At 41.1% G+C, this 138,841-nt stretch overlaps 1 protein-coding gene across 1 annotated transcript; it reads right to left on the minus strand.

Annotated features, from left to right (window-relative positions):
- Positions 1-29,572: 29,572 nt before the first annotated feature.
- On the minus strand, positions 29,573-97,829 carry LOC140194139 (histone deacetylase 2-like). Its single transcript, XM_072251617.1, has 14 exons — positions 97,749-97,829; positions 60,538-60,650; positions 60,321-60,438; positions 59,461-59,535; positions 59,165-59,303; positions 54,838-54,979; positions 51,987-52,079; positions 51,760-51,868; positions 51,494-51,634; positions 50,325-50,433; positions 43,735-43,865; positions 40,835-40,987; positions 35,540-35,597; positions 29,573-31,150 (listed from the first exon to the last, which is right to left on the minus strand). Exons 1-14 carry the CDS (start codon positions 97,801-97,803, stop codon positions 31,123-31,125), a joined length of 1,464 nt encoding a protein of 487 aa, XP_072107718.1. The 5' UTR covers positions 97,804-97,829; the 3' UTR covers positions 29,573-31,122.
- Between the last annotated feature and the right edge of the window lie 41,012 nt (positions 97,830-138,841).

The following is a 138,841-nucleotide window of genomic DNA, read 5'->3' on the forward strand; positions in this document are numbered from 1 at the left end:
CGTCCTACTGTGTTCACCATGGAAGCAATGCAGGATTCTAGCGGGAGTTTGCTTAAATAGGTCTTGGTCCGAGCTTTATATCAAATACATGCAGAATAGAATGAGAGAGTTGACTAGAGCTAAAACTGGGTTATTTTTCAATAGGTTCGCTTTCATTTTTTGTATAATCTATTCAGAGATGTATTTGGGTAAACACGCAACATCCCCTGGGTTGTGTGCAGCACACACGTACACCCTGTCTGAATGCCCAACCCCGCCATTCCCCAACTCACTGACACACTCTCATCCTGCACTGATCACCTTTCATTTTTTATTGCTGCTGTCTTACATATTTGTACGACTGCTTGTTTTATTATCCTGCAGAAGGACCACAACCTTGCCATGGTTTGGAGGCCTGCATGCCTCCATGGCCCAGGGAGCGGTGTTGGCTGGAGTCGGGGCCTTGTGATTTGGCTCGTGGAAGGGTCACCCATGTCAAACAGGTCAAAGGGTAGAGGCCAGACAAAGAGAGGTCCACCCCTACAGGGTCAGGGGCTCAGCTCAGGGCTAACAACCCTGAGTGGTAAAACAGAATGGTCACAGAAACAGCAATGAAGAATCCTTCTACAACTGAGTGCGATGGCATTCTTGAGCCTCCACCTGGGACTTGACTGGCTGACAGCATTGAAAACTGAGAGGAAGCTACTGACATGATGAAGGAAGCCCTGAACACCACCAGAGATGGTGAACGTCCGCTGCTGCCCTAAACGCCAGCGGTGTAACAGGCATGGCTTGGTTTTTTTTTTTGTTTTATTATAATAGTGCCAGGAACGTTACACTGTCTTACAGAAACAGGCACCTCGTACTTTATGTCAGCCTGTCAATCTGCAAGCCGTGTCAATCAGGGACTTGTGTAACATTATTCTGAGACTGTATATGCTGGATCGTAACTGTATGTGCTGTGTGTGACCGTATGTAACGTGTTTTGCACCTCAGCCCCAGAGGAATGAAATTTTGTTTAGCTGTGCACATGAGTATGATGGTTGAATGGCAATAAACTTGAACTTGCAGTGCCAGCATCATTGAGTCAGTCATACAGCATGTAACCATCCCAGCTCATCCATGCCAATCAAGAGTTCTATCATAGTTAGTTCCGTTTCAAGATCCAAAATTCAAGTTTGTTTAATCTCATTTCTAGTACACGTGTGTAAAAGAGAACGATTGTTCCTCTGAACCCAATGAAGCACAAAAAACACAATACAATATATCGCCTCACTATAGGAAGGATGTGGAAGCATTGGAAAGGGTACAGAGGAGATTTACCAGGATGCTGCCTGGTTTAGAGAGTATGGATTATGATCAGAGATTAAGGGAGCTAGGGCTTTACTCTTTGGAGAGAAGGAGGATGAGAGAAGACATGATAGAGGTGTACAAGATCAGGGGTCCCCAACCTTTTTTGCACTGCGGACCGGTTTCATATTGACGATATTCTTGCGGACCGGCCGACCGGGGGGTGGGGGGGGGGTGTTGGTGGTGGTAGGGTTGCCAACGGACGAGAGTAGCAGTCGAATACGCTGGGTTTATCCCGAAAAGACTACAATGACCATGAAGCCTTGCGCGGGCACCAGTGCGCATGCCTGACTTGCGCAAGCGTATACGCTTTTTTCTATAAATCGTTTTTGGCGATTCTGTTTGGGGGGGTGGGGGGGCGTGTTAATCACGGCCAGAATATCGGTGATAAGTGGCTAATACACTCAATTTCCTTTCTAAAAGGGTTTATCTAACGAATTTAATATTAAACACACAGCGCATACTTTCCTCGCATGAATATAGTGATAAGTCAATTATCAGGGGAGCTTGAAGTAAGTATTGAACGAACTTCCAGTAGAAGTGGTAGAGGCAGGTTCGATATTATCATTTAAAGAAAAACTGGATAGGTATATGGACAGGAAAGGAATGGAGGGTTGTGGGCTGAGTGCAGGTCAGTGGGACTAGGTCAGAGGAGCATTCGGCACAGACTACAAGGGGAGAGATGGCCTGTTTCCGTGCTGTAATTGTTATATGGTTATATAAGTCAATAGCATCATAACATTTTAAGTAACGTTTGGATATTAAACACACAGCACATATTTTCCCCGTATGAACATATAAAATCATTGCAACACACCAATATCGCTGAATCAGTGGGAGCCCTGGGCCTGTTTTCCTGCAACATGACGGTGCCATCGAGGGGTGACAGGAGACAGCGATAGTCGAATGGGGTTCCTTATGTCCAGTCTATTCCGCAATTTAGTTTTCGTTGCATTCATTGCAGGGATATGTTGGAAATGGAAGCAATGTTTTCGGTGCTTTCCTGACTATCTCAGGATTTTTACCCTTGACTTTGATCCAGAATGCATCAGAGATGTTATGTCAAACATACTTTCCAGCCCGCCGTCATTTACAAGCTCGAGGAGTTGATCTCCTTCCCGCGCTGACATGGATGACGCACGGGTAATGACCTTGCACGCGTTCAAGCTCAACAGCGGGTGTGACAGGGAATGAGGAAAAGTGCAGCTGACTCATATCGCCAAATCATATTGCTTCCTCGCGGCCCGGTAGCGCATGCTTTGCGGTCCGGTGGTTGGGGACCGCTGTACAAGATAATAAGAGGAATAGATAGAGTGGATAGCCAGCGCCTCTTCCCCAGGGCACCACTGCTCAATACAAGAGCACATGGCTTTAAGGTAAGGGGTGGGAAGTTCAAGGGGGATATTAGGGGAAGGTTTTTTACTCAGAGAGTGGTTGGTGCGTGGAATGCACTGCCTGAGTCAGTGATGGAGGCAGATACACTAGACAGGTATATGGAGGAATTTAAGTTCGGGGGTTATATGGGAGGCAGGGTTTGAGGGTTGGCACAACATTGTGGGCCGAAGGGCCTGTAATGTGCTGTACTATTCTAATAAAGAACTCAATAATAAAAAAACACAATAACTATAAATATTTAAGATAGCTTTTGTCTGTACATAAAATGATGCTAGGTGCAGGAGTGTCTGCACACAAGGTGACTGGCAGGAAATGATGAAGTGGTGTGGTGGGGTGGGTCAGTGGCTGGAGGTGTTGATCGGACTCACTGCTTGGGGAACGTAACTGTTTTTGAGTCTGGTTTTCCTGGTGGGAGTGGGTCAGACAGTCCATGTGCAGGGTGGGTGGGATGTTACTGGACCTTTTCTGGCGCCCTTCCCTGTATACTCTGTCCTTGAAGGTGGGTAAGCTGGCACCAGTGGTGCACTGGGCAGTTTTGACTTTCCTCTCCACTGCAGTGCAGTCCCCATACTGCGCAGAATATTAGGATGCTTCCCACTGTGTATCTGTAGAAGGAAATGAGTATGGATGTGCTGAGCCCAGCTCCTTACAACCTCCTCAGAAATTCGAGGCATCAGTGAGCTTTCTTAGTTGTGTAGGACATGCTCTGGGACCATGAGAGGTTGTTCAAGGTGTGCACTCGCAGTATCCATTCCTGTGTCACCAATGTGAAGAGGGCTGTGAGTGATGTGAGTTTTCCCTGAAGTCGGTAACTACCTCCTTTGTCTTGTTGACATTGAGGAAGAGGTTATTTACCTGGCACCAGGCCTCGAGCTCTTCAACTTCCCCTCTGAAGGCCATCTCATCGTTGTTGGTGATGAGCCCCACCGCTGCCGTGTCATTGACGAACCTGGCAATGCGATTACTCAGGTGTGTGACCGTGCGGTCGTGTGTGAGCTGAGTGTAGAGTGGGCTCAGCACACAGATGAGGGGCTGGGAAGGTTACTTGCCAGCATTTTGCCCATAACCTTCCTAACCTTTCCTATCTGTGTACCTGTCCAATTGTTTTTTAAACATCATAGTTGTACTTGCTTTGCCTAGTCCCTCTGGCAGCTCAGATTAGTATCAATGCGACATGTGTAAAATTATTCACCAGCCTACAAGCTTCCTGCTTACCTGACAGATTAAAATGTTTCCTTGCAATAATATCACAACATTTCATGGGAATTCTACTGGATTGTACCAACTTGACATCTTGATTACATTCATTTTATGATTCAAATAGGTATAATTCCACACTGACATTATCTCAAAAACTAAGACACATGCGCCACCTACTGTCCATTTAAGAGCAGTGCATGAATGTATGTTGGATCTGGATTCTTGGGAGTTTAAACAAATGATGGGCAATCTTATTGAAATATATAAGCTAAGAGGTTCCATAAGGAGGGTATAGCCAGAGGTGGTAGTGGGGATAAGCTCTTATTAAATGCTCCCAATGGTGTGCACCTCAAATAGCCTCTGACAACCAAGTCCAGCTCCTGGTCTTCACATGTGGTTTAGCTACTAAGCCCGGCGGAACTGTTTCTACTGATGGGAGAAGGGGCAAAGGCAGGTTACTGGCACCTTAAAACCATTTGATTCTGGCAAATGGAGCTCGTCAGCCATGGTTGGCAGCTCATCCAGGAGAAGGAAAACTCTGATCTCAAACCTCCACTTAACAGCACCAAATTTCTTGGTGTTCACCTGGCGGAGAATCTCACCTGGTCCCTCAACACCAGCTCCATAGCAAAGAAAGCCCAGCAGCATCTCTACTTTCTGCGAAGGCTGAGAAAAGTACATCTCCCACCCCCCATCCTCACCACATTCTACAGAGGTTGTATTGAGAGCATCCTGAGCAGCTGCATCACTGCCTGGTTCGGGAATTGCACCATCTCGGATCACAAGGCCCTGCAGTGGATAGTGAGGTCAGCTGAGAAGATCATCGGGGGGTCTCTTCCCGCTATCACAGACATTTACACCACACGCTGCATCTGCAAAGCAAACAGCATTATGAAGGACCCCACGCACCCCTCATATAAACTCTTCTCCCTCCTGCCATCTGGAAAAAGGCATCGAAGCATTCGGGCTGTCACGACCAGACTATGTAACAGTTTCTTCCCCCAAGCCATCAGACTCCTCAATACCCAGAGCCTGGACTCACACCAACCTACTATACCCTCTACTGTGCCTACTGTCTTGTTTATTATTTATTGTAGTGCCTGCACTGTTTTTGTGAACTTTATGCAGTCCTGGATAGGTCTGTAGTCCAGTGTAGTTTTTGTATTGTTTCATGTAGCACCATGGTCCTGGAAAACGTTGTCTCGTTTTTACTATGTTCTGTACCAGCAGTTGTGGTTGAAATGACAATAAAAAGTGACTTGACTTGCAGTTATATCCACTTATGCGGAAGGCTTCAGGAGTAAACCTTGAGAAAAAAATCCAGAGCTGGATTCCCTAAGGCAGTCTAACATTAAGTTCAACACTGACGGGCAGCTCCTGAGATGCTGCTGGTGCCAAACTGCATCAGTCTCTGCCATTCTTTTGGATTCATCAGATGCGTGGCAAGAAGGAGCTTACTACGTAGGCAACAGCTTGCCCTCTACATTGCTCTGCTTGGCCAGCAAAAGCCTCAGAAAGTCCAAAGGAAAGGATGACAGGGCAAATATTGAGATGTTAGAGAGGCACTGGTCCCTCACTTCTGAGGTGACCCCCCTTACCACCAGCACAGTCGGAAAAGATAAAAGAAGATTTAAAGATTAGCTTTATTTGTCACATGTACATCAAAACATATAGTAAAATGTATCGTTCTTTGTCAACGACCGAAACATTCTGAGGACAAGCTGGGGCAGCTACGCTTGCCCCACCAACATAGCAAGCCCATGACTTCCTAATCCTTATTAACCTGTATTAATCTTTTGGAATGTGGGAGGAAATCAGAGCACGCAGAGGAAATCCACGTGGGCACTGGGATAATGTACAAACACTTTACAGACAGCGTCAGGAATTGTACCCCCTATCTTACAGATGACACAATGAATGATAGTGTTAATCGCTACGTTACTGGGCTCCCCTAAAATCCTGTAGAGTTTGCAAGTTCTCCCTGTGAGTGAACTTCACCGAATGGGTTTCCATTAGACAAAAGACACAGGAGCAGAATTAGACCATTCGGCCCATCTAGTCTGTTGCGCCATTCCATCATGGATGATTTATTATCCCTCTCAACCCCATTTTTCTGCCTTCTCCTTGTAAGCTTTGACACCCATACTACTTAAGAACTCTAAAGTGTCTCTAAAGCAGGGGTTCCCAACTTTTTAATCCATGGACCAATTCCATTAAGCAAGGACCCCAGGCTGGGATCCCCTACTCTAGAGCGTCACTAAGTAGTAGAATTTCGGTGGGGGGCTCAGTTGATGGGAATATCGGGGAAATAAAATGTGTTAGGGTAGGATTAGTGGTAAACATGTGAGGCTGATGATTGGAACAGAATTACTTGTCTTAAGGCCTACCTCCCTCATTTATCTTTCCAACATTCCACGGCACGCTTCCATTAGTTTAAACAGGGAGACGTGGATACAAATTAAGGATCAGTGATTAAAACTGAGATGAGTAGGTGGTTCTTCTCATGGAGAGTGCTGTACCTCTGTGATTCTCTACCCCACAGTGTTGTGGAGACCAGGTCATTGGAGAAGTTTAAAGAGAAGTTACGAACATTTTTGAAAAATTCTGGAATTCAGCAGGAATTGACACAGGTTAAGACTTTATTCCTTGGAACATATAAAATTGAGAGGAGATTTGATAAAGGTATATAGAATTATGAGGGGTATACATAGGGTAAATGCAAATAGGCTTTTTCCACTGAGGTTGAGTGGAACTACAACTAGAGGTCGTGGTTTAAGGGTGGAAGATGAAAAGTTCAAGGGGAACATGAGGGGAAACCTCTTCACTCAGAGCATCGTGAGAGTGTGGAATGAGCTGCCCATGCAAGTGGTGCATGTGACCGCGATTTCAACGTTTTAAGAGAAGTTTGGATCGGTACATGGGTGGTAGAGGTACTGGGGGCTGTGGTTGAGGTGCAGGTTGTTGGGAGCAGGCAGTTTAAGTGGTTCAGCATGGACTAGATGGGATGAAGGGCCTGTTTCTGTGCTGTACTTCTCTGTGACTCCAGGAATGGTTTTGAGGTATTTACTAACAGTGGAGGGTGGCAGGGTGGAGATATGTCTCTCCCAGAACAGGTATAGGTGCAAGATGCTCCTTCCCTCCGCTAGCCAGTAGGTCACCCTCGGGCAAGGTGTAACAGCTGCTTTGCTCCACCAATCAGGGTCATGTGAAGCCACGGAAGCAGGTGGTGGATGGTCGTATGAGCAGCTGGTGCACATCACAAGTCCTGGTTACGCGACCACCGATGCCAGGCAGACGATCTCTGAAGGGTATTGATAATGGCTGGGGTCACCCGTCTTGTAAAGACACTGCCCCAAAGAAGGCAATGGCAACCACTTCTGTAGAAAAATTTGCCAAGAACAATCATGGTCGCAGAAAGACCATGATCGCCTACAACATATGCCACGGCACTTAATGGTGATAATGAGAAAGAGGTGAAAGTAAAGCTGAATTCACACTACAGCCCTCTTTTCAGAACTGACCAGTAATGTTCCAATTGAATACAGGTGTCCTCCGCTTTACGAAAGTTTGCTTTACGCCACTTCGCTTTTACGAAAGACCTACATTAGTACCTGTTTTCGCTAACCCAAAGAAATGCGAAGAGGATTTTTGCTTTTACGAAAAAAAGGCACCTGCATTAAACTTGTGTTTACCCCGAGAAAAACTACCTTGACCGTGAAGCCTTGCACGGGCAGGTGTGTCCGCATGCGTGTACGTGCCAATTTTTTCCTATAAATCAGTTTTGGCTAAATCTTCCTGATTCTGATAAGTGAAACTACACTGTACATACATTATTTCTACTTTATATAGGCTGTGTATTTATCATATCATTCTTGCTTTTATTCTATGTTAATATTATTTTAGGTTTTATGTGCCATTTGGTATGATTTAGTAGGTTATTTTTCAGGTCTGGGAACGCTCAGAAATTTTTCCTACATAAATTAGTGGTAATTGCTTTGCTTTACACCATTTCGGCTTACGAAAGGTTTCATAGGAACGCCCTACTTTCGGATAGTGGGGGAAACCTGTATTATTAATCTGAAAAACCTACCCCTTCTCCCTTATAGATGTTAACTGATGTGTTGAGCATTTCCACCATTTTTTTTTGTTTTTTTGTTTGCCTTCCATGTTATACAAATCTCTGGTTCAATTAAATATTTTCAGGTATCTGTCGCTCTGTGAGGAGCAACCGTCCCTGAGCTATTTTAAGAGGATCCTATGCTAGAGATAAGTATTATTTCTGTTCCCAAATACCTTCCTCTTTTAAACAATATCAGGTTTAACATCTCCAGCATATGTTGTGAAATTTGCTGTCTTGGCAGTGGCAGTACATGCAATATATAATAATAGAGAGAAAAAACTTCAATAAGTGCGTGTGTGTGTGTGTGTGTGTGTGTGTGTGTATATATATATGCAGTGGCATGCAAAAGTTTGGGCACACACCAAATAGTTAAACAAGTAATGCAAAAATAAAAATCAAAATTTTAAAAAAGTATTGAAGTAGTGTTCATGAGTTCAATGTCCATTCAGAAAACAGATGGCGGAGGGGAAGAAGCTGTTCCTGAATCGTTCCGTGTGTCTTCAAGCTCCTGTGCTTCCTTTCTGATGACAGCAATGATACTATTACACAGTACTGTGCAAGGGTCTTAGGCATCCTAGCTATATACATGTACTGAGACTCTTGCACTGTAATGTACTACATTCCTTCAGCTGCATACAGTTAAAATAAATGAATGATGCACAATACTTCTTGTTAACCAAGAAGAGTAGACAGGGGGCGCTCTTGTACTGTGAAGAACTAGCGCCTGATTGCTGTTAATAGTATAATACTACTATCTGCAGGCAGGCATCAGTATTACATTAATAAAAGATTTCCACAGTAGCAATTCTTCACTTTGCCAATTCTTCCCCTCTCTCCTTTCTCAAATTTCGTAAACATCATTTCCATTGGCTCCAGTATTCTTTGGTCCTTTTCCCAAGTGATCATTATTTATATGTGAGACTGGGTGAGGTTCTTAAGTGTGGGATATCACAGATAAGACTTCTTAAAAATCCCTCTATTCTGCCAGACAGACAGACAGACACACACACACACACACATACACACAGTGCAAAAAGTCTAAAAATGCTAGAAATCTTAAAATAAAACCGGTGGAAGCACTCAGTTAGCCAGGCTGCATCCACGAAAAGAGAAAGAGAGAGTTGATGTTTCAGGTGCAATTCATTTGTCGGAACAGAGAAAGAGTGGAAAAATAAATGAAGCTGCAGGGAAGGTGTGGGTAGGACAAGGGGAATCTCTGTGCTAGGTTAATAGAAGATGACAGGATGAGAAGGGATCTCACTGAAACCTATTGATTATTGGAAGGTCCAGATTACAGGGGTTTCCAGCCTGGGGTCCATCGACCTCTCAGTTAATGACAAGGATCAATGATGTAAAAAAGGATGGGAACTCCCGATCTAGAAGAAGTGGGAGAGTATATTTCCTATTGTGGGGGAGTCTTGGACCAAAGATCACTGCCTCTGAATAGAAGGAGATCCCTTTAGAACAGAGATGAGGAGAAATTTCTTTAACCAGAGGGTGGCAAGTCTGTGGTATTCATTGCCACGGACAGCTGTGGGGGTCAAGCCTTTGGGTACATTTAAAGCAGAGGTTGGTCGGATCCTGATTAGTCAGGGTGTCAAGGGTTAAAGGGTGGAGGCATGAGAACAGAGGTGAGAGGGACATTAAATCAGTCATGATGGAATGGTGGAACAGTTTCAATGGACGGAATGGCCTAATTCTACTCCTATGTCTAATGGCCTTATGACAAAGGTGTATTAGAAATTGTAGGTCCAGTTGCGCTCTGGAAGGAGAAAATGAGCTAAATATTTGAAACACAGGAGAAATGTCCAATTTTAACATGGACACAAAAGGCGAGTTATTGGAAGCTTTAAAATGAATGGCCAACTTTAAACACCTGTACGTTGGCTCTGTCTGGAAGTGTGCACAGTCTAGGGTGGGCCTTCTATGCCTGCACACAGTCAATCACTGCAAGAGCCATAGAGAACCCCCCCCCCCCAATGTTTACAAACCCACATGTCTGAGTCACCTCTTTTATACAACGCTTCACTGTAAATTAGAAGGCATGACTGATGTCTGTCCCTTTCTTACAGAAAGTAGCTCAAAATGAAAAAAAAGAGACATGGGCCACTGTGACCCTAATAATCCTGGGCAGAGTAGTCGAGGCATGGGTCTGCAAGTATAGCACTGGAAGCGAGGGCCAGAGTTCAGGAATCACATCGCTGGAGACCACACACTTTACTATTCAGGAATTTCAGGTGGCATCTCAGTCCCCAGAGTTCTATTTCTGGCCTGATTCCTTCTCCTAAACAGTAGAAATCCTGTAGATGCTAGAAGGCTGGAAGAACTTAGCAGGTCAGACGGCTTCTATAAGACCATAAGACATAGGAGAACCAGGCCATTCAGCCTATCGAATCTGCTCTGCTACTCCATCCTGGCTGATCCTGGATCCCACTCAACCTCATACACCTGCCTTCTCGCCATATCCTTTGATGCCCTGACCGATCAGGAAACAACCAACTTCTGCCTTAAGTGTACCCACAGACTTAGCCTCCACCACAGTCTGTGGTAGAACGTTCTACAGATTCACTGCTCTCTGGTTAAAAAAAAAATCCTGCTTACCTCCATTTTCAAAGGTTACCCCTCAATTCTGAGGCTGTGACCTCTAGTTCTGGATACCCCCACCATTGAAAACATTCTCTCCGCATCCACCCTATCTAGCCCTTTCAACATTTGGTAGGTTTCAATGCGATCCCCACACATTCTTCTAAATTCCAGTGGGTACAGGCCCAGAGCTGCCAAATGATCCTTATACTTTAACCCTTTCATTCCTGGAATCATCCTCGTGAACCTCCTCTGGACTCACTCCAATGACCGCACATTATTTCTGAAATATGGGGCCCAAAACTGTTGACCATACTACAAGTTCAGCCTGTCTTATAAAGGCTCAGCATTATTCCTTACTTTTATATTCTATTCCCTTTGAAATAAATGCCAACATTGCATTTGCCTTCTTGACCACAGACTCAACCTGTAAATTAACCTTCTAGGAGCCTTGTACAAGGAATTCCAAGTCCCTCTGCATCTCTGATGTTTGGACCTTCTCCTCATTTGGATAATAGTCTGCGCTATTGTTCCTTTTACCAAAATGCATTATTATACATTTCCCAACACTGTATTCCATCTGCAACTTTTTTTGCCCATTCTTCCAATTTATTTAAGTCCTTCTGCAATCACATTGCTTCTTCAACACTACTTACCCCTCCACCTATCTTTGTATCATCCGCAAACTTTGCCACAAAGCCATCAACTCCATTATCCGAATCACTGACAAACGATGTGAAAACCGTCTCAATACTGATCCCTGAGGAACACCACTAGTCACTGGCAGACAACCAGAAAAGGCCACTTTTATTCCCCTTCGCTGCCTCCTGCCTGTCAGCCATTCCTCTATCCCTGCCTCTATCCGTCTTTCCTGTAACACCATAGGATTTTATTTTAAGCAGTCTCACATGTGGCACCTTCTCAAATGCCTTCTGAAAATCCAAGTAAATGACATCCACTGCCTCTTCTTTGTCCACTCTGCTTGTTACTTCCTCAAAGAAATCTAACAGATTTGTCAGGCAAGATTTCCCTTTACAGAAACCATGATGACTTTAACTTATCATTTTTGTCCAAGTACCCCAAAAACTCATGCTTCATAACGGACTGCAACACTTTTCCAGCCACTAAGGAGAGGCTGACTGGCCCTTAATATCCTTTCTTTTGCCTTCCTCCCTTCTTAAAGAGTGTAGTGATATTTTCAATCTTCCAGTCCTCCGGGACCATGCCAGAAACAAGTGATTCTTGATAGATCATGACCAATGCATCCATTATCTCTTCAGGAACCTCTCTCAGGGCTCTAGAGTGTAGTCCATCTGGTCCAGGTGACTTATCCACCTTAAGACCTTTCAGTCTGCCTAGCACTTTTTCCTTTGGCACTCACTCTTGCTCCCTGACACTCACAGACCTCTGGCACACTGCTCCAGTCTTCCACAGTGAAGACAGATGCAAAGTACCCATTAAGTTCATCTGCCATTTCTTTGTCCCTCATTACTACCTCACCAGCATCATTTTCCAGTGGTCCAATATCAACTCTCACCTCCCTTTTACTCTTTATATAACTGCAAAACTTTTGTATCCTGCTTTATGTTATTGACTAGTTTGCCCTCATATCTCATCTTTTCTCTTCTTATAGCTTTTTAGTTGCCTTTTTTGGACTTTAAAAGCTTCTCAATCATCCAACTTCCCACTCACTTTTGCTACCTTATATGCCCTTTCCTTGGCTTTTATACAGTCCTTAACTTCCTTTGTCAACAACGGTTGTCTACCCCTGCCACTTGAGAACTTTTTCCTCTGTGGGGCATAACTATCCTGCGCCTTGTGAACTACTCCAAGAAACTTCAACCATTTCTTCTCTGCCAGTATCCTCCCCCAATTCACCTACATACGATGTTTCAGGCCAAGTCCTGATGAAGGGTTTCAGCCTGAAACAGCAACTGCTTATTTCTTACCATCGATGCTGCCTGAAACACTGAGTTTTGTGCGTGCTACTCTTCCTTCTACTAAAGCTCTGGCAACTTACCATGTGCCTGTTTTAGGTTTCCTCTTCTTCATCCTCCCAGTCAGAGAGCTGAGCATCCATTTCTTCAGCAATAACTGAGGCTTTATATGGCATCGACAGGACTGTTAACAGATGTCTTGCCTTCTGCATCCTCCGTTCATTCCCAAACAAATATACAAAAAAAATTCAGGATCATTGAACGCAGTCTGAAAGAGGGATATTTCTTGGTGTTACTATTTCATGGTAAATGGCTCTTGTACACAGTTTTCATTTGGCATCCACTCATGGCAAAATTCAACTGAATTTTTGTGGCAACTTCTGACAAAACAAGCTTCTGATATACACTCAATGGTCAGCTTACTAGGTGCACCTGTACACCTTTTTAATGTCTAATCTTTCAAATATCTAATTGTGTGGTAGCAACACAATGCACGAAAGCATATAGGCCTGGTTAAGTCATTCAGGCCTAATATCAGAATGGGGAAGAAATGTGATCTAAGTGACTTTAGCCTTGGAATGATTGTTAGTGCCATACATTGTAGTTTTATTGTTTCAGAAGTGCTGATCTCCTGAAATTTTCATGGACAACAGTCTCTAGAGTTTACAGAGAATGACGCAAAAAACAAAAGAACATCCAGTGGGCGGCAGTTCTGCAGGCGAAAAAGCCTTGTCAATGAGAGAAGTCAGAGGAGAGCGGCCAGACTGGTTCAAGCTGACAGGAAGGCGACAGTAACTCAAATAACCACACGTTACAACAGTGGTGTGCAGAAGAGCATCTCTGAATGCACAACACATCAAGCCATGAAGTGAATGGGCTGCAGAAGCAGAGAATTGAATTGAATGGAATTGAGTTGACTTTATTTCTTACATCCTTCACATACATGAGTAAAAATATTAACATTACGTCTCCATCTGATGGTGCAATGTGCAATTTATAGTGATTTGTAATATCCAGTATGGACAACAGAACAGTCAATATAGCTTAGAAATACAACTGTATCAGTGTGAATTAATTAGTCTGACGGCCTGGTGGAAGAAGCCTGTTGGTCCTGGCTTTGATGTTGTGAGACCATTCCCTGGATGGTAGCAGCTGGAACAGTTTGTGGTTGGGGTGACTCAGGTCCTCAATGATCCTTCGGGCCCTTTTTACGCACCTGTCTCTGTAAATGTCCTGAATAGTGGGAAATTCACATCTACAGATGCGCTGGGCTGTCCGCACCACTCTCTGCAGTCTAGCCATTGAGGGATATACAGTTCCCATACCAGGCAGTGATGCAGCCAATCAGGATGCTTTCCACAACCAGCCCCTTTGTTTTTGCGACATTGAGGGAGAGGTTGTTTTCTTCACACCACTGTGTCAGGGTGATGACTTTTTCTCTGTAGGCGGCATCATGATTATTTGCGACAAGGCCAATCAATGTAATATCGTCAGTAAATTTAATTAGCAGATTGGAGCTGTGGGTGGCGACAACAGTCATGGGTATACAGAGAGTAAAGACCACACTGGGTTCCACTCATTTCTCTAATAATGTGGCCATCATAAAGGACCTTCATCATCATGCTTGATTTTCACTGCTACCATCAAGAAAGAAGAGTTATTACCCCTCAACCATCAGGTTCCTGAACCAATGTGGACTCAGTACAACATTGAACTGATCACTGAACACAACCAAGCTTCCAAGATCTCTACAACTCATGTTTTCAGTATTATTTATTTAGTTATTATTAATAATAAAAATTGTTTCCTTTTGTATTTGCATAGTTTATCTTATTTTATTAGATGCTTGTCAGTCTTAATGTGTAGCTTCTCATTGATTCCATTGTAATTCTTTGTTCTACTGTGAATGCCTGCAAGAAAATGAATCTCAGGGCAGCATTTGGTGACACACTGCATATGTAATTTCATAGTAGATTCACTTTGAAGTTTCATATACACATCACATGTGCTTTCCGGTTTGCCGTGTCATGCAAGTCAGGGTCAAATGTGTGCTTGCGTTATATGATCAAAACAGGAAATAAATCTCCTCCTCTAGAATTGAAAACGATTAATTTCATGGGCTGAAGTTTTTAGATGACGCACTACCTACACTCCATCGGCTCCGGGCATGGGAATGACATTGGGATTTCATGCAAGCTAATATTTCATGTCAAAAAATATTGACATAATTTATGTACCAGAGTTTAAAAAAAACTTAAATGCATCTTTTACTTCTGGCTGCATGTCTTCTTTAACAGAATCTGACTTATTCCTTCCAATGTTTTTAGTTTGAAAATCATTTATCTTTTACAGATTTCAGTTTGAAAAATAACCACGAAACAAGAATCAAGCAAAGATACACTACAGCGTATTAATCACCTGCAATCAATTAATCATGACACTTAACTGTACCAATTACTCTGAAGTATTTAACATAAATTAAGAGCTGGTGTTTTGTGTGTGCCTGATAACAAACCATTTAATTAAAATAGTTAATGTAAAAACTACAATTTTAATTAAAAATGGATCGACTCTACCTATGTCAAAGTTTAATTGCAATGTAATAAAGAGCAGCATCCTTAATTAAAATTATTGGAATGAAAATATAAACAGAACATAATTGATTTTAAAATAAAGTACGTTTTTCTGTTGAGGAAAAAAGGTTGGTGGACTTGTGAGAATCATAGAGTTATAGAATGCTTTTTCACATATTCATGTTTCAAGTACACGGTTAATTCAAAGGTAATGGGGAGAAGGCACAAGATTATGGTTGAGAGGGATAACAAATCAGCCATGGAGCTGACTTGATGGGCCAAATGGCCAAATTCTGCTCCTATGTCTTATGGTTTATTTTAGATAGAAAACAGGTCTTTGAATAATAGTGTCAGTGATTCCAATGCAGTTGTTATTTGTAACAAGAGAAAATCTGCTGATGCTGGAAATCCAAGCTACACACACACACACAAAATGTTAGAGGAACTCAGCAGGCCAGGCAGCCATCTATGGAAAAGAGTAAACATTCGATGATTTGGGCCGACACCCAAAACACCGACTGTACACTTTTCATTAGATGCTCCTGCCTGCTAAGTTCCTCCAGCAACTATTATTGGAGTTGCTTGTAACTGTAAGCAGTGGAACATTAAATGAATACCAATGATTATTAAGCTGTAGTTATCTGGGCTCTGTTCTCATTTTGCCATGATTTGTCAAACTGAAGTCTGCAAGAACAAAGTGACTTTCAAGGGAGATTAGCTTTATTTGTCACATGCACATCAAAAGTCGACATGTACAGTGAAATGCTTCCTATGTGTCAATGTCCATTCATGTGCTGAGGGTAACCTACAAGTGTCGTCCTGCTTCTGACCCGCCAACACAGCATGCCCACAACCTACTGACCTGTACGTCTTTGTAACGTGGAAGGAAACCCAAGCAGTCATGGGGAGAATGGTACAAATCCCTTACAGACAGAAATGGGAATTGAATCCCAAACACGAGAAAATCTACAGACGCTTGAAAACCAAAGCAAGAACTGTTTACTCTTTTCCGTAGGTGCTGCCTGGTATGCTGAGTTCCTCCGGCACTTTGTGTGTGCTGCTTTGGGAACTGAATCAAAAGAAAGGAGGAAGGCAGCAGAAAGGAAATTATAGACCAGTTAGCCTGACCTCAGCGGTTGGGAAGACGTTGGAGTCAATTGTCAAGGACGAGGTGATGGAGTACTTGGTAACACAGGACAAGATAGTACAAAGTCAGCATGGTTTCCTTTAGGGGAAATCCTGCCTGATGAACCTGTTGGAATTCTCTAAGGAAATTACAAATAGGATAGATAAAGGGGATGTAATGGATGTTGTATATCTGGACTTTCAGGAAGGCCTTTGACACAGTGCAACACATGAGGCTGCTTACCAAGTTAAGAGCTCATGGTATTACAGGAAAATTACTAACATGGCTAGAGCATTGGTTGATTGGTAGGAGGCAGCGAGTGGGAATAAAAGGATCCTTTTCTGGTTGTCTGCCAGTGACTATTGGTGTTCCGCAGGGGTCGGTGTTGGAACCACTTCTTTTTATGTCGTATATAAATGATTTAGATGATGGAATAGATGGCTTTGTTGCCAAGTTTGCAGATGATACGAAGATTGGTGGAGGGGCAGGTAGTGAAACAGGCAGGATGCAGATGGACCTAGACAGATGAGGAGAATGGGCAAGAAAGTGGCAAATGAAATATAATGTTGGAAAATGCACAGTCATTAACCTCTGTAGTAAAAATAAATGTGCGGACAACTTTCTTAACGGGGAGAAAATCCAGGAATCTGAGATGGGAAGGGACTTGGGAATCCTTGTGCAGAACACCCTGAAGGTTAACTTGCAGGTTGAGTTGGTGGTGAGGAAGGCAAATACCATGTTAGCATTCATCTCAAGAGGTCTAGAATACAACAAGAGTAAGGATGTGATGCTGAGAATTTATAAGGCACTGGTGAGGCCTCACCCTGAGTATTGTGAACAATTTTGGGCCCCTCATCTTAGAAAAGATGTGCTGGCATTGGAGAGGGTCCAGAGGAGATTCACAAGGCTGATTCCAGAAATGAAATGGTTATCATTCGAGGAACGTGTTTTGACTCTGGGTCTGTACTCGCTAGAATTCAGAAGGATTAGGGGAGATCCCACTGAAACTTTTCAAATGTTGAAAGGCTGAGACAGAGTAGATGTGGAAAGGATGTTTCCCATGGTGGGAGAGTCTAGGACAAGAGGGCACAGCCTCAGGATAGAGGGGTGCCCTTTCAAAAGAGATGCAGAGAAATTTCTTTAGCCAAAGGGTGGTGAATTTGTGGAATTTATTGCCACATGCAGCTGGAGGCCAGGTTGTTGGGTGTATTCAAGGCAGAGATTAGTAGGTTCTTGATTGGACACAACATCAAAGGCTATGGTGAGAAGGCCAGGAACTGGGGTTCAGGAGAAGGAGAAAAATATCAGACATGATTAGATGGTGAGCTGACTGGATGGGCCAGATGGCCTAATTCTGTTCCTATGTCTTATGGTCATATGTGTGGGCACGTGACCAAGTGGTTAAGGCATTCGACTAGCGACCTGAAGGTCATGAGTTCAAGCCGCAGCCAAGGCAGTGTGTTGTGTCCTTAAGCAAGGCACTTAACCACACAGCGCTCTGCGACGACACCGGTGCCAAGCTGTATCGGTCCTTGCCCTTCCCTTGGACAACATCGGTGTCGTAGAGGGGAGACTTGCAGCATGGGCAACTGCTGGTCTTCCATACAACCTTGCCCAGTCCTGCGCCCTGGAGAGTGAAGGTTTTCCGGGCACAGATCCATGGTCTCGCAAGACTAACGGATGCCATATGATCTTATGAATCCCGATCGCTTGTGCAATAAAGCATTACACTAATGTGCCGCTCCCTTTGTCAAAATGAAGCCTGCAAGAACAAAGTGATTATATACTGGAAAATATCTCCCATTACTATTCTGCTTTCTATTTACTCACAGGATGTAGGTGTGGAGGGAGATGGGATCAGGGTGTGTGATCCCCTCACTAAAGGACTCTGGAGAAGTGCGTGGAATTTTACATTGTTCTAATAGTCACCTGGTTATCTTCATTAAGGTTATTTTTTTATAATGAATTTCAGATTTATTTGAATTTGAATTTGAATTCCCCAGCTGCCAAGGTCGGTCAGCCTGGCTCATCTGGAGCAATTACCTGAAACTCCATCTGCTGGTCCAAAAACTCAACCCAACCACTATGCACCATGCTCTTTATAACACTGGGGTGAACGGAGTTCCTGTGCATTTCTGAGGCCCTCTTGGATTTGCAGATCTGTACGGTGGAATTCAATGTTTGAGATCAGATATGTTATTGCAGCTGAGGTTTGTAAATTGGATAGAGTCAGCCCTGTAAAAGCACACTGGGTGCAGGGAATTACCCCCCCCCCCATTTCATTTACACTAGCAAGTTACAGCCACTTGCTGGGCAACTTACGTTTGGTCACTGTATCTTTGAATGCTGCCCGTAGTCATCCATGGAATAGTTTGGATACTGCTATCAATGGAGTCAGCAAGTACGCTGCTTCTTCATGCACCAGAGGTATGCTTTTAAACACAGCACGGTCCTGTAGTGGTTAGCATAAGGCTTTGCTGCGCCAGTGATCAGAATTCAATTCCTACTGCTGTTTTTTAGGAGTTTCTACATTCTATATAGAAACATAGAAAACCTACAGCACAATACAGGCCATTCAGCCCACAAAGTTGTGCTGAACATGTCCCTACCTCAGAAATTACTAGGCTTACCCATAGCCCTCTATTTTGCAAAGCTCCATGTACCTATCAAAAAGTCTCTTAAAAGACCCTATCGTATCTGCTTCCACCACCGTTGATGGCAGCCCATTCCACGCACTCACCACTCTCTGAGTAAAAAAAACTTACGCCTGACATCTCCTCTGTACCTACTCCCCGGCAGCTTAACCTGTGTCCTCTTGTGGCAACCATTTCAGCCCTTATGCACATGATCAATGCCTCTCATTATCTTATACACCTCTATCAGGTCACCTCACTCAACCTGTTTTTATAAGGCATTCTCCCCAGTCCAGGCAACATCCTTGTAAATCTCCTCTGCACCCTTTCTATGGTTTCCACATCCTTCCTGTAGTGAGGCAACCAGAACTGAGCACAGTAGTCCAAGTGGGGTCAATAGACAATAGGTGCAGGAGTAGGCCCTTCGGCCCTTCGAGCCAGCACCGCCATTCACTGTGATCACGGTTGATCATCCACTATCAGTATCTAGTTCCTGTCCTATCCCCATAACCTTTGATTCCGCTATCTTTAAGAGCTCTATCCATCTCTTTCTTGAAAGCATCCAGAGACTTGGCCTCCTGCGGCAGAGCATTCCATATATCCACCACTCTCTGGGTGAAAAAGTTTTTCCTCAACTCCGTTCTAAATGGCCTACCCCTAATTCGTAAACTGTGGCCTCTGGTTCTGGACTCAACCATCAGCGGGAACATGCTTCCTGTCTGCAGCGTGTCCAATCCCTTAATAATTTTATATGTTTCAATAACATCCCCTCTCAGCCTTCTAAATTCTAGAGTATACAAGCCCAGTCGCTCCAATCTTTCGACATATGACAGTCCTGCCATCCCGTGAATTAACCTTGTGAACCTACGCTGCACTCCCTCAATAGCAAGAATGTCCTTCCTCAAATTTGGAGACCAAAACTGCACACAGTACTCCAGGTGTGGTCTCACCAGGGCCCTGTACAGCTGCAGAAGGACCTCTTTGCTCTTATACTCAATTCCCCTTGTTATGAAGGCCAGCATGCCATTAGCTTTCTTCACTGCCTGCTGTACTTGCATGCTTGTTTTCAGTGACTGATGTACAAGAACACCTAGATCTCGTTGTGCTTCCCCTTTACCTAACTTGACTCCATTTAGATAATAATCTGCCTTCCTGTTCTTACCACCAAAGTGGATAACCTCACATTTATCCACATTAAACTGCATCTGCCCAATCACCCAGCCTGTCCAAGTCACCCTGCATTCTCATAACATCCTCCTCACATTTCACACTGCCACCCAGCTTTGTGTCATTGGCAAATTTGCTAATGTTACTTTTAATTCCCTCATCTAAATCATTAATATATATTGTAAACAGCTGCGGTCCCAGCACTGAACCCTGCGGTACCCCACTGGTCACCGCCTGCCATTCCGAAAGGGACCCGTTAATGGCTACTCTTTGTTTTCTGTCAGCCAGCCAATTTTCAATCCATGTCAGTACTCTGCCCCCCATACCATGTGCCCTAATTTTGCCCACTAATCTCCCATGTGGGACTTTATCAAAGGCTTTCTGAAAGTTCAGGTACACCACATCCACTGGCTCTCCCTTGTCCATTTTCATAGTTACATCCTCAAAAAAATTCCAGATGATTAGTCAAGCACGATTTCCCCTTCGTAAATCCATGCTGACTCGAACCAATCATGTTACTACTATCCCAATGTGTCGTAATTTCATCTTTTATAATTGACTCCAGCATCTTACCCACCACCGACGTCAGGCTAACCGGTCTATAATCCCCCGTTTTCTCTCTTCCTCCCTTCTTGAAGGGAGGGACAACATTAGCCACCCTCCAAACCACAGGAACTGATCCTGAGTCTATAGAACATTGGAAAATGATTACCAATGCGTCCACGATTTCTAAAGCCACCTCCTTAAGTACCCTGGGATGCAGACCATCAGGTCCCGGGGACTTACCAGCCTTCCAGACCCAACAGCCTATCCAACACCATTTCCTGCCTAATATAAATTTCCTTCAATTCATCCATTACCCTAGGTCCTTTGGCCACTATTACATCTGGGAAATTGTTTGTGTCTTCCCTAGTGAAGACAGATCCAAAGTACCTGTTCAACTCATCTGCCATTTCCTTGTTCCCCATAATAAATTCACCCACTTCTGTCTTCAAGGGCCCAATTTTGGTCTTAACTATTTTTTTCCTTTTCACATACCTAAAGAAGCTTTCAATATCCTCCTTTATATTCTTGGTTAGTTTACCTTCATACCTCATTTTTTCTCTGCGTATTGCCTTTTTAGTTACCTTCTGTTGCTCTTTAAAAGTTTGCCAATCCTCCGGCTTTCCACTCGTCTTTGCTATATTGTACTTCGCCTCTTTTATTTTTATACTGTCCATTACTTCCCTTGTCAGCCACGGCCTCCCCTTACTCCCCTTAGGATCTTTCTTCCTCTTTGGAACGAACTGATCCTGCACCTTCTGCATTATTCCCAGAAACATTTGCCATTACTGTTCCACTGTCATCCCTGCTAGGGTATTGTTCCATTGAACTTTGGCCAGCTCCTCCCTCATAGCACCATAGCTCCCTTTGTTCAACTGTAATACTGACACTTCCGAGTTTCCCTTCTCCCTCTCAAATTGTAGATTAAAACTTATCATATTATGGTCACTACCTCCTAATGGCTCTTTTACCTCGAGGTCCCTGATCAAATCTGGTTCATTGCACAACACTAAATCTAGAATTGCATTCTCTCTGGTAGGCTCCAGTACAAGCTGTTCTAAGAATCCATCTCGGAGGGACTCCACAAACTCCCTTTCTTGGGGTCCAGCACCAACCTGATTCCTCCAGTCTACCTGCGTCTGACCAGGGTCCTATATAGCTGCAACGTTACCTCTCAGCTCCTGAATTCAATTCTACAATTGATGAAGGCCAATACACCATATGCCTTCTTAACCACAGAGTCAACCTGCGCAGCTGCTATGGGCGTCCTATGGACTCGGGCCCCAAGATCCCTCTGATCCTCCACACTGTCAAGAGTCTCACCATTAATACTATATTCTGCCATCGTATTTCACCTACCAAAATGAACTACTTCACACTTATCTGGGTTGAACTCCATCTGCCACTTCTCAGCCCAGTTTTGCATCCTACTGATGTCCCGCTGTAGTGTCATCAGCAAACATACTAACCCATCCCTCCACTTCCTCATCCAGCTCATTTATAAAAATGACAAAGAGTAGGGGTCCCAGAACAGATCCCTGAGGCACATCACTGGTCACCGACCTCCATGCAGAAAATGACCCGTCTACAACCACTCTTTGTCTTTTGCAGGCAAGCCAGTTCTGGATCCACAAAGCAACGTCCCCTTGGATTCCATGCCTCCTTACTTTCTCAATAAGCCTAGCATGGGGTACCTTATCAAATGCCTTGCTGAAATCCATATATACTATATCTACTGCTTTTCTTTCATCAATACGTGCCCACATGGGTCTCCTCTGGGTGCTTTGACTTCCTCTCACATTCCAAAGACGGACAGGATAGGGTTAATGAGTTGTGGCCATGCTACGTTGGCTCCAGAAGCAAGGCAGCACTCGTGGCTGCCCAGAGCACAACCACATCCTTGGACTGTGATAGCCATTGACACAAACAATGCATTTGACTGAGTGTTTCAATATACATGCAACAAAGAAAGCAAATCAAAATATTTTAACTGCTCAACTTTCACTTGCTACTTTTCAAAGGTTGCTCTAGCGCCCCAAGCAAAATTAACTTGAAATCATTGAAGTTAAAAGCAAGAGGCCCGCAAAGGGTCTTTCAATTCACTATTACTAGTCCAATCTAACAAGGCCATTATAACCCTCAATAAGCAGTAACTGAACAGCATTATTTTAATGCAAAAATGTAATCTTGAAAGAAAATGACCACAATGAATCAAATCAAACAGAAAGCCACTGGAAATGCGCAGCGGGTCAGTAATCATTCATGAATAGTTAAAAAAAAGTAAAGATTTTTAAATTTTTTATTAATGTAATCTCTTTTACGACTTCACATTTACAAACCAGTGCTAAATTTGACGGTCTATATGTAACAATTTTCTGATACAGGATATAATTGCTACAACTGAATACTATTAACGTGACACACATAAAAGTTGCTGAACACAGCAGGCCAGGCAGCAACTTTGATGTGCATTGCTTGAAATTCCAGCATCTGCAGATTTCCTCGTGTTTGCACTATTAACATGATGTCCCTATTAAAAACGAAAAGATCAGACAAATCTTCTGATTAGGAAGCCATTCCATTATGAAATATTATGTTGGGAAAATTAATGACTGGTATTGGAGTCTATACCTTTGCAAAACTTAACATAAATAATATTGTTTTACAAATTGCAAAGGTGCTAAATTAAAAAAAAGAGCCTCCAGGAAATAGGTTATTTGTGGATAATAAACAAGAGATAAACTGTAGATGCTATTTATCCAAGCAAAGCACACAAAATATTTGGAGAACTCAGCAGGCCAGGCAGCATCTATGTTAACGAGTCGGCATTTCAGGCTGAGACCATGACCTGTCCTGGTGAAGAGTGTTGGCCTGGAACGCCGACTGTTTATTCTTTTCCATAGATGCTGCCTGGTCTGTTTAGTCCCTGCAACATTTGTGTGTGTTGCGCTACTTGTGAATAATGATTGATTACAAAATTGAACAAATTAATGTAAGATCTCATCTGGAATTAGATAGTCCCGGCAATAATTGCATACTACACAGGGCTTTGGATCACCCGCGATAGGGAGGGGGAAAACAAGCGAGGATTCACAGTTCCAATTTTTGTTCTGTAGAGTTCCTCTTGTCCTTACCTACCACCCGGAGCCTCCACATCCAACACATCATCCTCCGCAACTTCCGCCATCTCCAAAGGAATCCTACTTTGCTTCCATCTCTCCCTTATCCCCGCAGGGATTGCTCCCTTTGCGATTCCCTTGTCCATTCGTTCCTCCCCACTTATCCCTACAAACGGCATAAGTGCCCATTCACCTCCATTTACGGCCAAAAACAGTCCTTCCAGGCGAGGTAACACTTCACCTGCGAATCTGTTGGGTCATCTATTCTGTCCAGTGCTCCTGGATACGACCTCTTCTACATTGGTGAGACCCATCGTAAATTGGGGGACTGCTTCATCAAACACCTCCACTCCATCTGCCAAAAGCAGAATTTACCGCTGCTCAAACATTTTAATTCCAATTCCTATTTAAGATGAGGCCATCCTCAGGGTGAAGAAGCAACACCTTATATTCCTTCTGGGTTGCATCCAACCTGGTGGTATGAATATCGATTTCTCCTTCCGGTAAAGAATATTTCCCCCAACCCCTTTTATTCCCTACTCTGGCCTTTTACCCCTTCTCGCGTATCACCTTCCATAGTCCTCCTTCCCCTCTCCCCCACCTTTTTATTCTGGTGTCTTCCCTTTTCGGACCTGAAGAAGGGTCTCAGCCTACAACATCGATTTCCATTGATGCTGCCTGCTCTGCCAAGCTCCTCCAGTATTTTTTTGTGTGTTGCTTTGGACTTACAGCGTCTGCAGAATTTCTCATGTTTCCAATTTTTGGCCTGTCACCCATGCTAGATAATGTTTGGGTCCTGGGTAAGAAAAGGATCTGACTTCCCAAAGAAAGTAACAAAAAACTGCAGATGCTGAAAGTGTGAAAGAAAAAAAATGGAAAGTCTCCTCTACATGGTTCTGATCCAACTCCCCTATTGTTATCACCTACACTCCCTCCTTCCAGCAACCCCACTGACGGAATATTTTCTCAACTAAAACCTCAATTGCATCCCATGATTGAAACCCCAGCTGTCACGGATTGTACTTTAGAACTTTTCACTAAATGTTCAATTCTCCATTTTGCAAGTCTCATTTAAAATCTGTCCAAGAATCTACATATTTGAAACAAAGTAATTTGCCTACACCAAAAACAGTTGAACACATTACTAAATCAAATTGCAAATTTGTAATTTGAAGCTTACAGTTTGAACCAGGAAACACATCTTTATTGCCGATTATTATATGAACAATCACACTGATCTCTTCCATTGTACATTTAAGTCCAACTGTCTTACTTGTGTCCTTACACTTCTTTAGTTTTAGTCAAAGCATCCTTGCAAAGACTACCTTCCCCTTCTGTGGCATACAATCCATTCTGTCAAGTTGTCTTTCTCAGAATCTCATTAAGGTGTGAAACAGTTGGGAAAGTCCCTTAAAATAATACACCGAAGTGAAAAAGCACTCTAGAAATTAAGATTTTGCTTTTAATCACACTGAGATATGTGATAATTATCTTCCACAACGGATGATGCTCTTTACCCTTTTTTGAATATATCAAAACAGATGTAGCCCTGAAGAAGTCTGTCTAAAACGTTGACTATCTATTCATTTCCATAGATGCTAACTGACCAGCTGAGTTCCTCCAGCATTTTGTGTGCGTTGCTATAAATTTGATCTGTTTCATTTTATTATACTTTTTTTTTGAAGTAGTAAGGAAATGGAGAACTGATAATGTTTACAGTAAAATGGCAAATGGCCAAATAGAAATGTCCATGAGTTGCAATGTTATACGTTGGCTGCAGTTATCCTGTCAGGTTTTGATACCTGTTCAAAGTAAATTTATTATTAAGGTACTTACATGTCACCACATACAACCCTGAGATTCATTTTCTTATGGGCAATTCACAGCAAGTCCAAGAACCGTAACAGTTCACGTTTAATATGTGAATACAGCCAAACAAATAAAATCAATAGAAGACAGCGTCCAACAGGGCGGATATACAACCAATATGCAAAGGGTATCAAACTGTGTCAATACAAAAGTGAAAAAAAATCACAAATAAATAAGTAATAAATATCGAGAACAAGACTCCTTGAAAGTGAGATTGTTTTAAATATCCTGATGATGGGTATCGGCTCGAAACTTTGACTGTGTACGCTTTTCCATAGATGCTGCCTGGCCTGCTGAGTTCCTCCAGCATTTTGTGTGCGTTGCTCTGTTTTGTTTCCAATCCACAGAAACCATTGAACTGGTATTAGCAGCCATACAGCAGTGGTCAAGACCTCAAATCTCCTTCATTGTGTCTATTTTATTGTGCTGCCTTTGAGACCAGTCTATAAATTGTCTTATTTGTCTAATTATTGAGTGAGCAACAATTTATTTTTATTTTATGATTTCACTTGAGTCTTCAGCACAGAAGTCTGAGCTTCACTGGAGTGTTGTACAGATCATACTGTGCCAGTGGCAGTGTTGTTTTTTCAGTTGACCTGCTAAACAGAGCTCCCTCACAAATGAATGTGATTCCTCACTCTACAGATATTTACTCCTCAACCATCTCATTAACACAAACTATCAGGTGGATATTTCACAGCCTATAGAACCTTGCTCTGCCTAAATCATACTTCTACATTTACCATAATATGACTGTCTGTTTGGAGGCACCTGAAAAAGTTGTATATGTATTTAAATTTCTTTTTCTTCAATTCTAAGCAAATTTACAATAATTATTGCCCTCATCTCTTATTCATTTACCCTCTCATGTTTAGTATTGAAGAATTTTAATTGTTCCTCTTTGCGTCAGCAGCTATGCATTTTCCTTGTGCCTCTTGGGCATTCTGATCAGCCCTTTAATGTGCTTCTGCACGTTCCTACGTTTGTCCTATTGAATCTCTTCCCAGTTTGAATTTGTATCCCTTCTTTACTCCAATTTATTTCAGTGTTAATTTGTTAATCTATTTAAGTCAAACTTGTTTGCCAATTTTTTTCTGACATGCTATGAATTAATCTTTCGAATAGCCATTCTAAATGTGCTTGACGTTGAGTGCGGTTGAACAGCCACCTGCAACCTAATTGCTTTAGCCGTTCCAACGTGTGAGACTATTCAATTGCTAATTGCAATTCAATCCACAGAATTTTAGTGCTATGTGACACGGCCTGGCGATCTATTGATTTGTACAAACCCCAGCTTCTCAGGTAAGGCAGCCCTTGCCACCTTTAGCAACATACACAAAATGCAGGGGGAGACTCAGCACACCAGGCAGCGTCTATGGAAATGAAAATGCTGTCATTGCTAATTTTGCACTCCATACAAAAACAAGAACAATATCCTTGAGGCAATCTCTGCCCATTTTGACTGTAAAGATTAAAGCTTACCCTATTTTGCTTTAAGACTCTCAGTACACTCTAAGGTTATAAAATGAGAGAAAAATCAATTTTCCATAATTTTCTTTGAAGATAGTTAGATATGTCAAGTCACCTCACTTCATATAACATATAATAAAAATTTTAACATTCATCTTCTGTGTTGACTCACTTCAATCACAATTTCGAACCGCAGTTTGAGTGCTCTCCTTCTCTCGATGGTGAGTGTTTGCTGCCGATTCTTGAGTCGGGATACTCAAAATAAAAATGGTACTACAGACTGTAACGTCAAAACAGTGACTGTTTGTCTCTTCTCTTGCTGAGGAAGGAGTGATATCTCTCTGTCCTTTAGTGAGAGAGCCTGAGGGATGTTGAAATGTTAGGATGAGAAGTAGTTTTGATGGACTGTAGACCATGGTCTCTCTTTGGGGCTTTGCTGTTGCTTGCATGGTGAGTGGCGGGAGGTGCTGACGCTTTCTGCTAGAGTAAGTGGAGAGATGGTTGATGCTACTTGCTGCTTCTTGTGTGTGAGAGGGGGGCAACGGCTTTGGGCTTCATACATTTTTTTCTGTCATTCATTCTTTGGGGTTATTCTTCTGTTTCAAGAATGACTGCGGTAAGCAAGAATTTCAGGTTGTATATTGCTTACATACTCTGAAATTAAATGGCACATTGAACCATTTTGACTAACTTCAAATCCACATATTCAGAGCCAATTCCAAATAAATTCTAAAATTGCATTCAGACACAATAATGGTCATAGTATTTTGAAGGTTCATTTATTATCAAAGTATGTATGCAGTATACAACTCTGAGATTCTCCAGATAGCTACAAAACAAACCATTGAAATCAAAGAAAAACATCACCTCCCTGTGCATAAAAAAAACTAGCAAATCGTGCCAACCAGCAAAATGATCATCAAACCATCCCCTCCCACGCAGAAAAACATCATGCAAACTGCAAGAACATTAAACTCCAACCCCTCCACACAAAAAAACCTTACAAATCGCACCAAATTAAATTGCTCAAATGGCAACAAGAAAGAACAGATGAAAATACGGAATATAAAAGATATCAAACTGAAAAGAGCACTTATAACCCACAGTAAAATTCTACCATTATTCGTCAGGCATGGCATTATTTTTTTTGAACTATCTTCCCTGAATCTTGGTATAAATTTTTAGAAATAAAAAAAAATCTGCATAGGATTTTGGGAAATATTAAACTTGGCCACATCAATTAGTTACTGAACATTGGTTTATAAATTTCTGTTGCCTTGTTCGATTTTGCACACTGCAGATATTCCTTTAACACAAATCCAAATGGCCTTTTCACTGAAGTACAAGTCATTTGAAAGACGTGGATCAGAAATCAATCACTTTAATTGGAACCAGCAAGAGAAAAAGTGAATTTTATTTCTTATGTCTGTGTACAGTGAGGTATTTTCACAGTATAATGTAGATATAATGAGAATATACTGAAGGCATTCCGTCTAGTCACTACAATATTAATGACCCAACACTGCTTGTGCTCCTTGTTCTCTGGTAATCACATTCCATATCCTCAAGGGGCTATAGATCTTTGCAGTGTTGGCACATACAACACAACTGGAATGCTAAATGAATTTTGTTTTTTTTTCCTCAACCATTTTTAATAACTGCAGAAATGATATTCAGAATTCTGAAGCGCACAGAATTATTGTTTAGATCGAATTTTTAGATTGTAGGAATCTTAATGCTAAATTCCCATTTGGATAATCTACACTTGAACCTGAGACCCTGGTTGTGTTTCATATGCACTTGATGAGACTACTTGAAAAAAAAGACATTATTAGCAGAGCACTCCATTATGGCAGATATTGGAGATATGTACAATGACAACACAAATGTTAAATTCTACTTCAATTTTTAACTTTAGGCATCATTTTCAAATATATTTCAATATTAATTAAAATAGGAGCTTCAGGTGTTTGCTAAGCAAGCTGATATCTTGAGAAACAGAACATTCCAGACAAAAACATTTAGGGTCGAAAATGTACTATTAAAAAATATACTAATGTTCTTACAAATGTTCTTTACCTCTTCTCTGAGGACAAATTGACCATATTTTTTTCTGGGAAAAGAGAACACGAAAGGGCTTGAAACTCCAAACTGGGAAAAAAAAAAGTAGCGCTATCCATTCCTATCAATTGGATTCGAACCTAGTAAACTTTTAATATTTTAGTAATGTCGTAATGAAATGTAATGTAAAAGATTTTCAATAAATCCCAACTGTGCATGAAAAGTGGAAATCTGTAACTATTTCTATAGTACTAATTCTGAAGCTAATGTTTTTTTTACCAGCACTGCCACTCATTAGCCATGAACTTGCCTATTGACTTTCTAAAGTGTTTTTGCAAAGCATGCTGCTGTCAACAAGTCATCTGAAAGCACTGTGGTTTCAACAGGACTTCTGTGCAATTCCTTAAGCATACTGAAGAATGATTAATGAGAAGTCAGAAATGGAACTTAATATCAGTTAGAATATTTAATTGAATAACACAATTGGAAAACAAAGAGGTGAATGGAATAGATAGACATGAAAAGTAAAAACAAAGTAAATAGAAGATATTTACCTTTTTTTAAAAAAAACTCTTAACAGAACAAATATGACTCCAAGCTTGTAAAAAGTCATTTGCAATGCCAAAGGTATTTTACAGCAATTAAGACATCATGTGGTTCAGCAGGTGGACAATTACCAACTCTTTCTGAGGTAAGTCAGTAAATTCATAGTAATCAAGGCATTTGATTGGCAAGGCAATTTCTGGAGGATACTTCTAGACTTTAACTTAGCATGTGCATCACATAAACAGCAAGGATCATATTATAGCCCTTCGAAGAGCAAAACACTGAGGCTCTGCTAAATTAGATCATATATAATTCACAATAAAATAAAACAGTACATTATTGAACTGTACTGAAGTGCAAATCTGCCTACCATTACCCAACCAAAATCAAAATGGCAGGATACTGAAAAGTCTTGGAACCCACTTAAGTTTGATATTGCGGAATTCTGAGAGGGGGTCGGGGAAGCCAGAAGGAGGTGAAGAACTCAGTAACAGGAGATTTTAGATTGTGAGGAAAGGACAATCAAACGTTATTAAATGCTCGGAACCTTAGATTACCTTTTCCCCTACACCTAGCCCCTACCCCTGCCCCCACACCATAGCAGCAAAATAAATGACTGGAAAATAAATTACCTGGAAAACTAATATTTTTCTTGTCAAATGATTTTCCTACAGAGAAAGCTGACGAATTCTCTGCATCAGCACCAGTCACATACAAAACAGAATTCCATTAGTCCTTTCATTCTATTTAGTTCTAATCCTTAAAATACCTGATCAAGTAGGTGGCTTTTTAACTTGAAATTGGTGTCTACAAACAGAATGTTCTTGTATTGTTATGCTAAGTAAAAGCTTGAATAGTTTTGTCTTGAAGATGCCATCAAGGTGCAAAACAGAAATCATGGTGGTGCTTTACATTTGTCATCGAGTAAATACCTTTCCATATCACACATACACATATACACACACACGCACGCACACACACACACTCACTTCTGCACTATTCAGTTATGTAACAACATTTAATTACAAATTTGTGTAAAAGATAGTAAAAAGTTTTAACAAAGTAACAGATAGCTCAGTTATAAGAAAAATTGTTTGGTTAAAAAAACATTAATTACAAATGCTATTATTTGCAATATCGGTAAGGTGGTTTTTAAAGTTAAATGTTTCTTTCAGTTTCATAATTAGGACTATTGGTACTTGTTTTTCGGAATGTCAAGAAAAAAGCTGACCTGGTTTTGAAATAAATATGTGGTCCACTTGAAAAAGTATAAAAAGATTTTAGCCTTCAAAAGCAGAGCTGTTACTTTGGGATATGACCTCCGTTTGCTGCATTAGCGGGCTCCAAAATTCATCCATTTTGACGAAAGTTCACTGATCCGACATGGAAATACTGCTTCTCTCTCGCAGATGCTACCTAAACTGAAGGACGTTTACAGCTTTTTCCACATTCTATTTAATGGTTTGCTCAGACCTGATCCTGAAAGAGAAGTCATATTATTAGCCAGTTCTGATAACTTGTATATCGGAATGCAAGCACTGAATGATAAGAAAAAAATGAACATGAATTCTAAAACTTTCTAAAACTTCTATTCTATTTTGTTACAGACAAAATCATAGTAATATACTCAGTGACCAATTTATTGGATACACCTACTCATTAATGCAAATATCTAATCAGCCAATCCTGTGACAGCAATTCAATGAATAAAAGCATGTGAACATGGTTAAGAGGTTCAGATGTTCAGGCTGATTTATACTTGTGTGTACTAGCTTGCGCCGTAGCCTACGCAAGTGGGCTATGCTGTTGTGAGCATTTATACCTGTGCGTTGGTGTGTCTGCGTCGCTCTGCAATTCACCGCCAAAACGCTAGTTGGTGATGGGGTTTCTATGCCACTGCGTTGAGTTTCTTCGTGTTGAAACTCAACGCAAAGAAACTCAAGCTTCAAACAATGGCGACTGAAACGGAAGGAGGGTGAATTTTCTGTGCTTGTCCAGCCACTGAGAGACTTGGACAAGGACAAGCATTTCAAATATTTTCAGATGTTGGCAGGTAGATTTGACGATTTGGTTCATCGTCTCCAACCATTCATAACCCATCAGTGTACGCACAGTATACTCAGAGACTGGCAATCGCTATTTGAGTTTTAGCTTCAGGTGGAAGTCAACAGGCTGTAGCAGCTAGCTACAAACTGGTGTCAAGCACAGGGTCCTCCATAATTTTGGAGGACTGTAAAGCTTTATGGAAAGCATTGCAGCCAGAGTTCCTTCCCTGCCCTTCAGTCGCCCAATGGCAAGCTATTGCAGCATAGGAGGAAATGCAACGCTACCAAGCAGACCAATCACAGTGATGTGGTCTGCGTCGCTGCGACGCGTAGTTACATTATGGGAGAGGTGCGTGTTAGGCTACGGCATAGGGTTCGCGTAGAGTACAGTGTAGTATAAATCAGCCTTTATTCAGACCAAACATCAGAATGGGGAAGAAATGTAAGTGGGATCGAAGTGACTTTGACTGTGGAATGATTATTGGTGCCAAACGGGGTGGTTTGAGTTTCTCAGAAATTGCTGATCTCCTGGGATTTTCACACACAACAGTCTCTAGAGTTTATAGAGCTGAAAAATAAAAAGCATCCAGTGAGTGGCAGGTCTCTGGGCAAAAACGCCTTGTTGATAAGAGAGATCAGAGAATGGCTAGACTGATTCAAGCTGACAGGAAAGTGACAGCAACTCAAATAACCGTGTGTTACAACAGTGGTGTGCAAAAAGCATTTTTGAACACACATGTCCAATCCTGAATGGGCAACAGAAGCAGACGGCCATGAACATACATTTAGTGGCCACTTTATTAAGTGCAGGACCTATGTGCTTTGTGTCCTTCTTCAGAAATTTTGCAAGTAAACAGAACCCACAGAGCTGTACAACTCTGAATAATAAAGCATCAACTCATTCCTCAAGAACCTTATTTGTTCCTCTTTGCCTGTATCTGCTGTGCATCTCCTTTTTCCTAAGCAGGGTGTCAATATCTCTCAAAAATCAAGGTTTTAGTCATAAGAAATGCAAGAGAACACTCAAGAAGGAAATCAGCAGGGGTAAAACAAGGCACGAGGTTGCTGTAGCAGACAAGGTGAAGAAGAATCCTAAGGGCTTCTCAGATATATTAAAAGCAGAAAGATAGCAAGGGACAAAATTAGTCCACTGGAAAATCAATGTGTGAAGCCGAAAGATACGGGATAGATCTCAAATTGATTTTTTGAAACTGTATTTACTTAGAAGGTCACAGAGTCTACAGAAGTGAGGCAAAGCAGCAGCGAGGTCATGGACCCTATACAGATTAGAGAGATGTTTACTGTCTAGAGGCAAATTAGGGTGGATAAATCCCCAGACCTGACAAGATGTTCCCTCAGACCCTGAGAGAGGCTAGAGCAGAAATTGCAGGGGCCCTAGCAGAGATATTAAAAACATCCTTAGCTACGGGTGAAGTGCTGGAGAATAGCTTATGTTGTTTGAGAAAGGCTCTAAGAGTAAGCCAAGAAATTATAGGCTGGTGAGCCTGACATCAGTAGTGGGAAAGTTCTTGAAAGGTATTCTAAGGGACTGGATATTCAAATATTTGGACATACAGGGTCCAATTAGGGATAGTCAAAATTGGCATTGTGCATGGTAGGTCGTGCCTAACCAATCATACAGTTGAGGAAGTTACCAGGAAAGTTGATAAAGGCAAGGCAGTAGATGTTGTCCACATGGACTTTAGCAAGGCATCTGACAATATCCCACATGGGACGCTGGTCAAGAAGATTCGGTCGTTTGGCATTCAAGATTAGGTAGAAACTTGGATTAGATGTTGGCTTTGAGGAAGAAGTCAGAGAGCGGTAGTAGAGGGTTGCCTGTCTGACTGGAGGCTTGTGACTAGTGGTGTGCCACAGGGATCAATCCTGTGTACTTTGTTGTTTGTCATCTCTATCAATGATCTGGATGATACTGGCTTTAACTGGATCAGCAAATTTGCGGATGACACCAGGGTTGGGGGGGGGGATGTAGCGGATAGCGAGGAAAACTATCAAAACTTGCAGTGGGAGCTGAACCAGCAGAAAAAAAATAGGCTGAAAAATACAGATGGAATTTGATGCGGACAAGCTCGAGGTGTTGCACTTAGGTAGGACCAACCAGGGTATGTAGGTCTTAGACAGTAAATGATAGAGCACTTGAAGAGCGTGGTAGAACAAAGAGAACTGGAAATACATATCCATAATTCATGGAAAGTGGTGTCGCAGGTCGGTAGGGTCGTAAAGAAAGCTTTTGGCTTAATGACCTTCATAAAACAATGTGCTGGGGAAAGGACCTGAGAATTTATGTTATAATTGCATAAGACAAGGGTGAGGCCTAATTTGGAGTACTGTGTGTAGTTCTGATAGAAGAAAGATGTCAATAAGATTAAAAGGGTACAGAGAAAATTTACAAGGATGTTGCCAGGATTTGAGAGTCATAGGGAAAGGTTTATTAGGTTAGGAGTTTATTCCCCAGAATGTAGGAGATTTTACAGAGGTATACCTCGTTATGAGGGGTATAGATCGGGGTAAATTCAAACAGACTTTTTGCACTCAGGTTGGGTGAGACTACAACTAGAGGTCATGGATTAAGGATGAAAGGTAAAATGCTTAAGGGGAATATGAGGAGGAACTTCTTCACTCAAGAGTGGTGGGAATGTGGAATAAGCTGCCACCATAAGTGGTGGATGTGGGTTTGATTTCAACACTTCAGAATCTGGATAAGTACATGGATGCGAGGGTTAATGAGAGCTGTGGTCCGGATGAAGGTCAATGGGACTAGGCAGATTAATAGTTTGGCATATACTAGATGGGGCAAAGGGCCTGTTTCTGTTATAGTTTTCTATGACTAACTGGCAAAGAAGCAGCAGACTAATGCTCAGCCAGACACTGTTCTTTCACAATGTAAAAAAAATACAACATCTAGTGGAGGACAATGAAGAGGTCAGAAGCTGGAAGCCCTGGAACAGCTACCTCCTGCAGTTTCAGCACTCATATTAGTTTGTGGCTTCAACTTCAAAAACAATGAAGACATTTAAAATTAACTTCCAATTATTCAAAAGTAGTCAGATGAAGTACCAAGCATACAGCACCTGGGTCTCAATTAAATTCAACAAAACAGCTTAGTCCCTTTGCTTTTCACTTGAGTCATGTTATTTCCAATGAGTGTTGTTAATGTAACGTTCCGATATATTGGCTCGTGAATGTCTAGGGGAAATCCCGCCCAGCACCTGCTTCAACAGTCCCCTCAGGGTCAATCGTCGCCCGAATCAATCACAAACATCAATCATCAGCCAACACACCCAGTAAATTTTTACACATACACTTTATAGATATTACTAATTCTAGGGCATTAATATACATTTGATACAGAGAGGAAAGTAATGGGAAAAAAAAGGCGCCAACACTTATCAAAGTCCAAGTTCTTCGCGCGCTACCGTTGGAGCTCAAATTCGACGTCAGACGACCCCCCGAATTCTGTCGACCCACGGCTCGGGACGACCTGAAGTGATCGACCGGAGCCTCTCCGCACGTCCGCCGTCCTCCTCGTCTCTCCTCCTGACTCCCCGCCAAAACTCAGTCCACAGTCATATCATACAGCATGGCATCCGAAAACAAAACGATACATAACCACCCATTGGCTAATAGCACCCTCTTATCACCCTCTAAACCACAATAAGCTGCTAGCGCAAACTCTGCAGCGTTAAAACACAACAAAGCCGCATTCCACAGATTACCATAACAAAATCGCCATTTTAAATGTAACAAAAGAAAGACCCCGTACATTAATTTCAAATAATATGCACACAGCAATCTAACTTACCCCTTTGCATCAGTTATGTCTGTATTGCTATCTTTAGATATGTCTTCCTCTTTGGTATCTGAAAACAGTTCAAACATTATTAGATCCTGCAGAAACTTATAGAGATGAAATTTAAGTATGCCCCTGATGGTATGTGGTTCTTGCAACTACTTGCAGTCTCCAAAGTGCTATCAAATAATTGTTTTCATAAAAAAAGACATTTTATTGCAAAGGAATTACAGTTCTCAATCTGTATGAAAACTAAATGCTGCCATTTTCCTTCACAGCATAAATCGATTGAGAAAACTTTCTTCAGCTAATAGGTAATTAATAAATTGTAATTCAAATGATTTACACTTCAAAGGGAAGAGATGATTTACCTCATAAGCATAAAGCATAAAGATTATCACAAAAGCAAAAGAAATCTACTCCTAATATCTTTGGATATCCTAGAGTGTAACATAGAATCACAACATTGTTACAGTTTATGACAGGAATTTGGCCCATCATTTCTTTGATGGCCCTCTATCTGTACCACATTCTAGTTCCAAGTAGCAGCACTTCCTCTGTTGCCTTGCAATTTTCTCTCCAGCACGCATGTATCCAGTTCCCTCAAAGATCAGACAAGATGGGCCGAATTCCTCTCATATAACCTGATCATCATCTCATATTCCAATTTATGTTACATAAAACAAGTGCCCCTTACACCAGTTTTACTTCTCTTCCTCTTTATCTTAAACCTGTACTTCTAATTCTCAAACACTTTACCTGAGGGAACACTCACTTATTATATACTCTCATTATTCTATCAAATCTTCCTTCAGCCTTCCTTTCTCCAAAGGAAATCACCCCAGCCTGTCTAATTTATCTTTGTAACTGTGGATCTCCATCTCAAGAAACATTCCTATAGATCTTTACTGAATCTTCTCCATTGTGTTTAGACCATTAAGACATAGGAGCAGAATCAGGTCATTTGGCCCTTCAAGTCTGCTCTATCATTTCATCATGGCTGATTTATTCTTCTTCATAACCCCATTCCCCTGCCTTCTCCCCATAAACTTTGTTGCCTTACTAATTAAAAACCTATCAACCTCCGCTTTAAACCTATCCAATGACCTGGTCCCCACAGCCACCTGTAGCAATGAATTCCACATATTCACCACTGCCTGGCTAAAGAAATTCCTCATTATCTCTGTTCTAAAGGGAGTCTTTCTACTCTGAGGTTGTGCCCACTGGTCCTTGACACCCCCCCCCCCCACTATCAGAAACATCCTCTCCGTGTCCACTTATCTAGGCCTTTCGATGGAGATCTTCACATCCTTTCTATAATGTGGTGAGCAGAAAAACATAATTCTCCAGTTGAAGCTCAACCAGTGTTTTATAAAGATTCAGGAGAATTTCGCTGCACTCTCATTCTTTGTCTCTATTGATAATATTTGAAGAACAGCATGCCTAATGAATTCTTGGGACTGGATAAGATCAGTCATTTAATAATGTGTGCAATTTCTAGACAATCACTATTCATTTAGGTACTTGTCTACTTGAGAATTTTCAGAAATATATCTTCAGCTTCCCTGGGCGTTAGTGAGCTGATAGTCTCCTTTAGTAGTGTTATCTGAGGAACAAACGTTATCAAGACATTTTCGAGAAACATCCAAGGATATACCTTGTATCAAAAGAAAAGGCCAGTAGGCAGAGGAGGTGGGGTACCTCTGTTGGTAAAAAATGAAATAAAATCCTTAGAAAGAGGTGACACGGTATCAGAAGATGTAGAATCCTGTTGGGTAGAGTTAAGAAGCTGCAAGGATAAACAGACTCTGATGGCAGTTGTACACAGGCCTCCAAATAGTAGTCATGATGTGGGTATCAATTGCAACGGGAGATAGAAAAGGCATGTAAAAAGGGCAATGTTATGATAGTCATGGGGGTTTTTAAATATGCAGGTAGATTGAGAAAATCACGTTGGTGCTGGATCTCAAGAAAAGGAATTTGTAGAATACTTACAAGATGGCTTTTTAGAGCAGCTTGTGGTTGAGCCCTCTAGGGGAAAGGCAATTCCGGAAAGGGTGTTGTGAAATGAACCAGATTTGATTAGGGAGCCTAAGGTAAAGGAACCCTTGGGAGACAGTGATAATAATATTATAGAATTCACCCTGCAGCTTGAGAGGGAGAAGATAAAGTCAAATGTATCAGTATTACAGTGGAGTAAAGGGAACGACAGAGGCATGAGAGAGGAGCTGACCAAAGTTGATTGGAAGGGGACACTAGAAGGGATGATGGCAGAACAACATGGCTGTAGTTTCTGGGTTCAATTCGGATAAATACATCTCCAAAATGAGTAAGTATTCTAAAGCAAGGATGAGGCAACCATGGCTGACAAGGGAAGTCAAAGACAGCATGAAAGCAAAAGAAAGGGCAAATTATAGAGGATTGAGAAGCTTTTAAAAACCAACAGAAGGCAACTAAAAAAGCCATCAGGAGAAAAAAGATGAAATATGAAGGGAAGCTAGCCAATAATATAAAAGAGGATACAAAAACTACTTTCAAATATATAAGAGCAAATTAAGCTGACAGTGGATACTGGAACTACTGGAAAATGACACTGGAGAGGTAGTAATGGGGGAACAATAAAATGGCAGAGGAAGTTAATGTATTTTGTGTCAGTCTTCACTATAGAAAGCACTAGCAGTATGCCAGAAATTCAAGAGTGTCAGTGGGCAAAAGTCAGAAGGGCAAAGGGACTTGGGAATCCTGTGCAGGACATCTTAAAGGTTAACTTGCAGGTTGAGTCATTGGTGAGGAAGGCAAATGCAATATTCGCATTCATTTCAAGACGACTAGAATATAAGAGCAAGGATGTAATGCTGAGGCTTTATAAGGCACTGGTCAGACTGCACTTGGAGTATTCTGAGCAGTTTGGGCCCCTTATCTAAGAAAAGATGTGCTGGCATTGGAGAGGGTCCAGAGAATGTTTAACACAACAAAAATGATTCCGTTTACAAAAATGATTCTGGGAATGAAAGGGTTAACGTATGAGAAGCATTTTAATGGCTCTGGGCCTGTACTTGCTGAAGTTTAGAAGATTGAGGATGGGATGGGGGAAGCTCATTGAAAGCTACTGAATATTGAAAGTTCTGGATAGAGCAGACACAAGGGGGATGTTTCCTGTAGCGGGTGAGTCTAGGACCAGAGGGCACAGCCTCAGACTAGAGGGTCGTCCATTTAGAATAGAGATGAGGAGGAATTTCTTCAGCCAGAGGGTAATGAATCTGTGGAATTTATTGCCACTGAAGGCTGTGGAGGAAAACACATTGAGTATATTCAAAGTGGAGGCTGATAGGTTCTTGATTAGTCAGAGCATCAAAGGTTACATGGAAAAGGAAGGAGAATGGGGTAATAAGTCAGCCATGATAGAATGGTGGAACAGACTCAATGGGTAGAATTTCTTAATTCTGCTTTTATGTCTTATAATCTTATGATTAAAACCTGTGCTTCGAAGTATTAGTAAAAGACGCAAGAGATTGGAGATGCTAGAATCTCTCCTGCCAAATAATAGCCATGTCTCCTCTATGCCCTCACTCCTGATTCAAGATTCCAACCTGAAATACCAACGACTACCTTCCTTCACAGATACAGATACTCCTCAACCTGCTGAGTTCCTCCAGCTGATTGTCACTTTTTAACATCCACATGAGGAAACAGGGAAGATTTAGGTTTATCACTAATGTTGTGAACTTGATAGGCTGAGTGGCCTACCATAGTCCTATGGAAATTAACAAGTATGGAAAGTAACCACAGCGGTAATGCATCCATTTTGCTTGATATTACAGATCGAACCAGCCTCTGCCTTTTCACTCGCCCACACTTATTTTATAAATAGATATTAAAAACTAAAATCAATTCTGACAACAAATCATGATAATTAGAGCACAAATGGCAATTCAGCAATAATGCTTACACAATCTAAGTAACTGGATCAATATTTTCCAATTTCAGTTACCTACACCTTCTTTGTATCTTTTACCTTCTTTCTTTTCTAGTAATTGTCTGTCGCCCATTTGAACAGACCTAATAGTCCAGATTAAGTCTGTTGGGGGGGGGGGGGGAGGGGAGAGGGCAGCAATACAATGAGCAACTGGCACAGATGGCCTTCCAACGCTCAACACCATCTTAACTTAAGATCCACAAATGTAGGAGCAGAATTAGGCCATTCTGCCCGATAATTCTCCTCTGCTATTCCAATTTGGGTCATTAATCATCCCTCTCAACCCTATTCTCCTGCCTTTTCCCCGTCACCTTTGATAACCTTACTAATCAAGAACCCATCAACCTCTGCTTTAAACATATCCAATGACTTGGCCTCCACAGGCACCTGTGGCAATAAATTTCACAGAATCATCACCCTCTAGGTAAAGAAATTCCTCATCACTGTTATAAAGTGATGTTCTGAGTCCTAGACTTCTCCACTATAGGAAATATCCCCTCTGCATCCACTCTAAGCCTTTCAATATTCTGTATGTTTTAATTAGATTCCCCTCATTCTTCCAAACTCCAGCAAGTACAGGCCCAGAGCTCCTCATACATTAACTCCTTCATTCGCAAGATCATTTTCGTGAACCTCGTTTGGATCCTCTCCAATGCCAGCACATCCTTTCTTAGCTAAGGAGCCCAAAATTGCTCAAAATACTCCAAGTACAGTCTTGACCAGTGCCTTATAAAACCTCAGTATTACATCTTTACTCTTATGTTCTAGGTCTCTTGAAATTAATGTTAACATTGCATTATGCCACAGGTCAGGTATCAAAGCAACTGACCCCACACTTTACTGCTGGGCTCATCAATGATTCCAGAAGTAACTCCAAAAAGCAGAGAAGACTGCATGCATTTCATATCCAGCCTTCTATTTACTTAAATAGTTTATCACCCTTAATTTAAACATTCCCTGGCTTTCTCCTTGTAATTAAATTTTCAGCATTTTTATTTTACTTCATATTAATATTTTAACTAATTTGTAGTAGGTTCATAGATTTTTAAAACCTGATTACACAATTATTAGTTATATAATTAATAAAAATCATTTAAACAGCCTTTAATAGATAAATTAACAGAGTGAAATATGGCTGTGTCAGCAGATAGAGGCCAGAACTGTCCTGTGGTGGGACCCCAAACTTCACTGCCTGAGGCTTGGTCTTACCGTATACTTCTGTCTTGCGGTCTTTGAGCTCATGGAAAGTCTGAACATGTAGGCATTGAGGGAAAAACCTACATATATTTGAATTCTACACATTTGGGTTGCTTTTATGTTTGAGTACTCACCTAGTTTTCCCTCTTCTGGTTCTTTCTTTTCCTCAATTCTCGCTCGTTTAGTACATTTCTTGTTGTGTGTAATATTTCTCCGGCCTCCTTCTCCTTCATCTTCAGAGTCAGAAAATTCATCATCACGTGCTATTCGCTTATCAGATGCTCGGACTGCAATTGAACAAAAAGGATCAACTGCCCCAGTTCTATATCAATATATTTTTAGTATCCTTTCAAATAAACATTTAAATATATACATGCAAAAGAAAAACCTTTTATCGCACTCCTTTTACAAATCCAAAGCACTTTTTCTACACTTCAAATTATTCAGTAAACAATCATTTTTAATAAAGTTCACTTCAACTTGTTCCAATCATACAATTTGCATGTAAAATCTTCCGATGTTCTCTCATAGTCTGTCATTGTAGGAAACTACATCTTACTGCCAGTTAAGTAGTACTTTAATAATTAAAACAATTAAACATTTAAAATAAAAGGCACTTGTATATATAAGTAACCCAAATTCTTCAGCGCAACCAATGCAAGTGTTACTGTATGTTTATAGATAGATATACTTTATTGATCCCGAGGGAAATTGGGTTTCGTTACAGCCGCACCAACCAAGAATAGAGCATAAATATAGCAATACAAAAACCACAAACAATCAAACAACAAAATGCAAACTATGCCAGATGGAAAATAAGTCCAGGACCAGCCTATTGGCTCAGGGTGTCTGACCCTCCACGGGAGGAGCTGCAAAGTTCGACGGCCACAGGCAGCAACAACCTCCCGTGACGCCCAGTGTTGTACCTCGGTGGAATATGGCCGAAGTCCAAAAAGTTCAATATCCGGGCTACAAACATGTTCCTCGATCGTAATATGACCCGGATTGCACCATCTGTTGTTAACCAGAACAGTAAGCACCCAACTCCGTTACGCTTACCGCTCTCAGTGCACTTCCGGTCAGCCCGAACGGTCTGGAAGCCGTCCATGGAGAAGTTTTGATCGGGTATGTCCTCGTGCAGCCCCGTTCCAGTGAAACACATAACACTGCACTCCCGAAATGTTCTCTGACTCCTGGCTAGCGCCGTGAACTCATCCATTTTATTACCCACCGAACTCCTCTTCTCCATAAGTCTCTGTTGTCTCGACCCAGTCCTCTTTCCTCGCCTTTGTGATTAGCATAATTTACCCTCGGTCAAATAATTTATGAATTTGTACATCTCACCCCAAATAAGATATTCCTCTCCATAGATGCTGCTCAACTTTATGAGTTCCTCTAGTATATCCTCTCGATGCTGAGTTCCTCTAGCATCTGCAGAATTTCTTGTGTTTATACTAGGGTGTGTCGCTGGTTTCAAAATTGTTAAATCTAAGAACTAAGCCGCTTGTCTATCTTTCATAGATTTATGTCACATTTTATACTCTAAGTCTTCGTTCTTGTAATACTTATTCTTTAACAAAAAACGAATGGAAAAAAAAATAGGACCTTAAATAACTTTTCCGTTCTGTACTCCAGTTGGTTAACATTTCAGGCCAAACCTTTCAATCAAAACCTTTCCGGTGTGTAATACTCAGTACACAGCCACATGAAGCATTTTATTTTGGGGAAAATACTGTTTTCTTTTCAGCATCTAAAAGCTGAAAAGCAGTAATCAAATTCCTAATACATTAAACCAAAGTATACCTTTCACTCCTGGATACCTCATGTACATTGTAAGCACTGTTGCAGTATTCACAAGTTTTACATAGAAACATAGAAAATAGGTGCAGGAGTAGGCCATTCGGCCCTTCGAGCCTGCACCGCCATTTATTATGATCATGGTTGATCATCCAACTCAGAACCCCGCCCCAGCCTTCCCTCCATACCCCCTGATCCCCGTAGCCACAAGGGCCATATCTAACTCCCTCTTAAATATAGCCAATGAACTGGCCTCAACTGTTTCCTGTGGCAGAGAATTCCACAGATTCACCACTCTCTGTGTGAAGAAGTTTTTCCTAATCTCGGTCCTAAAAGGCTTCCCCTTTATCCTCAAACCGTGACCCCTTGTTCTGGACTTCCCCAACATCGGGAACAATCTTCCTGCATCTAGCCTGTCCAATCCCTTTAGGATTTTATACGTTTCAATCAGATCCCCCCTCAATCTTCTAAATTCCAACGAGTACAAGCCCAGTTCATCCAGTCTTTCTTCATATGAAAGTCCTGCCATCCCAGGAATCAATCTGGTGAACCTTCTTTGTACTCCCTCTATGGCAAGGATGTCTTTCCTTCTAGAAGCCTGTACACTTCTAGAAGCCAAACAACAGCATACAATAGTTGTATACATGTACCACATACAATAGTTGTATACATGTACCACAACTTGTATGAACAGGAACTGGAAAACAGAATATTCCTGGGTGATGGAGATCTCTTGGGAAAACACTTTTCCTTCTGCACATTCAACCTGAAGGTGGTTGCACTTTCAACAATTCAGGTTCCTCGCTACAGCAGACCGCCTTTTCATGTCCATCGCTTTGAAGGATAACTCCACTTCAAAGGAATTTAAAAAGAAATCTTTTTCTTGCATGCCCATCTTGGATTTTTTTTATCTGGTTATGATTCTCTGGACACTTATGATATGATCATCAGGGCCTGTCTTCTACCCATCTGAGATATTTATCAGAAGTGATACCTGTGTAGGGCCCTTTGCATTGTCAATGATCCCTCCCATCTGTCCTATAATCTCTTCGACCCCCTACCATCAGGCAGGATGTACTGTGGCCTAGGACAAGAACTGTTAGGATGGGAATCAGCTTCTTCCACCGCCCCCACGCCCCCACACCACCCTGGGCATGAGACTACTGAACTCTCTGCCACCAATCAGGTCTCATCACAAATGAACACAATTGTAAAACGTAGGCAGACTACTACTAACTTGAAATTCGTTTGTCAGGATCTCCCTCCTCTTCTTCACCACTATTTTCCTGAATAGCATCTTCGGGGATTGCCTGCATTTGGACACCAGGAGCATGTGGTAGCATGCGTAGATTTTCAAATAAACGCAGTCTGTGAAAAGACAAATTACACAAATACTAAATTACTTCAAGAATAACTGAACAATTTTAAAGGCAACAGAAATAACTACCATTTAATATTGTGGCAGCCATAGAAAAGAAACAAGATAGTTATGGAAAAGGGATAAGGTTGACCCTCAAATTAATGTATTAAATTGGGGGTAAATCTTTTAAAAAAGATTTAGTAAGAGTTTGTGGTCAACATGTTCCAGTAAGGTTGAAAGGTAAAAATGGCAAGATTAGGTAATCTTGAATGATAAAGGATATGGATCAGAAATTAAAGGAAAGACGACAGGTATAAGCAACTGAAATTGAGCAAGGGTCTTGAGAAATAGAGAGTGAAAGAGAACTCAGGGAATAAATTAAGAGGGTGAAAAAGGCTCATGAGATATCCTTTGCAAATAAAATTACTCTCTAAATATTATCAGCAGCATGAGTGCAATTAGAGAAAGAGTAAAGCCAGAGGACTTGGGGCAAGGTCTTAAGTGAATACCTTTCATCTCTCTTCATTAAGGAGAGGGACCTTAAACACAGTGAGTTCAGGGAGGTCCTGTCTGCAGTATTAAGATGGGGGAGATGATAGATATCACGTAAAACATAAAAGTTGATAAATTCCCAGGATGTATGAAATCTATCATAGGATACCATTGGAGAAAGCTTGGGCCCCAGCAGAGATTTCCACTTTATGTTAATCATTGATGATATATCACAATACCATAGAACAATACAGCACAGTATGGACCCTTTGGCTCATGATGTTGCGCCACCCTTTTAATTTACTCTATGATCACTAAATTCTTTCCCTCTAACCCAATCCATAACCCTCTTACCACATGCCTACCCGAGAGTCTCTTAAATGTCCCTAATATACTTGCCACTCTCAGTACAGGTGGAAGAGCAGAGAATGAATTATTTTTTGCCTATATTGAATTCAGAGTGTAATTAGATCAACTAAAACATCACAGTATAATCTAAACTGATAATCAATAAGTAATTGGTGAGCAAGAACAGTGAAGGACACCTTCAACTAATCTTCTGAAATAGACTGATGGGATTTGATCAGTTTTCTGTTTACAGGATATATCTGGCTTAATTTCAAGTAAATGTCAATATTATTGACCTACTGTTGTACCTTGGATGGACTGAGCAAAATATTAAGTTCTATAGACTATCCTCAATCATTTCTTCATATGTAGTGAATGGAACTGGGTAAAATCAAAGCTCTTACAGCCTGAGCCAAATCATCCATATGACACATCTGGTAGATGATCACAACTACTTCAAGTGCCTCATCGATGCACAGAGTGAAAACTCAAGAAATGCTGAAAATCCAGAGTAACACATCCAACACTGGAGGAACTTGACAGGTCAGGCAGCAACTTTGGAACGAAATAAACAGTAGACCTTTTGGGCTAAGTCCCTTCATCACAACTGAAAAGGAAGGGAGAAGTCAGAATAGGTAGATGGGGCAGGTTGCCAAGATTGAAGCTGGTAGATAGATCTGGGATGAGTACATTTTATTTGACACACAAGATGTCTTGTAACATGATGATGGATGTCCTCATTATAAAAATTGCACTTTTCCACCTTGAGTTATGCTGGGCACTTGTATGACAGTTACTGGCAGACCTGCTTTTGAAAGGAAGAATGATGAGGATAACATCACTTAATTTTAACCTTAGAAATAATTTGCTCGCCATCTGTTATGGATCAGTTCTGGCAACAATGTCCCTCAGTATGTGAGCAACTTAGTTATCAGTCATGAACAAAGAAGTCTATTCCAACCACCCATCCAGTGCATTCTGCCCTGAACTATTCTCAGTGTTTCTTACAAGTAGCGTTCAACATGGGAAAGTACGGATTCACAAATGGAACCAGCGTACTGGAGCCAGTACTCTGGTTCCCCCCACCCCCACACAGGGTTAGTAAATTGGGAGCCTGCACGATGGGAGCACACTGAAACCTGCAGGCTGCCCTCAGCACACCCTCAGACTGCATTGATCATTTACGTAAATAACATATATCGCTATGCTATAACGTACATACAACAAGCAAAGGCAACCTTTAATCTTTAATCAGCAGTGGCTTTTTTAGCCATATTTCACCTGATGCTCAAGTAACGTTACCTTGAGTCAACAATAAAAAAATGCAATTATTTGCAAGGGAAAGGACACACCAAGGGATTATGAAGTCACAACAATTCTGAGCTCACAGCAGCAGTTTGTTGGTTGAATGGATTTTGAGATGCTCTCCCAATTTATACACAGGCTCTAACTGCTCAGGACATGGATTTGCAAGACCAAACTGACTTGAATGCACTTTGCTAAATCCATCCAGGTCGTCCACCTAGTTTCATTATGTTTTGACACAACTGAGAGGCCTGCAAGAGCATTTCAAAATGCAGTCAAGACCCAAGTAAACTGTTGTGGCTCCAGAGTCACATATTAGCCAGATCAATTTTGGCTGGCAGATCTCTGGGAAGTTTTATGATCACAATTACTGACTACAACTCTTAAAAAAAAATGTTTATTCAAATAATCATATCTTAGTTCCCAGATGCCATAGTGGGATGTGAAGTTATTCTTCCAGACATTTATTCTGTCTTCTTGAATTACCAATCCAGTAACTAATACATTATTTTACCAACGCCTAGGTGGAGGAGCATTTAGTCATAGAGTGATAGAAAAGTACAGCACAGCAACAGGCCCTTCAGCCCATCTAGTCTGTGGCGAACCATTTAAACTGCCTAATCCCATCGACCTTCATCGGGACCATTTCCCTCTATACCTCAACCATCCATATACCTTCCAAACTTCTCTTAAACGTTGAAATTGGACCTGCAAGCACCACTTGTACTGGCAGTTCATCCTGCACTCTCATGACACTCTCAGTGAAGAAGTTTCCCTCATGCTCCCCTTAAACCTCTCATCTTTCACCCTCAACCTATGACCTCTGGTTGTAGTCCCACCCAACTTCAGTGGAAAAAGCCTGCTTGCATTTACCCTGTCTATATCCCTCATAATTTTGTTTCTTACCTTCAGAGCTTTATCAATTATGGCTACCTCTTCAGCTGACATGTCCCTAAACTCTGGAAATCCTTCTATAATTCTTTCAATTTCTCTGACCTTCATTCTTAAAAATCTACGTTGATCAAAACTCCAATTAAAATATTAAAGATACAACATGACGTCTTTGATGCCCCTTTCGGTCTGCTTTACAATTAATTAACTATTTATAAAGTGCAGACACTACTCATTTGAAGGGAAGACGCAGAAAACTTAGACACAGCTGCCTTCCACAAACAGAATATTTTTTAAAAAATTGAGCGGGGATTAAATAGGGACAGCACAGTGGTGTAGCTAGCTGAGTGGCTGACATTCAGAGCCAGAAAGACAGCTTCAATCCTGACCTCAGTCAATGTTTATGTGGAGTTTGCATGTTCTCTCTACCATGACATGTAGGTCCTGAAAACAGAATACTGGGAGTTAGGAAGGAAGCTGAGAAGCAGGATCTGAAGGGTAGTAATCTCGGGATTGCCACCTGTGTCACGCAACAGCGAGGACAGGAATAAAATGAGGTGGTGGATAAATGTGTGGCTGAAGAATTGGAGCAGGGGAAAGGGATTCAGATTTCTGGATCATTGGGACCACTTCTGAGGCAGGTGTGACATGTACAAAAGGGACAGGTTCACTTGAATCCGAGGGGGACCAATATCCTTGCAGGTAGGTTTGCTAGAGCAGTTGGGAGTGGCTTAAACTAATAAGGTAGGGGGATGGGAACCAGTATGATAGAACTGAGGATGAGCCAGCAGGTTTAAAGTATATGACGTAATGCAATAATGTAATGTAAGGAAGGACAAGCCAATGACAGAGCAAAGATAAGTGCATGCAGAATAAAGAGTTAAGATGTACCACAGAGGCAAAATTCATAAGGGCAAAGAATGCAAGACTGAAGGTGCTATATTTAGATGCACGTAGCATTATGAATAAGGTGGACGAACTCGTAGCACAATTAGGAGAACGTGCAAAGGAGCTGGCAGATGGAATAGTGTCACGAATGTGTTGAGGTTGGAGAGGGTTCAAAGGACAAAGGGCCTCCCCTCCCACCTAGGGCACCAAAGTTAACCCCACTTCCCTACTTTTCAATAGTACTATGTGGATTTCTTTTTATACTAATCTGAGAGAAAAGTGAGCTTATCTTAACATCTCATCTCATTAGACAATTCGCACAGTTCAGACAGTCCAGCAGTCTTACGGTAATGCATCGAAGTGTCAGCCATTTGGGCAAGTCAATTCTGTTAACTCAACTTTTCAGTACTGACACATTACAAGACCTTTAACAATATTCCCAAGGAAAAATACTTGAAATGGTGCTCATTTAATATTTAAAGGTTTAAAGATAGAAGTCATATACTGAAAGACAAGTAGGGAGATGAAAGCTGTTAAAATGCTGATGTGTTCAGTGTGAACATGTTTCTCCAGAGAATGGAATCAATAAACAGTTCATTAATGAACAAACACAATGTCTGCTGTAATCACAAAAGTTCAGCACCAGGGACTGAGTCAGAAGCTCAGTGAAGTTCTGCTCATACTTGTAAACAGAGATAGCAGAAACACCAGCATTTATCCCATCAGGTTTTGGATTAGAATGTGCATACTCAGTCACGCAAAGTCAAGTAAGAATGACCAGTAGCTTGCTAATTGCAGAGTAGAAAAAAATGAAGTGTTCATTAATTTGTATTGTGCAAAGGCAAGTCTCTGAAGCAACATTAGACATAATGATTAACACCCAAGTGTGCCTCAGCAACTATCTTTTCAATTCGCTTGGCAAATATTCAAATTTCTAGCTTGGACCAAGAAGAATTAACAGACTGATTATGCAAAATTTTATTTTTGACTATTCAAGCACGTAAGTTACTCATGGTACCTGGGTATTCAAGGGGATTTCTACAGCAAAACATAAATGGAGAAAAATTACTTTTAGATACACAAGGCTTAACTTCCTCCCACTTTACCAAAGTAATTCAGGAAATTTGCTTGCATTATTTAAAAAAAAAGATATTTAAAATTGGTGTTATACTAATGCAATTTTTGCACTACTTATTCAACAATTTAATATACATTCATACTATAATTCAGATTTTTCCCCTCTATTATTATGTATTGCATTGTACTGCTGCCACAAAGTTAACAAATTTCATAACATTTGCCGGTGGTATTGTAAGGGGTTTCTTTTTTTATGTCACTGTGTAGTCTAATTAGAATGACTTCTCTGTTATGTTATAATTGAAAGGGCTTCTTTGTTATGTTAACCGCTGAGAAAGTCCTTCCCGCTAGCAGTTTGTTTTGGATTATCTATCGATAACAGGACAAATGAACCAACTGCGATAGTTGTTATGCTTTGGTGTGTCTGTAAGATATTGTATGCGCGGGGTTTTGGGGGAGAAGGCGGGAGAGAGAGGCAGAGGATGGACCAGGTGTTGTGAGTCTGCTAACGGGGTCGGACCCCGAGCGGGGCGTTCGGCGAGGAGAGGAGACGGAGACGGACTCGTGTGGAGCATCTGGTCGACCACCGTTGTTGGTCCCAGGCGGCCGGTCGAGGTGGTCCGAGGGGTCGCAGGGTGAAGAAGAAGGGTCCTGAGCTCCAACTGTTTGTGCACGAAGAGACTGAACTTTGATAAGTGTGGCACCTTTTATTTTCCTTTTATATTTTATTCTCTATTAATTATATAGTTCCAGTAATATCTATAAACTGTAAATCATTTAATCGTATCTGGTGTATTGTCTGTTATTTGGGCGGGGTGGGGTACATCACACAGCATCCACACAAACTGATTACCCAGTTTGACGGGGCCGAGGGCTGTCTCCCTAGACGACAGCGAGCCGAGCGATCCTGAGGCTGGCTGGGAGGGCTACAGTATGAAACCTGATTCTGATTTAAAGTTGTTTATTGAGACATAAATTGATAAAACAGTAAATGAAGTGAAAGAAGTAATGATAGATTCAGAAATCTAAATACCTCCTAAATCTGAAATACCATTGTCCCAGGCAATGCAAAAATACACTGTCGATTTGCAAATTAATTGGATATATCTAAGTTAAGACCTACCAATATCTGCTTCTCATTTTATGGTGTCTATTATCAGAAGCTTTTTACATTAACTAGTACTAGATCAAGAGATTGCTGTATCATGACAGTGCATTACCTTGCACACTTAGAAATTTTAATTTCACAGCATGCATAGCTGTGGCTTGAAGGGCTCCTTGCCCAAAAAATTAGCTGATCTAAAAGCTTGGAGGGTTTAGGTGCCAAGGAGGTGGATAGTATAATCTGAAGAACGGAGATGTGACGAGCTTCAGAAATAGCTTTCACCTAAAGTCAATACGGCCAACACTGGAATTCAGGATTCATCCCTTGTGCTTCTGACCTACTGTAAGATTACAATACTTACTTAATTTTTTCCATATATTCCAGTGTGTTCTGGTTCATCATATTGGAAGGACTGATGTGTAGCTTGAAGTCTGGCCCAAAGTACTCAAAATAGTCATTATATGGTAATTCTAATTTAGAAAAATAAGAATACAAGTTTTAGATTATGAGAGCAACTAAAATACATGACAACATTACTAATGTAATATTAATGTGATTATTTATAACAAGGGTAAAGAAGGAATTCTTTTGTACTGCAGGAATATAACTGAGGATCAAATAAGCTGTGCTAAATTTGATTTGAAAAACAGGAGAAATATTGTGAATAGTAGAAATCTGAATTGACAATAGAAAATGCTAGATACGCTGAGCAAGTCATAGAGCATTGTGAAGCAAGGCATGGAGATGACATTTTAAGTTGCTTACATTACATTAACTCAAAAGTGACTAAGAGCGACAAAAACATTTAGTCTCTAAGGGATATAAAAGCAGAAGAAAATGTGAAAAATATTCACAAAGATGACTTACTTACTTATTGAGATACAGCGTGGAATATGCCTTTCTGGTTCTTCGAGCCACGTCATCAAGCAATCCCCAAGTTAATCCGAGTCTAATCATGGGACAATTTTAAATGACCAATTAACCTACCAACGGGTACACCTTTGGACTGTGGGAGGAAACTGGAGCACCCGGAAGAAACCGACATGGTCATGGGGAGAACAGGCAGCAGTGGGAATTGAACCCGGTTGTCTGTACTATAAAGCATTGTGCGAGCCTCTACACTACTGTGCCGCCCCAGATGTCAGAATTGAGAGGTTATTAATAAAGAATAGATGGTCTTAGGTTCTTATCTCTACAAACAAAATTAGAACATTAATCTAATAAAACTTTTAAATTATGAAGGGCATCAACAGTATTTGCACTTCTGAGAAAGTCTAAGATTAAGTGCCAATAAATTGAGAATATATTTAAATTTTATCCTGCAGACAAAAATGTATTATTTTCTGATTAAACTAGCTTTATTTCCAGAATGGATACTTCAAGCTATGCAAGTTTTGTACCAATTTTCCTTATGTGTTCAATATCATCAGGGATCCTACTGAAATCATTAAGTAAACAAGTAAGCTTTTTGCTTCAAGTTCACAAGCTCAGAGTTAGGACTAATAAAATTCTTTTGTGTGCAATAATTACCATTTGGGATTTCTGTATCCAGTGCTACAGCAGTCTCATATGTCCAACACCGAGCCACATTGCGGATTGTATATCCTCCTCCTCCAAGCATCAGGAGGGGCAAGTTGAAAGTCTTCATGAATTCCACACACTTAGCATGACCTATTGCAACGAAGAGTAATAATCTAAAATGGTGTCCTCTAAAAACCATTAAGAGCATGCTGTGTTTTTCAATAATGAAGGCATGCATGAGAATTCATTACAACATATGGTAAATGTGCACATACCCTTTAGTGTGAGATTGAAACATCCAAGTCTATCTCCTGACAATGAATCAGCTCCACACTGTAGTACAACAGCACTGGGCTGGTACATTTCCATAACCTTAGTCAAAATCTGCATTAAAAAGTAGAACAAGTCAGCTCTTTATACTAAATAGTACAATTTATAATGCATGATCAATCACAGAAAAGTTAAATACCTACAAAGATAGAAGAATATTCAAGAAACTTACTGGCTTAAATATCTGTTCATAAGATTCATCATCAATTCCATCTCGTAATGGGAAGTTAACAGCATAATATTTACCTTTGCCTGCCCCTATGTCCTATTGGTAAAAGACAGACAAAATCTGAAATCAGTCATAATTTGGGACAGAATCATTACTGATGCAATTCCATCACTTTTCATGCACAAAACATCTGTATATCAAAACATTATCTTCAGATTATATTCATCTATTTATATTGTCATAATGTTTCCTTGACTATTTTGACTCTGGATCATGGCAACTCCAAACATATCTTACATCTCTTTATAACTTTTCTGTTAATTGTTAGGTTTGACTCAATAAATTTCTTAATAAATTTTTGACACAAGTCACGAAAGAGGCAATCAAGTCAAGAGATGTTCATTGCTGCAAAAACATTGCTATACTATCTTTTTTCTTTACATTCTTTAAGGATTGCAGTTTGAATAATAAAAAGTTTAGGTAGCAGAGTAGATTGTTTCAGGTTTTGAATGCAAACTCAAAACACTTCCAAACCACCTGGATGTATGCATCCTTACACAATCTAACGGATTTTTTTTTAAACTACAGATGCCACTGCAGTACTGTCTCACCATATGGCAGATAGTGGCACCACAACATAATCTGCTGAGCCATCGTGCGAGTCTGCGGATTGTAACAGAATTGTTGTGATCACTACGATACCTGGCTAAAACCCAGGTCAAGACTTCAAAGTCACACAGAGCTAAGGGAAAGGCTTTCACATACAAAAATCATAGCTTAGTGGGTAATGTGTTTTTTAAATTAACTATTCTGCATTTCTTTTGATTTCTTTGAGTTTCAGTTTACCATGCCAGATCATGCTGGAATTAGCATTGCTGGACATTGCTGGACAGCCTCCCTGTCCACACTATCCTCTAACAAAATGGATGGAAGGCTGAATTCAACCCTGCATCCTTATGTCCTCCTGAAAAAACAAAGCTCACTGCTAGCAATCTCCTGATTTTAAGAGTCTCTGATAAAAACAAATTAAACAGTTTAAAATACTTCATAAAGGGCTAAATACAAAGTCCTCTACAATACACAGTCTACTGAAACAATTAAATCTGAGATACTGTACCTTTTACTTCACTAATAGTGGCTTTCTTTTCACCATTGTTAGCCATACTCTCAACCTCATCTGTCCATCTCCTTGTATTTCTCAAACAGTTTGAGGGTAGTACTTTCATTTTTCCCTCTTCTTCCACTCTAACAGTATCCATATTCATTAGACCAGCCTCCATAATTTACACCATCTTGAAAATGCTGACACTACTAGAAACAACTCCCTTTCATCATTCTATAGCCCATTCTCTCTGCAACTATCTGGGTCACTGTTCTATTTCTACTGAAGCCTACTCTCCATGTAACACAGGAGGCGCAACAACTGCTCCTTTACCTCCTCCCTTCCCACCACTGAAAGATTCAAATATATCTTTGAGTGATTCGGCAATTCACTTGCACTTCTTCCAACTTAATTTGATACCCAGATGCAATCTCCTCTCCAACATAGAAACCCACATGACCGCTATGCAAGACACCTAGGTTCAAGCTGTAGAGTAACCCTGAGCTTTGAAGTGCCTGTCACTTTAATTCTCTATCCCAATCTGACCTTCCTGATGTCCTACACCGTTCTAATGAATCTCAATGCAAATTTGAGGAACATCATATCATCTTTGATTATTTATTATTTATTGAGACACAGTGTGGAATAGGCTCTTCCAACCATTCAAGCAGTGCCACCCAGCAAACCTTGATTTAACTCTAGCCACCCTTCGCCAAACTGAGGCTGAGGCCAAGGACCTGCTCTGGGCTTCATGACTGTGGGCCTGCTCTGAGCTACATGTCTCAGGACACACTTTCATTCTAAATGCTATTTGCTTACTTTTATTGTTTGCACAATTTGTTTTTTTTTTCCCTCTCTGCACACTGGGTGTTGGTTGGTCTTTTTTACTAATGGATTTGTTTAGGTTTTGTTTCGTGACTGCCTGTAAGGAGACGAATCTCAAGGTTGTATAGTGTATACATACTTTGATAATAAATGTACATTGAACTTTGAATTAATCACTGAACAATTTACAATGACCAATTAACCTACGAACCAAAACGTCTTTGGACTGTGGAAGAAAACCGCAGCACCTGGGGAATACCCATGCGTTACATGGGGAGAACCTGCAGACTTCTTAGAGACGACATCAAAATTGAACTCCAACCTCCAACGTCCGGAGCAATAATACTGTTTCACTAACCACTATGCTACTGTGGCTTTCATAAGGACACGTTAAAAACATCAGGATTTCACAATGAATTCAAGAATTTCAGATAACTACCCTTTCCAGTTTGTGTTTAGGTTTGTTCTGATGAAATGTCATTAACAGTAACACTAACTGCATTCTTCTCTCCAGTCAATCCAGTATTTATTTTTAGATTTCCATAACTCCAGTGTTTTCCAGTCTACAGCCCCAACACTGCTTATTTCCTTTTCCTCCGCCTTCAGTCTTTTCCTTCCATGTACATCTCCTCCAGATAAATCTATAATCATTCATTATCCTCTCACAGTTGGTACCAACTACTTCTGAGTTACTCAAACTGTCATGTTCTGTGCCCTATCACAGGCATTTCTCTTTGCTGTCTTCAACTCTTCCTTCTCTACAACTTAAAACAGGTAGTTTCTAACTTTACATCAGTTCAGATTTAAGGCCCAAAGTATCACCTTTGACTACTTCTCCACACTTACTGCCCAACCTGTTGTCAACCTGTAGGAGTTCCTGATTTTACTTCAGATTTTCAGTATCTGTTGTTTTTGTTTTGTACTTACCCGAAGATCCCCTGTGCCAGGGAAATATTCACCATACTTATGGAATGATACAGTCATTACACGATCTGTTGTATAAAAGGCCTCTTCCACCCCATCTCCATGGTGGATATCTATGTCAATATACAAAACTCTTTGATGGTATCTGCAGAAAGAGAAAATACATCCTGTTATGAAAAAAAGGTGCTCACATGGAACATCGTGATCCAATTAATTTGTAGCCATTTCAAAGAGATTCTTCAGTATCCATCTTTACAGTATCCATGCACAGAAGTGTCCCAAGGTTCTCAATGGATCAAACAAAAATGATCCAAACATAAGTTAGAATAAATAACCATAACCACAAGAGATTCTGCAGATGCTCGAAATCCAGAACAACACACACACAAAATGTTGAAAGAACTCAGCACATCAGGCAGCATCTGTGGAGTTGACATTTTGGGCCGAGAGTCTTGGATCATGGCCCCAAACATTGACCGTTTATTCCCCTTTGTAGATGCTGCCTGACCTGTTGAGGACAAATAACCAAATGCTTGGTCAAAGATTAGCATTTAAATTATTTTAAAACTGCATTAAATGAAGAAAGCAAAGCAGAAATATTATTAAATTTTTTGAGGAAAGTTGAAGATTGTGCCTTGATAATCGAATACTAGGTTCTAAAGGTGGAACTATTAAATTTTAGATTAACTAACAGGCCAAAATTGTGTTTCTGTTTAATGAAGAGCTAATACAGGCCAGCAATTATAATGAATTGACCCTCATGAGAGTTCAGACTTAGGAAGCCAGAACTGTACAGTAGAGTTAGGGAAACTGACTTGGACTGTTTTAGGTTAATCAAGTCCGCAAGTAACAAAGACATGAATGAGGATGAGCTGAGGCAGAAGTAATATCAGGCAATATTGCAAAGGTGGAAATAAAGATCAGATTCTGCAGAAGCTGGAAATCCAGAAAAACACAGGCAAAATGCTAGAGGAACTCAGCAGGTCAGGCAGCATCTATGGGAAGGAATAAACTGTTAATGTTCTGCGTCTAGACCCTTAATTGGGACCGGAAAGGAAGGGAGAAGTTGTCAAAAATAGGGTGGAAATATGTGTCATTTGACACATTGTTAATCTATCAGGATTCTTATACTGGAAAACAGCACAATAGTGTAAAACCTTTCTTGTAATTCTTCTCAAGACTTTTTTTTTATTAATAGCATTGAATAAGTTATTGTTATAGATATATGTAGACCAAACTGCCAAGTCAAGAATAAAAACATTAATGATTTGCTGTTGGAATAGGATAGAATTTCTATTTTTGCTTCAAATGTGGCTTCAGCGTTAAATTGTTAGAATATCTTGTGGGTGAAATTTAAGCTTCAGTAAGAGACAAAATACACAGAAGCAGTTCAGCAACTTGCTATACCCCTAATTGTTTTCCCGTCCATTGAAATCAATGGAAAGCATGAAGGGATTGGGGCTGAGAAGGAAATGGATCAGCCATGATGAAATGGTGGAGCAGATGCTTTGGGCCAACTGGCCTAATTCTTATGGTTTTATACAAGAGTTTTAAACATCTACTAGTCCATTCTACATATAATTCAATCCCCATCTCACCTGGTGCCCTTTCTTTCTTCTTTAATGGAAATTTATATCTAATTGGTCAATAGGTAGGAAACTAGCATTTCCTTCTGATTTTATTGTCTTTATTGATAATATTTGTTAATCTTTCATATGGTTGATTTCATTGAACAGCTGAATTGGGCTTTTACAAAATTGCAAAGGGAGGGGGCGTGGACTGCAGCAAGGTATTGATATGCTAAGGTGAATCCTGAGGTGAGGAGGTTGTGCTATTAACAGAGACTGAGCTAATTACCCTACATTCACTGGAGTTTCGAAGTGGAGCATGGTATTTTTGAAAATACTATAAAATAAAGATTGATGGAATAGATAAGAGGTTGCTTCTTCTGGCTGGAGAATCTAGAATTAAAGGGCATGATAATTAGAAAAGAGGGAGAAAAGGAGATAAAATTTCTAATGTGTGGGTTGGATATTATCTATTCTCTACAAGCGCAGATGCATTACTAACTTTAATTATGAATAACAAGACATTGGTTGGGGAAATAATTGATACAAGTGAACATTTTGGGACAAATGATCATAATATGATGCTATTTACAGACTCATTGTTGAACACTTAGGAAAATTAGACAAAACGAGACAGAAATAGAGGAAACTTTTATAATGACGAAAAGCAAGCTGCCCAAAGTGAAACAAAAAAGATCGACTCCAAGGAAACCAATATTGGAATAGCTTTAAAAAGACTGAAAAGATATAGGACAAATATACACCATCAAATTCAGCCTGATAAATAATGATGCTACAAAAAATATTAAGAGAACATATAGAATCAATCTTTTCTTAATCACTCATTTCTACATTGACAAAGATGTTAAGATAAAGAGGGGAAGCATGATGAGAAGATGTTCACTATATTGCAACAAATTTTATTTTACTCATTAGAAGATGTGGGTTCTGAGGGACAATAGAATTTGGCAGATATAATTAGCAAGTAGCTTGATTTGGCATTCACAGAATAAATAAACACTTAATCCATAGACTAGTGATAAGAGGTATTAGAAGGAAAAATACTGATGGTGGCAAGCTGAAGGCAAAGTAAGTACTCAGATTATAAGGAGTTTGTGGAAATTATTTAGGGTGGATGGAGGATGAGGGATTCAAAGTGGAAAGAAAATGGGAAATTCAGGTGTTCTCAAGACTGTACTGAAAATGACCAATAAAACAAACAGTTTATAAAGGGAACAATTAGATAAGTACTGTGTAATCACAGAACAGTTAATTCAAAGTATGGTAAGCAAGGAGGTGCTGTACTATGCAAATGTCTTTGGCAGATTTTGATAACTGGTGTGTCTAAGATTTTTGCACAGTACCGTATCTACTAAATGTTTACCAATATTTACACCAACTTAATAGTCACAGGTATTGTTTCAAGAGCAAAGAGAGGATGGATATGGATATCTTTCCATCATGTGCTTTAAATCAAAGCAAAATTAACTCAAGCAGGAAATAATGTAATAAAACAGCTTACACTACTGTGCAAAAATTCTTAGGCATCCTAGCTACACACATTTGCTTTTGCACAGTACTGTACATACGTACTTTCAATTAGCTGTTCTGTACAGTATTGTAGACAAAAACAGGAAGCTGAAATTGAAGAAAGCATTAAATATCTAGATGAGAAGACAGCAACGTGATTTTAAACAGGTTATTTGAAAAAGCAACACACACAAAATGCTGGAGAAACTCAGCAGGCCAGGCAGCATCTATGGAAAAGAGTAAACAGTCAACGTTTTGGGCCGAGACATCGATTATTTTTTCCTTTTCATAGATGCTGCCTGGCCTACTGAGTACCTCCAGCATTTTGTGTGTGTTGCCTTGGATGTCCAGCAATGGCAGATTTTCTCTTCTTTAAGAAAACAGAAGCACAGTACTGATAAAAAGGAGCAAACTAGATTAAAAACTAGAAAGAAGGGCCCTATCAGATTTTTCAAAGTGTTTACAAGTCAGTCACAATGGTACGCAGGAGAGTGTTCTGGCACAGATTCTGTGCAAATCAATGATGCATATATTGGGCAGGAGAGAGTAGCACCCAGACTTGCAGATGCTACTGAAAAGGTAGCAAACTAAATAATTAAATAAAAAGACAAAAGGAAACTGTAAAGAAATAACAATGGATTACAGATATGGGTAAAAGACAAACCCACGCTTGTGGATAAGAAAAGCAGCTCTGATCAGAGATAAGATTTCAGCATAGATTGGGTGCGACAGATGATCGATTTTATGCTATATTTCTATATTTTTAAAAATTTACATAGTGTGGAATAGGTCTTCTGGCCCTTTGAGCCACACCACCCAGCAACCACCCCGATTTAATCCTAGCCTAATCGCAGGACCATTTACAATGATCAACTAACCTACCAACTAGCATGTCTTTGTATTGTGGGAGGAAATCAGAGCACCCAGAGGAAACCCAAGTGGTCATGGGGAGAAACTCCTTACAGGCGGCCGCAGGAATCTAACCTGGGTTGCTGATACTGTAGATCATTGTGCTAACCACTACGCTATTGTGTCATCATCAATACTACCAGCTTTAAAAAGTACAGTATATTGTACAGGGACTTCCTTGGAAATTTAGTATTTAGTCAATTTAGCAATTTTAGAGCATTGAAAATTCCACTGAATTATTCATGCAGTAAATTGCACGTCTGTAGAATAAGCCAAATTAGGTCAGTGACTGACTTCAGAAAGACAGTAACTAATTTACTTACTTCAGCAATTCAAGGATGGCGAGAACAATATCATTGACATAACAGAAACCTGATGCCTCAGATTTCTTGGCATGATGAAGGCCTCCAGCCCAGTTGATTGCAATGTCAGTCTGTTGCCTGTTGAGTTTTACTGCTGCAGCTATGTAGAAAACAAAAAGCAATATTTTCTTTGACATGGTAGAAATTTGACTTGCAATAGAATTTGTAATGAATTTTGAAATAGTTCGCTAAATTGCGATGACAATTTAATAGCTTTTGCTGCTAAAGTACATCCCAGAAACTTTGTAAAATCTCACCGACTGAACCTCCCGTTGATAACTGACAAAATTCGAACATTCCGTCAAATACGGGACAATCTTCTCCAACGTTAACTGCAGGAACAAAAGCAATTTTGGAAAATATTGACAGCAATCACAGAAAACATTTAAATTAATAATTAATTACTTTGATTACTCTTTTTAAATAGACAGAGTGTTTCAGCTGGCTTATTCAGAATGGAAGTATCTGTACAAATATAGCAAAAGCAGCCCTAAGTCAGAAGTGAAATACATCTTAGCAGTAAAATCACGTATGGCACCCTGAATTTATCAGGATTCCTACTACTACCATTTCAGCGTAACTATAATTCAACTGATATTGCTTTCAAATCAGAAAGTTGAAGGTTTAAATGGTTTTGAGCATGTAACATAGTCAGATATGTCTTTTCAATACTGAGCACCAACTGCTGGGTGGCATTTTAAATTGAAGCCTCTTCCAATATTGAATTAATTTACTCCAAAGATTTTTTCAATGCAATTCTGAGAGACGTTAGGAGTTCCTTAACTCTGTTCAACTTCACTGTATGACTCCACAAGATTGTATATCTATTTCCCGTACCATGCTTCCTTATGGACGAGGAAAGAAAATCAATTATTTCTTTCTTACTAACTAGAAACAGAATAATTTCAAATATGCAGCTGAAAAAGAGAGAAACAACCACTTTGAACTTTTCTACTACATTTTAGATGACATGTGGAACTTTGGAATAAAAGCAATTAGTAGCTTGGTTTGGGATTATATCAGTGGACTTTTAAAATATCCTCCACGACTTTTAAAATATCCTCCACAGTTCATCATAAAATTGTATTGTACAAAACAGTTTAAATTATATTCTTACATCTTTGCATCTGTTTGCTGTACTCTGACATGTTATCTGGTCGTATTGATCGCAGAAATTTGACGTAGTCATCACTGTGGTACTTCGTCATCTCCTCGGTTACAGCTTTATGTGGTCGCTAGTGGAAAAATAAAAATAATAACCAGGTTGTATTATTGTCAACTCTTCTTTAATCTTCAACCACTCAGGTTAATAAAAAATACAAGCACCAACTTACATAAATTTCCATCTTTCGGTATAAGCCATAATTCAGCAGTAGATTATGGGTCATACGGATTCGATGTGGTTTCATGGGATGTCCCTGGCCATAATAGTAGTTTCCAATATCACCTAGTAAAAATGAAAATGTTACAAGAATAAAAACTGCAGTTTTTCAAGCATCATTAAATCTCAGTGATTTAACTGTAGTTCCAATATAGTTCATCAGCTGAGTGCTGACGATCAAGTAAAGCAAGTATCAGTGCCAAAGAATCCTATTAAGATATTTATTGTGGATTCAGTTTTTCAACAGCAAGCCACAGGCAATACGTTTCTCAAAACGTGAATACTAGATATGACGAAAAAGGAATTTTAAAGTATTTTTTAAAGCCAAAAACATAAGAGGGTGATTGATAAATTTGTGGCCTAAGGTAGAAGGAGTCAATTTTAGAAAACCTAGCACATTTACTTTTCAACATAGTCCTCTCCTACATGTACACACTTAGTCCAGCGGTCGTGGAGCATACGGATCCCTTCTTTGTAGAAGTTGTCCACTGCAGGGGTGATTGATAAGTCCATAGCCTAAGGTAGAAGGAGATGAGTTATACAGCTCTCGTTAGATGCACGTGCAGTTCAACTCTTTGAGTGACAATGCAGTAAGTTTGAAGTTGTCATCTCCTTCTACCTTAGGCCGCAAACTTATCAATCACCCCTGCTGTGGACCATTTTCTGGAGGTCCAAGACGCTGACTTCTACAAAGAAGTGATCCGTATGCTCCACGACCGCTAGACTAAGTGTGTAAATGTAGGAAAAATAAATGTAAACAACAGGAATTCTGCAGATGCTGGAAATTCAAGCAACATACATTACCACCATTCAGGGCCCCAAACAGCCCTTCCAGGTGAGGCAACACTTCACCTGTGAGTCGGCTGGGGTGATATACTGCGTCCGGTGCTCCCGATGTGGCCTTTTATATATTGGCGAGACCCGACGCAGACTGGGAGATCGCTTTGCTGAACACCTACGCTCTGTCCACCAGAGAAAGCAGGATCTCCCAGTGGCCACACATTTTAATTCCACATCCCATTCCCATTCTGACATGTCTATCCACGGCCTCCTCTACTGTAAAGATGAAGCCACACTCAGGATGGAGGAACAACACCTTATATTCTGTCTGGGTAGCCTCCAACCTGATGGCATGAACATCGACTTCTCTAACTTCCGCTAATGCCCCACCTCCCCCTTGTACCCCATCTGTTACTTATTTTTATACACACATTCTTTCTCTCACTCTCTTTTTTCTCCCTCTGTCCCTCTGAATATACCCCTTGCCCATCCTCTGGGGCCCCCCCCCTCCCTGTCTTTCTTCCCGGACCTCCTGTCCCATGATCCTCTTGTATCCCTTTTGCCTATCACCTGTCCAGCTCTTGGCTCCATCCCTCCCCCTCCTGTCTTCTCCTATCATTTTGGACCTCCCCCTCCAACTTTCAAATCCCTTACTCACTTTTCCTTCAGTTAGTCCTGACGAAGGGTCTCGGCCTGAAACATCGACTGCACCTCTTCCTAGAGATGCTGCCTGGCCTGCTGTGTTCACCAGCAACTTTTATGTGCATTGCTTTAAAAATAAATGTGCTAGGTTTTCTAATATTGACTTCTTCTACCTTAGGCCATGAACTTATCAATTACCCCTCGTATTTTATCTTGGACAATACCACCTATCACCTCGCAGTTGCTTACATTATTCCCACTACCCCACTCACCTCCCTATCTTCCTCCCTTTCACCTGGATTCACCTACCACCCACCAGCTCTCGCTCCACTTCCCCACCCTTTATACTTGCTATCTCCCTCTTCTCTTCTGTCTTTAGGAAGGCTCTCAAGCTACAACAATGACTGTTTTTTTTTCACTCAATAGATTCTGCCTGACACAATGAATTCATCCCGTTTGGGAAAATAAAACTACTGTTATACTAATATGAGACCAAAAATGTATCCAGTCCAGCTCCAAAACTAAGACAGAAAAGATAACTATTGAATGGCCAAACAGTTGATTTTTCATTTAAAAACAGAACTATTTTCATTGGGTGTCATCAAGACAGCTTGATTGCAGTGTACTGAAGACATTGTAATGAGAGACGCGGAGATGGCAAAGGAAGTGAATGCGTATTTTGCATCAGTCTTCACAGTGGAAGACGTCTGCAGTATACCAGACATTCAAGGGTGTCAGGGAAGTGAAGTATGTGCAGTGAAAATTACGACTGAGAAGGTGCTCAGGAAGCTTAATGGTTTGAGGGTGGATAAATCTCCTGAAGCTGATGGAATGCACCCTTGGGTTCTGAAGGAAGTAGCTGGAGAGATTGCGGAGACATTAACAAAGATCTTTCAAGAATGGACAGATTCTGGCATTGTACCGGATGACTCATCCTCATCCCCCATTCTCACCACATTCTACAGAGGTTGTATCGAGAGCATCCTGAGCAGCTGCATCACTGCCTGGTTCAGAAATTGCACCATCTCAGATCGCAAGACCCTGCAGCGGATAGTGAGGTCAGCTGAGAAAATCATCGGGGTCTCTCTTCCTGCCATTACAGACACTTACAAAACACGCTGCATCCGTAAAGCAAACAGCATTACGAAGGACCCCACACACCCCTCATACAAACTCTTCTCCCTCCTGCCACCAGGCAAAAGGCACTGAAGTATTCAGGCTCTCATGACCAGACTATGTAACAGTTTCTTCCCCCAAGTCATCAGACTCCTTAATACCCAGAACCTGGACTGACACCAACTACTGCCCTCTACTGTGCCTACTGTCTTGTTTATTATTTATTATTTATTGTAGTGCCTGCACTGTTTTGTGCACTTTATGCAGTCCTGGGTAGGTCTGTAGTCTAGTGTAGTTTTGTGTTGTTTTACGTAGTTCAGTGTAGTTTTTGTATTGTTCATGTAGCACTATGGTCCTGAAAAACATTATCTTGTGTTTACTGTGTACTGTACCAGCAGTTATGGTCAAAATGACAAAATAAAAGTGACTTGACTTGACTGGAAAATTGCAAACATTACTCCGCTATTTAAGAAAGGTGGGAGGCAGCAGAAAGGGAACTATAGACCTGTTAGCCTGATATCAGTGGTTGGCAAGTTGTTGGAATCGATTGTTAGGGATAAGATTACTGAATACCTGGAGGCACATGACCAGATAGACCAAAGCCAGCATGGTTTCCTGAAAGGAAAATTCTGCCTGACTAACCTACTGCAATTCTTTGAGGAAATTACAAGCAGGGTAGACAAAGGAAATGCAGTAGATGTAGAGCCCATGGAATTACAGGGGAGTTACTAGCATGGGTGGAGCACTGGCTGATTGGCAGAAAACAGAGAGTGGGAATAAAGGGATCCTATTCTGGCTGGCTGCAGGTTACCAGCGGAGTTCCACAGGGGTCGGTGTTGGGACCGCTGCTTTTTACGATATATGTCAATGATTTGGACTATGGGATTAATGGGATTGTGGCTAAATTTGCCAATGATACAAAGATAGGTGGAGGAGCGGGTGGTGTTGAGGAAACAGGCAGCCTTAGATAGTTTAGTGGAATGGGCAAAGAGGTGGCAAATGAAATACAATGTGGGAAAGTGTATGGTCATGCACTTTGGTGGAGGAAGTAAACGGGCAGGCTATTATTTAGATGGGGAGAGAATTCAAAATGCAGGGATGCAAGGGGCCTTGGGAGTCCTTGTGCAGGATACCCTAAAGGTTAACCTCCAAGTTGAGTCAGTGGTGAAGGCGGCGAATGCAATGTTGGCATTCATTTCTAGAGGTATAGAATACAAGAGTCAGGATGTGATGTTGAGGTTCTATAAGGCACTCGTGAGACCACACTTGGAGTATCGTGTGCAGTTTTGGGCCCCTTATTTTCAAAAGGATGTACTGACATTGGACAGGGTTCAGAGAAGATTCATGAGAACGATTCCAGAAATGAAAGGGTTACTGTATGAGGACCGTCTGGCTGCTCTTGGGCTGTATTTCCTGGAGTTCAGGAGAATGGGTGGGGGGGGGGGGAATCTCATAGAAACATTCCAAATGTTAAAAGGCCTGAACAGATTAGATATGGCAAAATTATTTCCCATGGTAGGGGAGTTTAGGACAAGAGGGCACGACTTCAGGAATGGAGGAAGTCCATTTAGAACAGAGATGCGGAGAAATTACTTCAGTCACAGGGTGGTAAATCTGTGGAATTTGTTGCCATGAGCAGCTGTGGAGGCCAAGTCATTGGCTGCATTTAATGCAGAAATAGGTAGGTTCTTGATTAGCCCGGGCATCAAAGGGTATGGGGAGAAGGCAGGGAAGTGGGGATGACTGGAAGAATTGGATGAGCACATGATTGAATGCCGAGCAGACTTGATGGGCCAAATGGCCTACTTCTTCTCCTATATCTTATGGTCTTACTCAAGTTCTACAAAGAGAAAATTTAGAACCACTTCTTACCCTTTATTTTGGAGCTCAATAAAAAATGTAAAATGCTTTCTTAAAAATTCTCAGTGTTTCAAAATATAACATATGCACCATGGGGAACAAAGCTGAAATAATACATTATATAAATATATATGAAATTTGACAAGTTTCAAAGGGATAAAATAAAAGTTGACAGAAGAATTAATTTGAAGTATTTCTCGAAAGCGCAGAGGATAAAGAGATTATTTGTCACACGTACATTGGAACATAGAGTGAAATGCTCCGTTTGCATCAAATCAAATCAGTGAGGATTGTGCTGAGCAGCCCGCCAGTGTTGCCGTGCTTCTGGCACCAACACAGCCTGCCCACAATTCTCTAACCTTAACCGTACGACTTTGGAAAGTGGGAGAACTCTACATTCTACAGATAGCAGTGGACAGAATCTTAACATGCTGCATCACTGAATGGTTTGGAAACTACATTGTGGTGGATAGGAAGGCTCTACAATCGGTAGTCAAAACTGTCCAATGCATTACCAGCCTAATTGCCATCAAGGGCATACAGTATTTATACAGAAAAGGGCCAGCGACACTCTGAAGGACCCCACCCACCCTGCTCAAGAATTGTTTGTTCCACTCACATCAGGGAGGAGGCTACATCCACGACCAGACTCAAAAACAATTACTTTACTGAAGCATTAAGGCTCCATCCACTGACCCTCCTCTCCATACCCCCCCCCCCACCACCACTACTTTATCATTCCCTGTCTGTAACATTACTTACAGACACTCCTGTGCCTAGTGTCACTCTATGGACATACAATCTCTGTACACAAGCTATCTTACATATTTACATTTATTGTGTTTTTTTATTATTATTTTTCATCTTATTGTATTTATTTTGTGTTGCATTGGATCTGGAATAACAATTATTTCATTTTCCTTTACGCATGTGTACTAGAAATAACATTTAAAAACCTTTTATTTTGAATCTTGGAATGCTTTTAGCACATGCTGTCTTACATACTTTTGAACGTATGTTCTAACAGTATTAGAATCAGTCTTAGAGACACAAGATGATGGAATTCAGAGACACATAAAATGTTGGAGGAACTCAGCAGGTCATGCAGCATCTATGAAAGGAACTGGAGAGTTGATGTTTCAGGTCGAGACCCTTCAGCTGGACAAGATCAAGGGCCTGATTCAAATCATTGACTGTACATTTCCCTCATCTACACTCATCCACACAAATTATTGTACACTTGTGTACTGGAAGTGACAGTAAACAATCAAATGACATGAAACCAGAAGACCAGGAGGAATCCCAAGCAGTCACAGGGAGAACATATAAACTTTTTACAGACACAGTACCCAATGATAGTTCAGTAAATCTCTGAAAGATTGCCTAGGATTACTTATTTAAATATCAACCAATTGCCCTTTTACAATTCTAAAGCACATCAACATTTTAAAGGTTCACTCTTTGATTTATTCAAATAAAAAAATAACTATTGAATAAATCAGTCAAACAACATATGTGCCTAAATAGTCTCAAGGTTGACGAGTCTTCCAAAGCCTTTACTACTCGTTGTATTTATGAGTAACCTTGTTAATCTCAACTATCATATTATTAGGTGAGGCTTTATGAGGCATTGATCAGAATGCATGTGGAGTATCATGTGCGGCTTTGGGCCCCTTTTCAGAGAAAAGATGTACTGGCATTGGAGAGGTTTCATTGGAAATTCACGAGAATGAGCCGGGGAACAAAAGGGTGAATGTTTGAGGAGAGTTTGATGGCTCCGGACCTATACTTGCTGGTGTTTAGAAGAGCGAGTGAGTGAGCAAGCGTGCGTGTGTGTGTGTGTCTGTGTGTCAGAGGATCTCATTAAAAGGCCTAGATAGAATGAATGTTGACAGGATGTTTACCATAGTGGGGGAGACTTGTATCAGAGGGCAGAGCCTCAGAATAGAAAGTCATCTCTTTAGAACAATGAGGAGGAGAAAACTTCTTTCGCCAGAGTGTGGTGAAACTGTGGAATTCATTGTCACAGACGGTTGTGGAGGCCAAGTCGTTGGGTATATTTAAAGTAAAGGTTGATAGATTCTACATTGGTAAGAGTGTCAAAGATTATGGGGAGGAGAATAGGGTTGAGAGGGGTAATAAAGCAGCCATGATAGAATGGTTGGACCAGACATGATGAGCCAAATGGCCTAAATCTGCTCCTATGCCTTATGGTCTTATTGCAAAGTACCGCTGCTGTAAAGCAACAAATTTCACGACATCTCCCAGTGATATTAAACCCGATTCTGATCTTACAACATACCCACAAAGTGCATTTTTACAAGGGGAACGATCAAAAAAACAATAGATGTCTTGTTAAGCGAACCTAGTATTTCATGTGTCAACTACTAAAAGTGGACACACGCAAAATGCTGGAACTTAGTACGCCAGGCAGCATCTTTGGAAATGAATATATAGTCAACGTTTCAGGCCAAAACCCTGGGAAAGACACCAGAATAAAAAGGCAGGAGAAGGGAAGGAGGCTAGCTAGAAGGTGATAGGTAAAGTCAGGTGGTTAGGAAGGATAAGGGCTAGAGAGGAAGGAATTTGATAGGAAAGGAAAGTGGACCATAGGAAAAAGGGAAGGAGGAGGGCTACCACAGGGAGGTGATAGGAGGGTAGAAAAGAGAAAGGGAAAATATATGGGAAAATTTGTTTTACTTGAAGGAGAAAGCAATATTCATGCCATATTGTGGGAGGCTACCTAGATGGACTATAAGGTGTTTGGCTTCCACCCTGAGGGTGACTTCATCGTGGCACAAGAGGAGGCCATAAACAGACATGTCGGAATGGGAATGGGAATTGGAATTAAAATATTTGACCACTGGGAAGTCCCACTTTTCGCAGATGGACGGAAGTGCTCAACGAAGCAGTCCCCAAATTTATGACAGGTCTCAGCAATGTACAGGAGGGGCTCCCTTTCAAGGATTTTTCATCTCCTCTTCTTAATATTTATTGCATATTTGTTATTATTTCTTTTCTTCTGTATTTGCACGTTTTGTTGTCTTTTGCACAGAGCTTGTTTGCCCATTGGGTGCGGTCTTTTGTTGATTCTATTATGGTTTTGGATTTACTGAGTACAGTACTGTACCAAAGTTGTAAACACATATATACAGCTAGGGTGTCAGACCTTTGCACAGTGCTGTATTTTTCAACATTCAGCAAACAGCAAGTTTGTAAGGATCTTGGGAATGGCAAGAGAGGAGCGCCACGGGAGGAGTGTGGGACAGGTCCCAGGGCTGGGAGATGACGCAGGAGTAGACACACTCAGCTCTCAGACACCAACCAAGGAAATTGGATTCCAAACAAATGGTTTATTGATCATTACAAAACGTCTCCTTGCTACTTCCTGCTCCCTCCCCTTTTTTCCAACATGATTCCCCTCCCTCTGCCCCCTTTCCACTCTCAGTCCACAATAGAGACTCATATCAGAATCAGGTTTATTATTGCTTTTTTGCAGCAGCAGCAATCCAGTGCAACACATCGAATTACTACTGTACTGTGCAAAAGGCTTAGGCACCCTAGCCATATATGTGCGCCTAAGGCTTTTGCACAGTAGTGTATGCCTGCAAGAAAACAAATTATATATGGTGACATATATTTACTTAAAGAATAAATTTACTTTGAACCCCTTCAGCCTGGAAGAGAAAGGAGTGCTTTCTAGCTAGGGCCCTCAATTATCACACCTCACTGTATACTAGATGCCTCTCATGCTCTACACTGAACACATCCCTTCCCACCCTTAAATTATTCATTGTCCTCACTGGCTTGCATCTTCCCCAAACAACTTCATTCTCTCTTGAGATCACAAATGCCTCCACGCCATCCACCTGTCTTCTGCGATTTTCTCTAAGAAGACAGCACCAACCCCACAATTTAAATTGGAGACAGCTTAAGTTCAATATTTTCAGAAGCATCAGAACATTACAAGCAAGAATGTAATGTTGAGGCTTTACAAAGCACTGGTGAAGCCTTGCTTCACTGGACCATTTAGAGTGGAGATGAAGAGGCAGAGAGTGGGGAAATCTGTGAATTTGTTGCCACAGGCAGCTGTGGAGGCCAAGTCATTCAGTATACTTAAGGAAGAGGTTGATAGATTCTTGATTAGTCAAGCATGAAAGGATACAGGGAGGAAATTGGGGCTGAGAGGGATAATGGATCAGCCATGATGACATGATGGGCCAAATGGCCTAATTCTGCTACTATATCTTATGATCTACTTATTTGCCTTTACCTAGTTCTCACAGCTAGGTAAATGTATAGAAGCAAGAAAGTCAAAAACAATTGATGTATTCCAATCTCAAAAAGGTTATTTTTATTGCCTAGAACTGCCAAATGCAATGGAATTGCTTTCACATGTAAATTTACTTGAGCTAAATAAATTAGATAGTGCATGCACAGGAGAAAAAAAAATCAATAAATAATCACTGCATTGAAAAGAGTGAGGCATAATAGTGATTACATTGAAATGTAGCCCTTTTTAAAACATGTATGTTCACACAATTCCATTCTGTTAGTATATGTGCATAATAAATCCAAGAAGCATGCACAGTACATAATATTGATGTACTACACACATCTAATTACATTGATTTACTTGCTGCTGTATCTCAAATACAAAAGAATGGCTCTCCATGATGCACTGCATCCAATCTAAATAAATTTTGGCAAACAATGTCGGATTTTTTTTTAATAGGGAGTTAATTTACACTGGAACAGTTGCTTGACCTAAAGGGATACAAAAAGGTAAGAGTGAGTTTTCTTCTTTCCTATAGCAAGGCGGCATTGGAAAGTGCCCTGTACCAAAAGAATTGTCTCCTGCTGTTTTTAAACACTCGTATTGATGAGTATCAATGTAAAATCTCAGAAAAATTAATGTTATTTTAATGTTTATTTAACAAATTCAGAGATATTGCATCAAATCACAGATCACATAGAAATTTCAATGCTTCTTCAGGCATTTTGTCAAAAGCTGAAACATACTGACATTACTATAAACATTTCCATTAATATTTTATCAAATAGTTTAATACAATTTCCATTTAAATATACTATGTCATAAAATTTTATTACACAATTAGTACGATACAAATTACTACAAATCCTCCAAGAGGACCACAGTCTTGTTGTTGGGTCTGGAGACTTACATGCCCCAACGACCTCAGAGAGCTATGTTGGCTGGAGTCAGGGCTTTATGCTTTGGCTCTAGGTAGGGTCACTCATGCCAAACAGGTCAAAGGATAGAGGTCAGACTAAGTGGTCCACTGATCCTCCAGGTTTGGAGGTTCAGCTCAGGGTTAATAGACAGTATTTCTGTGTCTCCATCTGGGATGTTCATAACTGACTATAGTGAAAACTGAGGGAAACCCTGAACACCTCAGAGATGGAGGACCTTCACTGCTGCCCTAAATGCCAGCAGCGTAACAGGCAATAAGTAAGTAAGTTACTACAACTAGTACTTCTTAGATTGGCAATGTCAGTAATTAATGATTTACGGTCGGCCCTCCTTATCCGCGAGTTCCGCATGCGCAAATTCAACCAACTGCGAATCGGGAAAACCTGGAAGTTCTCTCTCCAGCACTCGTTCGAGCATTGTTCGCCTCGTGTCTCGTTCGTTCGTGACTTTGTTTCTGTGAAAAAATAGCTCCTAAAGAGCAATTACGTGGTAAAGCAATTCCTCAAAGGCTAAGAGGGAGCATAAGGTGCTATCTCTCGCCAAGAAATTAGAAATATTCGATCTTTTAAAAAGTGGCATGTTGCATTAGAAGTGAGCCGTAAGGTCGGTAAGAATGAATCAAGTATTCGTACAATAAAGCAGAAGGAAGCTGAAATTTGTGTAAGTGTTAGTGCTAGGGATGGCTGGCTGGCTATGTAAAGTGCTATGGCCTCAAGAACTTAAAGATCACGGGAGAATCGGCACCAGCGTTCCCAGAAGAGCTACGATGGTTGCGTCTGTACTGAACATGTACAGACTTGTTTTCTTGTCATTATTCCCTAAACATTACAGTATAACAACTATTTACATAGCATTTACATTGTATTAGGTATTATAAGTCAGCGGAACAGAAACACTGAGGGTGGCAGGTCCTGTGCTGCCCTGGGTCCTAAAGTCCACCTGCACTGAGACAGGTTAAATAAGGGACTTGAGCATCCGCGTTTTTTAGTATCTGCAGGGGGGTCTCGGAACCAGTCCCTCGTGGATAAGGAGGGCCGACTGTATATTTAAAAATATGGTATTATAATTAAACCAGTTGTGATTAATTGTGCAAGGATTATAAATATGCATGTAATATATACAGTCGACCTTCACTAATCCGGCACCACTGGGACCTGAGGAGTGCCGGATTAGTGAAAATGCCGAATTACAGAAGGATCACATTAAGCATAATCAGTGCCAGATTATCGAAGGAACCGGATTACAGGTAGTCGGATTAGTGAAGGTCGACCTGTATATTTATGAAGCACAGAAACAGTAATCTCAACATGTGCTGCATATTTACTCTTCCCTCTCCCATGGTAAATTCAGGATAAAAAAACTCTATGAACTCTGTGGATGTGTGGAGAACAAAAGGATTAACAACCAGTAGAACTAACAGCTTATTACTTATAACTGAATTCCACTTTAAAATGTACTGAATAATATTCAGGAAATCTCAATTTCTTAAATCATCACATTTTGGAATTGGAAAAGAGGAGTACTTTAATGTATTTATAATATTCAACAATTGTTCTACAGTAAACTCTTGCTTATCCAGAATCCAAATTTAATTATTATGCAATCAGCAAAAAGGACATGTGCTAGATTTTAAATGAATACAGGTTAGTCATAAAGATCGTTATTTAAGAAGACAGGGAGATGACATATTTCCGCAAATTATTTAAAGACATGCTTGCAATAATGCGTGTGATGTAGTTATTTGTTAGCACTTCTCATGCAAGCAGTGATCTCCATTTCCCAAGAACACCAGATAACTGAGATTATACATTGTTTCTCTAAAATTAATGTCTTCAAGAAATAAAAAAAAATCAGGATTTAATTCCTGTTTCTTCTGAGGCATATTTATTGCATAAAAATGGTGACCCCACCCCTCCCATAATTTGAAACAAATAAGCACCAATTTGTTCTTGTGAGTCCAAATCACATATCCGTTCTCATCTTTTATTTTGGTATATTAACTGTTTTGGTGCCACTTCTTCCCCTCTCTGAACAAAAGGATTTAACTCTTTGTGGAGCGGTTAAGATGGCGCTAAATGGAGCCTCCTTTGCTTGCATCTTCGGAAACAGCTCTATTTCCATCTTTAATATCTTTATTTTCCCCTTTCAGGGTTCTTCTGAAGACCCTGACCTGGAGTTACACGCTGACTTTGGTTCTTTGCGGGAATGGGACCCGTTCTCGGGGTTTCAGGACTGGCTGTTGTTCAGCATGCCAAGGGTTTGGCCTGAGAGTCCAGCTCAGATTTGTAAGCCTAAGATCTCGGGGCTCTGGAGATGGGCAGATCGAGAGTCGGTGTCACAGCAGGACACCTGTGTGTCGTCCGGGGAGTCGGAAAATCTACTGCTGTGTGCCCAAAGACCCAGCATCTTTGAGACCTTTGGGAACAGAGCTCAGAAAAAGCGACAAAACGGACTTTTAACATTGTAAACTAGCAAGTTGTTTGATACGCCTCTTCGCTCGCTGGGAAAAAAACGGAGACACCTCCTTCTCCCTTATTAGGAAGAGAAGAGAGCCTGTGGTATGTTGAATGCCGGGTGAAACATCTTTGGGGTAACTGCAAGTCTGCGTCTTTGCTATTGCTTTGCTCACGCTTAAGTGCTTGGTGGCGGTGCCTATGCTTTTTTTTGCCAATGGGCTTGCTACCGCTTACCCGCGGGAGGGAGGGGAGCTGGGGGGGATCTTTGGGGTTCTTACGTCTGTCGTTCATTCTTTGGGGCACTCCGTTTTCCTGAATGTATGCGAAGAAAAAACACTTCAGGATGTATATTATATACATTTGTTTGACATTAAATTGGACCTGCGAACCCTTTCAATTCCAATTTCCAAACTCCCCCCACTTCCACATAGTCACCCAACTCTTCCATTTGTCAACATCTCAGCCTGTACATTAGAGGATAGGTTAATGTCCAGAAGTCACTACGCGCTCACAACATTTTACCAGTTTCTTCTGCAGACTTGTCTCACTGATACTGGTTTCCATAGAAGGCCTTTGACCTTTTGCGTTCCACTTCCCACCTACCTACAAGTACCAGGATAGGAAAACACATGCTCACTTTCCATTCCACTGGCCTTCATATTCAATGGTTCATCCCAAACAATTTCCAACACCTCCAAAGCCATGTCACAACTAAACATACCTTCTCTTATCCTTCCTTTCTGGGTGGTGTAGTTCACTCTTCCACATCCATCAATAAGTAGCCCTATTCCCAAGATATCCTTCAGTGGTTACACACCTACCCTTTCAAATTCCCTTCCAAGGCTTCACAGATAAAGCACTGACATATATACACTTTATTGTACAGCATTTTCTTCCCATATATTGGTCTTGTGTACAGGAGGGAAACTAAACGCAAACTAACTGACCACTTTCTTCAGTCCCAATCTGGCCTAACTTTCTTTGGTTTCCTACAAACGTTGAACTCAAGAGACAGCATCACATTCCCCTTCGTATCATTTTACAGCTTCCCAGACCCAACAGGAATTCAACAGCTTTCAGCTAAAGGCCTTTGGAGTATTTTTTTTATTCTGAGATTTCCAGCTTAGTTTTCCCATTCTTCAGTAACTTCAGATAACTATCCTGCACCTGTGCTGGTAGATACTTGTTATTTTGTGATTTCACTCGTTTGCCATTTAACCTCTTCATATTTTTGATCCCACTATCTGTATATGCAAATAGGTCATTAATTTGAAAAATTACTTTCATTTCTATTTCCACAAGTGCTGACTGACTTCATTTTGTTTTTAACTTTGCAGTTAACAGATCTTTTAAAATAACCTTAAGATAAGATATAGGAGCAGAATTAGGCCATTTGGCCCATCAAGTCTGCTCCGGCATTTCATCATGGCTGATCCAATTTTGTTCTCAACCCCAAATCTCCTGCCTTTCCCCGTACTCTTTCATGCTTTGACCAATCAAGAATCTATCAACCTCTGCCTTAAATGTACATGAAGACCTGGCCTCCACCGTTGCCCATGGCAATGAACTCCAGAGATTCACCACTCTCTGGCTAAAGAAATTCCTCATTTCCATTTTAAAGGGACAACCCTCTATTTTGAGGCTGTGTCCTCTGGTCTTAAGACTCTCCCACCATAGGAAACATCCGCTCCACATCCAGTGTATCAAGGCCTTTCACCATTCAATAGGTTTCAATGAGGTCACCCTTCATTCTTCTGCATTCTAGTGCATACAAGCACAGAGCTATCGAATGCTCTTCATATAACAAGCCATTCAATCCTGGAGTCATTTTCCTGAACCTCTTTTGAACCTTCTCCAGTTTCAGCACATCCATTCTAAGATAAGCTTAGCCTAATTGGAGTATAGTGTGCAATTCTGGTCACCTACTTACAGGAAATACTGTATATGAATAAGATTGAAAGAGTACAGAGAGAATTTACAAGGCTGTCGCCAGGACTGCAATAAATTATAAAAGAGAGGCAAGATTGGAAATCAGACCACTATACTGGAGAGGTAGAAACAGGGGACAATGAAATGGCGGATGAAATGAAGAGTATCTTGCATCAGTCTTCACAGAGGAAGTTCCTGGTGTCAAGCATCATGAAGTTTGTGAAATTACCATGACTAGAGAGGAGGTTATTGGGAAAACTGAAAGGTCTGAAGGTAGGTAAGTCACATGGACCAGATGTGACTGAAAGAGGTGGCTGAAGAGAGCATGGAGGCATCAGTAAGGATCTTTCAAGAATCACTAGATTCTGGAAAGGTTCTGGAAGACTGGAAAATTGCAAATGTCACTTCATTCTTTAAGAAAGGAGAAAGGAACAAGAAAGGGAACCATAGGCCAGTTAGTCAGACCTCCAGATGCTGATTATAAGAATGAGGTCTCAGGGTACTTCAAAGCAGATGATAAAACAGGCTGTAGTCAACATGATTTCCTCAAGGGAAAATCTTGCCTGACAAATCTGTTGGAATTCTTTGAAGAAATAACAAGCAGGATAGAAAAACGAGAATCGGTTAGTGTTGTGTTCTTGGATTTACAACCCTATGACAAGATGCCACACATGAGGCTGCTTAACAAGCTATTAGCGGATGGTATTACAGGAAAGATTCTAGCAAGGATAAATCAGTGGCTGATTGGCAGGAGCTAAAAGAGGGAATAAAGGGAGCCTTTTCTGGTTGGCTGCCGATGACTAGTGGTGTTCCATATGGGTCTGTGTTAGGATGGATTCTTTTTGCGTTGTATGTCAATGATTTGGATGGTGGAATTGATGGCTTTGTTGCAAAGTTTGCAGATGAATTGCAGATGGGTGAAGGGGCAGGTAGTTTTGAGGAAGTAGAGAGGCTACAGAAGGGCTTTGACAGATTAGGAGAATGGGCAAAGAAATGGCAGACGGAATACAGTGTCAGGAAGTGTATGGTCATACATTTAAGTAGAAGAAATGAAAGGTTAATTATTTTCTAAAAGGAGAGAAAATACAAAAAAAACTGGCACGGAAAGGGACTCGGGAGTCTGTGCAGCATTCCTTAATTGTTAATTTGCAGGTTGAGTCTGTGGTGAGGAAGGCAAATGTAGCATTAGCGTTCACTTCAAGGGGACTAGAATATAAAAGCAGGGATGTAATTTGAGACTTTATAAAGCACTGGTGAGGCCTCACTTAAAGAACTGTGAGAGGTTTTGGGCCCTTAACAAACTTCGCTTGGAAGAATAAAAAAACACTAACATTGAACTCAAAAATTTTAAATTCCAGATGTTATATACCTTGTAAGCTTAGAATGGGAAAATAACTACAATGCAAATAATAATAGAAATAAGTACTTTATTGATCTCAAGTGGGAAGTTCTTTCATTACAGCAGCAACATCTATAAACACACTTAGCAGTGAGCAGACGTAACTAATATAAGTACAGAATATATGCAATAATTTACCAATATGCAATAATAATGTACAAAATAATAAAACAGAGACTATTGTACTATGATGTGGTTTCTCCTGTCACACAGAGATGAACTGTTGTATATCCTTACTGCATTTGGTAGAAGAGATTTTCTGTAAGATCCATGTGACAGTGGGACTGAATGATTTTGTTCGAAAGGGTCCTCTGCTGCTTATTCAGTAGGTCATGAAGAGTGTAAGGAACGTCTAGTAGTATGGAAATGCTTTTTTATTTATCCAGAATTTTCTTGGTTTAATAAAACAAAACCACTGCTTGTACTTTCAATGAAATCATCAGCATGAAATATAATGTATGCATATTGTATAACTTGACCAGCCAGTGCACAGTAGCATCAGCACCAGATTTCGAATCGAGTGGTCCTGGGTCCTTCTACACTTTCCACCCATGCTGGGTCGAGCATCAAGCTAGCAACTCGGCCTTGTAAAAAACAGACAAATGCTAAAGAAACTGCAAGGTTGCCACCTGATGCATCACAAGGTGTGGAGAGGAACAACAATATTGTATCACTACATATCAGACTCAAAGTCTGGAAGTGGACAGTGACAGGTAAAACCACCAGTGAACTACACTTTACCTCTACCTTCAGATGATCAGAATCAGAATCAGGTTTAATATCACGGGCATATGTCGTAAAATGTGGCAGTAGTACACTGCAATATACAATAATAAAATCTGAATTACAATAAATTTATGAAAGTTAAATTGAATAAGCAGTACAAAAATTAGTCAGGCTGTATTCATGGATTCAATGTCAATTCAGAACTCTGATGGCAGAGGGGAAGAAGCTATTCCTGAATCATTGAGTGAGTGCTTTCAGATTCCTGTACCTCCTTCCTGATGGCAGTAATGTGAAGAGGACATGTCCTGGGAGATGGGAGTCCTTAATGATGGATGGTGCCTTTTCATAAAATTCTTATTGCATATTATTCTAGATTAACCGAGTATACCAGAACTGTATTTAATGCAAGGCTTTATTTCGTCTAGCTTGGAGTAAAAGGACCAACAATCACTGACAGCCAGCAAATAGATTGTCCCACATAGAGATTAAAAGAACAATTATTTCTAAGGCCAGTGTGTAGTCAGGTGCAACTTTTCAATTAACACTTAATGAGATCTAACAAAAATAGTGCTTTCTGGAACACACAAAGGAGTTAGAACTTTGCACGGACACTATGAATTTTACTATTCCTTGCAAACTTTACTGACCCTTCAATGTTCAGAGATGAAATATCCTTCTTTCCACCTTCTCATTTCTATCGGAAGTTTACATTGAAAACATTCTTCCTCCCTCACAGGGGTTCACAACTTTTTTTTATGCCGTGGACCCCTACTACTAACCGAGGTGTCTGTGGATTCCAGGTTGGGAACCCCTACTCTATCAAAAGCATTGATGGTACTTAAGCAATAACGTCTAGAGAAAGAATGGTAATCAAGGCAAAAACGGGAAAAAAAATACAAAGCTGACAAAGAGGCTTGAACAATTATAGGTATGAAATGGATAGAATACTTCAAACAAATCTTACTGGATCAGCTTGATGAGGATAACATGAATCTTCAAGCTAAAACACCAAGCATTACACATTTTTCAATTCTATGCCATCCATTCATAATGAACTAAAAGTGCTGTGTAACATACAGTAATAGAATCTATGTATTTTAAACCAAAGAAATAATAGAACTATTTTGATCAACTACATGCTAACGTGTTTTAGCCATGCTGTTGCGAGTGCGTGAATTATCCCGCTGGTCTCCCAGGAGAAAAATACAAAAAATCCTATTATGGATTATGAGTAAATTCTAAACAAATCTAGCTTCTCAACCTCCAGCTAGGATTGATCAAAAATACTTGTATATATAATTCTCTGTGACTGTCAGGGTTTCTTCCCTGTTTTCACCCATATCTCAAAATAAATGCTGGGCGGTAAAATGATTAATGTAAATTGTTCCAATTTGGGCAGTGGGGAGCTGATGGGAACTTGAGAGGAACAGGTTGCGAAGCACAAGTATTTTTGGTTAATAAGTAGGATGAACTAGCAGTACAGTTGCAAAATGGCAAGTATGATGTTGTAGGTATCACTGAATCATGGCTAAAAGAAGATTATAGCTTGGAGCTTAATATCCAAGGATATACATTTTACTGAAAGGACAGATAGAAGGAAGAGGGGGCGGCATTGCTCTGCTGGAAAAAAAATAAAATAAAATAATTAGAAAGAAGTAGCATAGAATCAGAAGATGTTGAATCATTGTGGATCATGGATAGAGCTAAGAAACTGCAAGGGTAAGAAGATCCTAATGGGAGTTGCACACAAACCCCCAAACAGCAATAAGGATGTGGTCTACAAACTATAACAGGACACAGAAAACGCATGCCAAAAGGGCAATGTTACAATAGTCATGGGGGACTTCAATATGCAGGTAGACTGGGAAAATCAGGTTGGTGCTAGATTCCAAGTTGGCCTATGAGATTGATTTTTAGAGCAGCTCATGGTTGAGCCCACTCAGACATCAGCTATTCTGGATTGTGTGTTATGCAATGGGCCAGAACTGATTCGAGAGTTCAGGGTAAAGGAACTCTTAGGGGAAAGTGATCATAATATGATCAAATTTACCTTGAAATTCGAGAAGGAGAAGCTAAAGTCAGATGTTTCAGAATTACAGGAGCATGAGCAAGGAGTTGGCCAGAATTAATTGGAAAAGAACACTAGCAGGGATGTCCATAAGATCATAAGACATAGGAGCAGAATTAGGCCATGTGGCACATCAAGTCTGCTCTACCATTCAGTCATGGCTAATCCTTTTTTTCCCCTCCTTCTCAAACCCAGTTCCCGGCCTTCTACCTGTAACTTTTGATGCCATATCCAATCAAGCACCTGACCTCACAATCATATCCAATCATTGCCTTACACAGCTGCATGTGGCAACAAACTCCACAAATTCACCACCCTCTTACTAAAGATATTTCTCCACATCTCTGTTTTGAGGCTCTGCCCTCTTGTCCTAGACTCTCCCACCATGGGAAACATCTTTTCCACATATACTCTCTCTAGGTCTTTCAATGTTTGAAAGGTTTCAATGAGATCCCTCCCTCATCCTTCTGAATTCCAGCAAGTACAGACCCAGAGACATCAAACTTTCCTTGTATGGTAACCCTTTCATTCCTGGAACCAGCCTCGTTAACCTCCTCTGGACCCTTTCCAATGCCAGCACATCTTTTCTAACATGAAGGGCCCAAATACTCAAGGTGAGGCCTTACCAGTGCCTCATAAAACCTCTTGCTCTTGTATTCTAGATCTCTTTAAACGAACACTAACATGGCATTTGTCTTCCTAACCATAGACCCAGTTCTTGGGTGTTCTGCAGAAGGACTCCCAAGTCCCTCTGCATCTCCTATTCCTGGATTTTCTCCCCAGTTAGAGAATAGTCCACACATTTACTTCTGCTACCAAAGTGCACGACAATGCATTTTCCAACATTGTATTGCATTTGACACTTTCTTGCCCATACTTCTAATCTGTCTTAATCCTCATGCTTCCTACCTGTTTCCTCAACACTACCTGCCCCCCCACCAATCTTTGTATCAAAGCCATCTATTCAATCATCTTAATCATTTCTATACAGCATAAAAAGAAGTGTTCCCGACACCGACCCATGCAGTCCACCAGTAGTCACTGGCAGACAACCAGAAAAGGATCCTTTTATTCCCAAGGTGCCACACTAGGCTGCTTAACAAGCTACAAGCCCATGGTCTTATAAGAAAGGTTCCAGCATGGATAAAGCAGTGGCTGATTGGCAGGAGGCAAAGTGTGGGAATAATGGGATCCTTTTCTGGTTAGCTGCCAGTGACTAGTAGTGTTCCACAGTGGTCTGTGTTGGGACTGATTCTTTTTACATTATATGTCAATGACTTGGATGATAGTATTGATGGCTTTGTTGCAAAGTTTGCAGACAATATGAAGACAGGTGGAGGGGCAGGTAGTTTTGAGGAAGTAGACAGGCAAAAGTTTAGGAGAATGGGCAAAAAAATAGCAGATAGAAAACGATGTCAGCAAATGTATGGTCATGTACTTTGACAGAATAAATGAAAGGGTTGATATTTTCTAAATGGAAAGAAAATACAAAAAAACTGAGGTGCAAAGGGACTTAGGAGTCCTTGTGCAGGATTCCCTGAAGATTAACTTGCAGGTTGAGTTTACGGTGAGAAAGGCAAATGCAATCACTGCATTCATTTTAAGAGGATGAGAATATATAAACAAGGATATAACGTTGAGACTTTATAAAGCACTAGTTAAACCTCATTTGTGAGGAGTCTTGTGCCCCTTATCTTAGAAGGAATGTCCTGAAACTGAAGATGGTTCAAAAGAGGCTCATGAAAATGATTCCAGGGTTAAAAGGCTTGTATAGGAAGAGCATTGATGGCTCTAGGCTTGTATTCACTGGAATTTAGAAGAATGAAGGGCGACCTAATTGAAACCGATGTTGCCTATGGTGGAGAGTCTTAAGACCAGAGGGCACAACCTCAAAGTAGAGGGATGTCCTTTTAGAATGGAAGTGAAGAGGAGTTTCTTTAGCCACAAGCAGCTGTAGATGCCAAGTCTGCTATGTATATTTAAGGCAGAGATTGATAGATTGGTCAGGACATGAAGGGATACGTGGTGAAGGCAGGAGATTTGGGGTTGAGGGGAAAATTGGATCAGCCATGATGAAATGCCGGAGCAGACTTGATGGGTCAAATGGATCAAATTCATATAAGATTATTAAGGGATTGGACACGCTGGAGGCAGGAAGCATGTTCCCGCTGATGGGTGAGTCCAGAACCAGAGACCACAGTTTAAGAATAAGGGGTAGGCCATTTAGAATGGAGTTGAGGAAAAACTTCTTCACCCAGACAGTGGTGGATATATGGAATGCTCTGCCCCAGAAGGCTGTGGAGGCCAAGTCTCTGAATGCTTTCAAGAAAGAGATGGATAGAGCTCTTAAAGATAGCGGAATCAAAGGCTATGGGGATAAGGCAGGAACTGGATATTGATTGTGGATGATCAGCCATGATCACAGTGAATGGCGGTGCTGGCTTGAAGGGCCAAATGGCCTACTCCTGCACCTATTGTCTATTCTGTTCCTATATCTTTTGGTCTTATGGCAAGTGAGGGAATGGAGCTGAGAGGACTACACTGAGAATCAGTGTTGACACAATGGGCTATACTGGCCTCCTCTTATGTTGTAAGAAAGTATAATTTGAAATATAACAATAAAAATATCATAAAATTAAATAAAACATGACAAAATTGAAGTCTAAAGATATAAAGAACAAAAGATGATTGAGAAAAATGAATCAAGCATAAGCAGAAGGAATGTCTTAAACTTTCATAGCTCCTCAATGAAAATGGTGGGAGGGGCTGTTAGAAAAAGGGGAATGGACAATGGATCTGGAACGTGGAAGATGAGGTAACGACACAGACAAAAATTTAAAAGAATTTTTTGAAGTTTGGAAGAAATAACAATACTATCAAGCTCCTGAGAAAATCCAGGGTGTAGAATTGAAATGATAATGACAAAAGACCGTTACTGATGGTGCAGTTCAAATGGTATAGACCAGGGGTTCCCAGTCTGGGGTCCACAGAACCCTTGCTTAATGGTAGTAGCCCATGGCATAAAAAAGGTTGGGAACACCTGGTATAGAGAGAAATCCTGGCTTCAAAACTGCACGTCTTGAAAATTGTTGCAGAACTTCAACAATTTTATGCAGTGACTTCTAATTAAATGTACTGAGTCACATCAGAGTGGACTTTATTGAAGAAAACAAAGTTCTGAAAAAGGTAGACACAAGCATTTAAGATGTGGGATGGCAATACAGTAAATAACAATCAGGAATCCATGCTCTATGGAAATAACCAACTTTGGTAATGAAGTCAATTTGAATTTAAAGTGGAAATCCAAAAAGGTGGTGCAGTTTTGATCATTATTCTTGGAGGAAGAGAAAAATTTCCCTCGTGTCATGAAGTAAGTGGGCTTAAATCAATTACGGCTTAGATTAGATACACAAGCACAGAGTCAGACTAGAATTTTCCGTTAACTAAGCTGAAACAAAAATTAAAAATTTCAACTGCACTGCATTTCCACGTTTCTATAACCTTTTCTTTAGTTTAACAAACTATTGCACCAGAAGCAGATGCAATCCACAAAACTGACCAGAACTTAATTGACTTAACCACCATTGAAAGATTCCAGTAATTGTACTTATTTGGAAAAAACCTTCCAAAAATGTTTTTTTTTAATTCAGCAAACTTTGTGTAAAGGAGCTAATTAGCTAGTTTTAAGAGATGATGTACTCGCATAGATTTGTGAACTAATCTTCGATTATTTAAATTTTCAATTATCTAAAATTAGATTACTCACAAGTGGTGGGTTAGATAAACATCGACTTTCTGATAAACTCAATTTTACGTGCTTGTATAATTTTACATTGGAATATTCCACATTATTTGTATGATATTATAGATATTAATTTCCTTAAATCACAGGCTTAAAAAGTTAACTGATGTTCTAGTTTTCAGCCAGATTACTAACTGCACCTGAAGTAGAAACTCTTGACCAACATCTGGAAGAAATGGGCAATCTTAAAACATGCTCAAACCTAGCAGACAAATGCCCAGATGAAGACCATAATAATTCCCTATCTTTCAATGAAACTTCTTAATATTTCTTTTATATAATGGATGCTCCATTCTTTATTGATATTATCAAACCACTTCAGGAGATATTAAGTTTCCATTATCCATAATAGCTCAATCTTTTTTCAATATCTTTAGCTCACAACTTCTTTACGCAGTGCTCCAAGTTCCATGTTATGAGGTAAGAAAAGGCAATTTTAAATCAGTTTTCACTTAAGAAGATGACACTGCTACAGACTCAACAAAGCAAGTAGTTAAGATTATGGATGGGCTACAAATTGATATGTTTGGCTCAGATGAGGTGGTTGAGGGAAATAGGGGAGGAAATTACAGAGTTCCTGGTCATAATCTTCTATCTTTTGAGAATAGAATTGCCAATTTCACATCCTTGTACAAAAAAGAATGATTGTATAATCTCAGTAAATACAGACAAGTTGATTCCTTAAGGTTGTCACGGCCAGGGGTGGTAGTGGAGACAAGCTTTCATGACCTATTAAATGTTCCCAATTGTGTGCGTCTCAAATAGCCCAACAACCAAGTCCAGCTTCCGGCCTTCATGTGTGGTTTAGCTACTAAGTCCAGCAGAACCATTTCTACTGACAGGAGAAGGGGCAAATTTGAGTTACTAGTGCCTTAATGCCAGTTGCTTCGGGTAGATGGGGCTTGTCAGCCGTGGTTGGCAGCTCACCTATTAGAAGGAAAACACTGATCTCAGACCTCTGCTGCCTTGTGGCTGTACCCAGTTATGGGGAAGGCTCCACGAGTAAACCCTGAGAGAAAAATCGAGAGCTGGAGTCTCTGAGGCAGTCCTACATCGAGTTCAATGCTGACACTGCTGGTGCCAAACTGTATTGGACTCTGCTGTTCGTGTTCATCAGATACATGGAGAAGGGAAGCTCGCTACATGGACAACAGCTTGCTCTGCATTTTGTACTGCCCTGGCTTGCATATGTAGACAGATAGGATGCAACAGCCTGGTCGACCCTGACCAATGGAGATTTCAGATAGACAAGTCAGATTAATCTTGGTATTGAGGAAATTCTAAAAACAATAAGGGACAGAATTAGCAGTAACTTGGACTGGTGTGAATTGATTTGCTAAAAGGCAAGCCTTGCACAACTAAAGAGTTTTTTGTTGATTAAGTAATTGAGAAGATCAATAATGGAAATGTGATTGATGTGAGGCATATGAAGTTCCAAAAGATTTTTGATAAAATATAATGGACTTACCATTAATCTTGCACCATGGAGCAAAAAAAGAAAATTCACTTAACAATGGCAAGTAAAACGCACAAAATGCTGGAGGAGCTCAGCAGGTCAGGCAACATTCATTTCCATAACTAAATAGCTGACGTTTCAGGCCAAGGCCCTTCATCAGGACTGAGTTTTGGAGAGAAATTGATGGATAGTAGATGGGAGGTGAACCTTAATGCTAGGCAATGTGAAGTTCTTCTTAGTAGGAAGAACAAGAGGCTACAAAATCGGAGGGAGGACTGTGTTCTAAAATGGTATGATAAAGAAATTGGACTACTGGAGTATCATTCACTGAAATAGCAAGATGTGGAGAAAGCATCTGGAATCCTGAGCTTTCTAAATTCAGAAATACAGAAAAAGTTTTAAGGAATTTACAACATAACCTTTTTTTAAAAACACTGGAGTACAATGTCTAGTCCTGGATGCCATACTTGAGAAAAGAATTTAGCAAAGAAATGAACTGATGAAGGGTCTTGACTGTCTAGTTTCCTCCACAGATGCTGCACGACCAGCTTGGTTCCTCCAGTGTTTTGTTTATTGCACTGGAGTGAGATTAGCTGAGCCGTTAGAATCTCACAATGACTGCATTCTGTACTAAACCATTCTGCAATTTTAATAGATCAGAATCAGGTTTAATATCACTGGAATGTCATGACATTTGTTGTTTTGTGGTAGCAGTACATATAAAAAAAACTATAAATTACAATAAGAACAGTGTATTAAAAATAAAATAGTGCAAAAAGAGAGCAAAATAAATTGAGAGGTAGTGTTTGTGGGTTCACGGTCCATTCAGAAACCTCCTGGCAGTGGGAAAGAAGCTGAAACTTTTGAGTGTGTGTCTTCAGGCTCCTGTACCACCCTTTTGATGACAGCAATGAAAAGGGGGCATGTTCCGGGCAATGGGGGTCCTTAATAACAGATACCGACATCTCAGGGCGTCACCTTTTGAAGCTGTCGTCAATGCTGAGAAGCTGGTGCCCATAATGGAGCCGGCTCAGTCTGCAACTTTCGACCCCGTGCAGTGGCCCCTCCAAATCAGATGACGATGAAATCCATTAATACACCTGCAGAAATTTGCAAGTGTTTTTGGTGACATATCAAATCTCCTCAAACTCCCAATGAAATATAGCCACAATCGAGCCCTCTTTGTAATTGGATCAATATGTTGGGGCCAGGGATAGATTAACAGAGATGCTGACACCCAGGAATTTGACACAGCTCACCCTTTCCACTGCTGATCCCTCACTGAGGACTGGAGGGTGTTCCTTCAACTTCTCCTTCCTGGTCTACAATCAATTCCTTGGTCTTAACGACATTCAGTTCAGGATTGTTGCTGTGACACCACTAAATCAGCTGATCCATCTCACTCTATATGCCTCATCATCACCACCTGATACTCTGCCAACAATAGTTGAGTTATTAGCAAATTTATAGATCATTTTTGAGCTGTGCCTAGCTACACAATCATGGGTGTAAACATAGAAATGTAAAAAACCTACAGCACAAAGCTGTGCCAAACATGTCCTTACCTTAGAAATTACCTAGGGTTACCCATAGCCCTCCATTTTTTCTAAGCTCCATGTACCAATCCAGGAGTCTCTTAAAAGACCCTATCGTAACCGCCTCCACCACCGTCGCCAGCAACCCATTCCACGCACTCACCACTCTCTGCGTAAAGCAGTGGGCTAACCTCACATCCTTGAGGTGCGCCAGTGTTGACTGTCAGCAAGAAGATATCATTTCTAATCTGCACTAATTGTGATCTCCTGGTGAGGAAGTCAAAGATCCAGATGCAGATAATAACAGCAAAATACAAGAATGCAGGTTGTCCTCTACTGAATCATTAATGGAGTGACATTAGATGTAAAGGAAGCCCACCAACGGGAACACATGTAATCCTCAGTAGGTGGAGTCTGTCATGTCTTCTCCTCTTCTTCTCCGTCTTGTTTTACAGCGGTTGGCACCCAGCTTAATGGTACATTACCGCCACCTTCTGCTCCGGAGTGTGCAATAGACTTACATGCCTGGACAATATGAAAGGAGTGGTTCACAGAAGTTTCAACACAATCCTGATGAAGAGCCTCAGCACAAAATGTCAACTATACTCTTTTCCATAGATGCTGCCTGGTCTGCAGAGTTCTTCCAGCATTTGGTGTGTGTTGCTTGGTTTTCCACTTTGCAGCTTGTCTCTTGTTTGTGCCTCAACATAATGTCGCTTTGCAGATGTCACTTAAAATTGGTGACAGTCAGTGAAGGTTATCTAATGTTACAACAAGATCTAGATCAACTGCAAAGTCAGCAGAGCAATGGCAGATGGAACTCAACTCAGACAAGTGCAAAGTGAATCACTTTGGGAAGTTAAACCAGGGGAAGACAGTTAAATGGCATTGCCCTGGTGAGTGCTACTGAACAGGGAGATTTCAGGGTACAAGTAGATATTTTCCTAAAAAGTGTGACAAAGATGGACAAGGTGGTAAAAAAGGCATATGGCATGCTTGCCTTCATTGGCTGAGGCACAGAGTACAAGATTTGGAACGTCATTTTATAACTGTACAAGGCAACGATGAGACTACACTGTATTGTGTGCAGTTTTGGTCACCATGTAATAGGAAGCATGTGCTTAAAATAATCAAATTAAATCCATGTTCAATCATCATTCATCCATTCATGAATACATATGAACAAAAAAGCCTTCCAACAACAGTGCAGAGAAGATTCATGAGGATGCTGCAGGGACTAGAGGACTTGAGTTATATAGACAGCATAAAATTAAAAGAGAGGGCATATACTACTACAGCAAAAATAATGGGAAGTTAGAGGATTGGGAAGTTTTTAAAATCTAACAGAAAGCAACTAAAAAGCCATAAGGAGAGAAGAATGTGAATGTAAGCTAGCCAATAATATAAAAGAGGATACCAAAGGCTTTTTTTCCAAATATAAAGAGTGAAAGAGAGGTAAAAGTGGATCAGACCACTGAAAAATGACGCTGAAGAGGTAGTAATGAGGACAAAGAAATGGCGGAAAAATTTAATAAGTATTTTGCGCCAGGCTTCACTGTGGAAGGCACTAGCAGCATGACAGAAATTCGAGAGAGTCAGGGGGCAGAAGTGAGTATAGTTGCTATTACTAAACTGCTTGGGAAGCTGTAAGGTCTGCAGGTAGATAAGTTACCTGGACCACATAGACGACAGCCGAGGATTCTGAAAGAGGTAGCTAAAAAGAACTTCTGGAGGCATTGGTAATGATCTTTCAAGAATTACTGGATTTTGAAATGGTTCTGGACGTTGGCAAATAGCAAATGTTACTCCACTCTTTAAGAGGGGAGGGAGGCAGAACAAAGGACATTATAGGCCAATTAATCTGACTTCAGTGGTTAAGAAGATGTTGGAATCTATTATTAAGGATGAGGTTTCAGAGATTTGGAGGCACATGATAAAACAGGCCGAAGTTGGCACGGTTTCTTTAAGGGGAACTCTTCCCTGACAAATTAGTTGCAATTCTTTGAGAAAGTAACAAGCAGGATAGATAAAGGAGAGTTAGTGAAAGTTGTTTACTTGGATTTTCAAAAAGCTTTTTACAGGGCGCTGCATATGAGGCTGCCTAACAAGATAAGAACAAAGAAGATACAAGCATGGATAGAAGGTTGGCTGACTGGCAAGAGGCAAAAAGTGAGAGCCTTTTCTGGTTGGCTGTAGGTGACTAGTGAAGTTCTGCAGGGATCAGTGTTGGGACTGTTTCTTTTCATGTTGTTGTATTTCAATGATCTGGATGATAAAATTGATAGCTTTGTGGCCAAGTTTGCAAATGATGCAAAGATACAGTAGGTGGAGGGGCAGATAGTGTTGAGGAACCAGGGTCTCTGCAGAAGGAGTTAGACAGATTGGGAGAATAAGCAAAGAAGTGGCAGGTGTAATATAGTATCGGGAAGTGTATGTTCATGCACTTTGGCACAAGAAATAAAGGAGTAGACTATTTTCTAAATGAGGAGAATCCTCATGCAGGATTCCCTAAAGTTGACTTGCAGGTTAGGTTGGTGGTAAGGAAGGCAAATACAATGTTAGTATTCATTTCGCGAGGACTAGAATATAAAAACAAGGATGTAATGCTAGGGCTTTATAAGGAATTGGTCAGACCACACGGAGTATTTTTGGGAGCATTTTTGTGAGCAGTTTTAAGCCCCTTATCCAAGAAAAGATGTGGTGGCATTGGAGAGGATAGGGGAGGTTTACGAGAATGATTCGAGACAAGTTTAATGTATGAAGAGTGTTTGATGACTCTGTGTCTGTACTCACTGGGAATTAGAAGAATGGTGCGGGGGGGGGGGGAAGGAATCTCATTGAAACCCGTTGAGTAAGAAAGGCCTAGATAGAGTGGACATGAAGAGGATGTTTCCTATAGTGGGTGAATCTAGGACCAGAGAGCACAGCCTCAGAATAGAGGTTATTTAGAACAGAGCTAAGGAGAAATGTCGTTAGCCAGAGAGTAGTGCATCTGAGGAATTTGCCACAGACGGCTATGGAGGCAATGTGATAAAATATATTTAAATCAGAGGTTCTTGATTAGTCAGGGCATCAAAGGTTACACAGAGAAGGCGGAGAATAAATCAGCCATGATGGAATGGACGAGCAGACTCAATGAGCCGAATAGCCTAATTTGCTCCTATGTCTTATTGTCTTGGTTCCAAAGGTAGTCATAGCCAAAGGGTGGGGTAGTGGGGACGAGCTCCCACTGCTAAACAAATGCTCTTCATGGCGTGCATCTCAAACAGCCTCTGAAAACCAAGTCCAACTCCTGGTCTTCATTTGTGGCATAGTTTTTATGTCCGACGGAGCTGTTCTCACTGACAGAAGGGGCAACGGCGGGCCACTGGCGCCTTAAAACCAGTTGCTCCGGGCAGATGGGGCTCGTTAACCATGGAGAGAAACTCCAATTTCAAACCTCCGCTGCCTTGCGGCTATACCCACTCTGGGAAAGGCTTTGAGAGTAAACCCCGAGGAAAAATCCAGACTTGGAGCCCCGAAAGCATCTGACTGCTGTACCCAGCACCAGCACGGCAACTCCTGCGATGCTGCTGGCACCAAACTCTATCAACTTTCGTCGTTCCTTTGGACCTGTCATCAGTATGGGGGGAGGGGGGAGGTCCCACTGCATGGGCAACAGACGAATCTCCATATCAACTCTGCCCTGGCTTGCGCCCTGGAGAGGCTACTCCCCAGTGACTACCAGAGGCGCAGTACCCATGGTCGACCACGACCGACGGAGGCCACACACACACACTTTTATAAAGGGAGACCGATGTAACGCCCTGGGTTCATATTTTTACTGTTATGCTGTATGTATTTCATTTTGGGCGGTTTTGTAAGAGCAGCTTGTTTTCAGTTTGTTTGGGTTATTGTTAAAGATAAGATATGAGGAGAAATGTGCGCCATCCAATTAGGATGGTCAAATTAAGCGATGGTTTCTCTGGTGAGTGACACTAAGTTTGGGCGTGGGGTTTTTGTTCAGCAGGAGATGGAAGAGAGAAGACACTGGGGAGAATCGGTTGTAGCATACAATCTGGTGGGAGACCCATTTGTTCGAGATGGATTGCGATCGACGTTTAGAGGTGGTGTGGGCATTCACCCTGACCGAGGGCCCAGCGCATGAGTGACAGAAGTTCAAGATGAGCTCCAATTTATGCACATTTGACTGTTTAATTAGAATGGGGCCTTTTCTTTTTGTTATTCTTTACTAACCCTTCATTTAAGATTCATAAATGTAATTTCTTTAATCGTATACAGTGTACTATTATTTCGTGACACTAATTTGTAACAGGGTAGCAAATTACACAACGTCCACATAAACTAGGGTACGGAGTGGGATTGAGCAGTCTCAATCTCACGAGTTTGGCGGGACTTGAGTGTCTTCCTAAACTTACGTAGCTAAGGAAACAAGGGTATTTCACTGAATAGACTGGTATTGTTTTCATTGGAGTGAAGGAGGCTGAGAGATAACATTAAGGGTATATAAAATCACAAGGGGCATAAGATAGGGTAGATGTTCTTTCCTCCCATCCACCCCCCCCCCAATATCTACAGGGCTATTGTTTATTAAGTTCTCAATATCGCTCTAATGTGACAGAAGTTTGTTGTGATTTGCAGACTGTTCAATGTTTTGGAAGACCCACGAGAGTTGTCACAGGTAGTATGGCCTTGCTCTCAATACAGTGTGACAACACACAGCAATGGCTTCTACGACCAAGGGATATAGATTTAAAGCTAAGATGGGAAAAACTTAAAGGGGACCGAGGGACAAGTTTTCCCCACTTGGACTCTAGGTACATATATGGAACAAGCTGCCAGTTGAGGTGGCAGATACAAATACGTATAGAAGATATTTGCATAAGTATTCAGATGGAAACATTTTGAGAGATATTAATCAAATGAAGGCAAATGAGACTGGCTCAGGTAAACTCCTTGGTCAGCATGAACAAGTTGAGCCTGTTTCCGGGCAAGATAAAGAGTGAACTTATTAGGTGAAAGGCAAATTGCTTGGGATAAAGCGCTGGGCAATATATCCAGCAGAGTTAGATACAGTTGTAGATAATTGGACAAATTTTGGGAAAGATCTGTATCTACAAGGTCATTGTTTATTAAGTTATTAAGATGGATCCACTGTGAAGGAACTGTGTGGTGAGTTGAAGATTGTTCATTGTTTTTGAAGACCCACAAGAGATGTCACAATGAGTTAGATATGGCCCTTGTGGCTACGGGGGTCAGGGGGTATGGAGGGAAGGCTGGGGCGGGGTTCTGAGTTGGATGATCAGCCATGAGCATAATAAATGGCGGTGCAGGCTCGAAGGGCCGAATGGCCTACTCCTGCACCTATTTTCTATGTTTCTATGTTTCTAATAAGTATGGACCTGCTGTCATATTAATATAGTATAGCCAACACATAGCAAGAGAAGCTAAGAACAGAACACTAAAGCTGAATCACAAGCATTATAGACAATTCAGAAGGGGGATGAATGGCAAAGGAAATGATCTTGTAAGTAGTTATAGTTATGCTTTAATTTAAAGGGATCTATATTAAAGTAACAATTGTGGTACAATCAAGTAACAATCAAGGCTATCTATCAGTGATTCATTCAGATTATTTTTGTCTAGAATGGATACTAGGGATGCTAAGTACATTTCAGGAGCAAAGAGCATGTAGTTGGCAGTATTAACTCAGACTACGACCACACTACGCCGGATAATTTTGAAAACACCGGTTTCAAGTGAAAACAACAGGCGTCCACACTAAGTGTTTTTCAAAATATCTCTGTCCACACCAACATGGATATTTGGGCATATCTCCTCGACTGGGCACGCGCAGGACACACAGAAAATAAGCAAAGAGGAAACGTTTGTCCAGTTACAGAGTAGAAAAACTTAAAAGGAATTGCTCTTGGCTCTCGCACAGGAGGACTTAAAACTAAAACAAAAACAAATACTGGAGTGTATGTAGGCAACCGACAGGGAGTTCACGGACAGTATGACCCGACTGACAACAAACATTGAAAAACTGACTAACTCTGTTGCATTAATAAAGCACCTTGTTAAATGTATAAAACGTCTGCATCAGCGTTATCTTGTATTTCCATACAATGTTACATTAGGCTGTTACACATCTATTGTCAGAGAAGTACTTGCATAAATAGGTAAAGCATCTTCATACAAGCAAGGACAGAAAACAGGGCAAAGTGAAAATACTTATTTATTCAGTAAGCTGTGGGTCAAAGTATTTGGTGAGTACATTAACTCTTCTGGCTTCAGTCTTGTTGTCGTCTGTTCTGAAGTTATTAGGTTCTGCGAAGCACAGAATCAAATATCGCTGTGATGATTGTACGCTCTAGTATCGTTTGGCAACAATAAAGTAGTAACAATAATAATAATAATAAGAATAACAAGAACAATGAAATGCCGCGCTGCCGCTATCTGTTCCGGCACGTCATGACAGCAGTTTTAAAAAGGTCCGGTTACCCCGTACACGCTGCAATGGATATTAGGCGTTTTCAGATTTATTCACTCTGGAGACCGTTTCTGAAAATCTCTGTTTTCGGGGGCTGAAAACGCAGTTTCAGTATGGACGGAAGGTCAAAACGAAGAGAAATGCTTCGTTTTCAAAATTATCCGGCGTAGTGTGGACGTAGCCTCAGTCACTTAATGCATGTATAGTTACCAATATTTACCTACAACAAAAGTGGAGGCCCTTTGGCCTATTGAATCATTATTGGCTTATACAACAAGCCCATTCCCCTACTAAATTTCCCTGTAGCTTTATTCTCCTTATATTCACAACAATAGTACTTAAACTAGAGTCACTTACAGTGGTCAGTTAGGAAGCTGCACATCATTCGGATGTGCAAGGAAACCAGAGACAAGGAGGAAACACCCACGAGGCCTTACATCTACAACTTTCCATGTTTATGTACTCAGTGGCCACAAAGTACAGGAGTGGAACCCATTGTAGTCTTCTGCTGCTGTACGCCATCCACTTTAAGGTTCGACATGTGTGTTCAGAGATGCTCTTCTGTACACCACTGTTGTAACGTGTGGTTATTTGAGATACTGTCGCCTTCCTGTCAGCTTGAGCCAGTCTGGCCATTCTCCTCTGATCCCTCTCATTAACAAGGCACTTTCACCCACAGAACTGCTGCTCACTGGATTTTAAAAAATTTTTTGCACCTTTCTCTGGAAATTCCACAGACTGCTGTCTGTGAAAATCGAAGATTAGCAGTTTACCATTTACATTGATGATTTGGAAGAGGGGACTGAGTGTAGCATAGCAAAATTTGCTGATGACACTGAGTGGAAAAGCAAATTGTACAGAGAATGTGGAGCATCTACAGAGGGACACAGATAGGTTAACTGAGTGGGCCAAGGTCTGGCAGATGGAATACAACGTAGGTAAATGCAAGATCATGCACTTTGGAAGGAATAATAGAAGAGCAGATTATTATTTAAATGGTGAAAGGTTGCAGCATGCTGTTATGCAGAGGGACTCGGGAGTGCTTGTGCATGAATTGCAAAACGTTGACTTGCAGGTACAACAGGTTATTAAGGTGGCAAACCAAATGTTGGCCTTCACTGCTGGAGGGATTGAATTCAAGAGCGGGGAGTTCATGCAGAAACTATACAGAGTACTGGTGAGGTCGCACCTGGAGTACTGTGTGCAGTTCTGGTCTCCATACTTGAAGAAGGATATACTGGCTTTGGAGGCAGTGCAGAGGAGGTTCACCAGGTTGATTCCAGGGATGAAGGGGTTAACCTACGAGGAGAGATTAAGTTGCCCGGGACTATACTCTCTGGAGTTCAGAAGAATGAGAGGGGATCTTATAGAAACATGCAAAATTTTGAAAAGGATAGACAAGATAGAAGTAGGGAAGTTGTTTCCATTGGTAGGTGAGGCTAGAACTAGGGGACATTGCTTCAAGATTCAGGGGAGAAGATTTAGGACAGAGTTGAAGAAAAACTTTTTCCCAGAATGGTGAACCTGCGGAGTTCACTGCCCAGGGAAGCAGTTCAGGCTTCTTCACTAAATATATTTAAGAAACAGTTAGATAAGTTTTTACACAGTAAGGGAATTAAGGGTTATGGGGAAAAGGCAGGTAGATGGAGCTGAGTTTACGGACAGATCAGCCATGATCTTATTGAATGATGGGGCAGGCTCGATGGGCCAGATGGTCTACTCCTGCTCCTATTTCTTATGTTTCTGAGATACTCAAACCATCCTTTCTGGCACCAACAATCATTCCACAGTCAAAGTCATTTGGATCACGTATGATTCTCATACTGATGTTTGACTTTCATAGATGTATGATAAGAGAGTATATTGACTGGTTGCATCACAGCCTGGTGTAGAAACACTCTGAACGGAAAATAGTGCAAGATATAGTGGATATGACCCAGACCATCATGGGTAAAGCCCTCCCCATCACTGAACACATCTACATAGAACGCTGTCACAGGAAAACAGCAGCCATCATCAACCATTCTCTCCCCCCCCCCCCCCCATCAAGCTCTTCAACCAGTGGGGAAACTACACTCAACTTCACTTACTCTATCACTAGATTGTTCCCACGATCTACTGTCATAGAAAACTACAGCATAGAAACAGGCCCTTTGGCCCATCCAGTCCATGCTGAACCATTTAAACTGCCTAGTACCCTTAATTATTTCACCTTTCACCCTTAACCCATGGCCTCTAGTTGTTGTCTAACCCAACCTCAGTGGAAAAAGTCCCTATCTATACCCTCAATTTTGTATACCTCTATCAAATTTCCCCTCAATCTTCTATGTTCTAGGCAATAAAGTTCAACCTGTTCAATCTTTCCTCATAACTCAGGTCCTCCAGTCCTAGCAACATCCTTGTACTCTTTCAATCTTATTTACATTTTTCCACTAAGTAGGAGACCAAAACTGCGCACAATGTTAGACCTCACCAACATCTTATACAACTTCAACATCCCAACTATTGTACTCAATAATTTGATCTAATGTGCTAATGTGCCATAAGCTTTCTTTACAACTTTATCTACCTGTGATGCCACTTTCAATAAATTAGGGATCTGTATTCCCAGATCCCTTTGTTCTACAGTTATCCTCATTGCCCTATCACTCACTGTGTGAGATCTATTCTTGCTGGTCCTCCCAAATTGCAACACCTCGCACCTGTCTTCAGCTGGTCCAGATCCTGCCGCAAGCTTCAATAGTCTTCCTCACTGTCCACTACACCCCCAATTTTGGTGTCATCTGCAAATTTGCTAATCCAGTTAACCACATTATCATCCAGATCATTGATATTGATGACAAACAAGAGACACAGCACCAATCTCTACTGAACACCACTAGTCACAGGCCTCCAGCCAGAGAGGCAACCATCTCCTACCACTCTCTGGCTTCTCCCACAAAGCCAATGTCTAATCCAATTCAACTACCTTATCTTGAATACCAAGTGACTGAACCCCCTTGAACACCCGCCTATGCGGGACCCTGCCAACTGCCTTGCTGAAGACCAGGTAAACAGCATCCACTATCTTGCCTTCATCAACTTCCTGCTAACTTCCTCAAAAAAACTTTAAAGTTGGTTAGACATGACCTACCATGCATTAAGCCATGCTGACTATCTCAAATCTGTCCATGTCAATCCAAATACTTGAATCTCTTTATTTATCCCTTGGAATACCTTCCACTAGCTTTCCCACTACTGATTATCAGGCTCATTGGCCTATAATTTCCTGGTTTATTCTTAGAGCCTTCCTTAACAACCAGAACAGCATTAGCTATCCTCCAGTCCTCCGGTACCTCACTTATCACTAAGGATGATTTAAGTATCTCTGCTAGGACCCTGCAATTTCTGCACTTGCCTCCCACAGGGTATGCATACCATTTTTGAATGCTTTGCACCTCAGAGGAAAACTGTCTCGTTCAGCTGTATCCACATTTGGTTTGAATGATAATTAAACTTGATTTGATTTTTTTTTTGAGCCTTGTCAAGCTCTGAGAATTTGTCCACCTTAATTTGCATCATCACAGCAAACATCTCCTCCTTTGTAATTTGTATAAGGCCTATAACCTCGGTGCTGCTTTGCCTCACTTCTCTAGGCTCTGTGTCCATCTCCAAAATAAATAGATGCAAAAAAAAATTTAAATTCTCCCCCATCTCTTTTGACTCCATGCATAGATTACCACTCTGATCTTCCAAAGGACCAATTTCATCCCTTGCAATCCTTTTGTTCTTAACATATCTGCAGAACCCCTTAGAATTCTCCTTCACATTGTCTGCTCAGGAATTCATGCCTTCTTTTAGCTTTCCCAATTTCTTTCATAAGTGTCTTATACTCGTACCTCATTTGTCCCTACCTGCCTATACCTGCTATGCACCTTTTTTTTCTTAACCACGGCCTCAATCTCTGTCGAAAACCAAGGTTACCTAAACCTATTATCTTTGCCTTTTATTCTGACAGGCACACACAAGCTTTGTACTCTCAATATTTCACTTTTGAAGACCTCACACTTACCAAGTACACCTTTGCCAGAAAACAGCTTGTCCCAATCCATACTTGTCAGATCCTTTCTGATACCATCAAAATTGGCCTTTCTCCAATTTAGAATCTCAACCCAAGGATCAGACAGATCCTCTTCCATAATTACCTTGAAACTAATGGCATTATGCTCACTAGATGCAAAGTGTTTCCCTACTCAAACTTCTGTCACCTGCTCTATCTCATTCCCTAATAGGAGATCAAGTATTACACTCTCTCTCATTGGGACTTCTATACACTGATTTAGGAAATTTTCCTGAACACATTAGACAAACTCTATCCTATCCAGTCCTTTACCAGTAATTTTTTCTTTTTGTATTTACACACTGGTTGTCCACCCTATTGGTGTGGTATTTTACTGATTCTATTATGGTTATTGGATTTATTGAGTATGCCACAAGAAAATGAATCTCAGGGTAGTATAAAGTGACATATATGTATTTTGACTTGGCTAATAAATGTACTATGACTTTGATTATTTACATTAACAAGGTGTACCTAATTAAGTGACCACTGAGTGCACATGGTGATTAATTACCAATACAATTTTAAATCTATACTATTAACTTAATGATGTAAATTTATGTATATATTTGATTGTTTCCTCTTGAAACCTAATACATCCACAGGTAGAAGATCAGGTAACATATTTTTAACAACTAAGAATACCAAAAGTAAAGGCATCCATTAGTCTTGCGAGACCATGGATCTGCGCCTGGCAAGTCTTCACTCAAGGTTGTATGGAAGACTACCAGTTGCCCATGCTGCAAGTCTCCCCTCTCCACGACATTGATGTCCAAGGGAAGGGCATTAGGACCCATACAGCTTGGCATCAGTGTCGTCGCAGAGCAATGTGTGATTAAGTGCCTTGCTCAAGGACACAACACATTACCTTGGCTGGGGCTTGAACTCACGACCTTCAGGTCGCTAGTCGAATGCCTTAACCACTTGGCCACGTGCCCACACCACCAGGTATTATAACTCTCAAAATACGTTTATACAAGTCTCTACTTTTGGTTCATTACATACAATAAATCAGTGTCTCTGCAATTTGCTTCAGTAAGAAGCAGTACCATGAAGCTCACAGATAAAACATATTTATTAAGTTCAGAAAAAACTTCTGAATACGAGTTGTGAAAAGATTTTTCAAGAATGTGAATATCATTAAAACGAAGAAAAGTCACTGAACAGAATCAATCCGTGAATAGAAAGTACAGATTTATGATCGTCACTGGCAGTGCCAAATTTGGGAGATTTCCCTAGCAACCTGGGGTTCATGGACCCCCTTGTTTAATGGCACTGGTCCATTGTATAAAAGTGGTTGGGAATCCTTGTTCTCTCCCCCTACTATCCACTCCAACACAATGGGACCCGGACCACGCTGCCTGACTCTGTGGCCGCGACCGGAGGCCACTGCTTGCCCCATTCAGTCCTCGCCTCCGGAACCCCACGCTTCACGTCCCGGCACCGGCTCAGCCCGGCGCCATCGGCTCCACTTTCTACGCGAGTGGACCGAACGGCTGCAGCCAGCCGGCCCCAAGGCACCAGCGACGGCTACGCTCCCCGGCTGCCCCCAGCCCCGAGCCCCGAGCCCCGAGCGGCCGCATCTTACCGTCGTAGTAATAGCAAACTTTCCTCCTGCCGCCAGCCCCCGCAGCGAGCGCCATGACAGCAGCGCCAGAGGTCCCGGCCACCGATAACGCCACGCAGGGGGGAGGGGAATCAGCTGGCAGAGACAGATACCAACCCCCGACCCTACGCGTGTTGGCAGTATCTCCAGACAAAAAGAAACTCTCTAGTAATTGTAGAATTACAAATCACGACAGTCTCTACATTATTGAGCAGAGACCAGTAGGCAAGTGCAAAAGATCAAGCTGTCCTCCCCTCATTACTTGCAATTGGAAGAGTCCGCACCGCTCCGCGACCCGTCAATCAGTCACGCAGGGGCGTGACTAATCTCCGTCCGCCAATCAGACACGCCGTTCTAATTCTAACATTTCCCCCTGTTCCGGCGAAAAGTCATCAACCTGAAATGTTGGCGGCTCCTTGTACCACGGATGCTGCCCGACCTCTTGATCATTTTTTTTCTTCAGCAAGTAGCGAATTGTTTTAAATGATTAATTTTCCTATGAAACAATGTATTTGTCATATGCCTTAAAAAGAATACTTTTTATTGTCGCCAAACAATTGATGCTAGAACATACAATCATCACAGCGATATTTGATAGAAACATAGAAAATAGGTGCAGGGGTAGGCCATTCGGCCCTTCGAGCCTGCACCGCCATGAGCTTCAAGCTCCTGAGCCTTCTCCTGGAGGGAAGAGGGACGAAAAGTGTGTTGACTGGGTGGATCGTCTCCTTGATTATCCTGGCAGCACTGCTCCGACAGCGTGTGGTGTAAAGTGAGTCCAAGGACGGAAGATTGGTTTGTGTGATGTGCTGCGCCGTGTTCACGATCTTCTGCAGCTCCTTCCGGTCTTGGACAGGACAACTTCCATACCAGGTTGTGATGCACCCTAGGAGAATGAACTTTATTTATCACATGCACATCAAAACTTGAAGGGAAATGCATCATTTACATCATCGACCAACACAATCTGAGGCGGTAATGTAGCATGTTCACAGCGTACTAACTGTAACTCTAACTCTTGGATCTTTCGAATGGGGGAGGAAGAAGGAGCACCTGGAGGAAGCCCAAGCGGTCATGGGGAGAATGTACAAACTCCTTACAGACAGTGGCAGGAATGAAGCCTGATTGCTCATTGCTGCCACTGTAAATCGTTATGAAGGTTGACACAAAGTATATATAAAGTACTTTCAGGATTCTTTCCTTTATTGGTTTTGTTGGATTTAAATCCAGGTTGTTGTATTTATTGTGTTTTTCCTTTGTAGTTTTAATCTTCATTATGCTTGCTTAGATGTTTGTATAGTCAACTATTTGTAGACTTTTAGTAACTCATCGTACATGACCTAGATATAAATAACTTGTAGCAGAATGTACGAACACGAGAGAGTCTATAGATAATGGAAATCCAAGCATCCTGACAAACGTCCTTGACCCGAAATATTGACTGTTTACTCTTCTCCATAGATGCTGCCTGGCCTGCTGAGTTCCTCCAGCACTTTGTTTGTGTTGCTTGGATGAAAATGTGTGTTAGTAAGTCTGTGGATACTACCAAGATTGATGGAGTCGTGGCTAGTGTAGAAGACTGGCAAAGTATACAGCACGATTTAGATCAGTTGCAGATATGGGCAGAGAAATGGCAGATGGAGTTCAGCCCAGATAAACATGAGGTGTTGCACCTTGGTAGGAGACAGTATACCGTTAAGGACAAGAGCAGAGAGATCTTGGGTTTCAAGTTCATAGCTTCTTGAAAATGGCCATACAGGCCAATAAGATGGTTAAGAAGATGTATGGAATCAGAATCAGAATCAGGTTTATCATCACCGGCATGTGACATGAAATTTGTTAACTTAGCAGCAGCAGCTCAATGCAATACATAATATAGAAGAAAAAAATAAAATAGTAATAATAATAATAAATAAATAAATCATATTCAGTATACTTTATACAGTATATGTATATTGAATAGATCAAAAATCGTGCAAAAAATAGAAATACTATATGTTAATAAAGTGAGATAGTGTCAAGAGTTCAATGTCCATTTAAAAATCGGATGGCAGAAAGGAAGAAGCTGTTCCTGAATCGCTGAGTGTGTGCCTTCAGGTTTCTGTACCTCCTACTTGATGGTAACAGTAAGAAAAGGACATGGCCTGGGTGCTGGAGGTCCTTAATAATGGGCGCTGCCTTTCTGAGACACTGCTCCCTGAAGATGTCCTGGGTACTTTGTAGGCTAGTGCCTAAGATGGAGTCGACGAAATTTACAAACTTCTGCGTCTTTTTTTGGTCCTGTGCAGTAGCCTCCCCACCTTACCAGACAGTGATGCAGCCTGTCAGAAGCTCTCCACACTACATCTATTGACGTTTTTGAGTGTATTTGTTGCCATACCAAATCTCTTCAAACTCCGAATAAAGTATAGACGCTGTCTTGCCTTCTTTATAACTGCATCGATATGTTGGGACCAGGTTAAATCCTCAGAGATCTTGACACCCAGGAATGTAAAACTGCTCACTCTCTCCATTTCTGATCCCTCTACGAGAATTCGTATGTGTTCCTTCATCTTACCCTTCCTGAAGTCCACAATCAGCTCTTCTGTCTTACTGATGTTGAGTGCCAGGTTGTTGCTGTGGCACCACTCCACTAGTTGGCATATCTCACTCCTGTACGCCCTCTCATCACCACCTGAGATTCTACCAACAAATGGTTGTATTGTCAGCAAATTTATAGATGGTATCTGAGCTATGCCTAGCCACACAGTCATGTGTATATAGAGAGTAGAGCAGTGGTCTAAGCACACACCCCTGAGGTGCACCAGTGTTGGTCGTCAGCGAGGAGGATATGTTATCACCAATTCGCACAGATTGTGGTCTTCTGGTTAGGAAGTTGAGGATCCAATTGCAGAGGGAGGTACAGAGGCCCAGGTTCTGTGACTTCTCAGTCAGGATTGTGGGAATGATGGTATTAAATGCTGAGCTATAGTCGGTGAACAGCATCCTGACATAGGTGTTTGTGTTGTCCAGGTGGTCTGAAGCCCCATGGAGAGCCATTGAGATTACATCTGCCGTTGACCTATTGTGGCGATAGGCAAATTGCAATGGGCCCAGGTCCTTGCTGAGGCAGAAGTTCAGACTGGTCATGACCAAACCTCTCAAAGCATTTCATCACTGTAGATGTGAGGCTGATAGTTGTTAAGGCAGCTCATGTTATTCTTCTTAGGCACTGGTATAATTGTTGCCTTTTTGAAGCAAGTGGGAACTTCTGCCCATAGCAGTGAGAGGTTGAAAATGTCCTTGAATACTCCCACCAGTTGGTTGGCACAGGTTTTCAGAGCCTTACCAGGTACTCCATTGGGACCTTCTGCCTTGCTAGTATTCACTCTCTTTAAAGACAGCCTAACATCGACCTCTGAGACAGAGATCACAGGGTCATCAGGTGCAGCAGGAATCTTCATGGCTGTAGTTGTATTCTCCCTTCCAAAGTGGACATAGAAGATGTTGAGTTCATCTGGTAGTGAAAGCCCTGCCAGAGTTGTCGTGCATCCAATGTTGCCTCCAATCTCATTCGAAATTGTCTCTTCACCCTTGAAATAGTCCTCTGCAAATCATACCTGGTTTTCTGGTACAGGCCTGGGTTGCCGGACTTGAATGCCGCAGATCTAGCCTTCAGCAGACAACGTACCTCGTGGTTCTTCCACGGTTTTTGTTATGGGAATGTGCAGTAAGTCTTTGTAGGCACACATTCATCCACATGGGTTTTAATGAAGTTGGTAACAACTGCAGCATACTCATCCAGGTTTGAAGATGAATCCCTGAATACAGTCCAGTCTACCAATTCAAAGCAGTCCTGTAGGTGCTCCTGTGCTTCCCTTGTCCATACCTTCTTGGTCCTCACTGCTGGTGCTGCAGTCTTCAGTCTCTGCCTATACTCAGGGAGTAGAAGTACAGCCAAGTGATCAGACTTCCCGAAGTGAGGGCATGGAATAGCATGGTAGGCATTCTTGATGGTAGTGTAGCTATGGTGTAGCTATAGTGTGTTGTTTTCCTCTGGTATTTCAAATGATCCGTTGATGGTAATTGCTTAGTGATTTTTTCAGACCGGCCTGGTTAAAATCTCCCAAGACAATGGTGAAGGCATTAGGATGCACCTTTTGATCTCCTCATAAAGGAATGCTTTATGAGTTTTTGATAAAGTCAAGATGTTAAGTTCAAAAGTCAAGATGTTATGTTACAACTTCATAAAACTCTGGTTTGGCCACATCTGCAGTATTGCATACGTTTCTGGTCTCCCCACTATAAGAAGGATGTTGAGGCTTTGAAAAGGGTGCAAAAGAGGTTTGCTAGGATGCTACCTGGTTTAGAGGGCATGTGGTATCACGAGAGGCAGGAGAAGACCATAAGACCATAAGACATAGAAACAGAATCAGGCCATTTGGCCCATTGACTCTGTTCCACCATTTCATGATGACTGATCCACTTCCCTCTCATCCCCAATCTCCTGCCTTCTCCCCATATCCCTTCATACTCCGACCAATCATGAATCTATCAACCCTTACCTTAAATATACATACAGACAGCCTTCACAGCTGCCTGTGGCAATGTATTCCACAGATGCACCACTCTTTGGCTGAAGAAATTTCTTCTCATCTCCATTCTGAAAGGATTCCCCCTCTATTCTGAGGCTGTGTCCTCTGGTCTTAGACTCTCCCACCATGGGAAACATCCTCTCCACATCCACTCTATCAAGGCCTTTCACCTTTCAATAGATTTCAAAGAGGTCACCCGTCATTCTTCTGAATTCCAGTAAATACAGGCCCAGAGCCATCAACAGCTCTTCATATGACAAGCTGTTCAAACCTGGAATCATTTTCGTGATTCTCCTTTGAACCCTCTCCAGTTTCAGCACATCCTTTCTGAGATAAGGGGCTCAAAACTGCTCAAAATACTCCAAGTGAGGTCTCACAAGTGCTTCTAAAGTCTCAACATTAAATCCTCGCTTTTATAGTCTAGTCCCCTTGATATGAATAGTAACATTGAATTTGCCTTTTTTACTACTGACTACTGGGAGACAGGGTGGTGATATGTCTCTACCAAAGGCGGTGTAATGTGCTCCTTCCCTCCACTAGCCTGCAGATCACCCTTGGGCAAGGTGTAGCACCTGCTTAGCCCCCTGCTCAGGGTCACGGGCAGCCATGGGAACAGGTAGTGGATGGTCATGTGAGCAGCTGGTGTACTGTGTCCCTGCTATTATTTATGTTCCCTTCAGCATGAATACATCAAAGCATGGACACATGCATGATAATTTATGAAATGAAAGAAACAAACACATTGGTGGCATTATCCTGTACTTCAATTATTCACGACCTCAACATGCACCACTTCCAGCCAAAAAGTTAAAAAAAATATATAGTATCACTAGTATATGCTCAGTAGCCATTTTATTAGGTACCTCCTGACTGATTGTGATTGTCTGCTGCTGTAATCCATCTACTTCAAGTTTTTTTTAGATTATGAAGACACGCCATCCTCTCTTATTGTCATTCAGTAATGCAAGCATTAAGAAATGATACAATATTCCTCCAGTGTGATACCACAGAAACACAGGACAGACCAAGACTGAAAAACTAACAAAAACCACATAATTATAACATATAGTTACAACTGTGCAACAATACCATAACTTGATGAAGAACAGGCTGTGAGCACAGTAAAAAAGTTCAAAGTCTCTCAAAAGTCCCACATCTCACGCAGACGGGAGAAGGAAGAAAACTCTCCCTGCCATGCCTGACCACAGTCCGACTCTGAGTTGACCGAAAACTTCGAGCCTCCAATCAGTCCTCCGACACTGAGTACCGAGCACCATCCCTATCCGAAAGCTTCGACCTCAGCCTCAGTCGCCAGCAGCAGGCAAAGCTGGGGATTTTGGGGCCTTCCCTCCGGAAGATTCTCGATCGTGCAGTAACAGCGGCAGCGAACCAGCATTTCAGAAATTTCTCCAGATGTTCCTCTGTGCTTTCACGTCTGTCTCCATCAAATCAGAATTGTCCATGGCCCCTATTTAACAGATACAATATCATTTCACTGGAGAGCTGTGCGCGCTGCGTCGCGCTGCCATCTTCTCCTCCCGCACTTTTGACATATTATGCATTCAGAGATGCTCTTCTGCACAGCACTGTTGTAACACATGGCTTTTCGAGCTACTGCCACCTTCCGGCCAGCTTGAACCAGTCTGGCCATTATCCTCTGACCCCTCTCATTAACGAAGTGTTTTTGTTCACAGACCTTCTGTTCACTGGGTGTTTTTTTTGTTTATAGCACCATTCTCCGTAAACTCTAGAGAATGTTGTGTGTGAAAGTCCCAGGAGGTCAGCAGTTCCTGAGATACTCAAACCACCCCATCTGACACCAATAATAAACAATCAAAGTTACTTAGATCACCATTATTTCCCATTCTGATATTTGGTCTGAACAGCAACTGAACTTCTTGACCATGTCTGCATGATTTTATGCATTGAGCTGCTGCCACATGATTGGCTGATTAGATATCTGCATTAACAAGCAGGTGTACTAATGAAGTTGGCCACCGAGTGTATATGAAGACAGCATTTGATGTCTGCCGTTAAAGATGGCTTTATGGGAGTGGATGTCAAAACGCTGAGGATTCATTGGGAAGCAGTTGGGAATGAAGAACAATAAGCTTGCCTTCAAGATAAACGCAGATAAAGAGGCTGGACATTGGTATTTCCCTCTCTCAGATACGTATTTAAAGTCATGAACCTTTGATTAAATCCTTTGATGACAATGACATGAAACATTACTGTTGTTACAGAATTACTGATGGGGAAACTGCAGTACATAAAACTTTGCTCTGCCTGTCTCACAGCTATCAGTGAAATGGTTGGATGTGAATCTATTGTCAGTTTTTGAAATTCTTGGGATGATAACACAGTTCTCCATAAGGATATATGTACAGCATTCATAAATGCACATTAATCAACCTATAGACAGAATAATGCCTGCTTTGAGTTGTCTTGCTAGACGACTGGCTAAGAAACTTGAGATAAAACTCAGGTTGATAACCTGACCATTAGGTCAAAGGCATCTGGTCATAAATCTGTTTCATCATCACTAAAGTGCTCTTGCAGACACGCAGAGGGATCAGCAGAAAATATTCTGAATGACTTGCTGTTTGGTTGGACAGTCACCTTTCAAAGTTCAACAATCTGCCGTTATCTTTAAGGAGTTTGTACATTCTCCCCATGAGTGCAAAGGTTTCAGAAGTACATTTAATGTCAGAGAAATGTGTACAATATACATCTTGAAATGCTTTTTCTTCACAACCATCGACAAAAACAGAGGAGTGCCCCCAAAGAATGAATAAGAGTTAAATGTTAGTCTCCCCCCAGCTTCCCTCCCTCCCGTGCGTAAGTGGCAGCAAGCAATGATCCCCCTTCCCCCACCGGCAAAAAAAAGCATTGACGCCCACCACCGAGCACTAACAAGAGCAAAACAACAGCAAAGACACAGACTTGCAGTAGTCCAAAGTCTACTAGTTTACCTGGTATTTGACATACCACAGGCTCTCTCTCTCCCTACTTTTCCTCACTATAGGAAGGATGTGGAAGCATTGGAAAGGGTACAGAGGAGATTTACCAGGATGCTGCCCGGTTTAGAGAGTATGCATTATGATCAGAGATTAAGGGAGCTAGGGCTTTACTCTTTGGAGAGCAGGAGGATGAGAGGGGACATGATCAAGGTGTACAAGATAATAAGAGGAATAGATAGAGTAGAGAGCCAGCACCTCTTCCCCTGGGCACCACTGCTCAATACAAGAGGAAATGGCTTTAGGGTAAGGGGTGGGAAGTTCAAGGGGGATATTAGAGGAAGGTTTTTTACTCAGAGAGTGGTTGGTGCATGGAATGCACTGCCTGAGTCAGTGGTGGAGGCAGATACACTAGTGAAGTTTAAGAGACTACTAGACAGGTATATGGAGGAATTTAAGGTGGGGGGTTATATGGGAGGTAGGGTTTAAGGGTTGACACAAAATTGTGGGCTGAAGGGCCTGTACTGTGCTGTACTGTTCTATTTTCTAATAAGGGAGAAAGAGATGTCTCCGTTTCACAGTGAGAGGGGAGACATAACAAACAACTCGCTGGTTTTCGATGTTAAAAGTCCACTGCATTGCCTTTTCTGAGCTCTGTGCCCAAAGATCTCGGGTCTCTGAGCACACAGCCTTAGATCTTCCATCTCCCACAACACACTGATCTCCTGCCCGGATACTGACCTTCGATCCACCTGTCTCCAGAGCCACGAGATCTCGGCCCTCTGAAGGCAAGCTGAGCTCTTAGGCCGAGCCCTTGGTTTGCCGAAAAACGGCCAGTCATGAAACCCCGAGAGCGGGTCCCATTACCGCAAAGAACCGTAGTCAGCATGTAACTCCAAGTCAGGGTCTTCAAAAGAACCCTGAGAGGGAAAAATAGAGATAGTAAAGTTCCCTCCATATGCTCCAGTTTCCTCCCACGGTCCAAAGACATACTGGTCGATAGGTTAATTTTTCATTGTAAATAGTTCCGTGGTTAAGCTATGGTTAAATCAGGGGTGGCTGGGCAGTGCCGTTCGTAGGGCCAGAAGAACCTATTCTGCACAGTATCTCAATAAATAAATAAATAGATTGATTGTCAAAGTACATTCACATGAAATGAAAAGCAGCACAATGGAATCTTTGAAAGAACACACACAAGACAAACACCCAATGTGAAAAAGACATCAAACTGTGCAAATACAAAAAGAAATAAAATAAACAAAATAATAATAATGAATAGATAAGCAATAAATATTGAGAACATGAGATGAAGAGTCTTTGAAAGTGAGTCCGGTGTTGGGGTGAGTAAAGTTGAGTGTTCTGGTTCACGAGCCTGATGGTTGAGGTGTAATAACTGTTCCTGAACCTGGTGGTGTGGGTCCTGAGGCTCCTGTACCTTGTTGCATTTCCTGTGAGGGAGGAGGGTTTGGGGGTTGATGATTGTGTTGCTATTAATTTTTTGCGCAGGAGGGGTGAGTATACTGTCTCTCTTTGAACTAACTTCCACTGTTTTTCATTGTTTCATGACTATCTGGAGAAGATGAATCTCAGGGTTGTACACTTTGATAATAACGGAACCTTTGAACCTTTGTTCCGGCAGGCAGCAGTGAGAAGTGAGGAAGACCTGTAGAGTGGGGTTCCTTGATGATGGATGCTACTTTCCTGTGACAGCCCTCCATGTAGATGTGCTCAAATGTGGGGAGGGCTTTTTCACAACATTAAACAAGACGTACATATCTGAAAAATAAACTAATAAGAATTGTTAAGGTTGTCTACTTCTCATCTATGGATGGACCTCCGTTTGTCAGCCAAGTTCCTCTTAGTGCAGAAGAACTTTATCACGAACTCTGTGATGAGTACAATAAAATTGTTTTTCTTTAATTACCTTCCTTATGTGTGCGATATGGATATACAGTATATATACAGGCAATTCATATAAGCAGGGTGAATTGATGCATGAACCACACTTAGAAAAATGTCACGTTGAACTCATAAATCAAGCTGACGGAAAAGATGATTTTAATTGATGGAGGTATTAAGTCTATTACGTTGTTAGTTCGATCTATGCCAGTGCCAGCTTTTGGAACCTCTGCTTATACAGGATACTGCACTGCGACTACTTCCACGTTGACTTTGAAGTACACGTCATCCGAAGCTGTATCAGAATAGGTCAAAGGACAATGCTCCAGTCCCATGATGCTCTCTGATAATAACAACAAATTGAGAATGTCTTTGATTTTATTTTCAAAAGATTAAAACGATTCTGACTAATTTGGATTCAAACAAATCTAGCATTCCAACTGGTTGCATCACCATCTGGTATGGAGAGGCCACTGCACAGGACTGGAAAAACCTGCAGGGGGCTGTATACATAGCTAGCTCCATCATAAGACCATAAGACCATAAGACTAAGGAGCAGAAGTTGGCCATTCGGATCATCAAGTCTGCTCCGTCATTTTGTCATAAGCTGATCCATTCTCCCATTTAGTCCCACTCCCCCGCCTTCTCACCATAACCTTTGATGCCCTGGCTACTCAGATACCTATCAATCTCTGCCTTAAATACACCCAATGACTTGGCCTCCACTGCTGCCCATGGCAACAAATTCCATAGATTCACCACCGTCTGGGTAAAAAAAATTTCTTCACATTTCTGTTCTGAATGGGCGCCTTTCAATCCTTAAGTCATGCCCTCTCGTACTGGACTCCCTCATCATGGGAAACAACTTTGCCACATCCACTCTGTTCTTGCCTTTCAACATTTGAAATGTTTCTATGAGATCTCCCCTCATTCTTCTGAACTCCAACGAATACAGTCCAAGAGCAGACAAACATTATTCATATGTTAACCCTCTCATTCCCGGAATCATTCTAGTGAATCTTCTCTGTACCCTCTCCAATGTCAGCACATCCTTTCTTAAATAAGGAGGCCAAAACCGCCCACAGTACTCCAAGTGAGGTCTCACCAGCGTCTTATAGAGCCTCAACATCACATCCCTGCTCCTATACTCTATTCCTCTAGAAATGAATGCCAACATTGCATTTGCCTTCTTCACCACCCACTCAACCTGGAGGTTAACCTTAACGGTATCCTGTATGAGGACTCCCAAATCCCGTTGCATCTCAGAACTTTGAATTCTCCCTCCATTTAAATAATAGTCTGCCTGTTTATTTCTTCTGCCAAAGTGCATAACCATACACTTTCCAACATTGTACTTCATTTGCCACTTCTTTCCCCATTCTTCCAATCTATCCAAGTCTCTCTGCAGACTTTCTGTTTCCTCAGCCCTACCGGCCCCTCCACCTATCTTCGTATCGTCAGCAAACTTAGCCACAAAGCCATCTATTCCATAATCCAAATCGTTGATGTACAATGTAAAAAGAAGCGGCCCCAACACGGACCCCTGTGGAATACCACTGTTAACCAGCAGCCAACCAGAATAGGATCCCTTTATTCCCACTCTCTGTTTCCCGCCAATCAGCCAACGCTCTATCCACGTATGTAATTTTGCCGTAATTCCATGGGCTCTTATCTTGTTAAGTAGCCTCATGTGTGGCACCTTGTCAAAGGCCTTCTGAAAATCCAAATATACAACATTCACTACATCGCCCTTGTCTAGCCTACTTGTAATTTCCTCAAAAAATTGTAATAGGTTTGTCAGGCAGGATTTTCCTTTAAGGAATCCATGCTGAGTTCTGCCTATCTTGTCATATGCCTCCAGGTACTCTGTAACCTCATCCTTGACAATCGACTCCAACAACTTCCCAACCACCGATGTCAAGCGAACAGGTCTATAATTTCCTTTTTGCTTCCTTGCCCCCTTCTTAACTAGCGGAGTAACATGGGCCTCTCTAGCATCCAGGACATCTTCAAGAGGAGATGCCTCAAAAAGGTGCCATCCATCATTAAGGACCCCCATCACCAGGATATGCCTTCTTCTCGTTGCTACCATCAGGGACAAAGTACAGAAGCCTGAAGACTCACACTCAATGTTTTACAAACAGCCTCTTCCCCTCCACCACCAGATTTCTGAACGGACAAGTAAACTATTTTGTGAATACTAGCTCATTATTTTAGCTTTCTTTCTACATATGTCAGTGATATTTTAAAAAAATCTAATGATATCTGCAGTTTGGTAGCATCTTTGCATTGGCAGCATGATCAAGGGGAAATGCTGATCCAGAGTATAGGAGCCATGGATCCCTTTTCTGTCTGTCTATTTTGTATTTTGTGTTAAGTGTTTATTATGGATAATTTGTCACATGGGTTGGGGTGGGGGAGAAAATAAATCTGTATAGTTACGTATGCACACTTTGTCCTTGTCAAATTCTATTGATCAGGTGGCAACTAGGGAATGATATATTTTGTTTTCTGCTTATTTACAATCTTCACTTAATTATGCTAATTTGAGTGCTAATTACTCTTATTTCACTATATCGCTAATTTATTTTGTTTTTCATTGCTATGAGATCATTCTTCTTTGCTGGTTTTCTAATAAAGGATCAAAGATCTTTTTTACGACTTGGAACTTAATGATTTGGTAGTGCGTCATTCAGTGTCAACTCCCATACTCAGTCTCGTAGCAGTTTTGCTTTGCTTTTAGGTAACTGCTACACAGAAATAGAATATTGGCTATGAGATTATTTTGTTTGAAAGATTCCATGACTATGTACAATTCAAGGATTTGGAACCTCTGTGTTTGACACTTAGCATTTTTAAACTGTTAGTTCTTCTGCCTGTGTCTTCACATGCAGGTAACTAAAATAACACACAACTCTCTGGAGAAAGAAGTGATGCAGAATTGTTGCTGTCTCTCCAATTATTTTCTTGCACCATTATGAAAATTAATGAGACTGCCATTACACAAGAACATCACATCAGTCAGTTGTTTAACACAATCAGTCATGGGAATCCTGTCAAGTGCCACCAATTACAGTTACCAGTGAATGGAAATCTCATTATCCAGAAAATTAAATGTAGATGTCATTTATATAGCCACAGGCAAAAAAGTTAGACTAACTTTAAGTATCTTTCTCACTACTGCATATACTTCTGATACCTCGTCCTTGGAAATTTTGATCTCCATATCCAAACTTTTCCATCAGAAGTCTTCATTCATATTACATTTACTTCTGTTATCATGTACTTGGAACTTGACCCTTCGTATCGAAAGCCTTTCAGAAGTACTTCCAGGTTGATGATCTCAGGATTGCTTCCTATGCCATGTACTACTGAGGTGAGAAGTAGATACAGAGTGCAGTTCAATACTTAGCTGAGAAGCTGATGCAGGAAGGAGAGCACCAGGTTTATGGATCACTGGGCTCTTTACCAGGGCAGACAGAACCTGTACAAGCAAGATGGTTTGCACCTGAGAACCAAAGTTTTCACTGGGAGGTTTGCAGGTGCTACTTGACAGGATTTAAACTAGATTGACAGGGAGATGGTAGGCAGTAGGTTTGAAAGCAGGAAAAATGGTATTGTAAGTAAGACCAAATGGAGATGACATTTATATAACCAGAGGCAGAAAAAATTAGACTGACATGACATTTTTAAATTATTTTCACCATTACACACACCCCTGTTCCTTTGTTTATTAGCCTGTCTGGCAATGGACAGGCAAATAAACACAATGAGACTGATGTGCTGAATTATGCTTATTTCAATGTTAGGAGCATTTTGGGTAAGGAAGATGAATTTAGAGCCTGGATCAGTACATGAAATTATGACGTTGTTGCTGTCACAGAGACCTGGTTGTGTTGAGGGACAGGCGTATAACATTTGTGATATTCACACAGTAGTCACTTTATTAGGTATCTCCTGTGCGTAATAAAGTAGCCACAGTGTATATCTTCATAGTTTTCTGCTGTTGTAGCCCATCCACTTCTAGGTTTGATGTGTTGTGCATTCAGAGATGTTCTTCTGCTTGCCACTGTTATAATGCATGGTTATTTGGGTTAATGTTACTTTCCTGTCAGCTTGATCTAGTCTGGCCATTCACCTCAAACCTCTCTCATTAACAAGGCATTTCTGGCACTCATTAAATGTTTTTTTTATTTCTTGAACCATTGCCTGTAAACTCTCAAGACTCTTGTGTGTGAAAATCCCAGGAGATCAGCAGATTCTGAGATACTCTTACCAGTCCATCTGGCACCAACAATCATTCCATGGTTAAGGTCACTGAGATCATATTTCTTCCCCACTGTGATGTTGTGTCTCAACAACAACTGAACCACTTGACCATGTCTGCATGCTTTTATGTATTGAGTTGCTGTTGCGTGATTGGCTGCTAAGATACTTGCATTGACAAGCAGGTGTACAGGTGTACCTAATAAAGTGGCCACTGAGTGTATAAAACAACAATTTGGTTAAGAATGTAAATGGGTGCATTAGCAAGTTTGCAGATGACACAAAGATTGTTGGAGTTAAGGACGGTGTAAGAAGACAGCAGTGTATGGATTAGTTACAGAGAAGTGGCTTGTGCAGTTTAAGGCAGATGAGTACAAAAACTCTGAGGGGTCAAATGAAAGGAGAAAGTCTCATAAAGCCTCAGCAGTACATCCTTTCTCCAAAAGGACCACAACTTTTGTTGTTGTTTGGAGGCTTGCGTGCCTCAATGACCTGGAGAGGTGTGTTGGCTGGAGTAAGGGCTTTATGCTGTGGCCTGTATGCATGCCAAACAGGTGAAAGGGTAGGGGCCAGACTAAGTGGTCCACTGGTCCTTCAGGTGCAGGGGCTCAGCTCAGGGCTAACAACCCAGACTGATAAAACAAAATTGTTACCGAAACAGCCATAAAGGATCCTTCCACGTCTAAGTGCGACGGTATTCCTGAGTCTCCACCTGGAACTTGCACTTCTGACAGTAGTGAAAATTGAAAGGAAGCTCTGACCACTGACAAGGATGGAGGATCTTCATAGCTGCCCTAAATGCCAGCGGTATAATGGGCAGTAAGTCAGTCAGTAAGCTCCATCCTTGCTGGCAGGAATCCTTCATCGTGATGTGTGGTGCCACAGTTATGTTAATGGAAAACTGCATAAGGTGGAAGGCTCAAAGCATCTATGAGAGAATGCAGATAGGTTAAATGAGTGGGCAAAGAGGTGGTTCTGATGGTGAATTCTGAATGTTATGTAGCTGCACAATAAGCAGGTTCTTCCATGGCAAATACTGCCAGAGGCAAAAAAAAGTCATTCAGCTCAGTTTTGGAATCTGCTCTTTGATTTCTAATTCTTATGATAAACAATGCATTAGAATGATCAAATTCAATGATAGATACACCCAAACTGGGTTGATTAGCATTTGTATGAAACATCACAGGGCAGCCTCAGCCTCTGCAAAATCTTTGTTAATAACCAAACTTTGACAGGATAGATTACTCCTGCTCCCTCTATTTAAATCCATGTACTCTATGTCACTCTTTTTCTATCTTTTTACACCATTTAGTTATTTTATATATATTATTGCCATTTACAGTATTTTTTAAGTATTACGCTGTACTGCTGCTGCAAAACAACATATTTCACAACATAGGTCAGTGATGATAAACTTGATTCTGACTCCTAGCCTTGAAAAAGATGTGAAAATCAGCAAAGTTTCAGTCAATTTTGTCAAACTTATTCCGTAAACAGTACTTTGCAAAAGTCTTAGGCACATATATATAGCTTGGGTGCCTAAGACTTTTGCACAGTACTGTATTTGTCAATTGGGAGTGGAGAGCAAGTTTGTAAATCTGGCAGGAGCGAAGGATGTTGGGAATGGTGAGGGTGGAGCGCCGCGGGACGGGAGTGGGACAGGAGGCAGAGAAGGAGTGCCGGAGCAGGGGGATGGCGCAGGTGCAAACACACCCTAGCCCTGAGATAACAGGCAAAGTCATTTGATTCCAAGCAATTGGTTTGTTAATCATTACAGAATGTCACTCTGGTGCTTTCCGTACCTTCCCCTCTTCCCAACCATGATTTCCCTCTCCCTGCCCCCTTCCCACTCTCAGTCCACGATAGAGACCCATATCAGAATCAGGTTTATTGTCACTCAGATATGTCATGAAATATGTTTTTTTTTGTGGCAGCAGTACAGTGCAATATTGCTTAGGCCTCCTAGCTATACATATGTTTCAAAGACTTCAGCACAGTACTAGATTTAAAGGCATCTTCCTGTGAGGCCAATATCTTTCCTATGGCTGTGAAAGTTGGATTACGTACCTTGAGCAAAGGTGAACAGCTTCTGCAGTACTGTCTCATTAAAACCACATGGGAGAGGCTACACAGCATCCATGCCAGGACTACCATACTCAAAAACAGTAACTTCAGTCAGGTTGATCAACACCTCTACCCATTAACCTATCCCACCACCACTACTCGATCATTTCCTGTCAGAGTCACCTTGTGTACAGGTACTGTCACTTTATGTGCAAACAATCAGTTTATGTATATAAATGTGGTGATATCACGTGTCATGTGTAAGAACGTGATTGGACAGAGTTCGGAGCATGCACAGAAATGACAGAATGATCTAGAAACTTGTATGTTAAAAACATGTTTGCTGTTGCTGTTGTAAATAAAAGTTCTATTTCTTATTCTTCCAGAATATGGTTTGTTCTTAGAAACCCACGGTACATATAAAGAACACAACATGGTGTCAGAAGTCGGTCTGGAAGAATAATATGTTTCGCTAATACGGGAGAAGCGAAGATGATCGGAAAAAAGAGAGCGTGAACTTTTTCGTTGTTTGCTAACAGCTTTAAAAATGGATGTTTTGCAACCCCCATCGATGCTTCAGCTGACTGGAAACATAGCTGAAAACTGGAAAAGATTAAACAGCGTTTTGAAATTTATTTATCGTTGATCGGAGCAGATAATAAAATGGAGAAAACGAAAGCTGCAATTCTACTCCAATGATAGGGGATGATGCAATTGAGGTATATAACCATTTAGCTTTTGAAAATGGAGATAATTTGAATCTAAAAGCAATAATGGACAAATTTGACGCATTTTGTATACCAAAGCGCAATGTGACATATGAACAGTACAATTTTTTCAAATGTCGGCAGAGATCTGGTCAAATGATTGATCAATTTATTACGGAGTTGAGAAACCACAGTAAAAGATGCAAGTTTGCAGAGCTTATAGACTCTCTCAGTAAAGACAGAATTGTTTGCAACATTCTGGATAATGGTCTGAGAGAAAGACTGTTAGAACAAGATTTGAATTTGGAAAAAGCTGTAGCACCCTGCAAAACTTCTGAGACCGTGATGTCACAGGCTAAAGAGCTCTTCATAGAGAACAGCTGCATAGACGCTGTAAAGCGTGAACATATTAGAAAAAATAATGCAGCAACAGCAAAACCGACAGAGATCTGAAAGAAAAAGACTTTGTGACCACTGTGGGCGGCAACATCATCTTAAAAATGTCCAGCGTATTGGAAAATGTGCAACACCTGCAGTAAGAGTAATCATTTTTCATGCTGTTGCAGAAGTAGAAAGGAAATAAAACACGTAAATGCAGTGCTTGAAAATGAATGCGAGGAGTTTTATATAGACGTGTTTCACGAAAATAAACAAAGTAAAATTGGCTGGACTACGCCATTGCAAGTGAACCAAAACGTTATTCTGTTTCAATTGGATACTGGAGCACAAGTAAATGTTCTTGCAGAATCTTAGTTTAATGCAGACCAAAGTTACATCAGACAAATATAAAAGTGACTGGGTATTCAGGTGCAGACATTCCAGTTAATGGAACATGTGTGGCAAAAGTATCAAACAAAAATATGGTGCACACACTTTCATTTGTGGTGGTGCCAAAGAATGTACAGTCAATTCTTGGTTTATCTGCCTGTGAGAGACTGAATTTGGTGAAAAGAATTTTAGTCCTAGATAGTGACACAGACTCAGAAAACAGTGACTTATTGAAAGAGTATGAGGACTTGTTCAAAAGGCTTGGTTGTCTTCCTACAGAGCACACGATTAAAATTGACAACACAATGCAACCCGTAGTATGTCCATGTAGAAAAGTACCTTTTGCATTACGTGATCAACTAAAAACAGAGCTTGACAGAGTGGAACGGATAGGAGTCATACAAAACATTGATGAGCCGACTGAATGGGTCAATTCACTTGTCATTGTTGATAAGAAAAATAGAAAACTGAGGATTTGTTTAGATCCAAGAAACTTGAATCAAGCCATTAAAAAAGAGCATTTCAAATTGCCTACTCATGAAGAATTATGTCACAGTTTGCTAATACAAAGTACTTTAGTAAATTAGATGCATCCTCTGGATTCTGGCAACTTAAGCTAGATGAACCGAGATCAAAGTCATGTACCTTTAACACTCCTTTTGCCAGACACAATTTTCTTAGGCTTCCATTTGGAATTGCATCAGCTCCTGAAGTGTATTGTGAGAGCATTCACATGCTATATGAGCACATCGAGGCTGTAGATGCTTCCATGGACGATATTATTGTTTGGGGATCATCTCAACAAGAGCATGACACCAGACTTAGACAAGTCTGGGGCTTCTTCACACAGAGAGTGGGGGAGTGTGGAATGAACTGCCAGATGAAGTGGTGAATGCGGGCTCCCTTTCAACATTTAAGAAAAACTTGGACAGGTACATGGATGGGAGGTGTATGGAGGGATATGGTCCAGGTGCAGGTCAGTGGGACTAGGCAGAAAAATGGTTCGGCACAGCCAAGAAGGGTCAAAAGGCCTGTTTCTGTGCTGTAATGTCCTATGGTTCTATGGTTCTGAGTCTTAGAGGCAACACACAAGGCAAACCTGAAGTTGAATAAAGACAAATGTCAGCTAGGAGTGACTGAACTTACCTTTGTGGGTGATATCATCAGCAAAGAGGGCATGCGTCCTGATCCATTGAAGGTTTCTGCTATTGAGAACACGCCAAGACTGCAATGTAAAAAGGATGTTCGAAGGTTTATGGGAATGGTCAACTACATGGGAAAATTCATACCCAATCTTTCGGACTGTTTGCTCCATTGAGGCAGCTAACAGAAAAGAAAAACGAATGGAGCTGGAATCATGAACAGGAGAAGGCATGGCAAAATCTCAAGAAAGTGCCTGGTTTGAAATTCTGTGATGCTGAGAAACCCATCAAAATCTCATGTGATGCATCTCAAGCAGGCTTAGGGCCAGTATTACTCCAGAAACATGATCAGGAATGACTACCACTGGCATATGCATCTCGTGCATTATCTGATCCAGAAACAAGGTATGCCCAACTTGAAAAAGAATTGCTCAGCATTATGTTGGCTTGTGAGAGATTTCAACAGTTTGTGTCAGGGAAATCTATTGATTTATTATCTATTGATTTATTGATCTATTGAAACCGATCATAAGCTTCTGACTGCATTGTTTAACAAACCTTTAAGCGACTGTCCTTTGCGAATTCAGCAAATGATGATCAAGTTGCAAAGATATGCATTGAATGTGTCATACACACCTGGAAAATTCATGTACACGGCTGACACACTTTCCAGAGCTGTGGATCCAACAACAAGAGACAGTCACAGGGACACTGTTGATGTTCAGGCATTTATTGATATGATCATAGAGACTGTGCCTGTTGCTCCCAAAAAGTTGGAACTGCTGCATCTTGAGACAGAGAAGGACAAAATTCTCAGTCAGGTAATACAAGTGGCGATGGTTGGATGGCCAGATAATAGGCATGACTGTACCTCAGAAGTACAAGAATATCGGAACCACAGATCAGAACTGTCTGTTGTGGATGGGATATTGTACAAAGGCAGCAGAATTGTAATTCCTAAAAGTCTCCAAAAAGAAATGCTTGGGAAAATTCATGAAGGCCACGTAGGTATTGAAAAGTGTAAGAAGTGATGTTTTGGACCAGGATGAATCAAGAAGTTGCAGTATTGGTGTCTTCTTGTCAAATATGCTTTAAATACCAACCTAGCAACCCTAAGGAGCCACTGCATCCATATTCTAGTCCTCAGAGACCTTATCACAAGGTAGGCATTGATCTTTTTGTGACTGTCAACAAAGATTATCTATTAATAACAGATTGCTACTCATTGTATCCTGAAGTGTGTGGTTTGAGCAGAACAACAGCAGAGAAGGTGCATGAAATCCATTTTTTCCAGACGTAGTGTACCTGATGAAGTTTTCACAGACAGTGGTCCACAGTTCAATGGTGAATGTACGAGACAGTTTGCTCATAAATGGGGCTTTGTTCATACAACATCTAGTCCATTTTTCCCTCAGTCCAATGGATTGGTTGAGAAGTCGGTAGGAATTGTCAAGAAACTGATGCACAAAGCAAAAGATAGTGGAGGTGATTTTTATAAAGCTTTGTTAGCCTATTATAGTACTCCACTTGAATGTGGATTTTCACCTGCTCAGTTCTTGATGGGACGCCGTTTGAAATCCAATCTGCCAATAGATGAGAGCCTTCTGAGAATGGAGGGAGGTGAACAAGTGTAAAGCTGGAAAGATGAACACAAAGCAAAGCAGAAAATATACTTTGACAGATGTTCTCGTCCATTACCTGAACTGCACCAAGGAGATGAAGTGAGGATACAAGACAAAATGAACACATGGACACAGAAAGCTACAGTGCTTGAAGAACTGCAACCCAGATCATACATGGTCCAAACAGAAGAAGGAGCAATATTAAGAAGAAATTGCAAAGACCTTAAGAAAGAGCCAATTTCAGAGTTTCAGGTATCGCTACCTGTGCTAGGTGCCAGTGAGGATAGGAATAGGATGCTCTGGAGGAGAAACAAGTGGCTGAGGAACTGGTGTAGGGGGCAGGGTTTCAGATTTCAGGATCATTGGGACCTCTTCTGGGGCAGGTGGGACCTGTACAAGAGAGACGGGTTACACTTGAACCACAAGGGGACCAATATCCTTTCAGGGAGGTTTGTTAGTGCTATTGGGGAGGCTTTAAACTAGATTTGCAGGGGGATGGGAACCAGAGTGCCAGAGCTGACAGTGTGGCTGGGGTGAAAATAAATGATATTGAAAGTTTAAGCAAATCCGCTGATAGAAAGGTTGTGAGTGGTGGTAAAAATCTTCTGAGGTGTATATATTTCAATGCTAGGAGTATTGCGGGGAAGGCGGATGAGTTGAGGGCGTGGATTGACACATGGAATTATGATGTTGTAGCAATTAGTGAAACTTAGCTACAGGAGGGGCAGGACTGGCAGCTTAATATTTCAGGGTTCCAATGTTTCAGATGTGATCGAGGCAGAGGAATGAAAGATGGGGGAGTAGCATTGCTTGTTAGGGAAAATATTACAGCAGTGCTCAGGCAGGACAGATTAGAGGGCTTGTCTACTGAGTCCTTATGGGTGGAGCTGAGAAACAGGAAAGGTATGGCCACATTAGTGGGATTGTATTACAGACCACCCAATAGTCAACGAGACTTGGAGGAGCAAATCTGCAGAGAGATAGCAGGCAACTGCAGGAAACATAAAGTTGTGGTGGTAGGGGATTTTAATTTTCCATACATTGATTGGGACTCCCATACTGTTAGGGGTCTAGATGGTTTAGAGTTTGTAAAATGTGTTCAGGAAAGTTTTCTAAGTCAATATATAGAGGGACCAACTAGAGGGGATGCAATATTGGATCTCCTGTTAGGTAACAAATTAGGGCAAGTGACGGAAGTCTGTGTAGGGGAGCACTTTGGTTCCAGTGATCATAACACCATTAGTTTCAATTTGATCATGGACAAGGATAGATCTGGTCCTAGGGTTGAGGTTCTGAACTGGAAGAAGGCCAAATTTGAAGAAATGAGAAAGGATCTAAAAAGCGTGGATTGGGACAGGTTGTTCTCTGGCAAAGATGTGATTGGTAGGTGGGAAGCCTTCAAAGGGGAAATTTTGAGAGTGTAGAGTTTGTATGTTCCTGTCAGGATTAAAGGCAAATTGAATAGGAATAAGGAACCTTGGTTCTCAAAGGATATTGCAACTCTGATAAAGAAGAAGAGGGAGTTGTATGAAATGTATAGGAGACAGGGGGTAAATCAGGTGCTTGAGGAGTTTAAGAAGTGCAAGAAAATACTCAAGAAAGAAATCAGGAGGGCTAAAAGAAGACATGAGGTTGCCTTGGCAGTCAAAGTGAAGGATAATCCAAAGAGCTTTTACAAGTATATTATGAGCAAAAGGATTGTAAGGGATAAAATTGGTCCTCTTGAAGATCAGAGTGGTCGGCTTTGTGCGGAGCCAGAGGAAATGGGGGAGATCTTAAATAGGTTTTTTTGCATCTGTATTTACTAAGGAAGCTGGCATGAAATCTATGGAATTGAGAGAATCAAGTAGTGAGACCATGGAAACTGTACAGATTGAAAAGGAGGAGGTGCTTGCTGTCTTGAGGAAAATTAAAGTAGATAAATCCCCGGGACCTGACAGAGTGCTCCCTCGGACCTTGAAGGAGACTAGTGTTGAAATTGCGGGGGCCCTGGCAGAAATATTTAAAATGTTGCTGTCTACGGGTGAAGTGCCGGAGGATTGGAGAGTGGCTCATGTTGTTCCATTGTTTAAAAAAGATCGAAAAGTAGTCCAGGAAATTATAGGCCGGTGAGTTTAACGTCAGTAGTAGGTAAGTTATTGGAGGGAGTACTAAGAGACAGAATCTACAAGCATTTGGATAGACAGGGGCTTATTAGGGAGAGTCAACATGGCTTTATGCGTGGTAAGTCATGTTTGACCAATCTGTTGGAATTTTTCGAGGAGGTTACCAGGGAAGTGGATGAAGGGAAGGCAGTGGATATTGTCTACATGGACTTCAGTAAGGCCTTTGACAAGGTCCCGCATGGGAGGTTAGTTAGGAAAATTCAGTCGCTAGGTATACATGGAGAGGTGGTAAATTGGATTAGACATTGGCTTGATGGAAGAAGCCAGAGAGTGGTGGTAGAGAATTGCTTCTCTGAGTGGAGGCCTGTGACTAGTGGTGTGCCACAGGGATCAGTGCTGTGTCCATTGTTATTTGTCATCTATATCAATGATCTGGATGATAATGTGGTAAATTGGATCAGCAAGTTTGCTGATGATACAAAGATCGGAGGTGTAGTAGACAGTGAGGAAGGTCTTCAGAGCCTGCAGAGGGACTTGGACCAACTGGAAAAATGGGCTGAAAAATGGCAGATGGAGTTTAATACTGACAAGTGTGAGGTATTGCACATTGGAAGGACAAACCAAGGTAGAACATACAGGGTTAATGGTAAGGCACTGAGGAGTGCAGTGGAACAGAGGGATCTGGGAATACAGATACAAAATTCCCTAAAAGTGTCGTCACAGGTAGATAGGGTTGTAAAGAGAGCTTTTGGTACATTGGCCTTTATTAATCGAAGTATTGAGTATAAGAGCTGGAATGTTATGATGAGGTTGTATAAGGCATTGGTGAGGCCGAATCTGGAGTATTGTGTTCAGTTTTGGTCACCAAACTACAGGAAGGATATAAATAAGGTTGAAAGAGTGCAGAGAAGGTTTACAAGGATGTTGCTGGGACTTGAGAAACTCAGTTACAGAGAAAGGTTGAATAGGTTAGGACTTTATTCCCTGGAGCGTAGAAGAATGAGGGGAGATTTGATAGAGGTATATAAAATTATGATGGGTATAGATAGAGTGAATGCAAGCAGGCTTTTTCCACTGAGGCAAGGGGAGAAAAAAAACAGAGGACATGGGTTAAGGGTGAGGGGGGAAAAGTTTAAAGGGAACATTAGGGTGGGCTTCTTCACACAGAGAGTGGTGGGAGTATGGAATGAGCTGCCAGACGAGGTGGTAAATGCAGGTTCTTTTTTAACATTTAAGGATAAATTGGACAGATACATGGATGGGAAGTGTATGGAGGGATATGGTCCGTGTGCAGGTCAGTGGGACTAGGCAGAAAATGGTTCGGCACAGCGAAGAAGGGCCAAAGGGCCTGTTTCTGTGCTGTAGTTTCTATGGTATCTGATGCAGACCAGACAAAACATGAAAATAACAATGAAACACAAGACTGTGTGAACCACTTAGAGGGCCTACTCGTGTTTGTAAGCCCCAGAGAGACCGATAGAGACATGTTAAATTATGCATTTGTTTTGATTAATGTTGCTAATTGTTTTTCTTTTTAGGAAAAGGAAGATGTGGTGATATCACGTGTCACGTGTAAGAACGTGATTGGACAGAGTTCGGAACATGCGTAGAAATGACAGAATGATCTAGGAACTTGTATGTTAAAAACGTGGCTGCTGTCGCTGTTGTAAATAAAAGTTCTAGTTCTTATTCTTTCAGAATATAGTTTGTTCTTAGAAACCCACAGTACATAAAAAGAACACAACAATAAGCAAATCTTGTGTAATCATATTTATTGATTTTTTATTGTGTTCTTTATCCTTATTGTGTTTTTTTCCTCGCTGCACCGGATCCAGAGTAATAATCATTTTCTTCTGCTTTGCTCTCATCTACTGAATAATGATAACAAATAATTTTGAAATCTTGATACCCATGGCACCAAAGTTGCTTGAGACAAGCACTTTCAATTGAATTGTAAATGGACATAAAAATTTACTCTTGAGTCTTTGCTAATTCTAAAATGATTTCATTAAGCAAAAACTTCTTAGGTCTTCATCAGGTGTCATTTTTACTATTCTATTTGTATTTTAGAGATGAAACCCGTATTGCCTCTTTAACAGAATAAAGTTGTTTAGGTTATTTTTTTATAAGTATACTATATACCACAGGTGAGAACTGAATGTGGTACTGTAACGCTCAGTGGAGAGCAAAGGGCACGACAAGGCACAGAAGATGTCATGGTCATCCACTGCAACCAAGGAAGACTCCAGTTTGTGATGTTTGTACCACTGGACCCAGATTTCTGAGCTGAGAGAGTGGAACTTCCCCAGTACAACAGCCTTTCCACTTTCAAAGACTCTCCCGCACAGATTCCTGAAATTATTGGATATGATGGACAACCACCACGAAACTATATACAGTAAAAGCTTGTGAACGGTGTTTCAGACAACCGTTATATGTCATTTCTATAATTTTATGTAATTTTCCCATCTCAAACAATAGATGAAACACACAAATAACATAACAGCAGAACTGATTTCCTCCCAGTGTTTCTGTTCCCTGGATAGGGCAGATGTTAAGTGCATCTTGATGTGAAAATTACACTAGTTCAGCAGACCCACTGTGTAAGCTGCAAGGGTGAGCAAAAATGGTGTGAATGGTATTACTTTGAACAAAGTTTCTCATGGTAGTTCCAGTTGCAGAATAGATTTGTGAAGATAGACTGACTTCTCTTAGGAATTCAGAGTCAGAGTCAAGTAGGAGGGGAGAAGATGGCGACGCGACGCAGCGCGCGCGGCCGCTCCGAAATTATATCGTATTTGGAAGTAGGAAGCCGTGCACAATCCTGATTTGGTGGAGACAGACATGAGAAGCATGGAGGAACACCTGGAGAAACTTCTGAAATGCCCGCTTCGCTGCCGCTGCTACTGTGCGATCGAGAATCTCCGGAGAGGAAGGCCCCAGATCCTCGGATTTGCCTATTGCCTGTTGCCGGGGCCGGGGTTGAAGCGCTCAGCAGAGATGGTGCTCGGTGCTTGATGTCGGAGGGCTAGTTGGAGGCTCGAAGTTTTCGGACGGACTCAAGAGTCGGCTGTGGTCGGGTGCTTCCAGGGCGCTGCATCGGCAAGTTTGCGGCGCTGGAAGCTCATGGCAGGAAGAGAGTTTCTCTTCCTTCCACCATCTGTGTGAGATGATGGGACTTTCGAGAGACTTTGAGACTTTTTTTTACCGTGCCCATGGTCTGTTCTTTATCAAGTTACGGTATTGCTTTGCACTGTTGTAACTATATGTTATAATTATGTGGTTTTTGTCAGTTTTTTTAGTCTTGGTTTGTCTTGTGTTTCTGTGATATCATTCTGGAGGAACATTGTATCATTTCTTAATGCCTGCATTACTAAATGACAATAAAAGGGGACTGCATGTCCTCATAATCTAATTTAATTTAATCTAATCTAATCTAATCAAATATTGCAAATAATCCTCTGCTGTGCAATTCCTCACATTATTCCAATTTATGCAAGTCGATAACCAAACCCTGAACTCTTTGCAGGTCACAGTATTTTGATGGACCACATAAAAATATTATTGTTATATATTTTGAAAATAACCTTGAACATTAAACAGCATAGTAACTATAACTTTAACAATGTGTTAATTAAATTATACAAGAATAAATAACTTGGAACAGTCATATTTAGAGAAAACTTGTCTTTTAATGTCCATATAGTCAACATAAATTTAGACCTTCTACTGTCCCACCTTAATAATGCCAGTTCCAGTGATATTTCATACAATCATTATATGAGAATTTACTAAAATTCATACAGTAATTTCAAATATTATTACTGCATGATAGTTGAAACTTGCTTCATAATGTTCATAAAGTCAACATAAATTTAGACCTACTGTCCACCTTAATAAAGCCAGGTATAAATGGATATTTCCTACAGTAATGGTATTTGAAATTATGAAAATTCATACAGTAATTTCAAATATCATTACTGTATAAATATTAAGTTAATTATTTATGCCGCCGGGCTTTGGGCCAGCAATGAAGGTCCTCCATCTCTGTCTGTATAGAAGGATTCTTTACTGCTATTTCATTGTTTTGCAGGTGCAGCAGGCTATCAAGAAGGCAAATGGAAAGTTGGCCTTCATTGCTAGAGATTGAATTTAAGAGCAACTGAATTTAAGAATTTATGCTGCATATGTATAGGGTACTGGTGAGGCTGCATCTGGAGTACTGCATGCAGTTCTGGTCTCCTTACTTGAGGAAGAATATATTTGCTTTGAAGGCAGTTCAGAGGAGTTTCCCCAGGTTGATTCCAGAGATGAGGGGGTTAGAATATGAGAGATTGAGTTGCCCGGGACTGTACTCACTGGAATTCAGAAGGATGAGAGGAGCTCGTATAGAAACATATAAAATTATGAAAGGGATAGATAAGATAGAGTCAGGAAAGTCTTTTCCGCTAGTAGGTGAGCCTAGTACTAGGGGATATAGCCTCAAGATTCAGCGGAGTAAATTTAGGATTGAGATGAGAAGCAACTACTTTTCCTAAAGAGTGGTGAATCTGTGTAATTCTCTGCACACTGAAGCAGTGGAGGCTACCTCAGTAAATATATTTAAGACGAAGTTGGATAGGGGAATTAAGGGATATAGGGAAAAGGCAGATAGGTGGAGATGAATCCATGGTCAGATCAGCCATAATCTGATTGAATGGCGGAGCAGGCTTGACAGGCCAGATGGCCGACTCCTGCTCCTATTTCTAATGTTCTTATGTTCTTATGGAACAATTGCTTTTGACCAGTCAGTGTTGTTAGCCCTGAGCTGAATCCCTGAACCTGGAGGACCAGTGAACCACTCTTAGTCTGGCCTCTACCCTTTGACCTGTTTGGCATGGGTGACCCTACCAGGAGCCAGATCGCAAGGCCCTGACTCCAGCCAACATCACTCTCTGGGTCACTGAGGCACTCAAGCCTCCAAACCGCGACAAGGTTGTGGTCCTCTTGGAGGCCACCTTAATAAAGCTAGGAAAAAATAGGTATTTCGTACAGTCATGATATCTTGAAATTACTGAAATTCATACAGTGATTTCAAATATCATTACTGTATGAAATTACTTACAACTGTTGTTATTAAGTAGGTATACAGGTACTTAATAAATCTACGTATTAAGTAGATTATAAAACTAATCAACTTTATAAAACAAATCAGGAAACAAAATAAAATTTTAGGTGCTTGTATGACACCCATGTCAGGTTGCTGTTCGTCGACTATAGCTCTGCATTGAATACCATCATTCCCACAATCCTGATTGAGAAGTTGCAGAACCTGTGCCTCTGTACCTCCTTCTGCAATTGGATCCTCGACTTCCTAACCGGAAGACCACAGTCTGTGCGGATTGGTGACCCACGCTGATGATCAACACTGGTGCAACTCGGGGGTGTGTGCTTAGCCCACTGCCCTACTCTCTCTATACTCATGACTGTGTGGCTAGGCACAGCTCAAACACCATCTATTAATCTGTTGATGATACAACCATTGCTGGTAGAATCTCAGAAGGTGACGAGAGGGCGTACAGGAGTGAGACATGCCAACTAGTGGAGTGGTGTCGTAGCAACAACCTGGTACTCAACATCAGTAAGACGAGAGAGCTGATTGTGGACTTCAGGAAGGGTAAGACGAAGGAACACATACCAATCCTCATAGAGAGATCAGAAGTGGAAAGAGTGAGCAGTTTCACATTCCTGGGTGTCAAGATCTCTGAGGATCTAACCTGGTCCCAACATACCGATGCAGTTATAAATGCAACATGCTGGAAGGTTTCACTGCTAATGTAATGGCCTCTCTGTAATCTTCCACTGCTGAGGTAATGGTTTCTCTGTAGCAGCAATGTTTGGATTACGACTAGAGGTAACGGGGTTTTGGAATGCGGGGCTATCCAATGAGAGAAATGTTGTTCTTTCTTGTGAATCTGGAAGAGAGATTTCTGCAGTCTTTTGCAGAGAAAAGATGAGGAGAGAAAATGCGAATGGAGGGAGTTGGTAGACCGCCGGACGGGATGGACTTGAAGCAAGACCCCGAAGGTCGGCGACGATCAGCGGAGGTCGATGGTGGACGATCTGCTTATCAGTGAGCTCCAATATTGCGCATTAGACTGTTGCATGAGAATGGGCCCTTTTTCTTTTTTGTTGTTTTTTTTACTAACCATATAGTCAAAGAAAGAATTATAAAGCTCAATCGTTCCATTGCATATCGTGTACTGTTTGTTATTTTGGAGTACTGATTTCTAACGGGGGACACATTGTGCAGCATCCACCCAAACGAGATTCCTTAAGTTTGGCCGGGCCAGGGGGCTATCACCCCCTATATTAAGCCGCTAGCTGAAGCAAGAGTTACATAAAGAAGGCAATACAGCGGTTATACTTAATTAGGAGTTTGAAGAGATTTAGTGTGTCAGCAAATACACTCAAAAACTTCTATAGTTGTATCATGGAGAGCATTCTGACAGGCTGCATCACTGTCCGGTATGTGGAGGCTACTGCACAGGACCAAAAGAAGCTGCAGAGGATTGTAAATTTATTTGGCTCCATCTCAGGCACGAGCCTACAAAGTACCCAGGACATCTTTAGGGAGCAGTGTCTCAGGAAGGCAGCGTCCATTATTAAGGACCTCCAGCACCCAGGACATGCCCTTTTTTCACTGTTATCATCAGGTAGGAGATTTAGAAGTCTGAAGACACACACTCAGATATTCAGGAACAGCTTTATCCCCTCTGCCATCCGATTCCTAAATGGACATTGAATCTTTGGACACTACCTCACTTTTTAAATATATATTATTTCTGTTTTTACATGATTTTTAATCTATTCAATATACGTATACTGTAATTGGTTGACTTATTTATTTAATATTATTATTTTATATTTTTCTTCTATATTATGTATTGCATTGAACTGGTGCTGCTAAGTTAACAAATTTCATGACACATGCCGGTGATAATAAACCTGATTCTGATTCTGATGTGGAAATTATTGTTTGTGTTTGAGAGTAAAGACATGTGTTTTTATACCTTTCCTTTGTGTACCACTTCAAAAGCAACAGGAACATATGAGTCTGTATGTTTCAAGATTCATTGGCCTACATCTCAAATAGCAGTTTCTGAACAGCACAGATCTTTGTAATAATCTGAAAGATACTTGATAGTCAACCATCAAAAATAAATCAATTTTTAAAAATTCCATTTGGGGAATATTACATAAGCATTTATTATTGGGATGCAGTCTCAATACTTACATTACTTACATATAAACAAATAATGTGTACAGTGGAATATACAGAAGTTATGATGCTTACAAATCCCACAGTGCAGTTTGAAACATTGAATGCAGGGCTTATTCCCCATTATAATCATAGATCTCTTACAGCAGATTAGGAAAAACATTTTGTATTTATTTTGCTGTTTGTATCTGCATTTCTATCATCACCTCAGGCATGATTTTACAATTGTGACATTGCATTAAATACTTTTGCTTTACATTTAAATGCTCTATATGCATCCTTAATAACCAGGTTAAGATTGTGTATGCAGGTATTTAGGAAGGGCCTGTGGAGCACAATATATTGCTTCTTGGCTCAATGTTTGGCTTCAACTTTAAGGGAGCATACATAAACTTGTCGAAACATGGTGTAGTCACTGCACCATACAGTGGATTTTAACCTTGGAAAAGAAACAAAGAATTAAAGTGTACATTCAATGTCTGAAACAAACTTCTGAAAAAAGAAATGGCATCTGTAATTATATATTGTATCAAATCTGTGTGAAAAACATTTAGTAATCGGCTATGACAATCACTCCCTCAATGAGCCACAGCTGAAAAATGCATAAAAGATAATCAAAAGCTATATGAATCAATAACTCAAAATACTTTGTGACGTTCACAAAATACTAACTTTGCACTTATAACACTCACAACATGTTCCCACATTACACTCAACTGAGATCAGGTGCCTGATGCGTCAGTTCACATCCTTGCCAATTTGTACCAACTAAGTACTTAAATTAAGCCGGCCGGTAATGCAGTGGCATCACTTTGAATTGCGGTCCCGGACTTGAATCCAGCCAGCACCTCGCACGTTTTCTGTCCGTGCTGGGTTGCGTGTTGAGCTAGCAACTTGGCTTTGTGAAAAACAGACAAAATGCTAGACAGTTGGCAAGGTTGCTGCCTGATGCGCCAAACAGGGCGCGGAGAGGAAATAACTTAAGTTCTTAAATTGCTTCAGATATGTTGCGACCTACCACAAGGTCTGCTCACAGCAAATCTGTACCAAGAGGTACACCAGGAGTTCCACGAGATATTACAGTCCAACAAAAGAAGTCCTTGTGGAACATTGTATGGGTAAATGTATAAACCAGCTGTCAAATTGTTCATTTTAAAAGCTTTCACAGAAAGCGTGACCTGTGCTCTCCATTAAATGGTGTGTTGTTTAGAGTACCATATACTGTAGTTAATTTGCACAAGACTTTGAACTTTTCTTGTTTTGACTACAGAGTTTTTCTGGCACTTACAATCAAAGCAAAAATGAACCATATGGTTGATAAAAAAGTCATTTGCTAGTGGTTCTGTGATGTTAATTTTATTTGGTCATTGAAGAATACTATTCCAGGGCAATCTTTTGCCTGGAATATAATTTGAATTGTTTTCTGGTCCCACTTATGGTTAACATTATATTCTCCAATTTAATTTTCCCTCAATCACTTTGCAGTGGTTTAATCATTTCTGTCATTATGAGGACAAGGAGATACTTGAAAATACACAAACTCCAGCGTAACATCTGTTTCTTTTCGTCAGCTCCTCCCCCCCACCCTATAAATTACATTACTTGAGTCTATCTATTAAAAGTTTTGTTGCATACAGAAATATGCAGCAAAAATCAATCTCATATTGGGAAATATGTCCCTACGGTCAGACAGTCAAGTCCAATTACTTAAGGAACAAAAAGACTTGCAATTATACACCACCTCAGGTTTTCTCAAAGAGGATTGAAGGGTCAAAATTTGCTTCTGCACCTGCAATAAATAATTAGTGAGGAAGAAAAAAACACATGGGGATATTTATTTTTATTTATTTTGCTTTGTTGAACATTCCTGTGGCTGTATAATTTTTTTTTGGGGGGGGGGGAATGGGTGACTTGCCATTCCTGAGGAATGAGGCCTGCTTTAAACGTCAGCGTATTGTCCCAGTGTCATTCATGAATCTATCTGAAAAATGCACTGACACTTCTAGCAGTAAGGATTTAGGCTACATACTGTAAATCTTTTTTTGAATTGTTTTTAAGAACTCTTTGTTGGTCAGGAGGGGCACTGTAAATATAGCATTAAAATCATAACCAGAATCAGGTTTATTATCACTGATGACATATGTTGGGTGATGAATATCTTGTGTTCCCGACATCCAACCATCTTAGTTATGCTGCTAGTTTTTTGCTGTAGCAGCATCTTAATCTGATCTTCCTTTTGGGTAGTGTGGCAGTTGCCACGATGCTATTACAGCTCAGGGCATTCCAGAATTCAGGGTTCAAATCCGGGTGCCGTTCTGTAAGGAGTCTCTGCACATCCACCCCGTGGAATGAGCAGGCTTTTTCTGGGTCCACAATCCAAAGACATGCCAGGGTAGGTTAATCGGTCATTGTAAATTGTCCTGTGGTGATGTTGGGGTTAATGGGGTTTGCTTGAAGGGCCGACTCCGTGCTGTATCGTCAAATAATTAAATAGCGTGACATCATTTCCAGCTAACGGAAAATAGAAATCCATTTCAGGCCCTGTAAGGAAGGCCTAAGATTGGAATTTTCTTGGCTTCACAGTTTCGGTGGATGTGGGTTGTTCCCTGCCCACACTGATCCCACAGTTCTGATAACTGACCCTGTTACAGAATCTTATTTATTTCATATCTTAGTCAGTAAACAAGGTCTAACTTCAAAATTATGAGAGGTATAGATCGGGTAAATGCAAGCAGGTTTTTCCCACTGCAGTTGGGTAAGACTAGAACTAGAGGTCATGGGTTAAGGGTGAAAGGTGAAATGTTTAAGGGGATCGTGAGGAAGAACTTTCTCACTCAGAGGATGGTAAGAGTGAGGAACGAGCTGCCAGTGGAATCCGCTGGTGCAATTTCAACATTTAAGAGAAGTTTGGATAAGTACATGGATGGGAGGGGTATGGAGGGGTATGGTCCGGGTGCAGGTCGATGGGAGTAGGCAGAACAAAAGTTCAACTATTGATATTATTGATGATATTCATCTAATAATAGATAAACCGAAGGGCCTGTTTCTGTGTTGTCATGCTGTGTCTCTAAAAGTCTTTGTAAAATTGCCTCAATAAAATTAGCCAAAACTTAACAACTAGATGTTTACAAGTTAAATTTCTGTAACAACTGTAATCTTAATTTATGCTTTCTTTTATCCTTGTTTATGTCTGTACAAATAACACAACATTAATAAAAGAAAATAAATGGCATAGTGAAAAGAAAGCAGAGTTTTGAAAATTGATTTGAAGGTAACTTGTTCCATACAAACGCAGTCAATTGAATGTGCTGGTCTGAGGTAAAGCTCTAAAGCTGACTATCCCTTACAATTACGCAAATAGACAATTACTAGAAAAAAAAATGCACCTAGTTTCTTAGGCTAAGATAGAGATGCTTTGGATTTGACTGTAACGTCAAGGGTGCGACATCAAACTTGAAAACAGATGAACAGAAATGTTTCCAGGAGTGATTTCCGTCCTATTGTGTTATTATCCTCTATGTGGTAACAAAATGGCAGGTATTAAATGCAAATTTACAACTACAACTGTATAATTCATATTTCAATATTTAATTGTGCTGAAATATTGTTACTAGATCAAGTGTGACATAAATAAATTGCAATTCACAGATATGAATCTGAAATCATTTTTCATTCTTAAGAGTAAATCATGGCATGTCAGTCTATATGAGGTTATATGAAAGGGCCTGTAGCTGATACAAATTGAATTATTTTACAGCCTAGTAACAGAAGTTGTTTCATTGTTAAGACAAGACATAACCATTTGCTGTAAGCTCTTAGTGTATTTGCTTTTAGTGCCTGGCAGGTAATGATGGTAGCGGTAGCAGCATGCCAAGTTTTTAAGCTTCATTTGAAAGAAATGTGCAGCAGGTGTTGACATTTTTTGAAATCCTCCCGTGTATGGGAAAATAATCCAGGAGTAATTGAGAAAGATATGAAGACAGTGAGCAGAGTGTGAGAAAGCAAGATAGAGAGAACAGAAAACCTGTCAGAAGTGAATATTCCCAGTTTAAACACCCATTTCACAATCAGTTAATATACAAAATAGAACTGCTTAGTGCCAAATAGTATTTACAAAAGTATGTTACAAATGTACAGTTCTGTTCTAAGGATCCTGTATGTTCTGTAGGAAGAAAAAACAAAGTAAAAATTCCTTCTAATCAATGTTACATGTTAAACTGAAAGATAAGCTGTTAAGCTGTTTGAATGGAAACAGCCACACACGTCTGTCTTAAAGGCAAGAGGTTCTGTAGATGCTGGGATTATTGAGCATCACACACAAAATGCTGGAGAACAGTTTGCTTCCCCCCCTAGGTGCTGCCCGACTTGCTGAGATGCAGCAGCACTGTGCGAAGCAGCACGTTGCACTTGTCCACCTATTCATTCCAAAAACAATGCACGGAAAGTATTACAATTAAAAATTCTTATGGTTGGTGAAAAGTTTCAACCCCACAGAAATAATGCAATCTGAAGGTAAAATTAATGTGCAATATAACAAATTCAATTTAAAGCTGCAGCACTTCAAACATTGACATTAAGAATTAATTTTCAAGCAGTATTAAATTATACTGTACCTACCGCAAGTATATTTTCATCTAACCAGATTTATGTAACAATAAAGATAGTTCAGCTGAAAAAAACTATATAAATTTATTATACTTATCGGAGCTTGGCCGCTAATCTTACAATTTTTTTTAGATTTTTCTATTCCTAAACAATTTTCAGAATCTTGGGGGATCATCGATATTGAAAGTTTTGTTGGATATGCTTAAGCTTTGAAAGACTGGCCGCAATGCAGCTGTGGTTAACAGGCTAAGTTCCTACTCACAGCTGGGCTACGAGAGGAGAGCTGAGAACTTTAGGTTCCCAATAGATTAACCTCACCAATGTCTGGCTTCACATCAGCAATTGTTAAAGAAATGACAACACGGTACACCCTCAGCCAAGGAATTCTGAGGAAAGGAAATAGGTTGGCAATGTTTCCTTGGTCCCAAATACTTGGCGTACGATACTGTGGTGACTCTACCTTGTACTTTGCTCCAAATTCTGATTTTGGAAGCAATGCATAGTGTGAACTTGTGACAACATTCCATGTTTAGTAGTTTCGGCCAAAGATGAATTACTGTGGGAGGAGATACAGGAGCCTGAAGACCCAAACCCGCCATTTTAGAACCAGCTTCTTCTCCTCTGCCAACAGATTTTAAACTCTTTATGTACTTATTTTTGTAACTTATCGTGGGTGTCGTGGTCATATGGCGGTTAGTACAATCTCTTTACAGTGCCGGCAATCAACGATGGGGGCTGGATTCCCGCAGCTGCTTGTAAGGAGTTTGTATGTTCTCCCTCGTGACTGCATGGGTTTCCTCCCGCATTCCAAAAGAAACGTATAGTAACAGTTAGTAAGTTTTGGGCATGCTATGTTGGTGACAGAAGTATGTTGATGCTTGTGGGCTGCCTCAGTATAATCCTTGTGCTTTCCTTTGACACAAGGTTTGATTTGGCGCATATGCTTTACTGTTTTGACGTACTTGTGACAAGTGAAACCAATCTAAATTTAATCTGCTATGCCTGCGATGTATGACTGCCATAAAACAAAACAAAAATCATGACATGTGTCAGTGGCTCTTCTGATTCTGTCCTAATAACATATTAGAAAAAAATCTTACCCTGCAGTTCTAACTTTTATTTATGATGTTGCTTATCCTTCCTAGTATATGATTCTATTCCTGCATCTAAGCCAAGTTCAGCTCTTTACTGTATTTATTTATTTACCAAATCAGCAGGGAGTAGGCCCTTGCGGCCCTTTGAGCCACGCCCCTCCCGAGACCCCTAACAACCCAGGTTTAAGCCTAACCTAATCACGGGACAATTTACAATGGCCAATTAACCTACATGGTACTTCTTTGGACTGTAGGAGGAAACTGGAGGACCAGCGGAAACCCACACATTCCACAGAGACACCTTACAGGCAGCATCGCAATTAAACTTTGAACTCCTATGCCCTATAATTTATGTATGAGTTGGTAGGTTAACCAGCTGCAAAACACAGTACCCATCCTACCAGCCTTCTGCTGTCAGTCCTGCCACCAACTACATCATCTCCCCTCCACTCAGACAGGAGTAGTGCTGGAGGTGGACTGGCTTTCCAGCTGTTATGCTCTACTTCATATTTAGAAAGAATCAAAATATAGGACATTGTACTTGAAGTGATTAAGTAACAAAAATATACTTTGCTGACGAAGCATTTTTTTCAGTGAACTGAAAGATGAAATATAAATGTTCATGCTCAAAGCACTTCACCTGACAGATTATCCAAGTGGTTGGACTTATTATCATACATTTAATAGAGCAAAAATTAGCGGACTTTAGAGGATTGGGATGTTTTTAAAAACCACCAGAAGGCAACTAAAGAAATCATTAAGAAGGTAAAGATGGAATTCGAAAATAAGCTAGCCAATAATATTAAACAGGATCTCCAAAATTTCTTCAGCTACATAAAGTGTAAAAGAGCGGTGAGAGTGGATATAAGACTGCTGGAAAATGATGCTGGAGAGGTAGTAATGGGGGAAAACAAAATTGACGACCAACTGAAAAGTATTTTGCATCACTCTTCACAGTGGAAGACACTAATAGTATGGTGGAAGCTCCCGGTGTAAGGGGTCATGAAGTGTGTGAAGTTACCATAACTAGACAGAAGGTCCTTGAGAAACTGAAAGGTCTGAAGGTAGATAAGTCACCTGGACCAGATGGTGTACACCCCAGGGGTTCTGAAAAATGTGGCTGAAGAGATCATACAGGCATTAGTAATAATCTTTCTTTCAACATTCACTAGATTCTGGACTGGTTCCAGAAGACTGAAAACTGTTAATTATCTGTGCACTTTTCAAGAAGGCACAGACGCAGAAGAAAAGAAACTATAGGCCAGCTAGTCTGACCTCAATGGATGGTAAGTTGTTGAGATTGATTATTAAGGATGAGGTCTCAGGGTACCTGGAGGCACATGATAAAATGGGCCATAGTCAGCATGGTTTTCTCAAGGGAAAGTCTTGCCTGACAAATCTGTTGGAATTCTTTGAAGAAATAACAAGCAGGATAGACAAAGGAGATTCAGTTGATGTTGTGTACTTGCATTTTCAGAGTACCTTTGACAAGGTGCCACATACGAGGCACATATAACAAGCTATGAGCCCATGGTATTACAAGAAAGATTCAAGCATGGATAAAGCAGTAGCTGATTGGCAGGGGGGAATGAATGGGAATAAAGAGAGCCTTTTCTGGTTGGCTGCCGGTGACTAGTGGTGTTCCACAGTGGTCGGTGTTGGGACTGATTCTTCTTACATTATATATCAATGATTTGGATGATGAAATTGAAAGCTTTGTTGCAAAGTTTGCAGACAGTATGAAGATAGGTGGAGGGGCAGGTAGTATTGAGGAAGTAGAGAAGCTACAGAGGGCTTAGACAGATTAGAAGAATGGGCAAAGAAATGGCAGTTGGAATACAGTGTCGGGAAGTGTATGGTCATGCACCTTGGTAGAAGAAATGAAACGGTTGCCCATTTTCTAAATGGAAAGAGGTGTAAGGGGACTTGGGGTCCTTGTGCAGGATTCCCTAAAGATTAATTTGCAGGTTGAGTTTGAGGTGAGGAAAGCAAATGCGATGCTAGCATTCATTTCAAGAGGACTAGAATATAAGAGCAAGGATGTAATGTTGATACTTTATAAAACATTGGTGAAGTCTCACTTGGAGTATTGTGAGCAGTTTTGGGCCTCTTATCTTAGAAAGGATGTGCTGAAACTGGAGAAGGTTCAAAGGAGATTAATGAAAATGCTTCCAGGATTGAATGGCTTGTCATAGGAAGAGCATTTAATAGCTCTGGGCTGGTATTTGCTGGAATTCAGAAGAATGAGGGGTGACCTCATTGAAACCTATTGAATGGTGGAAGGCCTTGATAGAGCGGATGTGAAGAGGATGGTTCCCACGGTGGGAGAGTCTAAGACCAGAGGACACAACCTCAGAATAGAGGGGTGTCCCTTTAGAATGGTGATGAGGAGGAATTTCTTAAACCAAAGAATGGTGAATCTGTGGAATTCTTTGCCACAAGCAGCTGTGGAGGCTAGGTCTTTAATCTATATTTAAGGCAGAGGTTGATAGTTTCTTGATTGGTCAGGGCATGAAAGGATATGGGGGAGGGGGGAGAAGACAAAAGATTGGAGTGGAGAGGAAAATTTGATCAGCCATGAAAAGACCTAAAATCCTGCTCCTGTTTATTATGGTTTCAAGGTTTTATTTGATAGCTAAAGATTTACTTGCCATATTGAATTACCGAATGAAATTGTAATAGAAGATCTGCCTTTGAGTTGGCTATGTGGAACAGTCTATGTTCCAAGCCTACACTGGTGTCATTCCCCCACTTTTCCTACGCTATATTAGTGACTGCATTGGTGCCGCTTCCTGCATCCATGCCTAGCTCGTCGACTTCATCAACTTTGACTCCAACTTCCACCCTGCCCTGAAATTTACCTAGCCCATTTCTGACACCTCCGTCCCCTTTTTGGATCTCTCTGTCTCTGTCTCTGGAGACAGCTTATCCGGTGGCTCTCCAAACTAACTGGACTAAACCTCTTCCCACACTGTTACCTGTAAAAATGCCATCCCCTTCTCTCAATTCCTCCATCTGTGACGCATCTGCTCTCAGGAGGAGGCTTTGCATTCCAAAACAAATGATATGTCCTCCTTCTTTGAAGAATGGGCTTCCTTTTCTCCACCATCAACACTGCCCTCAATCGCATCTCTTCCATTTCATGCACATCTGCCATCACCACATCCTCCTGCCACCCCACCAGGGATAAGGTTCCTCTTGTCTTCACCTACCACTCCACCAGCCTTCGCGTGCAGCACCAAATTCTACATAACTTCCACCATCTTCAGCGGAATCCCACAACCAAGCACATCTTCCCCTCCCCTCTACTTTCTGCTTTCCACAGGGATCGTTTCCTACGTGACTCCCTTGTCCATTCGTCCCTCCCCACTGATCTCCCTCCTGGCATTTGTCCTTACAAGCAGAACAAGTGCTACACCTGCCCCTATACCTCCTCCCTCACTACCATTCAGGGCCCCAGACAGTCCTTCCAGGTGAGACAACATTTCACCTGTGAGTCTGCTGGGCTCATCTACTATATCCAGTGCTCCCAGATGGCCTCTTGTATATCGGTGAGACCCAACGTAGATTGGGAGACCGCTTCACTGAGCACCTATGCTCCATCCGCCAGAAAAACTGGGATCTCCCAGTGGCCACCCATTTTAATTCCACGTCTCATTCCCATTCTGATATGTCCATCCTTGGCCTCCTCTACAGTCGCGATGAGGCCACACTCAGGTTGGAGGAGCAACATCTTATATTCCATCTGGGTCATCTCCAAACGGATGGCATGAGCATCGATTTTTCGAACTTTTGGGAATGCCTCCTTCTTCTCTATTCCCCATCCCCTTTTGCCTCTTTCACCTTATCTCCTTGCCTGACCATTGCCACCTTCTGGTGCTCCTCTCCCTTTTTTCTTTTTTCCATGGCCTTCTGTCCTCTCCTATTACATTCCCCCTTCTCCAGCCCTGTCTCTTTCATCAATCTACTTCCCAACTCTTTACTTCACCCCCTCCTCCTCCTAGTTTCAGCTATCACCTTGTGTTTCTTCCTCCCCTCTCTTTTAACTCTGATTCCTCATCTTTTTCTCCAGTCCTGCTGAAGGGTCTCGGCCCAAAACGTCAACTATACTCTTTTTCCATAGGTGCTGCCTGGCCTGCTGAGTTCCTCCAACATTTTGTGTGTGTTACTCCATCTGTTTTGTTCATTTTTTAATAATGAACTTATTGACAACTCTTACGATTAGGTTTGCTTTTCTATCTTGTAGTAGTGGTGACTCCTGTAAAATGTAGCTGCCTTCTTGAATGAACAGTTGCAGCCCTTATTTTCATGGTCAAATTAATTACAGATGAACAGATTGAAATTTTACTTGGGAAATAATTTATTTAAAGACAAAATTGTGAATAAAGTTATTGTCGTTTAGATCTTAGCAGGTCTAATTAATCCAGTTATTTACATTTTACACATTTCTTGTTAGCACTATCTATAGGATTTTTTTTGCACTCTAAGCTTCCCCCTTCTGAACTTGCAGCACACCATTCACCAAGAACAACCCTAATATCATCATTAAATCAGTTGACAGAGTGGTGCTATTGTAGTATGGTGAACTGACCTCTATTTCACAGAGGACAAACATTAGCTCTCGGACACTTGTCATACCTCCCTTTGGATCATGACCCCAACATTTTACATCAGACAATGGTCTCCCAGACAATCATGGACCTCACTTTATCAGGAGATCTTCCCTCCACTGCCTCAAGTCTTGTAGTGACCTAGTTCCCCAAAGCCTGCTTCTACCTCCTGCCCAAAATCCACAAACAGGACTGCCTGGTATTTCAGCCTGCTCTTGTCCCACCAGACGTATTTCTTCCATTATCCTCTCTCCACTGGCCCATTCTCTTTTCACTTATATGACACTTCTGATGACGTCTACCTGGAACGTCAGCCCTGTTTCTCTTCCGTCAGACATAGCCTAACCTGCTGGGCATTTCCAGTAGTTTCTGGTTCTTTAGCTTAGGAATTTTCTTCTACAAGAGTAAGTGGCTGTACATTTACTTCGATGTCAAATATGTCGGACCTGTGCAGTGAATTCATAGTAACTTCAAACTGTAGGTCACTACAATCTGTCAAAACTGGAGAAAAATTTATGAAAAAGCTTCACAGCATGCACTAGTGATTGTACTAACATAAGCTACATGAGGAGCCCTTTCCTCACGGAGACAAATACAGGACAAACAATAACAAATACAAACAAGCTATCAGATCCTGTTACTGAATTTAGGACTTTCTCCTGTGGTGTTGTTAGGGCATATTCTGGAGTTAGGTTATATCACAAATATTAATTGTACCAGCAACCAATTGTCAGACATGAACGTGGATTATAGCCCTGAACAATAGCTTTCCTGGAACTGCAGATTGCAGTTGACTGCAAGCCAGAAAATGCTGATTAACATTCATTTGGTTGTCTGGAGTGTGGGTGCAAAGCAGGAGGTATGTGAAAACTATATGCAATTCAAAGAAAGTATTGTAGATACATTACACCTATAGAATTGTCTTGCTGTTACCTTTGATCTTTAGCATATAAAAATGTCATGTAATATTAGATTGAGAGGCATCTTCCTCCATGAGGGTCTCTATTTGATGCGTGCTGCTTGTTTTTGTTGAATAAAACACTTTTATATCTTCAGTGTCTCTCCGGTGACTTTGTTCACGTTACACCAGTGTGTACTAGGTTGCCATCTTCTTCATTCTCCAGTTGCAGGGGACAGAATAGGGCAATGGAACTGATGAAATCAGGACCAAAGGATTCCAAAGTTTGCTCTGATTTTGAGGATAAAATGAAAATGTCAAAGATCTTGGTGACTAATGCCTTTAAAACAGGGGTTCCTAACCTGAGGCCCACAGACCCCTCGGTTAACGATAGGGGTTCATGGTATTGGAAAGGTTGGGAACCCCTGCTTTAAACTATCAGACACAGGAAGTTAGAGGCAGATCTTATATTTGGGAAATATCCAGGGATCTTTTTGGAAAAC

This window comes from Mobula birostris, chromosome 2 (genome assembly GCF_030028105.1).
Source record: "Mobula birostris isolate sMobBir1 chromosome 2, sMobBir1.hap1, whole genome shotgun sequence".
Taxonomy (NCBI): Eukaryota; Metazoa; Chordata; class Chondrichthyes; order Myliobatiformes; family Myliobatidae; genus Mobula; species Mobula birostris.

What these genes read in the sequence shown, in the direction of transcription:
- LOC140194139 (XM_072251617.1), bottom strand. Translation starts at nt 97,803, where the DNA reads ATGGCGCTCGCTGCGGGGGCTGGCGGCAGGAGGAAAGTTTGCTATTAC. An exon ending in AGTTTGCTATTACTACGACG is followed by an intron (nt 60,651 to 97,748) that starts GTAAGATGCGGC and finishes CATTTTTACTAG; the next exon opens with GTGATATTGGAAACTACTAT. An exon ending in ATCAACGGGAGGTTCAGTCG is followed by an intron (nt 59,304 to 59,460) that starts GTGAGATTTTAC and finishes TTTTCTACATAG; the next exon opens with CTGCAGCAGTAAAACTCAAC.